Raw genomic sequence first — 144,179 nt, forward strand, 5'->3', positions numbered from 1 at the left:
TCAAACTGGACAAAAGGCTTCAAATACTATTATGCTCATAATGCTTCAAAGAATATTGCCATAATACATTTTTTTCCTGTCTCGTATTCCATCTTTAGTAAATACATACCGCTCAGTACTGTTGGTAACAAACAAAACCATGAAAACATTATTATGCTTTAGGTTATAAATGTGCACTGGTGGTAGATGATTCATCTGTCAATCATGTATCAATTGTGATGTTTGGGGGCAACATTCCATACTTGGAAACCTGAGTACTGAGCATATGAAGCAAAGATAGAATATATATATATATATATATATATAATAGAATAAATGAAAAGAGAGGCATTGTTGACACTTTTAGGAGCTGAGCTGCCTCCAAAGTTGACACACACCTAGTGAAAAATTCATAAATCTAACCCTGAGGTTGCTCTTTCCATACTCCAGCAGAAAGACTGAAACACAAATTTTCAAATGATGTACATTTAACTGGTGTTTATCCACCAAAGATTTCTTGTTTGGTGCAAAAGTAGCAAAGAACTGAATGTGATAACAAAACCATGACAGAATAATTCTAACCATCAATGCCAGCAACTACTTGACAACAAGTCCAAATGCTCCAGGCAGGTTTTTCAGAATCAGCCTGACAGCTGGGTCATTATGTAGCCATGCCGTGTCTTGTTGTGAGGGTGTCACCCTGTTTAATGACCCCACTATGTTGTGGAAAAGTGTCTAGTGGGTGCCTGACTTGACATGATGATCAGAATAGACCTTGATGTGCTGGCTATTAGGCTAGCTCAAGTAGCAAATTACAAATTCTGCATGCATTTCATGAAAATCCCCTTTTTTCCTCTTTATAATGAGTAATTAAGTTGGGCCTCTGGACTGTCAACATGCAATGATATCTTTTTTTTTTTTTTTAAGATGAATTTTTGGGCTCTTTGCCTTCATTGACAGGAAAAGCAGAAGAATGACAGGAAAGAGAGAGGGGGATAACATGCAGCTAAAGCCATGAGTTGGATGCTGTGGTAAGGATTCAGGCAGCCACCATAATGACCATGTTTATATGTAGAGATGGACGCCCCTGATCTGGTAGGAACTGGTAGGAGGTTCCAAGGCATCCTTGGTAGAGGCTCTCATGAGCTTTTCATCTTGTCAAAGACTTAGCGACTAGCTGGTGAACATAGTGGAACGTTTAGCCCCTTAGAAGTTGGTGAAGACCAAAAAAGAGCTGAAAGAATGTGGATATTGTACTTACATTTTCCAGGTGACCAGAGACATCTGGCTCCAAATTAGGGCTAGTTCACCACACAGTATGTAAAAAAAATTAAAAATACAGATTTAAAATTTTGTTATGTTCTGTTGATTGACTAACATAATTTTTCAAATTCTAATTGTTTCAGCACATATTAGGGAATAAATCCAATGATTTATGGGTAAAGCTGCTATTAGCTGCTAGCTGGCCACCAGGAGCTCCTTCTTACAACTTCAGACCTTATAGCTTAACGCAGTAACTATTTTTTGGGGGGGGGAGGGGCTTTTCAAGCTTTTTATTTTTGATAGAGACAGCTGAAGATTGACAGGAATGTGAGGAGAGAGATGGGGAATGACATGCGGGAAAGAGCCACAGGTCAGATTCAAACCCTCGGCTTCCACGGCAAGGACTGAGCCTTCACACATGGGGTGGTTGCTCTACTGACTGAGCTAAACGCCACCACAGCATGCATACAAAATAAATAGTGTGAAGGTACAATTTAATAAATAATTTGCATGTGTAAGTGAATTATTTCAATAGAGGAATTACCAGAAATATTACCTTTGATACCTGCCAGGCTCCATACATTGTCATGCAGATGCATTAATCAGGCTTTTCTTAATCCTTTAACCTTGTTAAAGAAAGCAGGTTCCTAATTTACACAACATTTCAGAAATGAGGTTACTGCTGAAAGCTGAGAATAATCGGATTTCTTAAGTGCATGTAAATGTGGCGAGTGTGTGACAGACTCAGATCAGAGCAGAACATTTTGTCAGCTTGACACAGAGGTGATGATTAAGGCCAGAGGTGTCAACAGGCTGCGGATTGGCCAGACTGCGCATGTGTGGACCGAGTGTGTGTTTGTGGTAAGGGGGAGGGTGGGTGTGCAACCATCAAACCTATGGTAAACTCACGAGCGTGCTGTGGGGTAGTTCTCTCTCAAATAACGTTTAACTCATGTGTTTCTGTTTACAGAAAAACGTCTGAATAATAACTGAAAAACAATGCCAAAATGTCAGTAGGCATTATATGTAATGTATTGTATCCAGTTTACTACTCCAGGAAGTAGACCTATCCCAAATCAGCAAACAAATTGCGGTGTTTCCTAAACTGAATAAATATGAAACTAAAACTACCTATCTTGCTAGCTCAATCTTAATATCTGTGTTTTCCATAGACAGATTATGCCTTCATGAAGTTTACACGTTTTTAATCTGGTAGTGGAGTAGTAATGATTAAAAAAAAAAATCCATGTTATCATTTACAAAATTCACAACATGTTTTCATTTAATAAAATATTCTGCTTCAGTGCATATTAGCCTTTCAAAAACAACATTTTCTTTGTGGTCACTAAACTGCTTCTGCACATAAGAGCTGCACACACCTGTATAAGCGGGCATTCTAGCAGCAAAAACAGCACCATAAATCATATTCTTTAAACAAAGGTGATTTAATTATTACCAGCTGCAAGAAACAGCCTAACAAAAGGTCACAGTCTACAGAGGCCCACTGTGGTTCTTGATTTATTCTCATGAATAAATTAAATAAATTCAAAAATGAGACCCTGTTTAGAAAAACATTTTAATTTCATGAGCATTTGTTGGATACTTCACAGGTTTATACAATATACTAACATCCAAATTTTACTCATCAGCTTTTCAGGCTCTTGTCTACGTAACCTTTGAAATAAAGAATAAAAAATGTTTCAGATTCATTAGTTTAGTAGCCGTCTGTTTTTCGAGCATGGTGTGGTGTCATGCTGATTTGATCATGTTCGAAATGTCTACTTGACCAATCAGATTGCTGTCTCTGATGAGATGTTTTGAGAAAAGGCTCCTCCTCAGCGGAGGTGGCACAAGCCTTTTAGCAGCTACTTATGACCCTCCATCCTCTCCAATACACACTCACACACAGGCTCCAGGCAACCAGCTCTTTCCCTCCCTCCTTATTCAAAGCTTGATTTCTTTTCATCAAGTCTGTCTCTTCTCCTTTTCTCATCTCCACCTTTCTACTCTGCTGGATGCTCTTGTTGGTGTCAAATCCAATCCCTCCTTCCCTCACGGCCTTTCTCTCTCTCTCTCTCTCTCTCTCTCTCTCTGCTCCTCCTTTCATCTTTGTCTTCTTTCTATTATCCCCTCTCCGGCCTCTTTTCTCCTTCTCTTGTTCTATCTCTTTCACCACTGAATATCTATCCCTCTCCCCCCTTCTATTTGCCTCCTTTTCTCAATATCCTTCGTCTTTGCTCTTCCTCCGTCCTGTATTCTCTGCTCGCTCTACAGCTCTTTTCTCAGCCTGCTCTCTTCTTTTTCTTCTCTTCTCCTCTGCGACCTCTCACCCTCTATTTTGCCAGAGCCTTTCTCTCTTCCCTTTTCTCTTTTTGCAGCTCTTTTCTCCTTCACTCAGTCTCAGGGCTTATATGGTGGCTCTCAGCCCCCAGTGGGACATCCAGTCAGAGAAAGAGCTGAAAAGCAAACTGTAGGACCGGGGAGGGAGGGGAGAAGAAGAAGGGAAGGAAAGAAATAAGGGAAAAGGGAGAAAGAAGGAGTGAAGAAAGGATGCATGGAAGTGGTCAAGGAGATAAACCAAAGCCCCTGCAGCTGGGGACAGTGGGCTCAGCATGTTTTAGCTGGACCCCTACTTTAGCTCTTTTGAGCATTGTTTTTTAAAATGGTGATTCTGATTGAGATTCAGGACATCATTTAATTTTAAGCCCATTTCAGTACAATCAAGGACATTGTACATGGTATTAACTTATATGCTTGATAACATTTATAAACGTGATTAGTTTGAAATAATCTAGTAGTGATTAGTCCAGTTTAATCAAAATGCCCCCTTTGGCCTTTGCCCATTAGAAACCCATGGGTTAGCCCTCATCTACATCCCATGTGGACCCCATGTTGTTGACCCGTATGGACTCCACACTATTCATGCCTCATTTACCCCCTATACAACCCCACCTGTTATCTGGAACTGTGGACACTTTGGTTTCATTCTATCGTATGGCAATATGTACTTGCAAAATGCAATATAAAAAAAGAAACATAGAGTTTGGGTCAAAGTATCAATTTTATTATATTTATATCCATTGCAAACACTCAGTGTCCATAGAGAAGTCTTTATGCCAAGCCAGATGTGTGTGGTGGTTAGGCTATATGTAAGAGACCAGAGTTTGAGTTTCCTTACAGATCAAAATTATTATTTATTTTTAAATGAATCAAATAATGTGTAATTTGAAAAAGGTTGTCTGTAGTTAGGGAATCATTTCAATAACACAAAGTTAGCAGCCAGCAAGCTAAAGAGCCATTCCAGGTAAATGGAAATGGTGGAGACCAAAACAGAGCTAAAGATGTGTTGTATTGTTACATTCATTAGGTGGTTAACCTAACACCAAATTAATCCAGTCAAAGTGTCCTTGGGCAAGATAGTGAGCTCCAAATTGCTGGTGTGTGTCTATGAGGAGCTCAGTATCATCAGTGAACGCTTTGGATTGGAAGCACTGTATCACTCCTGATGAACAGTTGTCACATTGTATGGCAGACATCAACGTATAAATGTGCCAAATGGGTTTTAAAGCAGCTTGACTGGAAAAGTACCGCATAAATGTAAGATTGTCAACCAAGTCCATAAGATATCTATGTTGTGCTTTAGTGCCAGTGCAATTCTCTCATTTGCAATTCTTGAAACAAGTTGTTTTTGTGATTTTACTTTGAACTCTGAGCTCCTGATCCTGTCTAGACAACCTGCACACATGGACAGTTTTGTCTTCCTATGAATGTAATTTCACTTTTTTTCAGCAGCAACCAAATAAATGGCATCCTTGGTAGAAGTGTCCAAAAATGAGTAGAGTGGCTGGGATAAAAGAAAAGTACCTGAGACAATAGTTTGAAGACAAAAAAGGTAAAAGCTGAAGAGAACATCAAATATTACACCAAACAGGGTTTTTTTTTTTACCTCTGATTTCAGCCTTCAACTCGGCTCCTTTCATTCCAACAAAATAGACTCCCATCAAATGAGAGACTTCTATCTGGAATTGTGGACATTACTTCAAAGCTACAGAAATCAAATAGTCTGTCCTGTATCCTAGCTTTCTTTCTCCCAACCCCCCCAACTCTCCTTTTTCTGCCCATTTCTCTCTCTGTATGGGCTCATTGGGCCCTGATTGTAGAGTGCGTGTGTGTGTGTCTGTGTGTGTGTGTGATGTCTCTAATGGTGATGGGGGTGATTTAAAATGTGTGTCTGTGGTGTGTGTGTGTATGTGTGTGTATGTTACGATGTGATTTCACACCCAGCAGCCTTATGGTCTCATCAGCCACCATATTGGCCAAATGGCTTGTGTGAGTTGAACACACTGTTTGCCTGGTGTGTGTGTGTGTGTGTGTGTTCCCATTAGCCGATATAGTGCTTGCTTGAATACATCCTACTGTTTGTGTGTGTTTGTTATTATTTGTATGTGTATATTTGTGTGTGTGTGTGTTATTCCTTGCTCCCTCATTTGCATGTTTAAACAGGATTAAATGTATTGAGAGTCAGCAATGAACAGTTCTTTGACAGGAGACAAATATGGCAGATGAGCACTGTAGATCAGATAATGTCAAGCAGGGAAGCTAGCTTTCACCCTCATGTCTTTGTTGTGTGTATGTGTGTGTGTGTAGTGCTTCTGTGTCAAGGTTTTGAGGAAGGTCACAGGAGGTGACCATAGTCAGTATAAATGTGAACGTCATATCTGTGATGTCACCCACAGGTTTCTGAAGAGCCATATGTGAAGCTCAGGGTGTGGTGGCTCTGGTTGCCCCCACTGTGGCCGTCCTGCCTCTGCTGTCTCCTGGCTAATCTAAAAATCAGCACAGACATGAACACTTGGTTGCTCAAACAAGCCACCTGTAACAGCATAATTCTTCATAACTTTAAGTCTTAATATCATTTTAACAGAAGAGTTGTATATAAATTCACCCCCAGTACAGTTGTCATGAATGGGGAAATTAGCTACAGAGACCAAAACTGTTTTTTGTACCAGGCTGTAAACATGTTTATTTCTGCTGTGAAGCTGGACATTTCAACATGGGGGCTTATGGAGACTGACTCACTTCTGGAGCCAGCCTGGAGTGGCTGTCTGAGGAACTGCAGTTTTTAGCACTTCACACAGACAGAAGTTACCGCCTGGTTGCCACCTGTGCTGCCGTCCTGTCTTTGAAAGTGAGAGACATAACAAAGAAGTAATAAATCTGAATTTGTGTCTTAAAGGGGGCGTACAGCGAGGTGCAGGGCTGATGCTGGCAAAATCCAAGAAATGGGGAAGATGACAGGACTGGGCTGCACGTGGCAGGCGAGGCAGAGCAGAAACAGGGTTAGGAACAGAAAAGGCAAAAATACAAGAGACAGACTGACCTTAGGGAGATGGAAAAAGCTGATGGAGCCTGGAAGGTAGAGGTCTTTTATCCTGAGCGAGTTGATTGGTTGATGGGTTGCAGATGTGCTGGTTATTAGTCGGGTGAAAGGGAAGCAGAGGCCACGCCCAGAAACACACACAAACAGGCAAAGACAGAAAACATGATTATATGTATATATTATAGACAATCATTTATTTTCATCCCTTTATTTTTCCCTATTCTGCCCTTTGTTGTTGTTGTTTTTGCTTTTCCTTTTCTGTTGTCAGGCTATATTCTTAAACCTTAGACCTTAGCAACTGAGCAACCTTCTCGTGCATAGTTTCTGTGGCTGTGTCAGAAAACAACAGTCCAGCTGGAGCAGAGTGTGTAAATTACATGGTCAGCGCAACACAAACTCTACAGAGCTACAGCTTCATGAAAGACCAGAAATAGCCTACTACTTTGTATATGGGCTGAAACTGGGACAGGGCTTTGTGGCCTGACTAAAGGTTTGATCTCACAGGGCCCAAACCTGTAGGTAATGTGCCATTCAATGAAGACATTGTTTTTGCCTAATGTTTGTGTGAGTGTGGCACTGTGGACTGGTTGTACATGTCAACCCCTTTGTGCTAGCTTGGATTTTTATTTTGCTATCCTAATAGGCTGTACAGTCAACATCTAACATAATATCTTGAGCAAAATATCTGGGTCCTTAGCTTAGGTCCTTAACTGGTCTGACAGTTGGTGCTGTGCAGATAGCATACTTTACAGTGTAGTGCAGCTTCTTTGACTGAAAACATCTGCGGCTGGAAGCAAGGCTGAAGATTTTGCTGGAAAACTAAAACAATTAGCTGAAAGATGCTAAAATGCTCTGTAGATATGAGGAGACCTACGCAGTCTGGTTATCATTCTATGTGGATTCATGACTACAGGCGACCATTCACATTACAGATAATCATTTTATCCATCATTGAAATACAAATATTGTGAAGTGCAGCTTTTAATATATCACTGAAAATACTGTGCCAATGATCCACTGGCACGATGGGCCCCATGGTATCCTGAAGGTAGATGATCACACCTTTATAATATCTGCTCCTTATGAGCCTGACCTTAGACTATGACCTTCTATGAATAGTAAACTAAACATTCACAGAAAGTAAATTTCATATATAAAAAACATAAAACTGGAAGGCTGAGTTCAGTCCTTTTTTCAGTCATCACAAACCGTGTGGAACATAAAATGATTTTAGCTGGTGGAACACATCTCATGCTTCAGAGGTTATCGAGCATATCATGGGAGTGCACAGGAGAAAATCCAGCTTTATGTCTGTATCATCTTTTTCACCTCAGCCATCGTCTTCATTGCCCTAAGCCATCATTTTACCCTCAGTCACCCTCCTCTCCCTGCTCCATCTCAACACTGCACTCTATCATCTCCACCCATCGTCCTCCTATCCACCCCCCTACTCCACTTACCATTCCTCTTAACACAGCTAACCATCACACACTTCAGATCTGGGGGTCTTGAGTTGTCAGTATGTGTATATATTGGACCGGCATCATCATTGTCATCATACAAAGATGGAGTGGTTTGCATCAAAGAATGAATGGTGGTACAGGGAGGTGCTGGTGTTGATTGGAAACATTTTAGCTGGGAATGGATTGAACTTCCAAATTAAATGCTGGATGTTTCTGTGGGTTGAAAGTGAAACAATTCTTTTTCTTAAGGAAACACTTGGTAAGTGTATGTGCAAAAGGAAAATGTAACTTTTTAATGTTAGAGCTAGTTCACACCAACACCCGATTTAGACTCTGGTGGCAGATCAAACAACCACTCTCTGGTCTGCCTAAAAGGGATGGTCTTGAACTCCTGTCAAGTGGATTCTGGAGCTGTTCATTTCTGGTGTGAACACCATTCAAACCAATCACAGAAAAGATATAATTTTACGTGTAATTTCATTGGTTAAAAAAAGTTTTTTGGTAACTGATGAACTAGTAACGCGTTTGCTCATCAGAGCCAGCCGTCTTCTGTGACAATACTGTCTGATGGCAGAACATCTTCCTCGATGTGCCTGCATCATTAAATTATTCAATACCAGCTGTAGAGCTTTCCATAAGTAGTGGCTGCTGGCCAAACAGCCAACTACTCATTTTGGTCCAGCCAGCTACTTTATTCCAAGAAATAAAATCCAGTATATATCACTGCTAATGCAAACCGAACACTTTCATTGTTACTCTGACTTACTCCGCTGTGAACGTATCTTATGTTATCAGGCAAACCAAGCTTCGGAAACAATTACTCACACACAAAAACTTTTCCACTGATTTAGCATCTGGCCCTCGTGTGGGTGCGGCCACTTCCCACCTGCTAAATTGACAAATCACCACTAGAGATATTGCAATATTCCCTATGTTCTAAGTCATATCTCTATCACCAAGCGTCTGAATGTGCCCTCCAATATGAGCTATTGGAGGTAAAAACACTGGCTGTCAAAAATGGTGACAATAATACAGCTTGGAGACACTCGATAACCTCCCCTGTTGGTCTTGTATAATCATGATTGCCCACATCTGCCTTTTCTTCAGGATAGGGGGAAGGTGCGGGCAGTGAGTGCTGTGGGTGTGTTAGTGAACATAACCACCATGAAACATTCAAATGACTTATTTCTCTGATTCATAAGCTTTCTCAGTGACAGTGCTCTCTCTCTCATTGCGTTCTACCTTCTTTTCTGGCAGTCTACATGCTGCTTAATGACTTCATTTCTGTAAGCTGGGCAAAGGACCACCATTTAATTGTACAATTGTGTGTTCACCTGCCGTGTCTCTATAGCAAGAACCACCTACGATTAGCATAGGTTCTTGTAATTGTAATGACAGCGTCATAGCTGCTTTTTCTGCCATCCAGCCTCACTCAGATTGTGTTTTGTTTTTTCCGTTGCCCTCTCATGGCCCAGTTTTGGGTGTTGGTTTTCCTCTTTCCCCTTATCACTGTGTCTTGCCCCTGCAGGCTGAAGCTTGTTTTTAGCTCTTTGATTTTTTGCTTCCAGTATTTTCATTGCTCCGCCAACTTTCTTTTTCGCCTGCATCAGTGTCAGAGAGGCCCAGTGGCTTAGAAGTGCTCATCTTCTACTGTAGTCTGCTGTCATTTGCCTCTGCTCCTTCTTGATACTCAGTTTTGTTTCAAGCATTGGACGGATCAAGCCCTTTACCTTCTATTTTCTGATATTGCTTTCAATCTTCAGTACTTGATTGTTCCCTTCCTGTGTCTGATTCCTCACTTTCTGCTTGATTTAATAGACCCAGAGCTGCTTCGGGCCCTTTTCTCTTTCAGTTTGACTTGTTTGCTTGTTCTACTGCATTTCTGTAACTGTAATGTACTCTTTCTCTGTATTTTACTGTCTGCCTCTACCTTGTTATCCTCAGTTTGCGTCGCTTGGTCAACAAACCACCCTGTCCTAAATTGGGTTATCATTATCTGAGCAGGTTGGTGGCTCTATTGGCTGCTGAAAAGCAGAGGGGCATGCTCTCTGATTCTGCTTTATTTCTCATGTTCTCTTTTCCTTTCCTGCTAGTCTTTCATCTTCGTCCTGCAGTAGTTTTCTCATCATTTTGACTGCACTGATTTGTGTCCATCATACTTTCTTAAACCATCCTAAAGCTTCCATTTCCTCATTTGCCTTCCCTCTAGCCACTCACATCTTTAGCCTCATAGGGCCATGTTAAAGATGCCTTCCTTTGGACATCTTGTCCCGTAACACTTTTTCATGCAGTGTTGAATTTGTTTTTTGTGATCTGAGTGATGTTTTATTATCGGTCCGTTTCTTTTCCATGTCTTGTCATATAATGCTTGTCGATGATCTTTGAATTTTTGGTTCTAACTCTTTTGTTCTTATGAATATTACGGGCTTAACTTTTCTACCTTATTTGATTATATAGTCCTGCTTACTTGTTTGCCAATTAACTTCTCTACACCTGATTGTAATACACAGCCATGGATTTATAGTTCCTCTGTGTGTTTGACTTGGTGTTTGTAAATTAATTATTGATGACTAAAATAATGTTAATATGACAATAATTCAAGAACAATAACTAAATCTGATTAAAACTTGCATGACTTAATTAAAAGTGATTAAAACTTTCTACTGATTTCAGACTGAGACTAAATCCTGCAAGAGCTGACAATATGAAAATATGAAATATAATATAATAGATTATATCATTATAATAAAAATATGAAAATAACACACACTCCCCAACATGACAAAACCTTTAAGAGCCAGTGATTCTTGTGCATCATGGAATATTACAGAATTAAAACAGAAACCTCTTCCAGTGTTATATTCATGAGATGCACATCCAATGACTCAATGAACACACTGCTCCATTTGTTATATTTTATTAGTATTATACTGTTAATATATACATATATATGGAATTTGATGTAATTAAATGTAGGTTGGCTAATGTCTTGCCCTGTGGTCAGGAAGACATTTTCATAAAAGTCTGGAAATAACTCGAAATAGTTACTTAATATTAAGGCATTTTTCACACACACACACACACACACATATATACACACATATACATCTTAAATATATATATATATATCTATTATATATCTATATATCTATATATATATGAGAGAGGAGAGGGAGGAGGAGAGAGAGAGAGAGAGAGAGAGAGAGAGAGAGAGAGAGAGAGAGAGAGAGAGACTTCACATCTAACCTGACAAAAAAATCTACAGTGAAATGGATTCTCGAGTAGAAAACTCGGCGAGGATTCCATCCTGGAATAAATAAAGAAACCACATAATCATACCATATCTCTAATTACTGGGTGGAGTGTGTGTGTTGGGTGTGTGTGGTGTGTGTGTGGGTGAATATATATAATATATCTATTATATATATAGATATCGATATGGTGAGGTTAAATCTAGTATCTACACTTCCTACTTCCTAACACACACTGCTTTACTGCAACCTCCAACCTGCGTGTTCTTTAAGCAGTCCTTTCCTTCGCTGTGCTAAGCAGACATCTTAAGGACAGGCCGGGATCCTTTCTAGTCCTTTTTCAGAGGCCTGCACTGAGGTGAGACCATCAGGTCCAGTTGTAGAGGGAAGAGAAGAGAAGAACAAAGGGTGACCTAGATTTTTTTTGACCAGTTCAGGGTGTCAGTTTACAGTCACAGGAAGTTACCTGAGGACAGGTGTGATCTAACATTTTCACAGTAAAGTTACATTCAGACAGAATCCGGCGCTGCGGCTGCAGGGTTGTAGCCATTGGGTAGAGGTGAGGGGGGTAAAGGAGGCCGCTGCGGGTGTCTCTATTTGTGCTGAATGTAACTGCTGTGAAACAATCAGGAAACAACTTTTATCACCAATCTGATCATGTGGTTGGCAGCTGCAGCATGACGTCCGGCAGCAGTTTTCCAAAAGTTGGATCCAGCTCAACTTCTTCACTGCAGGACATTGGCAGAGACACGTGTAGCCCGCACCCTGCCCAACCAAAAACACACTACCACCACTCACGTGATTGGAAAAAACCTGTGTTTTTGCTACAACACCATCAATAAAGCATACTATATTGCATTTCAGCAATATTATCTCAAGTAAAGTAAGTTTTGCATACTGGATCTTTAACTGCTGCTTTCAAACTATGATAGCTTGTTTCTTTTTTTAATTAATCAATTTGTCCCTTTTGATCCATGTGTGGAGGTACTGGTGGTTGAGGATGGTGACATGCAATAAGGGCACCATGTTTCAGTTACACTATACTATATATATATACTCAATTTTTATTGGCTCAGTGATGGTGACACATTCCTATAAATGCCATGTGTACAGTAGAAGCAGAGAACATTTCAACTTGAATTCTTTGAAAAATCTGTTTCTATAAACCATCATTACACCGTCTGATTTTCAATAAGCCTGTTTGAGTTTTTTTCACTGATTATCTGGGGACTGGGCATGTGGACACTTACCCATAGACACCAGCCCAGTTCTTCATAATATAATTACAGGATTAGAGGATTTTGCTGACCCCTTCACCTTTCCTCTGATGACACCATCAGGCCTGTGGTCACGATTACACACAAGAAAAATCACAATCTAATTGACAGATTGCTTGCAAAAAAGGTGTAGGAAACAGGGGAGTAAATGGCCGCCCACTTGAGTTTATCTGTGTGCTTACCGCCAAGTGATATGCAAATAAATACATAAACTCTATCTATTCAGGCTCACCTGTGAAATTGTGTTTAAATTCTCCCCTTCCCTTTGTCAATAATGAATGAATGAGATGTGAAAGGCAGGGATGGGTTTTATGTGCAGCGCGTGGGGGGGTTACCACACTCATAATGCTCTTCACTCTCACTAATGACTGATAACATGAAAAGTGCAAGGTGTCAGCTCCAATCGCTCAATGCAATTACAGGATCGCTTCACTCACAGGAGTGAGCACATGTGTGTTATTGTGTGCGTGTGCATCTTTGTATTTCCGTCTCATCTAATAATAATGATGTCATGGCTGTAGGTCATCTTTAGGCTCGACAATCTGACCTGTCATAACCTCTGAGCAGCGTGTGTCAGTGCGCTACAATAACAAAGTGAATGTGGCTTTTGTCATGTCACATATGGGGTTATATGACTCAAGCATGTGTTTTGAGGTCACTGTAGGGACAGTGTTGTCACAGGGACACTGACTTCTCCTCCTTGAGATACAGAGCAGCATCTTTGTGTTTAGGAAAGCAGACGCCATTCCCATCATTACTATGGCAACCAAAGTAAGAGTATAGAGCTGTCGCATTCCATAGACAACAGACAGGTCCATAATGTATAAGCCTTTACAGAGGCAGATAACCTTGTCAGAATAAACAGCATTCCTTGTTTGGAGACTAATTACCAATTATCAAATACCTTATATAAAGGCTCCATTCTCCTTGGCCAAGCTTCAATAAACCAGACAGCATAAGACATCTCAAAATTTTAATAATAATTTCCATATTGAAGTACTCACATTAAATTATGAATTACTAGCTAGCTAGTTAATCACTTAACTAGTTGATAAGATGATACATGTTTAATGTTACATATCTTGCCCACTCCTATGCCTGGTCCCCATTCTGCCTGTAACTTTAGAGTGATGTATGACTGAAAAAATTTAATCTGGTCTGCAGCTGTGCCGATCTATCATTTTTGCTCTATACCAAAATGCAACTTCACGTCAGTAATCTGTTCCTGCTGGGACTCTCCATTTTGACACAGTCACCCAGTATACTGAAGTTAAGTTGAAGCTGAAGTTAAAGAAACAATGGTATTTCAAAATAATACATTTATGGTTTATAAGCTGTACTGTATTGATTTAGCCCACACTAACAATACTTTTGTTTAGAGATTAGCTACACACAGGATATCTGATATAAACCATATTTTATTACCCTTTTATTCCACCCTTCCCTTCTTCCTAATCCCTCAACAGTATTAAGTATGTGGTTGACTAATGTGTGCATAGATCCATGTTTATACGTGGAAATGTATGGTGTTTATAGGTTCATGTGCTTGTGTGTATGTTTGCCTACATTTGGAATATATTAAGGAAGTGTTTGTTTGTGTGCGCAAGTGTGTGTGTGTATAAGTGTATCTTCCTATGCTGTTGTTCTCTGCATTAGAATGAAATGAAGTGTGAAATAAGCTTTTGTGTCTCTGGAGTGTAGCTGTGGGAAGTCCCCCTCTCCCCCGCAACACATCACACATGTTTATCATCTATCCCTTCATCTATATACCATCCCACCTCGCCCATTAGGCCTTCACTGAAGCTAACATTTGATAGCAACATGGTGGGCATATCATGATAGATATACTGCTGATGAATAGGCACACTGAAGAGAGCATGGGCGTATTATATATTGCATAAATCCTTTGTATCAATGGCAATCTGCACAGGTACTGAGGTACAAGCATTAGTTATTACATTACATTGCATTTAGCAGACGCTTTTATCCAAAGCGACTTACAGAGGAGGACATAAGCTGAGAAAGGTGTAAAGGAGCACAGAGTAGTTGTTAGTTTTGTTAGGCAGGGAAGCATTCTCGAAACAGAAAGGTTTTTACAAGTTTTTTAAAGGTCGAAAGGAATGTTGCTGTTCTAGTAGCCGTTGGTAGGTCATTCCACCATTTGGGGACGACCACAGAGAGACAAATGACAAACTATTCATCAGGCACCTATATACATGCATATATACACAATCTGTGTACACCCAAAGAAAGATGTAAGAATACTCAACTACTGCATGTCAAGAAGAAAGCAGTGTGAATCTGGGATGCCTAAAATAATAATACCTGTGGCTTGGATGTAGTAGCCTTACAATGGCATGCTGAAGAAGACAACAAGAGATGATAACGCTGACCCGGTACTTTACCTCCTGTAAAGACCTCAATATGTTCTATTTTATGCAACTCTGCCCTCAGAAAGGATGTCTTTGCATTTTCCCTCAAATGTACAGTATTTCATCCCTTTCATTCAGTTATCCTTCTCATTGTTGCAACACATTGTGTAATTAATGCTGCAAGAGTGCACATAGCGGCAGTTTGCTGTGTAAGCCAGATATTAGTCTTTGGTACATATGAATTACATTTTTTGTTGATTGGTCACCTACTATAATAATGACAGACATACTGTATGTATACAATTCTTTTGGATTGCTCAATTTCCACCCCTAAATTCACGTGTGCTTAAGTGTGTGAAATCCATAGGTGGACAAAGGTGTTGATGAAAAACTTGATGTATTGTATGTAATAACAGTGTGTGAGCATCCATTTCCACTTTAGTGACATTCTGAATAATATTTCCAGTGATACATGTGAGAAGGTAGACACTGTTGCTTTTGGAGAAGCCTTAATTTTCATTCATTAATTTTCATTTTGATTTTGGGAAGGTTCCAAACATCAACCAGTTGAAAAAAATGTTTCAATTAAATATTTTTATACAATATTAACATCATACAAAAAACTAAAGATATTAAAGTTATGTTTGTGCTTTGGAAGGCTAGGGGTTCACTGTAAGAAAAACTGTTGTTTGTACGGTAAAAAGTGGCAGCTGTGGTTTATATTTTATTTTTTATATATTACAGACATTTGTTGTCATGGTTTAGCATTCTTTACATTCTTTACAGGATACTTCAAAAACTTCACTTTTTTGTGAATTTGTTCACTATAAAGAATGAAGAAAAAATCACACACACAAAGAAACCATGTAGGAGCACACTTACATTTAACCTTTGGTAAAAAAAAAAAAAAGTTTCAAGTTCCAAAGTTTTTGCAAAGTTTGTTTCTCTGTGGATGATGGATGAGTTAGCAGGTATCTGTTTGCTAAATGTCAAGGTTAAGGTTAGAACAAGTTAAATGTTTGTATGTGTGATATACAGCTTTTTGTTCTGCCCAAAAGTGGGGAAACAATGATAAACATTTCGTTTGTTTATCACAAGTTGTTGTGGGTTATTTTCTATATTGTGATTTTTTCTTAAAGAGAGAAGTCAGTGTCAATGTTGAAGCACTTTCTTAAGATTTTGGAGGAAATTGTTGATGTGAATTGCACAATTTGCCATTTGAAATATCTCTCTCTCAACTCAGACTATAATCAGTTCTGTTAGCTTGAGTTGACTGTTTATTGTATGCCTGTCATTTTACTCTGTGAAGAATAAAATCTGATTCATTTTCGAGTAGCTAAAGTGTCTGCTGTTATACGCAAAGGTTTAGTGTTTGTCCTCTGTTGAGTCACACTGGAGATGTAAAAACATACTGAGCACTCAACTGAAAGTTAATGAGATTAATGGAGAATTGACCATACACTGACTGGAGTTTACTGAAAGCATTTGTATGTGTAGATTTTAAGCTCAATATTTAATTATGACTGCCACACTATGAATATAATAATCATTTTTATTTAACTTTAAACATTTATGCAACAGTTTGTTTCCAGGGAGCTATTTTTCGGAAGGAGATGTGATAATATCGTCCCTACACAAAACTTGATGCATATTACCTCAATATTGAAAATGTTGAATATAAATCCTAAAAGTGACATTATGTAGAAATTGTGATTTAGTGCGCCTAGTTTCAGAGTGCAATCCCACTGTGGTAAATATAGACAGTTGTATATGTGTATTTGTGACTATTATTATATTATTATATTATATTACTTAGGATCAAAAACTAGTGAGTCGCCACTTTGCTAACACTTTGTTGTTTGTCCCCGGCCCAAAAACCTCCTTTTCCTGATGGTCCAAAATGCCTGTGGTACAAACACTAACACTACCCCAGTGCTCTGAGGTCAGAGTCCGGGCAGCTAGGCTAACAAACTGGGCTAACGACAGTTAACAGCAGCTATAGTTTGCAGCAGTTTACTGTACTGTCCATGTCCATCAAGAAACTCTCACAGTTGATGTACAGGACCCGGAGGACATCAGTGGAAAAGCAGAACTAATTTTCTCCATTAAATACAAGATCAAAAACTGCTTTGACTAAAATCAGTGAAATAGTTGGTGGTGTGTACCTTATTGCTGTAAAATGGTGCATACTTCTCACAGAGCACCAAGTTACACAGTGAAAGAACAGACTTACGGGGTGCAGAGTGGGAATGACAGAGACACCATTAACTTAATTACACATCAATGTAGCATCAACAATAGCATCAAAATAATTTAAAATCTGTCATTTTATGCTAGAAAAGTTACACAATGTTCCTTGAAGTCATGGAATAGAAAAATCTGATTAAATCTGGAAGAATATTCCAATAACATGGAGTTGAATCCACAAAGAGGGGTATCTGAATATGGTAGTGTAAGTACAGTAGTGTGGCCCCTTCACCCCCATTGCACATTGCAATTTCTAGCCTGTACATGTGTGCAGTGGATTACATTTTACATTGCATTACAGTTTAATCCCCAATCATGTCCCTAAGGGCCAGTCCGCCAACCCAACACTGGATCTCCATTAGTTGAAACCTCCAGAGGAACGTTATGGCCTCACCTTGCCCCAAGGCTCTGCTCCAGTTTTCATTTATTGTCAGAGGACAGACAAAGACACTTGTCAGCATCCACATTCACCTAAGCACACACATAACACATTCGAAACACTTACACACAGACTTACTAGTGGGTAGAAGGTACTGTATGGTTTTGAAAATCCTTCTTAATCTTTTATTTTAATAATATTAATATCCATGATGCTGCAGGGAAAATGTTACCTGCCAATGAGCCCGTTTTTGCTCAGACAATTACAACAGCCCCCTAATCAAAATTGTGGATGCAGATGTGAGGTGACAGGGCTGCAAATTATTAATTCCGTCTCTGATGCACAATAACTAAAGTCAGTCTGCCTCTGATGAATGTATCAACATCAGACGCCACAAATATAAAATCGCTATGATTCGCACTTTTCTCCTGTCTTTGTTTCCTCTCCTCCACTGGAGTCCCGCCCCCTCCTCGTCCTCTCCAGCTGTTAAACCAATTAAATGCTCACAGAGGGTAGACTGCCCACTCTCCTGTTGAGAAAAATACATGCAATAAAAACCTTCGCCGTGCAGAGCCATTGTGTGACGGCAGTGCCGCCATCTTTAATTATGGCCTACGCCCCCACCCTTCTCCTCACTGAATAGGAGTGGGCTGTAGGTACAGACAGCCACTGGCACTGGATCAGGTTTTTGTGTTTTGTGTTGAGCAAGTGGCTAAAAGGAGGTGGTGGTTGATGTTGAGTTTGCACTGCAGAATGGTTTGCCTGTTTCAGAAAAAGTGAAATGGTTGGAAAATGGTCAGAGAGAATAATAGGAAGAAAGTAGGCAGGTGGTAGTAATCACAGGTCTAATACTGTATAGATGTATAATTTTGGTATGCACTCCTATTATCGAATTCAAGCAACAAAATGTAACAGGGAAAGAGAGGATTTCAGGAAAAGAAGTGTGTGGGAGTGAAAGAGAGAGAATGGGTGTAAGAGATTGAGAGAGGTTGTTAACTGTCAGTTTTATGGCTTGCTGAAAAAAGAAGGGCATCAGTAAAAGCTTAGAGCTTGAGAGAGAAACCCTTCAGAAAAAAAGAAATGTGGTGGTAATGGTGTGGTGGGAGGGGGGTCTAAATGAGCGATATTAGAAAGAGAAAGGGAAATGGGGGCGTAGTGAGAGGCCCGTGCTTTGCCAAGTGCCCTGTGCCTTAAGGGGGGACCCAGGGCAGGTCTGGGGAATGTGAAGCATGAGGAGGTGGGGTGGGGGGGACAATGCCGGCTACTGTCCCCCAGAGAGAGGCCTTGTTCTGGGCCAGGGGGTACAAGAAGTCAGCCACTCAAATGTATGAATGGATAGATGGATGGCTGACCCACTGTCTGGGTGGATGCTGGTTCCCCGTCTGGCAGGCTGCTTGCCCACAGAGCCGGCATCTAAAGGAACCAGGGCAGGTCTCGGGAATGCAAGGCATGATAGGGGAACAAAGCCAGCTACTGTCCCCCTGGAGAGAGGTCCTGTCCTGGACTACAGGGCACGAGGATTCAGCCTCTTTGGATGGATGGATGGATGGATGGATGGATGGATGGATGGATGGATGGATGGATGGATGGATGGATGGATGGATGAAAAGATGAGCTTACTGGCTGGCTGACATGAAAGAAGACCAATAGTTTGAGTGAACACCATGTACTCCCTGGGCTCTTTTCAACTGAGATATTACAGAAAGTTATTTGTAAATTAATTCCTAGTCTAAATGACTCTGTTGAGTTGACAGGATGATGAATGTGCTTAAATTGGATTCAGGGTTTTGTCCATCGCCATTGCAACAGTGAACAGTGACAGTTGTCACTGTGACCTCTCTGCACCCAAATGTTACCATGAAATCAAGGACAGACTCAGTGGTGTTTTATGTAGTTAATTAGTGTTAATTCCATAAGCTTTGAATAAAAGCATTGGCTATTCTCTTGTGCATCGCATGCTGGTGTCTGCTAGCATGGCCAAAGATGAATTATTAAGTTTTTCAATTCAGTTTTATTTATGTATCATAACAGAGGTTATCTCACTTTCCATACAGAGCAGGTCAAAACTGAACTCTTTATGATGTTCAGAGACCTAACAATTGCCATCATGAGCAAGTACTTTGTGATGGAAAACTTTCATGTAAGAGGCAGAGACTTTCAGCAGAACCACTACACAAAAAAACACAAAGACACTGTGTATCATTTCAATATATATTTTGATACTCTGTGTTTTACTGGGGGAACAATTACTACTTTCTTGCCTCTAACTCTCTCTCTGTTAAAAATGTGACAGACAGAATGCAGGACTGTAAGCCCAAAGATTCATGGAGATCTTTAGGACTGACTGTTGGAATGAATGCAGAAGTCATTGCAGGACTGAAGATCTTAGTGAATGTAGAGCTCATTGTAAGGTTGAATAATATAGACGTGAATAAAGGACCACTGTACCAGGAAAGTAGTCATCTTGACAGTACAGTACAGTCCTTCATTCTTGAAACACCTCCACATCTGATGCACTGAATGGTTGAAAATGTTTAAATTTATAAAAGTTATCAATAAATATCCTTTGTTTCACTGGTCTTAATACATCTGTCCAGTCTTTTACTAAAATGCTTGTTCTTTTCAGGGTTGCATTGGGCTGGATCCAATACAGTCTGTTCAGAGATCATTAGTCTGTTCTAAAGAGCTTGTTGAACAATATTGGTCCCTCCTTCTTCTTCTCCCACATCTTTCTAACGTTGCAATTAGGAGTCTGATTCCAGCAATTTTAGTAACTCTCTGAAATGTACAATCCAACAAGCAAGCCCACTTTACACTTGTTTGGCCAGGTGTGGGAAAGTTTGAACTTTACCTGAAGCTCTCTTCATTCATTTTTTACACAACAATATATGGTACATTTTGTGATGTACTAAAGTTTGTGTGTACCATTCTCCCTAAATTTAAACAGTCAGCATGCTGCTGTCTGTGGCAGAAGGCTTTTCACCCTGCTGTTCAGAGAAACCAGAAACACCTTTGTCCTTTGACATGGTCGCCTTGTCGAACAAACTAGTTTGTTTTCAAGGCTTTATACTGAAAGCTTTTCCAGAGTACCAGTGTTACCGCAGTTCTCTGAGAGAAGTCATGCCAGAGGGCATTTTACATAGTAGTTTGATTCTGAACTGGCCCTTCCAGAGATCCAGGTCTTTCATACAGTTGATGAGAGAGTTCTGGAAAGTTCTGCAGAAATACTCAGTGAGGAATCTGTGTGATGCTCTTTTCAAACCAAGTCAAACCATGCAGTTAGTCTTATTCGTTAGTCTTTTCTCCTGGAAAACTGAAAAATACAGTTTCAGAACATTTCAGATGAAGCAAAATTCACACGTGTTGCTTGTCAAGGTTTGTTAGTATGTGTTACGTAATATTTCCTATGGTCTTTTGGGGAAAAACACCTGCAACAACTACATTTCTCAGTGGATATTCTCTGGATATTTTCAGTTTTATCCTCATTCGTGTGCTATACTTTGATGTTTGCTTTGTTTGCTCAGGTACAATCAGCCTTCGGAAAATATGAGTATAAATGGGATAAGTGGACATACACAAAGGCATACATCTGTGTTGGAGTTCATTGTGACAGAATAAAAGAAATAATAGAACCAGATTGACCAGGGCTGTGCAGAGACCTTTGGAGGGGCAGGTGCTCAAAGCACAAACAAATACTGCAGTAATGTGCTTATTAAGGAAGTATGTGAAAAATCTACAATACAATAAAGAATTTCAAAAAAGAAAAGTAGATTTTTGTCATTTTTAAAGAGTTTTTGAATGAAAATATAATTTTTTAATCCCTTTGTCTGACATAGGGTTAGGGTTAGGGTTATGTTAGGGTTTATGCAGTTTTTCAACCAAGTATGTGAAGAACAATAAAATAATGCCCTTTCAATAAAAAAGGTTCCATGTGTTTTTGCCTCATTTTCCTCAGGCATGCCACTTAGCAAAGCAAAGATTTATGAAGTTATTCTGTCACTCTGCTCTGTGTGCTCCCTGTCCCCTGCACTCTGTTCTATGGACACAGCTCTCTCTCTCTCTGTGTTGTCCCTCCTCCACAAGACCCCAGAGTCCTTTGTCATAGATAATATGTCATAGATACCTCCACTGATTGGTTGAAAAAGAAACTAGTCTGCCTAGTAACGTTTGTCCATTCATTGGCTGCGCTTTCAGTCTGCCGAACATCTATTTTTCGATTGGTCTTTTACGCGGTGACATAGAACAACAAGGAAACCGCACATCTCCGTCTTCAGCAGAATCTCAGGAAAACAGTGCAAAAAAACACATCTCTCTATCATAAACCGTTTCAGAGATATTCACAGATATGTAAAACTTTAGACTTTTTGGACAGATCCGCCCAATCCGTCCCCAGAGGGTTAAGTACTCCCTCCGGTCTTCGGTTTCTGACCATTTCTAGCAGCTTAGAAGCGCACACGTCTGTGTGGATCATTTGACTGACCGAGGGTAGATCTAAATTATTATTATTTTGTTTTATTTATTATTTTGGGCCACACAGACAGACTTTTATACATACACTTACACCTACCCCTCACCCCATCCCCACCCGCCGCCTGCACGTGCCTGATATTGATAGAAAAGCAGGGAGATCTTTGTGAAAGACGATAGCAATAGGCTGAAAATTCATGCAATTAATACTAACTTCAGCTCTGCACACAGACTTTCTTCTCCATATAGACTAACCACTTTTCACCAAGAAAGAACTTAAAGCAAATTGCAGGGTTACCATGGTTATTACAGGTAATTCCAGGGTTATTAATGCCTAATGTGCCAATCACATTGTGGTATGTCACCCCTTCATTAATTTTTAGTATGTCTTAATCCCTCCCTCATCTCCACTGAATCACTTTCCTTCTCTGCATATCTTCATATAACACGCTCTCCAAAGCACTGTGATTTGAGCGGTTCTGATTGAAATTTGAGCCGGGGGAAGATTGAGGTACTTCAGTGATGACACATACAAAATCATCTTTTTTTATTTTGTTTCAGAGATTGGAGACCAGCTGTTCTGTGTCCATTTCATGAAGTCACTTTGAGTTGACTTGTAGCACTAGGTTACATGTTGTGAGTAAAAGTTTAAGATATTTTGCCTGTAGTGAATCACTTCTTTGTCTCTATTATACAAACTAATGTTACCGAAGGTTTTTGAGGTACTGTATATCATAAACAATTTCAAAGTGGCAATGATAGAAAATTGACCAGTTTTATGTTTTCCAATGCCCAATAACTTAAAAATAAATGTACTTAGTGATGATGTCCAATCAGACAACAGCACCTTGAACTATGATGGAGACAAAACAAAGATGATGCATCCACTTGAATGGAATTCGTATTCATGTCATGGTAATATATATTATAAAATAAATAAAATATTGGTGTTTTTCATGTTTGAAAAAAAATCTGGGACATTTCTCACCATAATGTTTTATGGCTGGAGTGCATTGGATCCAAAATAAACCAAGCACCCACACCAGCACTGCTGAAGACTGGACCACTTATAATTTTCAGCTACATACTGTACAAGGTTTTGTCATACCTGGTTCCAACCTATAGTCTAGTACAGGTCTCCACAGCTTCACGTCTTCCCTCTCCTTAACAACCATATTCAACATTTTCTGTTGGCCTGCCATAAAATCTCCCTATACGAAGCTAACAATTTTCAGTTTTAGCTTTGCCCTCATACATTATGTACATGCTATGGATTTGTTTGCTATGGAGCTTTCAAGGCTAATGCTACATATAATACCTGATGAACGATGGCGAGTGAAGCACAGATGGTGGCTGAGGAGCGAGTGGAAAGAAAGTCTGGGTCTATAAGCACTACAGTATTGGCTGTATCTATCCTTTCATTACTGCAGTGTCTTCTAAAACCTGATAAAAGACCAGCTTTGCACCACATGAAAATCAATTATAAATGTAATATTTCTCCCCCCGACCGGGACATAAGCGATTAACCTATTTCCTTATTAATCACAAAAACACAGCCGCACACAATCTTAATTCAAGTTTCTCTCTTACAATGAAATATAATAATATGATCAGCTTAATTGCCTTGTTAACTCATCATAAAAAACACTTAATCCAAATTTGACAGAAACAAAATAGAACTCACCAAAAATATCTTAGTTAGTCTCAACTGTTCCAAATGTCTAGTTTGGCTGAAATAAACTGTCAGTCCAGAGTTAGATGTGATAATGTTCTGGCTCTAAGGTTTCAGCTTTTCCTCGGTGACTCTCTGTCATCCGACATCTTTATTCTACTGGATGAGCTTACTGAACAAGTTTGACTGAGACGCACAGCATTAAATTAGCTAATTAAAAAAACAATCAGCAATAGCCTGATGTATTCATCCAAACACTCAACCTTTACACTTTGTTAACCTTTACACCTTCACCACTTTGTTATCCTGTCCTGAACACATGAGCATGCTTTATGTTACACATGTAGCAATAAAGTCTGCCTCTTTACCTCCAAATGCATACCGCGCTAGCTGAAAGTTAGCTCTCTCAGGACATTTTTCCTGCACAAACAAAGCCACTGAAAGTGGCTGTGGTAATGGTCGCCATGATGTAAAATGTACTGTAAAACTACAGAAAGAAAGAAAGACTCACTAAATTACAAAAGGTCAAACTCATTACCTCCACCACATACTATTCAGACAGACTCATGGACATGGACTCCAGTGTAATGTGACGCAATGATGGAGAGAAATAAAGCCTTTGTAGAGGCACTGCTTGAAACACCACTTTTTCCACTGAATTTGTGCCTGATTATAGTGCCGCTTCAGTACACCATCAATAACAAGTTGCCAAAATGGTGGAACTACAGAAACTGTGACTTAAGAAATAGTTTCTGAGGAAGTTCATATTGTAGATTGGCTCCAAGTGTACTTGAAAGTACAAAAACAGAAAGAGCAACAGAAAATCAAGATGTTAAGCCATTTTCGTTCCACTCCTGGATGCCAAGATGGAGACCAATCAGAAAGAAGCAGAATGGTCAATCAGAAACAGTAGCCTTTGAAATAGCCAATTAGGCCTGTTTGTCTGTGAAGACAAAGGAAGTGATATTGCAGAGTGATTGCACCAGCGCTGAGCTACACAAACATGCTCAAATGACACCTTGCTTGTTGCCTTCCAACCCTAATTTTCCAGGAGTGTAAGATCTTGATTGCATCGGTGCCAGCAAGAGAGGACGTCTCATTATTACACCAAAACAATCACCACCTCAGAGGCAAAAAAACGAGATTTTGTTTTCATTAGGGAGCTATTGAGTCACCAGCACTCGAGTCAAGGCCAGCACACATGCACACACAAACACACACACATGCACTGAGGCACTAGTAAGGCAATTTTATTTAAAAGATTTGTACCTTACTCCAGTCCACTTAATGAAGCTGTAAATTTAGAGACATGAGAGCCTTTACAGTGTTCCTCTGAGAGCTGCTACAATGATCCTGGGACTGAGCTGGTTAATTAACTGATTATTTGCTTGGCTGGGAGCCACAGTGAAATAGGGTAGATGTGGAGAGAGACAAGAAGGGGAGGAAAAGGGAGGACATGAGGGCAGAGAATGAAAGAGAATGGGAGTACAGAAGCTAAAAGGAAAAGAAGCCATTGACGAGGAACATGGGGCACGTTTAAGGAAAGAACATAAGAAAAGGGTATAAGGAAAATAGAAGAGATAAGTGAAGAAGAGAACATGGCTAGTACCATTTTTATGCTCTCAGCAACTCACAGCAAAAAATTTGATCAGAGTTAACATGTCTCATATTTGCAACATAATATACAGTAAGTACCATGTTAAACAATAGTTCTGCTGCATTATAGCTTCTGTCCACCAGTGACAGCACAGAGTGTACTGCACATAATAATATGTGTATAATAAAATAGCTAATAAAGTCCTCCAACAACAAGTGTGCATCGATGCAGGCTTACAAACCAAATTCCAAGTGGAGTTTGTGTGCATTTCACACATACTTTTGTAAATACAGATATGAGTTCTGTACATTCTTTCCAAATGATGAGTTGCCTTTTTTCAAACATTTGATAGACTATTTTTGTGCATACAAGACAGAACTAGTCACATAAGAATGGCAACTGAAAAAATGTTCCTGAAATTTGGGTATGAGGTTTATCTTTCAGGAAGTGTCCTTGGAACAGGTATCGAAAGAAGTAGGACAAGCTGAAAAAGAAATTCATGGTCAATTTACCGTCATCGAATATGCATTGTTGGTTAGAAAGATGTTGCTTGGGTACCATGCTGCCGAATGTTCCTACTGGAGAAAGGCATAGATGTCCCAAAGAGTTCTAATAAAGATTATAATTTCTTTTGTAAAAGCTGATCAAAAGTAAAAGCCTACATACACTACAGTGTTATTGCATAGATTTACAAGTGAGATACTGCAGTAATGATGTTTGACATCTTCCACCAACCCAAATTACTACATATGGGTATCAAATCCAGATATTTCTTTCCCGCTATGTGACATTCTTTAATAATATTTGTGTTTTATAACTGATATGAAACATCTTTTTTTTAATGAATCTTCAGAAAATGCCTTTTCTAGTTTGTGATTAGAGACACGTTATATTTCTGTGCTAATGAGGCCTAAATGGTGTCAAGGGAACCGTTGCAACACTTTTTACATGCTCATAGGTTGACACATTGCAGTGAAGCATATTTCTTACAGTCAAAAATATTCTATAGTGAGTCCTATGATGCTACATCTGCTGACAAACCCTAAGCTCGATCCACTGACTTCCTTTGAGCAGTGACATTATACAAAAGCCTTTCCATGACACTTGCATTAAGTCAAATTATTTCAAAATATTTTAAAATGATCTTCTCATGTCTAAAAATCACACATTATCCTTAAAGTGTGGAACTACAATGAAAAACACCAGACCAGAAAGCAGATAGAAACACGGATTCATGTCAATATCAAATTTGTAGTTTATTAATTGCAGTATAGTTCTCCATTGTAACTGTAAAAGGTCCAAGGTCAGTCAGCGTTTAGAGCTTCTTGCTGGTTCTCTTGAGTACTACAGAACCAGCTTTGGAGGTCTAAGGAGAGAGAAACAGAAAGAAAAAGTATATTATTAAAACAAGGAATATGTTTGCCAGTGCTATATGATGATTCCTAATCACAGCAGTGTAGAAATGTAAATGTTGGCTGTAATTGTTTCAAAAGCAATTCCACTGGTCATAATTATATGTATTTTAGTTTGTGACCTCTTCAGTAGAAGATAATTGTTAAACATACTGAAATACATTTCTCAACTTACACTCACAAAATGCATTAAAAACAGCCACTTTGACTTATTAAAATCAGCATAATATCACACTGCCTCTGGTTTTAAAAGGGTAAAATGTGACACTGTGGAATGTGAGACCACTTCTCCCATTAGCAAACGTCTATCCTTGGCTGCAGAAATATAACACAAATGACTCTAATAATCCCTGCAGGGTTTTGAGTATAATAAATGGTCATTGCACTTGGTTGTCAGCATTTAAAGCCTAAGTGAGTGTGTTTACCTCGATGAGCTTTCCTCCGCAGATCTCAGAGGTGTGGTGGTAGTTGGGGAAGGCCACGTTCAGCTTGCCGCCCTCCATTTGCACAGTAGCCTGAAAACACACAGGTTATAATCATTTTGGGAAAAAGAGGTACATTTATCCTCGCCTCCCTACCTGCTGGCTCTATAATCACCTTGATAGATTTATATTTCTGCTCTGCACAGCTGGAATGTTAACCTCTAGATTCTTTGCTTCCTACCTTGAATTTCTTTCCTCCGATAGTCTCCATGTCGCACTCCTTGCCGATGGTGAACTTGTTGGTGACCTTGGCGTTTGTTGGATAGATCTGGGTCCAGGAGAAGTTATCGCCTTCCTCAGTGACCTCTGTGATCAGCTTGTAGTCACGGCCCTTCTCAATGATGTCATCAGGGATACCTAGAGTGGGTAAAGAAGAGGAGTGTGTGGTTATAATAGCCCAAGTTTGTCTATGAAATCAGAAGACAGAAGTAAAATGCATGTGGTGTTTTGGCTGAGAAGGATTGTAGAACGAATCTCTCACCAAGCAGCTTGCAGAATGCATCATATCCCTCCTGGCTCTCAGTTTCCCATCTTCCATTGAAGGCCATTTTCTGTTGGTGGGTGGAGGTGTGCAAGCAGAGCTGAACTGGCAAATCAAGGTACTGAAACCAAGACTGTTCCCTGTTTATATACTGTACACCTCTCGCACCTCTCTAATCTGCATACAATGACACAAGAGAGCAATTACAGCTTAAGAGGATGACTACAATAGGCTACAAGGGAGAGGGCAATAACCTGCATAAATGGGCATTTATGGAGTTCCCAAGCAGTGAGTAAAATGCTGACTGCTCATCAGGGTGAGCTGGTAGTTTACCTCCAGGTCATTGAACTTTCCTGCAATGGCTTTATGGTCATAACCTCCACTTTTACTGCAGCCATGTCTAAAATCAAATAAAAAGCTTTGTTTTAAAATACAATCCATCTATTTGATGTGGTCTGTTATCTTACATCTATAAAAAAGAACATAATATACTCGTTCAAGGTCTTTAATCTGGCATTGAGAAAAATCCAGAATATGATGACATTTGCATGTGTGAATTTGGTACACCAGCAGGTATTTAAGGTGCTATGGTGGTGTATGTGGAATCAAGTAAATAAACTACAGCACTGGTACTGAAGGAAGTTATCACCCAGCTGTGGCACAGAGGAATTGTACAGTAGTATTAAGATATTGTTTTCAGGCTCTGGATACCCACAAACATTTTTAAGATCAGTTAATTTTAGGTTTTGGTCTTTTCATTGGATCTGGTGACCAAAACCACTAACAGACACAGAAAACCTGAGGCCAGCTCCTATCATTTATTCATTGTACATTACACTAAGCACGTGGGTACACAGGGCTGCAAATGGTTTATAATAGCTAGTGGTTGTACACTAAAATTTGATATTAAATGAATGTAGAAATGAAGTAATGTGGAACATATGGAGTAGCATTTAATACTTTTGTTTCATGTTTTTTAGCTTTTCATATTTTGCATTTGCATGCCAATCAGCTGTACAACATATATTTGTATCATAGTGTGTAAAAGAGATTTTAAAGGGTGTGGCCTTAATTATTTTAAAAATACAGCATGTTCGATTTTCAGCTATCACTGTAAATCGGATGTCTGCTTTAATGTGACAAAAGTCATTTTCCTTAGAAGAGCACCATATTGCTCCACTGTTAATGGAATTGCAATAGAATGTTGCTTGTACACATCAGTCACCCTGAAACTGTCCATTAAGGCGATCACATAACTGAAGCACCTAAGACTTTCAAGTCTGACAAATTGTGAATAGGTAAAAGCTTTTGATGCTGCACTTAACTTTGACCTCACACAATGCAGCCATTTTCACAGACCACTGATAGTGTTTCTGAACCATGAAAAGTCAACATGGCCTTGAAGCTCTTTATAGATGCGTAAAACATCATATTGGCCAACATCCTATAAAAGACACTCTCTATCTCTTTTTTTTTACTGTTTCTCTCATTCATACACACAGTGACACACACACACTCAGGTCGGGTCAGTGTGTACAATTGCACAAGTGAAAACCCACGTCTCATCAGTTTTGGTTTCCCCGCATGACAGCATCTCTCTCTCTCTCTCTCTCTCTCTCTATATATATATATATATATATATATATTTATTTATTTATTTATTTTTTTTTTTTTTACATTACCTGGTTAAATGTGTACTCTGTGTGACGTCAGGCATAGGTTGACCTTTAGGTCATTTCACCTTCCAGAAAATGCTCCAGCATTTATTTTCTGTGTAATATTTAGGCTTTTGTGATTTCTGCTGTGTTCTACATGCTGGAATGTAATTAAGAATATTTACTCAGGTATACATTCACCTCATAAAAGACATGATGTCTCTCTTACATTAACATCTATGTCAATATGTTCCCATATATGGTGAGCATTTGTTGGCTGCTTTTCCTTCACTCTGCAGTTCAACTCATCCCAAACCATCTCAGTTGGGTTTAGGTCAGATGATTGTGGAGGCAGGATCATCTGATGCAGCACTCAGTCAAACTTGCACTTGGTCAAATCTCTCTTACATAGTCTGGAGATGCATTATGGCTCATTGTTCTGCAGAAAAACAAATGATGGTCCCACTAAGTGCAAATCAGAAGGGATGGCATGTTGCTGCAGTATGCTGTGGTAGCCATGCTGTTTCAGTGTGCCTTGACCCCCACACCTTCTCCATGTTTCACAGTGGGAACCACACATGCAGATACCATCCATTCACCTTCTCTGCATCTCACAAAGACGCCACAGTTTAAACTGATAATCTCTAATTAAAACTCATCAAACCAAAATACAATTTCCTCTGGTCTAATGTCCATTCTTTGTGTGTCTTGCTCAAACAATTATTTTCCTCTTGTTGGTCTCCCTCAGTTGTGGTTTCTTTGCAGCAATTCAACCATGAAGGCCTGATTCACACAGTCTCTGAATTTATTTATGTGGGCTCTAATCTGAGGTGCCATTGATTGTTGATTTATGAGGCTGGTATCTGTAATGAACCTATCCTTTCCTGGGTGGTCCTCATTAGAGCCAGTCTCATCATTGTGTTTGATGGTTTTTGGGACTGCACTTGCAGACACATTCAAAGATCTTAAAATTTTCCAGACTAACCTTCAAGTAATGATGGGCTGTTTTTTTTTGTCTATTAGGCATCTGCCACTGTGTGTGTGATCCTGTGCATGTGCATGTGTGTTCCAACAGGTGCCAACTGGATGGGTCAAATGTGGAAAAATAATTTCACAGTTCTTTCAGTTTTTACCGTAAAATGGATTATACACTAGTCAAATAGGTCTATCTAATATATGCCGACACTGCCTCTGAACAACACAAATGATTGTCTCAAACACACACATAAACAACTGACTTCTAATTTGCAGTGATTGCTGATCTGACAGTAAGATGATCACCAAATAGACAAATAAATGACATGTATAAATCCCAGTTGTGTGGCGAGAGTCGTCTCAGTCTTTTACGATGTGGTGTAGCATTTGGTCAAGGCTGCAAAATATACAATGTGGCAAGTAAGAAGAAAGTGAAGTGATCCGATTTAGTGAGAGGCTAAGTCTTAGCATTATTCACATACCAAAGTAATGCATTTGTTTCTCTTGCCACCAGAATTAGATTTTATGCAGTGCCACACTAAAAAATAGCAACTATTCTCCGTTTATTTGGTTTTATTTGTCTCAAGGTCAAACCAAATCTAACCATACGCAGCAGTGAATAGTGAGCAAAGTGCAGTTGAAGTTTATTGTCAAAGTTGTAACCTTATGGTTACACTTTAATAGTAGGCTGTAATTTCAACTTTTGCTGAAACCTTCCCTTTTTCTCTGATCTCAGTTCCTCAAGTGTGAATCCTACAGGACAATAAGTAACTAGGATATCTGGCCATTACCTAATGTCCAATCACATTTCAATGAAGTCATGCTTTACTTTTGCCTCCCTTTCTCATTTTATGATAGTCATCTTTCTGTACATGTGAAGAATGAGAGAAATAGACAACTAAGCTGAGCTGATGATGACTGCAGAAAACAAGAGAAGAAAAAACAAGAATATGAACAAATGAACAAGGAGTTAACGAAGAACAAGAGAGGGAGGGGGGGTGGAGAAAAGATGATAAAGAAAGATACCTTTTATCTACAGTTATAAAGAGAGGATTTGTGATGGAGGAATTAAAGGAGGGGAGGCCTTGATATGCAAATGAAGCTTCTGCTAATCAAAGCAATAAGATTAGCCTTCCAAATTGAGATGAAAAAAGGCTCCATTATCTGGGCCGAGTGTCATGTTTAATAACGCGGAACGGCATGGTAATTCACTAGTGATGCAACTGTAGCCTATGTGGGGGCGTGTGTGAGAGAGAGATGTTTATGTGTCTGTTGTCTGTGTGAGTGAGTGTGAAAGAGAGTGGAAGACAAAAAATAGAGAGAGAATTCAACGCGTGAAAGGCAAATTATGACCTTGTGTGCACACGGTGTCAGCCAGCATGAGTGTGTATGTAGACTGAATGATAGTGAGAGAGGGAAAGCTGATTCCCATGAGAAAAAGTGTGTGTGTGTGTGTGTGTGTGTGTGTGTGTGTGTGTGTGTGTGTGTGTGTGTGTGTGTCTACACATGCTTGGCTTTGATGTGAAAGTTCTGTGCTGCGTTATATAAAGGGATGAACACATGGGATAATTGATTAGGTACATCATAATTCATCAAACCACTGAAAGAGCCAGACACAGGTGGATAAACTCAACACAAATACTCTCACACATTCCAACACATGACTGACTTTGTACCAATCTCAGTCGTATTGCCCACAACCTTTTTAAATTTAAAACATATTGTATGATAACGACAGACAAATTAGCAACATAGCATGGTGAAAACAGCATCTTTCAGCCTTTTATTTCAAGAAGATTTTGCCAGATTTACTCTTGTCCAGTGGCTTCTTACTCGGTCAGTCTCTCCTTTTCAGTTTCTTAGCTTTCTTAGCTGTTATGCCCAGTTACATTGACGGCTTGCACAGCCCAGGTCCTGGCACGACACCAGCTCCGCTCCTTGTCAGCACCTCCTCTTCCCGGGGGTGTACAAACTTTAGCACTCACCTGGTGCTCTGAGCTCACAGTTCCAGCCAGCCCAGCTTACAAAGTGAACTAACAGCTAACTAGCAGCTATAGCTTGCAGCAGTCTACATTACTGTCCATCAGGAAACTCTGTCAATAACAGAGTTGAAGACGACATAAGAGGGAAAGCATAAAACATTTTCTGTTAAAATACAAACCTGTTTCACCACAATCAGTTAGATAGTGAGAGTACCCAAAGCATAAAGTTACATAGTGCAGAAACAAACCTAAGTATTATTATTGAAGAAAGGTTATGTAATATTGCTTTAATGATGGTCAAAGTTTTTCATTAAAGCACATAATAAAATGAATGCTGAAATGGATGGAGCAAAGGAGGAACAAATAGAAACCTCTTCTGTGCAGCAATGTTGTTTATGACAAATATGAGATATAGGACTAGAAAAGCCACTGGTGTGCAAGAGAGGCTTCCAATTGTTTATGGTAATTATACCAGTCTATCACAACCAATTTGACCATGACTGTTGATGGTTGAAAAATGCTGCACATAGCACCTTTAACTTTGAAAAGCCTGAGAGCAAGAGCTGCCTCAGTAACTCGGGCAATGAGCCAATATAACCATTAAACACTGAGACAGAAATAGGCCACGGTAGCTGCCAACAGTAAGCATTCTGTTGTTGTTATCTTTACTGTTTCTCAATCCATCCTGACAGCCTTACCATCCTTTGGGGAAGGAAACGGCAGTCACTGGTGATTATAAAGCCCCCACCACCTCCACCTCTACCCCTCACCCAGGGAGCCAAATTATGCCTGCATTAATATTTTATATTACACAGGACTTGCAGAGAAACCACATGTGTACTCAGCCCTTTGTCTTCATGTCAAATGAAATGTGCTCTGCAATCATCAGAGGGTGAACCGAGGTGGTGAGAGGAGGGTTGACGGCAGGAGGGGAGGAGGAGAACGGAAGGGGTAGAGGGAGATGAGAGGAAAGCATGGCGGCAAGGGGGCAAGGAAAGAGAAGGAGGAGATGAACTGAAGCCATGCAGAGAATTGAGGGGAAAAGAAAAAGGAAAGTCCAGGTGGGATGAATAAAAGAGGGAGAGAAAGGAGGAAAATATGCAGGTGAGAGGGGAGATGAGGCAAGAAGAGGAGGAGATAGAGGCGATATGAAGGTAAAGAGGAGAGATCAGCAGAGCAGATGAAAGGCAAGCAGAGCAAAGAAAAAAGTGAAGAGAAAGAGGAGAAGAAAGGGGGTGTCAAGAAATACCTTTGTGCTTTAAATAATGTAAAGAAGTGAAGGCTTACACTGGCCTGAACAGAGGACAAAGAAGTCTGTGATACATCTTAGAGCAAGCCAGTGAACAGAGGCTGTAACGTTTTTAGTTCTGAATCAGGTGATCTCCACATTATATTTACAAAAGACAATGTGGTATTGGTGCAAGATTAAATCAGGGTTTTAGGTGGGAAATGTATGAGCACTGTTTTATCACTTATTATTATTATTATTATTACATTTATTGACAAACAGGTAACAGCACAGCATATTAAACATTGTTGCCAGGCAGCATTGTACCATCTGTAATCTACAAATCTACATTGATCTTCACATTCAGGAAATATAACTAAGCCCCTGAATCATGGAGGTGTTTTACATTATCCACATTTTGGAAGTACTAGTAATTTCGTAACACAAAGAGTAAAATATATTGTTAAAAGAATGATTCACACTGACGGTTTAAAAGTTTAGAGGCACTTGTCAAGGGTGTGCACCATCTCCCACCCCATATCAACTGGGATCGCCTCCAGCCTCCCATGACACTGATCAGGATAATCAGTTATGAAAAATGGATGGATGGAAGTTTAGAGGCAGTATGAAGTGTGTGGTTTTACCTGGCCACAGATAGGACTATTGTGAAATTGAAGTTCAAAGCTAGCTGTATGTTATGTAAAACACTTGCCTCCTGCAGCCTTTAATGTCTGCCTTAAGTTTATAGAATAATATGGGAGAAAATGGGAGTTTTTTGTGTTGTGAGTGTAATGGATGTGATTAGAGAAAGGGATCACAGTTTAGGCACAGTGATTGGAGAAGTGATTGGTAGACGGCTTTCAAGTGTCTTGTAATGTTGGGTCTGTGCAGCCAAAGATAGTAATTTTCATTTTTAAATCTGTTATTTGACCTGTTGTGTTTACCGGAAATACACAGAGAAATAAATTACAGGCAAAGATGCAAGAAACAGCTTTTTTTATTCTGTCTACTGACGTCAAACCAAAAAGTTTCATTATTGAACACTGAAATCCAAATATTACAGATACAGTAACTACACCAAAAACCAGTGCCAGTGAGACATTTGTGATATTTGTGTTTTCATGTCTCAAAAACTGCTCACAACTCAGGCCCAAATATCCATTTTGTGGCTCTTTGGAGTGATGAAGTGAAGTGACCTTTGTTACTGACTCACTGAGCGATGATTATCAGCCAGTTGTAGCCTCGGGTACGAAGTCGTAAACATGGAAAACATGGAAAATTATAATCAGGTTCATGCAAATATGAAACAAATGAAATACTCCCAGTGTGTCTGAGACCTGTCTGAATCAAATCTCTTTTGCCATTGTCTGAACAACAAACAATAAAAGCCATAAATCAAGCTATCTGCCTGTCACGATAAATGGCACATCCCCATATGATTTTGATCACACAGATACAGGTGGCATCGGGTTCATCCCATTGTCCATAAATGGGGACGATGACACCAACAGATGGGGCTTGGCTAGTTCTTTAGCAAACAAAGAAACGCACGGACACACACACACACACACACACACAGAAACCCAAGTGATGACAGAGTGACTGATTGATGTTTTTTAACAGACGTGATTTATCCTGTGCTTGAGGTTGAAAATGTACAGAGAGGAGAAAAGGGTCTGTATGGGCAACTACTTAGAGTTTCATGCTTAATTACACATACACACACATGCACACACACACACACACACACGCACACACTTGACAGGGAGCCAGTAGCTGGTTGGTTGGCTGATTAACACTCGCTTGTCTGCGGTTGAGTGTGCTCCCATCACGGTGAGATTGCTGCAGCCTCTTGTTAACCCTCATTGTATGAAACAACCCAGTGGCTCACCTTCAAGCACACTTATCAACCTCTTATTCCCAAACCTCTCTCACTATCAATAATTGTGTATGTCTTTGCGTGTGTGCGTGTGTGTGTGTGGAGGAAGAGAGAGAGAGAGACAGTGTGTATCTCTGTCTCTCTCACTAGCTAGGAAGTTAGCAGCAGCTTCGAGAGCACTTAAATATCCTCTCCCTTTAACCGGATTATTAATTACAGTCTGCCTCCAGCTGACTGCAGCCCAAACACAGGCTAACACTGTTACCAAGGAGACTGACACAAAGTCATTCACAAACAGGATTCAGGAAACAGATTTAAGCACATTCACTGCACACTGATTGCTCTTTTTTGTTGTTGTTGTTGGTTGTTTCTCTGTGTAAGCCATGGCATTCAAAGTATTTCAATTAGCATGCACGCCCATCATAAATAATTCGATCATGTCAAATATAAGCGGAAAGTGTTGATGCTTAAGGGACACCTGTAGCTAACGTGGCGTCATCTTAGAAGCACCATAACTCACTGAACGCTTTGAGATGAAGCCCATCACATGGCTGCAAAACTGTAAGTTGATCAAAGTGACTGCGTGCCAGAAAGTCAGTCATGCCTGAGCTGTATAACACTCAGCAGAATCAACCTGGAGCTGTGCCTGCGGTAAGGCTGAGGGACATCACTCTTTAAATGGGCTCCTGGCAATCAGCTGTGTGTGTGTGTGTGTGTGTGTGTGTGCTCGTATCACTCTCATGTTGAGATGGAGAGCGGATTAAGTGCTTGCCAGCAGCAAAATATGGCTTATAATGCTACACAAGTGTGTTATTTTAGTACTGGCCATGCGGTGCTGTATTACACTCAGTGGTACACACATACACAGCCTACAAAGTTCTTACTGTCTGAGTTCAGCTGAGTGTCAGACATCACACAGCCTTCAGAAGAGTTTTTTTTTTTTATCTACCGATAAAGACAGCAGACAAACTCTGCAGTAGTTTTCTCCCCAAAGTGCAGTGTGTGGGTCCTTGAGGACTAATAAACCATGTTGAACCATCCTCATTAAACTTCGGCAAATTAATTTATTTTAATATTTAAAAATCTGTGTTTGCTTGCAATCTTTTCTCATCAGCGCAGGAACATGTGCATCCATGGATACCTGGTCCTGGACGTATTCTACCATAGCATTACTAGTGGTCAAAAACTAGTCTTTTAAGTATTTCTGAACCTGCTGTTGCTGTGTGCTTTGGCGTTTGACAAGCCTGTAAAGTTTACCCAGTGCTGTTGTCTGTCAAAACACAGCCTACGACTGCTCTTTGGTCTTAGGATGTGTACATCTGCCTGACGGAGGCCTTTTAGTTCTTTGAGAGATGAATGGGTTGAATACTTCCTGTAAAGCTTCCGCCATGTTTCCATCTGCTGATCGGAGAATGGAACAAGTGTTTTACTTCACGCTGCTGCTCAGCGGGGGGGGGGGGGGGGGGGGGGCTCACATTCCTTCAGCATTATACAACCAGGAAATCAGCTGTTATAATGACTCACACAAGATGGCTCGGTCGGTGGGTTGGTCTGTGTTCTGTGCTCTATATGGCACTTATGGCACTTTTTTTGTTCCTTTGATGAACATGGGGTTTTAATTGTGGACCTGTCACGGTATACCCATTTAAAGTTCACAATAGAACCTTTTTCATGTCATGTATACCTATGAGCAAGCATGCAGAGCTTTAGAACTGATGCACATTAATGGCACTAATGGCATTACTTACACCTGTGAATTTCATTCAAAACTGTTCTTTGCTTTTGAATGCACCTCTGCCTTCTACTTTTCCTTTTTAACTCACAGTGCCATATGAGCCTGCCCTTTCTTGCAGACACACAGTGTTTTGAGAAACTGACATAAAACAGCGATTGTCTGAACCATGGGAGAGGCGTCGCCACTGCGCTGATGCTGATGGGTATTAAAATGGCATGTGGAACTTTGATTTAGCCACTTCAAAGTGCTTCATATGCTGGAGATAAAAGAGAAATGGATGGTGAACAGAGTGGGGATAAGTGATATTAGCAGGGGAAATATAATTTTAGGGTAGGATATTGTTAATTTAGTCACTCTTCTAGTAATTCTTTCATTTCTGTCCACAGGGGGGACCGGATGGGATAGCTTGTCTCAGACATTTATACTTATACATGATGACAGATGGAGCTGGAGAGGTCTGTGGGGTGGGCCAGGCTTTCCCCCGTTGGTTAAGAGGGATTAAACTGGGGAGGGGAACCCTGATCTTAAAAAAAGGGGGGGAAGAATAGATGGAGAGTGCTGGGTACAGAGCTAATGGCAGCCAACAGCTGATTGGCTGTGACTGCCAGCCAATGGATGTAAGAGAAGAATAAAGCCAATGGTAATTAAAGAGTCTCATTTATTAGCAGCTGGGGGAAGGGAATGATGAAACAAGGGTTAATGTGTGTTGAGTGTATTTGTGGTTTTGAACTAGATGAATGAATCAGTGAATAAATGAAAGACCCTCATAAATATACTAAACATATGTGTGTGTGTGTGTGTGTGTGTGTGTGTGTGTGTGTGTGTGTTTAGCATAAATATATCACTCATAACCTAAAAAGAAATGTAAACATATATTTATATTTATGTAAATATAAATAGTTTTAGATCATTGTTTTTATATGTATGTTAAATATGTTTTGTCCACATTTGAAATCAGGCTTACATAAAATTGTTTTAACATTTAACATGGCAAACAAGCAGAAATATTTTTTTTTTATCATTTTATCTTTGCCCTCCTGTTTCCAAATTATTTCATTTCAGCTCTTTTCTTCTCTTTCATCATAGTTATCATACACAAGTCTTCCATGTCTTCTTACTCTTCTTGGCAGGTAGCTCTGGTGATAGAATTACTGAAAAGAGCGACTATACTGAGAGATTAGACCAACACAACCATGTTCATGAGGTCAGTGCAAGCAAACAGATTGTGGTTCTAAAAAGTGACCTGGGAAGGAGACAGACAAACTGACAGGGGAATACTGTAAGAGAGAGGGAGACAAGGTCAGGTTACAGAGCATAATTTCCTCCTACAATGTAGCCTAGAAAAAGACGTAAAACCTTGTCAATCAAACATCAAACACTGTACATGCTTAATTAATTATGGTCATACCAATAGAGCAAATAGATTTGAACAACTACAGCATCAGTACGGCACTTTTGTGAGTATTCTTGTTAGGTGGGTCCTGTTTTGAAAAGTTTCTTTCCTTTTTCTGTATTACTTTGTTAACAAAGAATTTCTCTACAAATGTTTTAATATGTGGGGTGACAACAAAAGACTGGCAGCAGAAATACACAGAAATTCACAAATAGTGAAAACACAATCGTAATTTAGCAATTTATGATCCCATGACATGACACTGACAAATATACACCCAATGTAATTATCTAAATAGCCCTTTCATAGCCTGGAGGTGCGTTTTGAGTCATTGTTCTGTTGAGGAACAAATGATGACTAAGCTTACACCAGATGGGATGGCATGTCGTGTTATGTCACATATCATATATGAACATATCGTCCATATAACAGTCTCACTAATCTGAGGTGCCATTGATTGTTGATTGCTGTGTCTGGAACTTCTCCTCTGCAGCAGAGGTCTTCCTTTCCTGTGGTGATCCTCATGAGAGCAAGTTTCATCGTAGAGTTTGATGGTTTTTGTGGCTGCACTTGATACATTCCAAGTTCTTGAAATGTTTCTGATTAACTGACCGTCATGTCTTAAAGTAATGATGGAGTGTTGTTTCTCTTTACTTAGTTGAACGTCTGGTAATAATTTATTACTACAGTAGTCAAATAGGGCTATTTACTGTATGCCAACGCTACCTTTCTTTGTACTTTACTATAGTTAAAAAGAGTAAAATTCAAATACCGAGCATATTATTTACATATAAAACTTTGCCCCCAGTGTCCCCACAGTGTTGCATGAATACTGTTGTTTTTTACCCAAAATGTCCTTTGATTTTCAATTTGTCTTCCAGTGTCTAGACCATTATTGAACCACAGCAGTGTGATTGGGCTCTAAATATTTCAGGATCCGTTTTTTTATTTTTATTTTATGCGTCTTCTGTCCTACCTAACTAACCTTTGGGTCCTGTTTTGACGTTTTAATTGTCAGTCTTGAGGAACCATTGTAAACCAAACCAAACCAGAATAACATCTATTTGTAAAGAAGTATTTCTATAACCTAAAAGCATGAAAGACCATTTAGAAATATGGAATAGTCCTCTCAGTGTACCAAATCAACCTTGAACTTTTGAAGAATGGTAGTGTGTGGGGTGGTTGTGTGTGTGTGTGTGTGTGTGTGTGTGTGTGTGTGTGTGTGTGTGTGTGTGTGTGTGTGTGTGTGTGTGTGTGTGTGTGTGTGTGTGTGTGTTGTATCAAACTTTTGATTCTCTGGACTACTAACTGATAATGGTGACAAACTCAGAAAGGACAAATGTCACTATGAAAAAAAAACAAGTGTCCAAGATTCTGTATGTAATTGTCATAACATGTAGACTGGTCCATATATTGATAGAGTTGCTATAGTATTTGGGGCCTATACAGGGATTATGTTCATAAATTAACATAATGGATGTTGAGCATTGACCCACCCCCACACACTTCCCCTTTCAATTTGTATAATAATTACCTCTTAAAAATGCAAAACAAACCCTCTCATACAATCTCCCCAATCAACTCAACTGTCTCAGCTTCAGTTCATGGAATTGTAAAGCCAACTGTTAATGAAAGGCTTGGGGGTTACCTCTAAGGTCAGCAAAATTATTGTTATATAATGGCAGCCAGTCACCATACTGTCCTATATATGTATATTGCAGCCATATAGAAAGAAAAAAAACCTACAGGATCCATTGTCTGCTCATTAGAGCTAGAAACAGAAAACAGATGGTCTAGTTTAGGAGCATCACTGCTGCTAATCTGTCCAGTATAGTTAGAACAATGACAAAGCAGGGGGCCTCATGTTATGCTCATCAAAGTTGAGTAGCTTTCTTGGATAAGTTTGTAGGACATATACCCAACATCCTATGAGGAGAAGACTTGCCAGTTAACTTGAGTCTTTGCAACATTTGCATTGTTTCACATATGATACTAAAAGTGTTCATATTTCATTCAAAGATGTTGGAAAGTTGGTTGTCTTTATGCTACAAGTGAACACTCTCTTTGCTTTACCAGTATCCAAAATGATCAGACTGAATTATGCTAAAACATAAAAAGAGAAGTGATGACCAAAATTACCCAAAGAGGTGAACCGAGATGCATTTCGCCACATTAACATAGTAGAGTGGTTCAATTAGCAATCAGAATATGATAATGATAACATCCTAAAATAGAATAGAGTGGAAAAGGAAAGGAAAACAGAGGCTAACACATACACAACACACACAGAGGGAAATACTGCCCAGCTGTAGGTGATGTAGCGTTTTCACCAGAGGTATTTGGACAGTCCCAAAGCTGCCGAAATGAATACACTAATATTAATACTAATACTAATACTAATACTAATACTAATACTAATACTAATACTAATAATATAAATACAACATGTGCAGCAGGTAACAGTAATTTCAGATACAAGTGTAATAATTATAAAGTGTAGGTTAGTTAGCTAATATATATACAATATAAACAGTGTTAACAGTATGAATAGAGGGAATGAGTGGGTTCTGAGTCCTGTAGCACCTCCCAGAGGGGAGGAAAGCAAACAGTCTGTGACCTGACAATGTTGTGCGCCCTCTACAGACACCGCTTGTGCTGGACAGCCTCGGTGGTGGGGGAATGGGGAATTAGTGTTGCACTGGGCAGTTTTCACAATCCTCTGCAGAGCTTCCTGGTCCGTGACAGAGTTGGTAAGAATGCTCTTGATGGTGCAGTGGTAGAAGTTCACCAGAATCTGAAGAAACTGATGGAACTTCCTGAGTCCTCAAAAAGATGAGATGCTGGTGAGCCTTCTTAAGTGTTCATGGTCTAAGAGAGGACCTCAAAGACAGGTGTGTGTTTGCCACCATTTTAAAGTTTTTAAGTCAACAATGACGTCTTTGGTCTTTTTGGTGCTAATGTTGATGGTCAGGTTGTTACCAAATCACCAGGTGTATTTCTGGTTTTGAACTTGAGGTGAGGACAGTCACCATTGTGTCTTCTGCAAAATTGATAATTTGGAACCATGTACAGGTGTGCAGTCATAGGTGAAGAGGGAGTAGACTAGGGATTAGTCAAGCATCTAGTTGCATAGGGAGGTAGTGATGTCCAGGTCACTGAGTTTGGTGATCAGATTAGAGGGGGTAATACTATTTAATGTTGAAGTGAAGTTGCTTAACAGCATTCACACATAGGTGTTGCTGTTGTCCAGGTGTGTTAGGATGGTGTGGTGTGGAGATGGCATCTTCTGTATTCCTGTTTTGGCAGTAGGCAATCTGAAGGTGGTCCAGTGTGTGTGATTCAGCATTTAAGATGAGCCAAGACCAGTCTCTAGAAGCACATTATGATGGTGGAGGTGGGTTCAATAGAGTGAAGTCATTACGGTTGGCTGCAGTGTTTACGCAGTGCTTGTACGTTGGCTAACAGAACGCTTGGTAGAGTAAAGCTTAGATTTTTCCCCCTCCACTCTTTCCTGCTTTTCATACATGCACATACAGCACAGTAAGTACCTCACAGAACGTGTGCAGACAGACAAAGTTGCATGCTATCAGGATGGGTTTGTGGTTGACTGACTGCCTTTTTGTCATCAGCCTTGGTCCCGCCCATATAATGATCAGTTAGCACAGAAAAATACAGCTGATTGGCACAGGAAAATAGACCAGTGGCTAATTGTCTGTTCTATTGTCTATACAGAGAGAAGAAAGAGAAAAGCACCCCTCAAGCAAAGATTATGCTGATGTCTGACATAAATATCTAAGAAGATACATGTAAGAAATTACACTGGTGAAAATAATGATGTGTCCTTTTTTCCGTAGAAATGTTCAACTAGGGGCAAGGGTTCAAAAATTAGAAATGGCTTAGCTGTTCAGTGCAAAATGGAACCGAAACAGTGTGTTAGAAGAGGTACAACTTAAAAAATACACTGAATGCCCAAAACCGGCTTCTGACAAGAAAATATTCACAAGAGATCTTTCTGTCCCAGTGGAATTGAGACCACGGAACTGCAGTTTTACTGTTATTTAATTTGACTTTTACTGACTTCTACTTGTATGAACTAATGCTCATGTATTTTAACAGCTAATACACAACAATAGCATTTCCTGTTGATCATGTTCTACGTGGTATCTATTTGTAATGTTTTATGTCTTAATGTTATTGGTCAAAGGTGTAGTCAAAGATATATTTCCACTACAATAATGTTGTATTATGCTGTATTGCACTACATTAAAACATGGTTCTGGTCTTAAATCTTAATCAGGTGCAAAAAAAAAAAATAATAATAATTATATATATATATATATATTCTGCCTTTGGTTTAAGCAGTAAAAAGTATTTTTAAAACTTTTAAGACATTTTGACACCTTCATAAAGGACACCTTCTTTTGAAACAATCTGCAAATAACAAATTTGATTAAAGCAGCTTGAGATAATCAGGATTACAATTCAAGGATTAAATTCACTAATCCAACGTATCTCTTGATAATGGATAATAACTAATAATCCTTTTGATGAATGGCTGCCTAATGTAGATGACAGGCTGATGAGTTTCCATATATGTCTATATGCTGCCATCCAGGTCAGTTATTCTCCTTCAGCTTCTTTTATAGGATAGATAGAGCTGGATTTGCGTGTGTATTGGTATCTGTTGTCAGGCCTTGAGCTCCCCCCTGTGGTGTTTAATCAGAGTTTTGGTCTTTGGCATTGGTCCATGAATGTAGACGCTCCAACAGGCTTATTATTATAAGAAAGAACAGGTGAACACACTGTAAGAAAGACGCACTATATCTATTCAATAAAATTAAGAAACAGGTTACAAGTAATATTATTAATTACATATAACTATGTTTGCATTGAGTTAGTATAAATAAAATGAGATCCCATATAATGATCCATTTAATATGAGTGTGGTCAAATAGAAAACAACAAGGAATGAATTCAAACAAAAATACTGAGTTGATATGAAAAATAGAAATTTCCCATTTGTTTAAACATACTAATAAATAATAATAATAATCAATGATCTATGATTGTGTAATAATTATTTACATTCAGCAGGGAATGGATTGAAATGTATTCATTACAATTAATCGAAATTAAATATTGTTCTTTCTTAGGAATAACAACCTTATTAATCAAGCAATTCACTTTAAAGAAATTTTATGCACAGCTGAAACAACTCAAGCAAAGATGATCACAAATGTCACTGAAACTTCTACTGTGGTCTGTTCAAATATTTAGTATGGAGACTTTTTTTTAATCAAAATCAAAAAGTCAAAATTATACACTAAATCAAGCAGAAAGAAGCTGGTTATAGTGCACACTTTCCAGTAGACCTACATTTTCAGTGATACACAGTTGATTTCAAGCCAGAAGTGTTCTCTTGAGGGACTGTACTTTCTTTGATACTGTAGATACAAAGCATCCAGTCCTGAGAAAAGTGGAATACGTCACAGGTATTCTTCATCTGCTTTGGATAGCCAAACTCAAACTCAAAAAATCAATGTGTAGGTCAAGCGTAGCTGGACAGAGCAAGTCCTATAATGCCTTCAAGTTCTGTGACAACTCATTAACAATTCCAATGTTACTTGGGCTGTCACTTCAGCTCCGGATCACAAGAATAACTACCATGAACTGTTCATATTCAAGTCTAAAATTGTTTTTTTTTTAATGAATAATAATTGTAGGCATGTCACATCATTAGATGATAGAACAGTTCATTGAATTCTGCTGAAGAGACAAAGGTATTTTCTCATTTAATGTTTTGATGATGTGATTGAGAGCGTTAATCCAAAAATCTGCCATAGGTGTGAATTTATGCAGCCTTCTCTATGTACAGTATCTTCAGTCACAGACCTTAGACCTTGCTACTTGTTTCTTGTATTTGAACTGTAGTTCCACTTTCTTTCTTTCTTTTCTTCTTTTGCCTCTTCTGATTTTCTTATAGGCTGCTGCTTTATAACTGCCCATGATGCCAGACTGCAGCACTAATTTGTAGGCTGCATATGTGAGTTTATGGCATCTGCAGACTGCAGGGCTTATTGCTTCCAGTCAATAAATAGTTTGAGCATGTAATCCCCCGTAAAAACACAATTTATCATTTTTACACTTTGGTTAATTATAAGCAGATTTTGTTACCTTTGGACAGAATTGGACTAGTTGTTTTCTTTCCCATCTTCATAGACTAAGAACCGGCTGTTGGCTATAGCTACATCTTTAAAGTGGCATACATTTTCTCATCTAACAAAGATTTTTGGTTCAAAGAGGGGAAATTAACCTTCCATCATCACGTACATGAACTGTATTGGTGCAAGTTTAATGATTTTAAAGACAGCTTGAAAGAAACATTTAAAAAATGTATTTTTTTAAAATGGTGAACAGGTACATTCAGGTAATACTCGATAAGTAGTGAAGTAACAAAGTTTCAAATCTACAGCAAATATGAAAAATTGTTAAATGGAACAATATACCATATGTTAACTCAGTGATGTAAATTATACTTCACTACAAGTTCAATTGCACTTTCCAAAATGCTTTTCAGTTCAAATGAATCAAGTACCACACTTAAAACTCTTGAAGCTCTTTTGGTAATCTTTCAGATCCTGCATGAACCAGGATTAAGAGAAGCAGAAACTGAGCATGAAGAAAAATGTTTGCACAGTAATGTGACTGAGATTTGCTCAGCAGCCATGTACAGCATCCTCTGACTCTGCCTGGGTGACAGTAACCATCAGTCCATCCATTCTCTCCACACACATCCATCTATAGCCTCCTGCAGGCAGGTTTTACACCATAGACTTCATTAATGGAAGAAGACCGGGTAGGACTGGCTACTTTAGCCACACAGAGGTGTGAGGAGTGGACACGCTAACAGAGAAATGACAATCAAATTGCTGTTTAAACACATTAAAGTGCTCAGTGAACTGCTGTATGTTCTGTCAACAAAGTAAAAATATTAATACTAATTAAACCTGCCCTAACTAGACAAAGTAGCAAGCTGCTGTTGGGACTAACTATTGACTGGTATGGTTGTAGTGGTGGTGGTTGTGATGGTTGTGGTTGTGGTGGTGGTTGTGATGAGAATGAGGAGAATTGGTATCATCACTGTTTGAGTCAGTTGTGGGTATTGGTGTTGCTGTTGGTGGTGGTGATGATGACTGAAATGAAAATGAATTATTGTGACTGGTATGATGGGGGTTGTGGTGGTTGTGGTGGTTGTGGTGGTGATGAGAATGAGGACGATCTGGAACATCAGTGTCCAAGTCAGGTATTGCAGCTGTCTGGCTGACATTAAACTGCGTTGTCTCGTTTGTTGAAGTGGTGATTTTGCTACTTGATAAAGTAGAAGCCTGGAAAAGATGAAACACATGTAATTAGATCACAGTAACTAAAACATTACCTCTTTAGTGATCACCTTACAGTGCTTTTTCATCCTTAATTTAGTTACCTCACTGTTCACGGTTAGCCTTGTCCTAATTCTTTTGTATTTACCAATCATTTATAGTGCTTTTGATGATTTTGTTAATCATCTCAGTGTCTTAGATATTCCATAATCATGACATTAGCCCGTCACTCAGTGTAGCTTCAAGGTTAGCCTGATTTACACATCTTGAGTAATGTTAGGCTGCTATACATCTAGTTTTATTTTGCTGTTTAGCCGTCATTCTCGATACCGGCGCTCCCTAACTTTAAAAAAGTTTGTTTGAGATTTTTGCAAATTTATTAAAACAAAAAAAACTAAGAAATCACTTTCTTTACATCCATTGGAGTCCACATGATTTGGAAAGGCACACACGTGTCTATATAAGGTCCCACAGTTAACAGTGCATGTCACACCACAAAACAAGCATGAAGTCGAAGGAACTGTCTGTAGACCTCTGAGACAGGATTGTCTCGAGGCACAGATCTGGGGAAAGGTACAGAAAAAATTCTGCTGCTTTAAAGGTCCCAATGAGCACAGTGGCCTCCATCATGCGTAAATGGAATAAGTTTGTGGGGATGTTTTTCAGCGACAGGAACTGGGAGACTAGTCAGGATTGAGGGAAAGATAAATGCAGCAATGTACAGAGACTTCCTGGGAGAAAACCTTCTCCAGAGTGCTCTTGACCTCAGACTGGGGCGACGATTCATCCTTCAACAGGACAACGACCCTAAGCACACAGCCAAGATATCAAAGGAGTGGCTTCAGGACAACTCTGTAAATGTCCTAGAGTGGCCCAGCCAGAGCCCAGACTTGAATCCCATTGAACATCTCTGGAGGGATCTGAAAATGGCCCCATCCAACCCGATGGAGCTCGAGAGGTTCTGTAAAGAGGAATGTGCAAAACTGGCCAAAGATAGGTGTGCCAAGCTTGTGGCTTCATATTCCAAAAGACTCGAGGCTGATAATTGCTGCTAAAGGTGCCACAACAAAGTATTGAGCAAAGTCTGTGAATACTTATGTACATATTATATTTTCGTTCTTTATTTCTAATAAATTTGCAAACATGTAAAAAAAACTTTGAATGTTGTCATTATGGGGTATTGTGTGTAGAAATGTGGAAAACGTGAAGCGCTGTGAATACTTTCCATATGCACTGTATGTCACTCAACCACTGCTCACTCTTTTTCTCTCTCTCTTATCTATTCTATCTCTCTATCAGACACAAACCAAAAGAAACTCCTTGGTGTCTTCATTTTGCAGCACAGACTGAGTCAGTCAGTCAGGTGCTATAGGTATATTTGTCAGTATGTTTGTTTCTGGCTCGCCAGCATTAGCTAGCAAACCTTCTTTTTCCCAAGATTTGTGTCCGAGGGGAGACTAAATTGGTAAAAGCAAGGTTTACGGGGAACAAAGAACACATTTTCTTGCTGTTGCCTTTTTAAAATATTTATTTTTATTAATTAAAAGACACTGAGGTGATTAAAGAAATGATCAAAAAGGCTAAAACCACTCTATACAAAAACTATTAACGTACAAAGCTAGCTGATCTATGAAAAAGCAAGGTGATCAATAAAAAACAAGCTCCGTGCAGTAAAGTGCAGATTGTGTGAGAATTCCCTGTGGTTTGTCACTAAGAGGGATCACTTTCATGTTCTACTTTGCCATTTGATCCACTGGTATTCGTGCAGTTTTAACTCAAAGTGGAATTTTATTCCTTTTGAATAAGTCAGTAAATCATAAACACAGAATTTCTGTTGTGAAGAAACATCTCTTACTATTCACAGCCACTTACGTATGTGTGCAAGCATTTCCGTGTGTGTGTTTTGTGATTACTCACAGAGCAATTGCAGATGTTTTTATGATAAGTGGCTCTGATTGCAGCCTCTATGTAGGGGGAGTGCAGGAAACTGTAAGGTAGCACTATATGGAAGGTGAGCAGACCACACCTGGAGAGGAAAGAGAGAATCACGATCTAGACGGAAATCACTGTAATTTCATCGGCTCTTTTCTTTCACAATACGATGCATAAACAAATTATATAGTTCTGGATTCTAAGATTTGTTGAACACCTTGGCAGGCTCTTTCAAAGTACATTTCTTTGTGTATCACTGCATGTTGTTCATGAAAGATAAAAACATAAAAAGGATGACCTTTATCTTAGATCCAGAAACACATTTTAAATGTGTTAAAATGGAGCAAAGTCATGACACGAGACCCTAAAGCCTGACAAGCTAAGGCTGCTGGATTTGCATTCTCATCAAAGAGCTAACACATAACATAAAAATAATCTAAATGTCCAAGTGGTGGCTTGCCTTACCTATCATAGACCAAGAAGTCATCTTTGTCACCATCCAAAGCCTCCCACACGTCATCTTGAAAGGGAGACTGCTGGTACACAGGAATACCAGGGGGCGCTCTCCTCTTCAGCTCCCAGTACATGGCTCTGGAATGAGCATCTCGCTCATTTACTATCATAAATGACACGTCTGACATGTTGCTGCGGTTCAGCTTGGCACGCAAGCCTCCGAGGCTACAGAGGAACAGACAGAAACACCAACTCTTATTGAAAATCAATGCACAAGGGCTTCTTAAAGGCATTATCCACAGCACCAATTATGTTTTGCAAATATGGTTTTGCCAATCAATTGGTTTGCCCAGTCATATTGAAGGAACTGCCTTGAATATGATTCTTTATAGCTATGACTTCGACTTAATGTGAAATATGCATTTAAACTTAAAACGTAAACCCTTGTGGGGTCTTTAGGGGCATATCCACGCTCCAGACCTTTAACATGCAAACATTTAACACAATATACAGCATGTGCTCTTCTTGAATGAATATGGTAGGATATGAGATTATCATTAAAAGTTGTAACAGTCTAACCCAAGAATGCTAATGGAAAAGCAGCATGTGGGTAGTGCCACAAACTGACAACCTACAGCATCATATTTATATTGAATTAAGCCAATAAGTTTGCATTAAGGCACCTGCCACAAATATCAAAGTAAGAAATGAATGCACATAACAACATAACACAAGATTTTCTACAATCCTCGATTTTGACAGGTAGCATTGTCACCTCTGCCTAGTAGAAAGAACAATTTGACATTTTTTGAAATCTCACATGAAGTCATGTACAGAGTAATGTGTTAGCCACACAAGTGTTGTAAACTTGTAAAATATTTATTATTAAGAAGAACTTAACCACCAACAATTTTAACATTTTGACTTCTCATAGTAGAAAAGGCACTGGAAGATCACTCTGTCATGACTTAATGGAACGCTTGAATAGAACATTGAACTGGCAATACCAGCACCTGAAACTGAAGCAACTAAATGGAATGACTAAATTATTCATACCTGTTCTCTGTGTCCAATTGTGACTTTAAAGACGTTAAAATGTCTGCACCTTTAAAAGATATTTTCAACAAGGATCTTACTAACTGAATCTGCCCTCTGACAGTTTTTACCCTCTGCATATCACTGATATATGCCTATATCTGTGAAGTCTCTTACTTGGAGGCCTGAGTGAGACAGAACTGTCAGCTGGCCTTGAGTAGCGCCACCACAACCACATTCCCCAGCAGCTCTGCCATGGGTGCATGTCCCTTTATGGTCCAGTGGGGGGCGGGTTTGCAGATCCTGGAGGCATCATTGTCACCCTCCACTAGTAGACTGGCTTGTGAGGCCCACAACAGACCTGGCATGGCCATGTACAGCCACAGTGTTGAGAGAGAATGCATTGTCCCTCCCTGGCTGGCTGGACTGAATCCACCTGATGAGAAAGACATGCAGTAATCCACATTACTTTGACCAAAAGGCACTTTTGTCACACAAGTGCTACATGTAGCCTTTTTGAACCAAATGTTGAGACATGCATATAATAAAATCTGAAACAGGGATTAAGGAAAGAAGTTCTGAAAACATATGAAGTCAGTCTAATTATGATGCAGTCTGTAACTACAGTGAAGGACAGCACATGCAGGCAGTCTAGGTTAAAGACAGATTCTATCTTTGGCAGGTTTCTCTGCCCTTAACCAAATGGCCAGACAGTCTGATCCCCAAATAATTAAGAATGTAAACCCTCATTGTCTTATCACACGTGGAGATAATCTGCAGTTATTATAAGGGTAACCTGCCAACAAACTGAAGAATGAAAGGCAAAGACCGAGAGGCTGACAAAAACAAAGAGACTCTGGGAGGGAGATACAGCCTCAGTGACATCCAAAACTTGTAGGCCTAATGTCTGCATAAACATGAATGTGCTTTTCTACTTTAAATTTGAGATATTACCACAGTGGTTACAAACTGAATTAATCTAAAAGTTAATTTAACAAAGTTAAAAATGAATTATTCTGAAAGTAGGAGACACAATTATATTTTGAAAAGATCAAATACAATTGGTTAACATATTTCATAATCTACTTTTCAAAATAAAAGCTCTATAGTAACAAGCCCAAAAAGAAACCCTTACCTCTGTCCTCCCACAGTCCTGTGACCCACATAAACAGACAGTTAAACGCCTGCTGTTTTTAAAGCCTGTGGGGATGATTAAGCACTTCCCCCAAATCAAACAGAAGAGAGGGAGGGAGAGATAGAACCACTGTGTACACTGACATGTACTAGTGTGTAATCTTAAATGCATCAACTAAAACATAAACATGCACACACCTAACGAAACATGATAGAACCCTTGATATCAAAGGACTTTAATTTAACTTTAATTTAACAGTATCTTGCTGTTGTATCTCACCACCACCTACATTCTCAGAGGTCCCCAACTAGATTCAAACAGAGTGTCACAAGTCAACTACCCCAGTTACTTTCTTCATTCTGACAGATAACCAAGGGCTATAGAGCAGCAGTGTTTTCCATCACGGTGTTCACATGCTGCAATTATCAGTTTAGGCTTTTATCCGCATGACTTTTCATGTTTGTAATTGTCATGTCAGCAGTTCTAGGGTTGTTCAGTTGCTCTGTTGGTCATTTGGTCCACCACAGCTCTCCACACACACCCTGACTTTTCCTCTAGCACCACCATGAGGCTGACATTTTTGATTTTAAGTGAATGTTTTGCTGACTCTTGAATGGATTGTCATTACATTTGATGTGGATATATCTCTCTGTGTGGGTGAACAGTGATAACTTTGAACTGGTGGTCCTCTAGCTTCGTTATCAGATTGAATTTTTTTTTACTTGCCCCAGTTTATGAAAAATGCCTGCAAAACTTATGACATTTCTATTTGCATACATTATTATTAAGTATTAAGCTCAAAGCACCGCCGTCCATAGAGAGCTATGGACGGTAGACTCAGAGTTTTGTTTTGATATTGATCTCATGACTAATATTTGCTTTTCGATGTGTGAGTCAGGCTTTTGACTGTGTAGAGGTGAATGCCATCCTATGACAAACAAAACCATGGTTCCACTTTTGTAAAGGGTAAGCAGCCAGAATCAATGACAAAAATGGCACAAGAGGGTCGAAGTGACACTCTTACTGCAAAGCGTTGTAATGTTGTCAAAGAAACAGTAGAGTAGTTCATAAATGCATTGGGTAGTCTTCACAGATTTATCCTGTATCATTTTCTCCACCTAAATGTTGTCTTTATATTGCACTTCTGCTTAGGTAACAGCAAAATAAATATTTAATCTCTCATGTGAGGGATTTGCTCAAAGTCCAACATGGGCCAAAGTAAACAGCATTCTTGGTTTTATGTAGGGTAAAGATAACTCGCACAGGAACAACACATATCGCTTGACAAGCCAGTGTGAGTGTTTAGTGTCTGTAACATATTAAAGGACACCTGAGGTTAGTTTTTACTGGAAGATTCAAAGCTTTCATTTCAGTTCCAATGTAAACAGTATAACATGAATGTGAGCTGCCACATATGTAGACCTACGTGCACTATGCAGGGAAATGTCATTCTCTCTCCCACATTACATGATGAATTCTTTACTTCATTTTCTCAGTGTCAGTGTTTTGGATCTTGAATGTCATGACTTATTGTGACAAGCCTGGTCTTCTGTTTGATACCATCTGTGGTAACAAATGTGAAGACTTCCAAGACAAGGCTTTACTTTCATACTACACAATTTATTACCAATACATTATTTTTTTAGACCTTTCTGGAGACTGTGAGGGTTTAAATATGATCAAAGTAGGCTACATAAATAAATAAAATTGAATTTAAATGATTTGCAATAGATGTTTATTCAAACAGCACAATTCGAGACTAAACATGTTCAGAGGAATTTTCATCCCAGTTGGGTGCTACAGCTTCTCGCACGTGTGCACGCACACACACGCACGCACACGCACGCACACACACACACACACACACACACACACACACACACACACACACACACCACGAAATGATAAATATTTTAGGTGAATTTTAACAAAAATAAAGCTTGCATAATGTACAGAAAACAGTTTATAGTGTGAGATATTTACATGACACAGTAGTCCTCATATCAGAATACTCAAGCTACCTAACCTTTTTAAGTATTTAGGATACTCAAATGTATCCTAAATACTTACCAGGGTTTTATTGTGCATGTAAAAGTCAGTGGAACGCTCAAGCAGCAAATTAAACAGGCTTTGTGCAAATTAGGTCTACACTTAACACACAATCCCAGACTCTCATCTCTCTCCTCACACGTGGCAGCACATACTGCAGCTCAGAAACACCATAAGCACAAACCTAGGCTGGCTGCTGTCCCAGCATCGCAATTAAGTTGGGCAAAGCCATGTCTCAGTGGTGCAGATCAAACACGACCAGGTGACAATTCAAATGAGGCAGCTCACAATCTCTGTCAGGCGAGGCATACATTTATATTGATGCTTAAGTCTTTCATAGATCCATCTTCTGCACATGCGTCCCTTGGTTCAAGTCAATAAGTCATGCAGACTGTCCAATCAGGACAAAACACCAATCAGTTCCTCCTCATCATTGTCCCCAACACCTGTAGGACTGTCACAGGTGGCCATGAGCCCGAGGCTAAGCTCTTCCAGCTCCTCGCAGCTCATGTCAGTCGTCACCATGATCTTAGTCTCCAGGCGGTTACATAGAGTCCTGTAGGAGGGCAAAGGGTATCCTAGCTCTCTTAAGTACTCGTAGCCTTTTGTACCAACTGCACAGCGAATCTTTCGGGCCTTCATGATGGTCTCTGGAGACCAGACGGCACGACGGGAGCGTTTTGTGAGGGACAAAGCGCGAATCTGGTCCTCGTACAGAAAGTTCTGGAGACCCTTCTCGATCCGGTCGAGCCGATACAGGCGCTTCTTCATCTCCTCTGCCTCAAAGTCAAAGAAGAAGATGGATTTTAGAGATATTTATTGAAAATTCATACTTAAAATTTCTCCATTTGTGCATCTTACCTCCTTTTGTAGCCTTGCAGTGTGCTGCATCTCCTGCTCCAGCTGTTTCTTGAGGAGCTGACACTGTGTGCAGGGCTGCTGGTCCTCAGCAGTCCTCTCTGCATCCTCCTCCTCCAGGCCGGGCAGAGGGGTGCGTCTGGCATAACCATGGTCCCCAAAGTTCAGCTCCTTTTCCACTACACACACACAAAGCATAATTAACTCATGCTGTATTTCCCCAAATGAAATCTGGTGCATTTACATGTGCGTGAACTTACAGGCATTATGTGCTTTGGTATTGTTAATATGGTAAATTAGCTAAGGATAAAACCACTAAACAAACAGCATATTTTTTTCACAAATACCTGTTTAAACCCCATGAAGGACACAGAGCAAGCTATTGTAAATACGGCATTTTACACTATTTGTAGTTATTCACAATCCACAATAAAACAAAATATAACTGATTACATTCATTTAGTTATATTTCTGGCCCCTGCAATTAAAAAGATGTATACAACCACAACATCTTCCTAAGTACCACATTTTGGATTTTATTAACTTAATGGGTAGCACAAAGTGTAAAAGGCACACAGACGCTGTGTGTAAAACCATGTTAGCTGTGTTCACCCTAAGCTCACATCTGCAACCATAAAGAATACAGTGAGCAGCTAACCAACCAAGAATCGAGGAGGTGCAGTCCACCTCATCACAGATGAGTGATCCTCGTCACTCATCTGTGACACACAAAGTCACTTTAAGCAAGCAGCAATACCTACAGCACACAGCAAAACCACAGCCTAAGTACCGGAGTCAATGAGTAAAGCTAGTCAAGTAGCTATTATGGGACTCCTGGACTTCTGTGGGAACTCACTTGTATGTATCAATAACAGCAATAGTTATGTTTAAGAAAAAAATGCAACTTCTAGACTGTTGGATATGCTATATGCAGTAATATTATTTTTTCTATATATATTATATTGCACATGGCTACTTTTTAATTCAAATCATGCAGCAAAAGTTTCACACCTGTATGATACACGATGTTCAGTTCTATGGCTCAACAACAACAGGGTGTACTGAAACCAACCAACCAGAGAGAGCAACATCTGGAGCAAGGCTTGTTTTAAGGTTACAGGAACTATGACAAGTACGCCCATCTGCCACATCTGATAATGCAAAACAAATATTAAAGAACTGCTCATCTACACATAAAGTTACCTGGTTCAGGTTTCATGGGCAGCAAAATGTATGGAGTGGTGACTGCAGGGTAAGGAGGCTCTCCGATACTGAACAGAGTGGGGATGGCATTAGGCTTAAGCTTCTTTCCTCCGGCTGGAGACCTCGCTATCTCCTCAAATTGGCTCTGTTCAAAATGGTCCTTAGAGAATCAAAAGAGGAATACACATACATTATATCCAACTACCAAAACACAAGACGCAACATTCATACAGTGATTGCGTTCCGACATGGCAGAAGGAAAGGAGTATTACAGAGCAACAATCAACTGAACTCATGAGAGAAATTACCATTAAAGAAGAAACACTTTATTTTGGATTGCATGGTCCTTATTATAACTCTGGGTCTTTTTCTTTTAGACCACGGGTGTCCAAACTACGTCCCATGGTCTATTTTTAATTGTCCCGTGGCAAATTTTGAGACTAGGCGGAGGTACTGTCTTCAAAGAGGCAGCTTCTGAAGAATCAACATCAGATTCCCCCCATACCCAACTTCTACCAGTGCTTGGAAAAGGCAAAAGTTTCCTCTGATGAGACGCCATGCAAAAAGAATGACGAGTCGGTTTGGCTCAACGTACATACGCAAGCAAAGATTTTCTCTGATGACTCTGAACAAAAGCAGATTGAGAAACAAAAATGACCGACAGCCACCTCTACGATATCCTTCGCATTTCAACCACTAAACTTAGACCTGACCTGTCAGCCATCCGTCAGTCCAAAGCACAGCGTCACTGTTTCCACTGAGCGCAACGCCTTTTTCTGTTAGAGTGACTTAAAAACTTATTACTGCATTCATGTGTTTATAAGCCCAATTACTTCATAAATCCAATCAATTTAAGTTGATAACATTTTCTAACAAACATTACCTGATGTGTTAACGAGCCCCATAACTTAATTGCATAACAAACTTGAAATATGCCCATCCCCTCTTTCATACAGGGCTATGAAGAGCGATCCCCATCCTGAATAAGAGACTGAACATAAGGCTGCTGTTCTGAGAATGAGCTGCCAAGCCTTGATGTAACTAAATAAATGGAAAGCTGTAATGTAGGCTGTCGTTTTTTTCTTTTTTTCTTTTTTGGCATATTTAATTGTCAAACATAATTCAGCTACATTTGATTTTGCTAACTTAAATACACTTGAGCAGGGGTCTTCAACCAGGGGTCTGTGACCCCTTGGGGGTCCACAGAGGGATTGCAGGGGGTCCGGCAATTAATAATTGACAATTTTCACTAAAATAATTTGTGAGAATTAAAAAATATATAACAAATCATAATTAGTAAACTGCGAGCATTAATATGCAATAATACGCTACCTTTGACAAAAAACTATTTACAAAATAAATTATTCCATTATGCATGAACTTTTTTATCAATCATAAACACATAAAGGCTAATGACTCAGTATATAAATAGGCTGAAATAAAAGGTGAATAAAGTAAATATAAAAGTTATTACAGGCCAGGCTTAAAATGTGACCCATTTTTAAAAATGAATGGTGTCTGTTCTTTTTGTCTCTCATCCAAGGGGTCCTCGGGCTGAAAAAGACCCTGCACTAGAGGTGAGTGATATATTTTTCTGTATGTGTCCCTCAGTGAAAAAAGTTTGGACACCTCTGCTTACACTAACGCATTTTCCCTGTATGACTGCTTAATGAGCCTCGGCTGGGACTCGAACACACACTGCGCTCTCTGTGCAGACTCACCTGACACAGTCTGGAGTGAGGAGTTGGCTCGAAGTCACGTCGACAGTTCACCACCCATTTCTTCTTGCGGACCGGGTCTTTGGGGAACCTGAACAGCTGTTTACCGATGCTGGTTGAGTTGGAGCAGTTGGGAGCGGAGCAGCCTCCCATAGCCGCAGCTTCAACAAACAGCAGAGCTAAATTTAGTGAACGACAGGGAAAGTTAGCTTGGCTGGCAGGGAAGCTCAGCAGAGTATTTGAATCATTACTTTACACTAACAACTGAAAAAAACAATAACAAAGTTACATTAGCATTAAGCGTTAACCCGCGGAAACCAGAGTGCTGTCATACAGACTTTTGCATCGTATTTACGTGCAGAATTTAAAAAAATAGTTCATGAGCGATAAAATGCTTCTGACTTAGTTTGAGCCAAAATGGCGCACTTCACCTCGACAGTTAATTACAGTGACGTATTGTTTATACGCGTCCATCGTAAACGCCTGCTCTAAATTTGTATTCGAAAGCAAAAAGTAAAACAGAGAGGAGACATTAAAACTCAAAGAACACACGCTATCGATTTTTAAACCAGTGTCCGTGTATTTAGAGTTCAAACTCTGATTTAGATGCAGTGTCTTTTAATTTGCGCTCAGGCAATACTCCGACTACTATTAGTTTTTTTTGTCACAGGACCCCGAGAAGCACGTTGACATGTTTACGGTGCGGACAGACTACACGGCATCGACCGGAACACGTACGGATAAATGAACCTCTGTCTAAACAGTGACCAGGTGTGTGAAAATAACAAACAAGCACAGAGCAGCTGGTGATGGAGAGCACTGCAGTGTGATTAACGTGGACTAAACCAAAGATACTCTGTAACTAAGCCAGCTGATCTCCTAGGTAACCACTTTCTGCACACTTGAGACAAACATGGCATGTTCACTGGTCGTCCCCGTTATTGATGTCCAGAATAATAATTTCAAAGAGCTTTGGCCTGCTATGGTGCTGGCCATGAAGACGTCTTCATTCATTGCACTGGACACGGTAAGTCCAATCTATGTGTCTGCACTTGACTTAATACTAACGCTCCATCTCCTCTCAGTACCTCACATGTTACTGTTTTGTTACGTGATTTGACCAGGTATGAAAGTAACAGGCTGTCCTCGTGTTGTTTTAGGAGCTGAGTGGTCTTGGAAACAGGAAGTCCTTGCTGGCTGAGTGAGTATGAGTGATGTGTCGTTAGTGAACGAGTCGCCTCTGAGAACCGATTCTTCGTAGCGAACGACAAGTAGTGGTGTGTCGTTCGTGAACCTGTCGTTCAATTTGAACTAATATTTTATATGACTCGGGAGTAGTCTCAGTGAGTGATAGGTTTATTTTCATGCAGTACACTTCCTCACCACATGGCAGCTACATAAGCTCAGTCAGGACAGGAAACAGTTATGATTAGTTCACAACTCAACGACATGTCTTCAAGTTTGAGTCTCTCGTTCATGTCTCACATGACCGGCAGCTGAGCCACACAGCTGTGTGACAAGCAGTACGCAAAGCAGTTCATTTATATGGATCGTTCTTTCGTTCATTTGTCACATTTACGTCACCCACAAGAAGGCCACAGCGCTGCACTGGTGAATGAACGAATGACTCAAAAAAAGACTAGTTCAGTTTACCGTACGAGAGTAAGTGATCCAATTCAGTAAAAACACTCGAACTTCCCAGCACTAATGACAAGCGCTCCCATCGTGAAGAGACAAATCTTCAGCCGCTCCTGCTCAGAATCCATGCAGGCAGAGACGGGACTTTATTTTGATGATGGGAACACCATGGGGGGCCAATCACATGCTACGATCATACTTTCAGAATCAAAATCAGAAATACTTTAATAGTCCCAGGGGGAAATTATGTGGAAAGGCCTCGAGCGTAGTGGTACAGGCCAGGTACAAACACAGAGCGATAGAGAGGGTAAAGACAAAGTGAAGAAATTAGTGAAAACTGAAAAAACAGCAGCATCTGGCTGCATTTCAGTGATATTGGAGACTGCAAGTAAGTGCAAAATTTGTCAGAGCAGGATCAACAACAAACCTGTACAGATTAAAAAAAAATCATAAAAACAAACATTTTATGAAAACACTGAATGAAAAATTGCATATTAGCACACAAACCATTCATAATTGCTAAATTAGGCCAATATAGAAGGCTATGAGATGAAGAGTTCGAAATGAAGAGCCATTTGAGAGCCGGCTCTTCTTTGGGAGCCCGAGCCAAAAAAGACAGATCTTTGAAAAGAGCTGAACTTCCCATCGTTATTTAGTGTTACTTATCCTAACACACTTAATAAAATATATTGACAGTTGACAGTGCAAAATATGTATTTTTGAGTCAGTATCATGCCTGATCTTACTGCCTGTTAGTGTGTTTTCTGTAACCCTCACTGTCACGTTTCAGATCTATAGAAGACCGGTACAAAGCCATATGCCATGCAGCTCGATCCCGCTCCATCCTCTCTCTGGGATTTGCCTGTTATAAGAAACTGGACAACAAGGTACAATAAAATGATTGCTTCCCCAGTTGCATTAGACTTGTGGACACAATTATCAATATACCTTTTGTCCTATTCTGTATATGAAATGATTATGTTATATTTCTAATAAGCACACACTGGTGTAAAAAAGCCAGTCACATTTGTATGTATGATCTGTTTTCCACACAAATATCACATTTGATGTATTTTGATTATGTATCTTCCCCTACTTCCCCAGGCTCCAGACACATACCTGGTCCAGGTGTATAACCTGACCCTGTTGTGTTCAGAGGAGTACATCATAGAGCCCCAGTCAGTCCAGTTCCTGGTGCAGCATGGATTTGACTTCAACAAGCAGTACGCTTCTGGAATCCCCTATTGCAAGGGCAATGATAAGGTGATGATCATTATGTGCTGCTCTGTGGTCTGCTGTGTGCTTGATCCTTGTCCAGACCCACTGTGTTCTCTATTGTATGTCATTTTACTCCTCTGCAGTTGGTCCTTAGATGTTGTTTGTTTCTCTACATCTTTTTTAGGGAGGATCAGACGACAGAGGAGTCCACATCCGGGCCTTATTCACTGAACTGCTGCGTGCTAAGAAACCTCTGGTGCTCCACAACGGCCTTATCGACATGGCCTTCCTTTACCAGGTACCATTAAGTTATTAGGTTTGCTGTTCAGCTTAATTCTTGTCCCGTTATGTTCATTGTATTTTATGAATTTCACATATTCAGTCAGAAATACTGTCTCAGGTTAAAATTGCATCCTTGGGCAAGATACTGAACCCCAAATTGCTCCTGAAGGCTGCGCCATCAGTGCATGAATGGGTGAATGAGATATGTACTGTAAAGTGCTTTGAGTAGTCGGAAGACTAGAAAGGCGCTATATAAGTACAGTCCTTTTACCATTTAGATAAATATCTTTTAGTTTTGATCTGTTGGTCGGACAAAACAAACATTTAATGGTGTCACCAACTTGGGAAAATGTGATGGACAATGTTTTAGAAATGAAACAAAATATGCAGATTTCTTGCTGGTGAAATAAATTTCCATTCCAGCACTAACTGGTATCTAGTTATTAAGCAAGTTAATAATTCACCAATACAGATCAAAGCTTTATAATATAATTCAAACTGAAACAAACAGCGTACCTTCATCTCAGCATGCTGCACTTATTTAATGACATTTCTTGAATGAAATCAATTTTGTCTTTTTCTACCAGAGCTTTTATGCTCATCTGCCCGAGCGCTTAGCCACCTTCACAGCTGACCTGTCTGAGATGTTTCCTGCTGGCATATATGACACTAAATATGTCACTGAATTTGAACTCCGGCTCACTGCCTCCTATCTGGAGTATGCCTATAAGAAATGGTGAGTATTGGCTCCTAGACACACACAGTAGAAATACACCAACAGTATTTTCTAGACATGCTCACTTACTACATACAAGTGCTCATCAGTGTCTGGACCACCTACATAAAGTTGGTCTAGAGAATAGAGAATTCATTCCTCTTTTATTGAAACTATTTTAACAGAATGAGGTTTCCACTGCTGTGTCTGTCGGTTTCTATACTGGAACACCTCAGAGTGCATTATTGTGTTGATGTTTAATGACATCACGATGTCTCTCAGTTTGCTCATATAATCTCCTCCTCCTTCCAGTAAGCTGGATAACAGTCGCAGTATGACCTCTAAAGGGACAGGGCCTCACGTTCATCTAGAGTTCTGTCAGTATGCCGGTCACATGTCCAGCTATGTGGACTACAGATCGTGTCCAGTTGTAGCTTCTACAGAGGGACAGACTGACATCTGCCAGCGCTTTTCTGTGAGTCAACTTTTTTTTTTATGACTTTGTTACCCAGTTGAAGTTTTATTAAGACTCTTAGGCTGGAGTGAAATGATACGCTATGTGTTTACCTTTATTAACTTCCTTGTCTTTCTGTTACTGCGTGTTTGTGTGACAGGCATTTGGCTGGTGTCCAAATGGTGCCCAGTGTCCATTATCCCATGACACTGACCTGATCATCCTCCAGGATGAGAAAGGCGGGGGGGAGAAGAGAAAAAAGAGGAAGAGACAGAGAGATAAGAAGAAAGGTGGAGGCAAGGCAGCGGAGGAGTCTTCCGTCTTTGAGGGGGCCCCCGAAAATAAAAGATCCCACATGGAGGTGGATCTGGAAGAAACACCAGATGACCAGCAAAAGGCTGAGTCATGCTTAGAAAGTGGACTTCTAACAGACAATGATGGAAACACCCAACAGAATGAAGGAGAAAATATGAAAACAGACAACGACGGGAACGGAGTGTGTGAAGACAGCACGGACTTCAGGAAATCCTTCACAACTGATGACGACACAAACGCAAAAAGAGACACAAAGAATGGTGTAGAAATGAGAGCAGAAGACGAGAAAGAAAAGTTGACTGACCACCAGTCTAAGATTGATGATCAGAAGAAGAAGGCTGATGCAGGAACGCACCGGGCCGGGTTTGATGCCTTCATGACAGGATACATCTTTGCGTGTGCCCTCACCAAAAAGGATGGAGCGGGAAGTGAAGAGGAGAAGGACCACCAGAAGGAGAAAGAACAGTCGTGGCTTCCTACATGTGTCAATAAGGTCTACCTCAGTGGCAAGGCAGCTCCTCTTAATGTGGTTAAAAGCACCTTCTCCAAATCGTCCAAGGCCCATGTGCACAAGATGGAGATAGTATGGGGAGGGAGAGTGTAGCGTGCCTGCTTGCATACAGCAGCTCAATGATAGCATATACATGTGCACGCTGACAGTTTTTTGTGCAGCGTGGCTTCATGGGTAATACTGTCAGCCCACCAGTTTGGTTAAAACAGCTACTTGATGAATAGTTGTGACATTTGTACAGACATTCATGGACGATGAACACTGATTTTGTTGATCCCAAGATTTTTCCTCTACCATCATCATAAGGTTAATTTTTATTTTTTAGGCAACTAAGTTGACAACTATTGGATATATTGCTATGAAACTTGGTAGAGTTTATGTGCGCAGTCGAAGTGAATGCAAAACAGGACATTCGAGTCAACTGGAGCTGGACTTTGTGTTTAGTACTGAATTTTAACAAGTCAGCACGTTAAAATAAAATCAGCTTCGTTGCTATGCTGTCGTTATCAGTTAAACCCACATTTCAGTTGACTTTTAAAGAACAGGAGGGAAAAAATGGTCAGTTTATGCCAACATGTCTGATAGTGTATACAATCTCACCGATCAAAATATTTTCATCCATGTTGCTGCTTCTTTCTCCTCCTGTATTTTTTATTTCTTTTGTGGATTTTTGATTTTACTTATCAAATTACAAAAATAAACATCATGACATCAGAGACTTGACATATGTAAAACAAACAATGTGGAGCCATCTGTTTTCATTTAGTGAACTAGATTAGATACACATTTCACATTTTCTAACATGACCTGTTTCTGAAGTTACCTTTGGAAAATAAACATATTCTCTTAGTTTGTAATTTCTTTTGTCTTCATTTCGTTTTCTGGGGTTATCTAGAGGAATAACCTGAAGAGGCGAAGGTGGTTGGAGCTGCAAATTATGCTGTAGAATTGCTGTGTGGACAGATAGGCTGTGTGAAGGTGCTTAGACACAGCACTGTGATGTTTAATAGATATAATGTTCACCATGTTGGTGTGTAGATGAATAAGTTCCAAATGAGGATATGCACACACAGATGTGAACCTATAACCAGCATACATTTCCACACATCAGTATGAATCTATGCACGCATTTCCCTGCCACACACACTTGTAATTGTAGCATATGACAGAATAAGGACAGTAATATGCTTTGAAAAGCCCGTTTGTGTATAAAAGAGGCTGTTTTCAGAGTATTGTTTGCATGAGGCTAAATAAAATCACCACTAGCCTGACAGCGTTGTTACCAAGCAGCAACATCCATGACTGGGAAATGAGGCCAATGTGGAAATGACAAAAACTGCATTACCCACAGGAAGGGGAAGAACAATTAAATCCAGAATCCATAAATATATTTTCATGTTTTTTATCATTTGCTAATTCTCCCTTTATACAAATCTATTTTGATATGTTATGATTTATTATCTATACATTTGTTAGATGTCTCATGCTGTTGTTAGCATGTTCTGATAGTTTGTCCACTTTTATCATTTGTTATCCCATTTTTTTCCAATGTTATTATAGAACTTCTCTTTTCACATCATCCTTCTGCCTTTATCTGATTGCTCTCTAACAGATATTTTACATTAAAAAGCATTGTTCTTAAATTGTTGTACTTGTTTGCCAGTGCAGTCTTTTGTGGAGATGTCAAACTCGGATCGTTTTAGGGATTCGAATCTTTCTGAGTTACTCTCTAAACAGATCCGGATCTTACGAGTCATTTGAGTCCATAAACATATAAATTCTTCCAGTGAAACACAAGCCTGCCTGTCTTAGACTACAAATAGGCTAAATAAATTCAAATTTGAGAGGTATTATATGAGGAGGGCAGTCTACTGTTTGTGCATTTAAAAATTTGATGCAGGAAATAAAACTTTCTCTAACATTAAGTATGAGGCTGTTAGTAGTTCACAATGTTTTTATTTAGCTGGCATTATGTTTAACTGACACAAATATTAAGTATTAGTATACAAGTATTATATTCTCATAACACATAGTCAGCATCACTCATTCAACTGTAAATACAGTCTTCTTCTTCTTCTCCTTTCAGCTTTTCCCTTCAGGGGTCGCCACAGTGAATCAGTTGCCTCCATCTAACCCTGTCTTCTGCATCCTCTTCTCTCACCAACTACCTTCATGTCCTCTTTCACTGCATCCATAAACCTCCTCTTTGGTCTTCCTCTAGGCCTCCTGTCTGGCAGTTCAAAACTCAGCATCCTTCTACCAATATATTCACTATCTCTCCTCTGGACATGTCCGAACCATCTCACTCTGGCCTCTCTGACTTTATCTCCAAAACCTCTAACATGTGCTGTCCCTCTGATGTACTGATCCTATCCATCTTGGTCACTCCCAAAGAGAACCTCAGCATCTTCATCTCTGCTACCTCCAGCTCTGCTCCAAAAACTGACCTGATTGAGTGAGATTACTCATGTAAACTTTCTAAACATCTGATTTACTCTAAAACTTTGATCTACATGTATATTCGACTCTCTGTGTGTAATGTGTCTTTCACCCTGTTAATTGTAGATGTGTTTTGTTGATTCACTGGACACTTTTAATGCATAAAAACATAACTTAGCTGGCTAAAAATCACCAAGTGAAGATTGCAAAATTTGATTGAGATGAGAAAATTTGATTCCCTGAATTACATTACAATAAGATTACACGCTTAATTTACTAATCTAATATAAAGGTCCCATATTATACATTTTTAATCAAATTCACACCGCTGTCAGAAGTCCAACACCACTGTATTCTAAATGTATTGCCCCAAACTAATCCATGGTCCTGAATTTCAGCTGTCTAAAAGCTGCTATGCTCTACTGAGAACAGGCTGTTTCTCTGCCTGTTTATGGGTTATGAAAGCTCATCCAGGAGAAACATGACTATTTATTATTTATTATTTATATTGATTTATTTTATTTATTTATTTATTTATTTATTATTTATTTTATTAAGCAAAATACCAAAATCTAATACAAACTCTCAAAGAGGACAATAATATCAGCAATACAGAGAGAAAAATATAGTACAGTGTTGAGTGCAAACAACAGTTAGGGAAATCATTAAACAAAAACACAAGAACAAAACAACAAAATAGAGGCAAATAAATAAAATACAGGCATACAAGTTCGACATAAACAGAGCAGCGAAATGTAATTTAAATCTAAATATAATTTAGAAAAGTAGGAGACGAGAAATATTTAGGCTCCATTTTTTGGCATACTTGTTGTTTAACTTTTTAAGTGATAAAAAAACTATATTGAATTCATTAATAAAACAACAATGACTATTTATGATCTCCCAGGCATTGTGAAGAGCGCCCTCCCCCGGGCTGCTTCACCATCCAATATTCAAGCAGGGTTTGAGTGTACTGGAATCTGGCCTTTCAATCGGGATATATTCACTGACAGCGACTATGCACCATCCTTTGTTACTAACTGCCCACTGCCAACACCAGAGGTTTCCACTGCCTCTTCAGGTGCCACATCTACTGAAGAAACTGTGGCATCCTCCACAACACATGCTTCCTGCCCTGGTGTGGTCCCTGCTCCTGAACCATCATCATCGAGCAGGGGTACATTTTCACCTGATTCCATCCACACCCAAAAGCTAAACCAAGAAAAAACACTGCAAAGTTGAGAAGAAGAAGAACAACTGCTGTACTGACAGATACCCCAGTAAAGCTACAGCTGGAAGCTGAGAAAAAGCAAGTCAAAGGCCAAAAGAAAAATGAAATTCACTGAGAAGAGAAAAAAAACAAAAAACAAGGAGTCATCTGATGAGGACGACTTTTGCATTGTGTGCCTGGAGAGCTACACAAGGACTGCACAACTGGGAGTGACTTCTACACTTGCCACAACTGTGAATCTGAGTGATTTCACCAGTGTGGACCACAAAGCCTGCTCAGTTGTTGGAATGTTGTCCGAGTTTCTCTGTTGATGTTTTTTTAGGATGTTCATGTTTAGGATGTTCATGTTTATCACATACATATTTCACTAATGTTAATCAAGTCCCCCACCACACCCAATTAGCATTCCCCTCCCCCTTGTTCTTTTATATATTCATGTTTTATATATTAATGTTCCAAGTAAACATTTTTTTTGTAATTTGACTAAGTTGTTGTGATTTTTAAACATAGCCTACTATGAAAAAGCTAACCATTATCTGAACTTAAATGAATTAACAATAACATTAACATCAATGCTAAGTAATATTTAAGATGAATTATTTATTACTTATTTATGTAGTCATGTAGATATGTTAGTAACATTGCAGCCACTTTATTTAGATGAATTTTGCAAATTAAATTATAAAACAACTGATTGTTGTAGCTGACACATTAATGCTTTTAAATATATTAAATTGGATATTCTAATATCAAGGGTTTCTGATTTGTTGAGAAAAATGCAAAAAGTGTTACTGTCCCTGGTCTCCCCTACCTCATACAACTAGGGCTGCAACGATTAGTTTAGGTAAGCGATTACGTCAACAAAAAAAATCTGCATTAGAAAACCCCTCTATGCGATCACATTCTGTTAAATAAACGATTTCATAAAAGATTTCAACCGAATAAAAATATCATTAGCACCACTACAAACATACACACACGCTGCAGAACAGTGTAACAGTCAAACAGCTCTGCTGTAATGTAAGTGAATGTTTGGGACACTAGATGGCAACAGTCTGCTCTACATCATTGAAGTGGCAGTTTACAGACAGGCTGCAAACCTGAACCTGAAATTATGTGAACCTGAATGTTGAAATTAATTAATTAATTGTATAAAGAAATTCTTACTTACAATTTGTTTAGAAGTTGTACTAACTTGAGTGCTGGTAATTTTTTTCTTGTTTTGATATTTTTGATTGATATGAACTTTTCCACAGATTATGTAAAAACTACTTTAAATGATAATTTCATAGTTACTTAAAACTTTTCAGTTTCAACATCACATATTTTGACCGAATAAATCAATAGCACATGTTAGAATTATTGAATCAGTATATGTTGCATTACAACAGTACGACGGAGTATTAGGGCCACATTTAAAAAAAAAAAAAAAGGAATTAATTACGAGATTAAAGTCGTTATTAAATATGCGGCGAGAATTAATTACGAGTTTAAAGTCGTTATTAAATATGGCGAGAATTAATTACGAGAATAAAGTCGTTATTAAATATGCCGAGAATTAATTACGAGATTAAAGTCTTATTAAATATGGCGAGAATTAATTACGAGAATAAAGTCGTAAAAATTCTATCCTGTTGTTTTACAGGACAGGACAGTTGTTAAAATGAGGGCTGTGGAGCATTTCGTGGAATTGTACTTCAGGATTATGTAGGAGTAAGATTGATCATTTTCTGTGTTCATGAGTGTTGTACACATTTGTGCCAGTAGGTGGCAGTATCTATTTAGGCCATTGTTTGAATCTATATAGGTAGGTGGGTTAATCAGCGCAGGGGCGCACGCTGGGGAATCCATACGGTTTTTGACCGTGCCATGGCGTGTAACGCCGCAGGTCAGAATTGTGTGTTTGTGAAAGTGAGTACTTTTGAGTCGGCTGTGTGTAGCCTAATAAACCTGCAACATATAATCAGTAATGCTTGGACATTGGCTGTGTTATGCATTTACACCTGCATGCACCTACACCTACACTGGCACACATACAAGCCCTTTAAACCACCAGCATGCGCGGATAGTGACAAAGGGCCACTATAGCATAGGTTTCACAAACAAGGAAATACTTCATCTTTTGGCACATCGGCCATCTCGTAATTAATTCTCGCCATATTTAATAACGACTTTAATCTCGTAATTAATTCTCGCCATATTTAATAACGACTTGTAATTAATTCCATTTTTTTTATTTATTTAAATGTGGTCCTAATACTCCGTCGTACCCCACCAATCCAGAACTGTACAAAATAAATAAGTTACTTAAAGGATTAAAAATGTATTTTATTTTATATTTGATATTGGTTTGTTTTTTTATAGGTCTCCCAAACTTGCAGGTTGGGGCGCCCCCTGGTGGCTGCGGGGCCCTATGCATCCGCATAGTCCACATACGGCTCTGGGCATAGAGGTGCCATGCAGAAAAGTTAGTGCGACACAGGATGACAGAGAGTAAGTCATGTATTCCAAAATATATTTAAATAATTGAATTGTTTAAAACTCCACCATCAGTCATAACACAGGAATGGCATGTTAGCATTAGCATGTTGGCATTAGCATGTTAGCATTAGCATGTTAGCGCTGATGCGCTAGCAATTAATATTAGCATTATCAACATTAGTATGTTAGCAGTAGCAATTAACATTTGCATGTTAACATTAACATGTTAGCGCTGATGCGGTGACGCGCTAGCAATTAGCATTAGAATGTTAACATTAACATGTATTTAATTCCTAGTGGCTAATGTTAATTAACATTAGCATGTTAACATGCTAATGTTAGCAGTTAACATGTATTTCATTTTTAGTGGCTAATGTTAATTAGCACTAATTTTAGCACTGGTTGCTAATGTTAGCAAATAGCATGTCTTTACAGCTAACGCGCTAGCTGCTCTGCTGTCTCTGTCTGCCATTTTAGACAGACAAGTTCAAATTAAGTGCCAAGAACTACTAAAATGGCCGTCGCTAGGCTTCTGCCTGCTGGCCCCTCCCCCCTCTCCTCCTTCAAGCAGGCTGAGTCTGCCAAGCAACCAGGACCTAATCAGCAGCAGCTAACCTGCACCTGTTAAAATGTCAGTTACAAATCCTGACACAGACTGAGAGAAAATGCTGAGACCTTCCCTCGAAGAGAAAGGATTTCTGGCCAAACCGTATTTCCAATCATTGAACTGGCTTAACCGCAGGCAGGATGAGCCCTTCCTGATCGTCTACATAGTTGTTTTGTGTCGATAAATGAAAAAATGTGCCCTTAGGAGCAATTGAGAGAAACGTTACTTCTGCTTTCCTCCAGAAAATTTCCCGCCTTTTTAACATGGGAGTATATGAGGCTGAGGATGGGAGTTGCTGGCGCATATTTGCGTGTCACGCCAAAACTATATATCTGACAGCTTTAGCAGGCGAATGTGAGTGAGACGACAAATTTTCCTACGTTTCTATGTATAAATCATGTCTGTAGCTGTGCATTTGAGGCCACAATCGCAGTTTACAAATTTATTTTTCGATGACTTTTTCTCTCCCTGTCCACTCTGGTGATGACATCACACACTCTAGCTCTCCAAAGTTCTCGCAATACACACCCATTCATTTTTTGGCGTGGTTTTTGGCGATTTTTGGCAAAACTGTTTGCCGAAACTCTTAGAAAAGTCATAGCCATCGATTCCCAGCCGAGCTGGTCGTTTTGATACCCGTTTTGTGTGCGATAAAAACTCTGGGAGGAGAAGCGAACCGAAAAAAACACGGAAGAAACGGAAGACGAAGAGTAAGCCCAAGAGGTTTTAAAGAGTGTGCTCTTTCAGGCACACTCAATAATACAAACGACAATGACCACCACAATAATAATTATCCTGCACAGGAAGTACAATAGGCAATCTATCTATTGCATGTAAATGAAGAACAAAGGCCAAATTATTTTATTCAAAGAAACACAATGTATGTGTGTAGTCTATGTTATACAATAAAGTATTAAATAAATACTAGAAAAATAAATGATTAGAATATAGTACATTAAATACATTTAAAGACTAAAAGCAACATGCTGTTTGAAGCCTCGCACTGACCATGTACTGTTGATGGATTGTTAGGTGTCGTCTTGGTGTCATGATGTCAAAATTAGTGATGGGAATTTCGGCTCTTTTTGGAGAGCCGGTTCTTTTGGCTCTGCATACTATAAGGAGCCGGCTCTTTCGGCTCCCAAACAGCTCCTCACATTTTATTAATTGGTTTTATTAATTAATTATTATTATTATTTTCTTATTATTGCTGTTATTATTATTTTATATTTTAAAATGTTATTATATTTTATTTTATTTTTGACATTGTAAAGCACTTTGGTCAGTGCATGCGGTGTAAAAATGTGCTATATAAATAAAACTATTTAATTAATTTAATGCAATAATGTAATAAATAATGTCTCTCGTCTCCCTCCTGTCCTGTTCGTCCTCCGCGACCGCTGTGTGTGTGTGTGTGTGTGTGTGTCTGTCACCCCTGCAGTGTATGCTGCTATACATCTTTTCACCAATTACGTGCAGCTTTCACACAAAAAAAGTTTTTTTCCCACTAGTTTTTTTTTCCTCCAGTTTTTTAATTGAAAGCCGAACGTGATTGGTCAAGATGTGTGAGAACAGGCATGGCATGAGGGAGAGTGTCAGGGAGAGGAGACAGTGAGGCACAGATTAGGGGGGGGGGGGATCGTTCGCGACCGACACATCATTAGTCAAAATGTGAACAGCATGATGAACAGGAACATATATGGATCACACACTTGTCACCTTGTTAGAGAGCAGCATGTTATGCAATAAGCACTGACACATTGAACAGTTGGACATGTGCGTTCAAAGGTTTGAGAGAAACCTCACAGACAGGCAGAGATAGCTGCCTTCCAGTCAACACTCTGGGTTGCACAGCAAACATGGGACGTTTGATGGTTGCCTGGCAACGAGAAACTACAACACGATTGTTGGGACAGACTATCAACCGAAAGCAGTTAACGCTTTAAGGTTCCTTACTGTGAACATGTTAAACTAATTGTAATCGACAAACATGGTTCACGACGATTTACGAGTGGAGTGGATACGGACACGCGTGTCTGTCGGTTTCGGTTTACCGGACGGTCCCAACAGTTTCGACGAACTGCTAAGTCGGGGAGATGGAGAAGAAGAGACGAAAATCATCCGGTATTTGGACGATGTCTCTGTGGAAGACGTGCCATCATGTCTTATGTTTTTCAAAACCATCAGAGAGGAAGAAATTGAAGTTAAGATTCCAGTTGGTAAGTTGACAAAAGTGTCAGATAATGTCATTCCTTTTAAAGGCTGAGAGGATATTAATGCCTCAGAATGGCTTGATGGCTATATTTCCTTTTACCTGTTCAAATAACTTTTAAAGGACCAAAGCGTCTCATAGATGGCAGCTTCCTACTTGACAAAAGCCACCTGTAGTTTGTTTCAATTACCTTCTGTTGTGTTAGATCAGATCACTGAGCAATTATCTAACTGTGATAACACTAATGCTTGCACCATTGGACCTTTTTCACAGCAGCCACTTTGACATGTAATAGCAGTGTAAACACAGGTGTTTCCAATGATACTCTTATGGAATTTTCTATCCTTAGGTAACACAAGGTCACGTGTGGGCCTTGAGGTCCTCTGCAGTATTAGTTGATTGGCTTTGATTGAGAACAGTAGGTGCCAGTCTATTTCAACATTGTGGTGGCCAGGGAGACAGAGAGAGTGTTGCCTTCCTAGACACTAGATGTTTCTTTAACATAAACAGACATCTGTGTCTCCAGACTAGAATAGGTTGACAATAACACCTGCATGGGTAAAGATATTCTCTTTGACTAATTCTGGGCGTATAGTATTTGTAGTGTTATCTTTGGGTTTAAAGTCTATCCTCCAGGATGAGTTCAGCAGAATGTGAGACCGACTCAGGCACTTCTAATGAACTTTGAGAGTGTCTCTAATTCTCCTTGAACAAGCGTCAATAAATAATACAGCATAAGACATCAGAGGCTCCTGAACACTTTCTTCCTTCCTGACCTCACCATTGACCTTTGACTCCAGCAATTTCTCCACAACAGATACTAATTAAGGTTTGGTTCCATTCAGGTCAAACAGAGTCAGGGTGCTGCTGTGGTGCATGTTGGCTCATTGGAAAGTCTCTGCTGTAGTAAATGGAATGAAGCCTAAATTTGTACCATTGGAAACACCTGTGTTGACCCAACTATTTCATGTCAAAATGGCTGCTGTGAAAAAGGTCTATGTTAAGATATGATATGATAAGAAATTAGAAGACCTAAAGTATCCCACAACAGGGAAATTTACTTGTCACAGCATCTCATATACTCAAGGTGGGCAAGAAATTACCCATAAATAAAAAATATATAGAAAAAAAATGTCTGTGGTAGTGTTCCTTCTTACATGGTGGGAGTATCAGTCTATCAATTAATGTTGTAATGTGGATTCTTTTCAGCAAGAAATAATGATAGAGACTCTGCATATCCTGAGACGTCCTGGATCCAAGATGAAGCAGAGGTACTTTCAGGCTTGGAGGAGACAAATGAAGAAGGACTCAACGATGTGAGATGACATTTTAATTAACCTTCTTAACCGTTTTCAGATTCTAGCTGTTTGAAATCACGTATTAGTGTTTTATTGATAAAACTGTTCAAATCCATGTCTGATTTTGGGTTTTCAGAGGACTGAGCTTCAAGTGGTCTATCGCATTGAGCTTCATGCAGCAGTAAATGAATATCCAGAGAGATTTTTGAAATCCAGTGTCTTCTACTTTATCAGGAACATAAATGGTGAGATGACAGTTCAGTATTAATTTAAAAAAAAAAAAAACTGTTTCAGCCTCTACTGCACATGACAAAGGATTAACCAAGAGATTGCTATTTGTGTTTTGAAAAGAGACCATTGATGAACCAGCTGACATGAATGAGGCCAATGACCTGATGCCCAGACTTTTTGACTTTGGCTTGTTTAATGGAGATCCTCTTTTTGTGCTTAGAAACAGTCTTGCCAATGTAAGTAAAATGTAAAAAAATTCACAAAACAGCTGACAGCCAAATCAAGTCAAATCAAAATGTAATGTAACAACAGCAGAAAACATGTCAAAATGCATATTGTGACTGTGTCTCGTCAGGTGTACATGCACTTACTTTCTGCCCAACAAATGATGACTGGCACTGGATATCAAAGCATGGCAGATTCTCCTCAGGAGGAGAGCTCAGTGAAGTCAAACAGACAAGTCACGGTTCGTGATGAGTTGCTCAACAGGGCATGCAAGTTTTTGGGAGTGATCAACTCAACTTTCCAAAGGAAACTTCAGATTCAAGGTTTGTTTTATTAGATAAACCAATGGCTCATTATTTTTTCATTTCATGAAACAAGTAAAAAATTGTGTTAGGCTCTGAAGAAATTTAAGGACTTTGGCATTCCCCATTTCTTCCCTCACATTTTAATCATCTTTTGTGCTGTCGCTGCCATGAGAGGACTTTGTGCTCTCCTTGTATTTCATGTCCATTTCATAACATTTCATGCTAACCAGTAAGATCTAAAGAACAACCTCTGTGTTGCAGATGAGATTACGATGCACATCCCTGAACTAGACCTGGAGCCTGAGGTGGATGTACTGCTGTCTAATCCAGAGATGGTAGAGAAGCTGGAGCAGTGTGTGATGAACTGGCAGACTCAGATTACCGTTGTTATCGAGGAGCAGCAAAGCAAAAAGCCACAGGTTTGTGAGCCTCCTTATATTCTGTATTTCAACCACTGCAAGTTGAAGTTAAACTTTCGCTGAATGACTTGGGATCATGTCCAACATTCACATGTATAGCTGTTACGTTGCTACTGAAATGTCTGAAACATTATCAAGTCATTAAATCCCTGTTAGCTCAAAATTTAATTATTGGGTAGAAGAAAGCATAAACACAAACAGTCATATAAGACCAATGTGAAACATCCACTTTCTGTTTTCTTCCAGGCATCCGGCCCTTTGGCTGAGATAGCTTTTTGGCAGGAGCGTTCATCCATCCTGAATGCTCAGAGTGAGCAACTTAAACACCCTGTGGTGAAAAAGATCTTGGAGGTGATGACCAAAGCAGATGCAGGTGTCGTTCAGACCCTGGAAGGAACAGTTGCTGAACTTACCAAATACCGCGTGGAGTCAGATGATAATTTACGCTTCCTCGGCACAATGGAAAGACACTTCACGGTGAACTTTTTATAAACACGTTCTTGCTGAACTTTCTCTGTTGACACCAAGAACCAGTAGTTACAAAAACACACTTGCCAACAATATTTAATCTTACTCTGCCATCCTCACCTTTGTTTGCTGTAGAATATGGCCACTGGAGCAGATTTTGGTGTGATCCTGGAGAACATCAATCCTCTGATGGAAAGCCTGCAGATTGTGTGGATAATGTCTTGTCACTATAACACCAATGAGCGTATGGTCCCTCTAATGGAGCGCATTGCCTGGCAGCTGTGTGAACGTGTGGATCAAGCAATTAATGTCCACACACTATTCAAGTATGTGTGGATATGCAGTACATTAAAATTTTACACTGGAAGTTCATAGTTCAGTCAGAATTGATTCAAATAGGTTGTTTTGTGAAGTTTTATAATTACGTACATAAACATAATTTGCAATTAACCCTTCTAATTCCATATCCTTAATGCCATTGTCTTTTTTAATAAGTTTAACAATGTGCTATGCCTTGGACAGAGAAAAGAGCGACAAGGCGAAATCCAAGGTGCATGTTGCTAAGCAGGTTCTGGACCAGTGGAAGTCATCCTACTTTAGGATTCGTGCTGAAATTGAAAAATCAAGCAGGAATTCACGCTGGGAATTTGACCGGAAGAGACTGTTCAGGAGGACTGATTACATGGCTTCTGTCTGCCAGGACCTGTACAATGTTTTGCAGGTCAGTGTTCATATCTTTAAATATTATTACTCTCACTTATTTACTAAACCTGTGAATGCATAAAAAAAGCAACATTGTTTTCTGAATGCCTTCCCATGGATTTATGCTGTGCAGGTTTTGGAGGAGCTCAATAACATTTTTGGTCCAGAACTTAAAAGTGTGACCAGTGACCCAAAAGGCATCGATGATGTGCTGTGCAGAGTGAACAGTCTGATATTGCCCATTGAGGGTGTCAGTTTTAATCCTTTCAACATCTGTGAGATGAACAGATGGAAAGTTGTCATGCAGGACTTCAACTCTGAAGTTCAGGTGAGTTTAGAATTCAGAAAATGTGTTATAGACCAAAATTACAATTTAGTTTCAATGTACTTGTTAGCTTGTACTAATATAATTGCACCAATTTCTGTATTTTGCTACTACCTGAGTTATCAAGCTGAATTACGTCCTGCTTGTGTTTGCTCAGGATATTGAAAGAGAGGCCATCAACTTCATTGATCAGTCTTTCAAGACACTGCGCTCTTCAGCAGCCGCCTTTAAGATGCTCCTGAAATTCAAACACATCCGTTCCAGAGTGGTCATCAATAACCATTTGATGGGAAAGTTTAATGACATTCTGACTCAGTACTGCAAAGAGGTACTGATATGTCACTTTGTAGACAAATTTAATATACTATCAAATATGTATATACACATGTGTGTGTACTGCAAACTATGACCAGATTCATATTCTAGGCTCATATTCTTCATATTCTACTTTTCCAGAAGAGAATGTGTTGTTGAAAGTGCTGTACCAGCGCTCAAGTACTTTTGTAGAATGCCTTTGTGTCTTTGTTTGTAGGTGGACAATATATGTAAAATCTTTGAGGAAGAGAAAGACAGCCCAGAGCTAAGTAAGGGCGAGCCTCCTGTGGCAGGAGCCATCAGGTGGGCCCGATCACTTTCCTACCGCACCAAACAAACAATCCTTCCCTTCTTGGAAGCGCCGGAGATGCAGGGATGTGAACAGAGAAACGAGGTGAGTTATTTCACTGTTGTCCAGCTATGTAGGTCAGTGTAAATATTAAACTGTACAAACATCTGAATGTGATTAAAAGCCTTTAAGTGACTTTTGCTGCAATCTGCTCAGGCCATATACAAGTATGAGAAAATGGCAGTGCAGCTCAGGGACTATGCGGTGAAGAAGTATGAGGACTGGCTGGCTAAGGCAAAACACATGATTCCATTGCTAATGAAAAAAAACCTGTTGGTCACGAATACAGGACCGGTATGTATCTCTCGATGTTCACTTACAATTCTTACTTTGTATTGTGCAAAAAATGGGTAGATTAATTCTTCATATGCTCTCCTTTGTTATGATTTTTCTCATTTTAAGGATGTCCCACCAGATAAATCAGGCAGACGGGATGTGCGATACATAGTGAACTTTCCTCCAGAGCTCATGGAAATCATTTCTGAAGTATACTACTTTGACTCGCTGGGCTACTCTGTGCCTCAACAGGCTGAAAGCGTTGCTCTACAGCGGGACAAATTCCAGAGGTAATGATAATCACCAGTAGCTACGTTTATACAAAACCACAAAACCACTGATTAATGTAATATCTGACCTGACCTGTTTTAACCTTGTTTTTTTTAGTTATATTGCTGATCTATGGAAGATGGTCAACTGCTACCACTCTGTAATGGACAGCCTGAGTGAGACAAAGTCCATTATACTGGCTCAGCGGATCATAGCTGTCAGAAAAGAACTGTATTATGGGTCCCAAAGAGTCAACTGGAATTCTTTGAGTATGTTGCTTACAGAATCTGAAATGTCTGTTGAAATTAATATTGTCCATAAAATTGATATCATATGTTTTTGGTTTTAGGCATCCAAGACTTCATCAACCGAGGCATGCAGGCTGTCTCTAAGTTTGAGTCAGTTGTCAATAAGATTCAGAACAATGAGAGAGATATTGAATCCAAGTTGCAATCCATTGAAATGGCCAACTTACTGAAATTTCCCGTACCAGATAAATCCAACGACTTACCAGGTAGAACTAATAGAAGGATATTACATATTGGATGTAATAATTATTGTATAAGGATTCAAACTTGTTTTCATTGACTTGATTGCATGTCTTTTCAAGCTGTCAAGGAGTTTTTTGAACACACTGAGCAAGAGCGGGCCAAAACCTTGACATTGCTGAGTAGGAAATATGCTGATATTGGACCCCTCATCACTAAGACAGAACATTTGGTCATGGAAACCACCACTGGCAAGGCCAAAGACATGGAAGATTATTACACATACTGGGAGCGCAGAGTGTATGACTCGCTTATAAAAATGGTGCTAAGGTAATTACATGATGTTCGTGTTTTTGAAGTTACCTACTTTGCAAGCAGTAGTATTTGCTACTCTTTGAAATTCAGCACATGGTCTGACTCAACCACTGTAACATCCCTCTTGTTGACATCCACATTTAGGAACATCCAGGCGTTTGACAAGGCACTCATGGGAAGTACTGCTCTTTTCCAAATTTATGCCATTCTCTCTGCCCCTGAGATTGTGTTGCAGCCTAGAAGTAATGAGATCTACCGGGTGACCATGCAGTGCATCAGAAACTGTGTAGAGAGCACCAAGGTGAGATCATCAAGAGTCTCTTAAGTATCATGCATTAAAAAAAAATCCAATACAGAAAATGTAACATTATTCTGTCCATATTTTTGTGTTTCAGCAATTTGTGCGTTGGATGAATGGGACCTGTATTGAGTGCAAACCACAACGGGTGGATGGTGAAGAGGAATTGGTGATATTGAGCTTCTTCAGTGAAGTGTGTCCACATCCTCAGATAAATGAGAGTGCAAAGTCAGTGTCCCAGAACATCCAGCGGCTGCTCCTGTCTGTGGATCAATACCTTAACCACTGGAAACGCTATCGGCCCCTTTGGGAAAAAAACAAAAGCATTGTCAATGAAAAGTTTGCTGCAAGAAAACCATCCTGTGTCATGTATGATGATAAGTTTCAGTCCCTTTCTCATATGAAACAGGAAGTGATGCTGGAGCCTTTGTTTAGGAATGAGCACATTGTCCATCTAAACCTGCAGCCTCTGGCTCAAATAGTGCAGAAGACTGCTGAGTCCTGGATCAGTTCACTTGGTAGCTTGCTCAACAAGTCTGCCAAAGAGGATCTCTTCAATTTGAGAGATGAACTGATGGTATTAAATCATGCTCCATTATTTGTGTCAAGCATGTTTACAATAAATATTATTTTATTTTTATATATGATTTATCCTTATGCCTATTTTATACATCAGGAACTTTCTGAGATGCTGAAACAGAGCCCTGACACTATTGAAGACCTGAAGTCTGTCTTTAAAACCATCTCAGCCATCAGGGACATGTCTTTGGATGTACAGTTGAGGTTCCTTGATATCCAGGAAAGATACAGAACACTTGCCATGTACAATGTAGAGGTAATGTGTGTTTAATGCTAAATCATTGTCCCTTGAAAGCAAGTTTACATTGTGTGCCTTGTTGAACATTTATGCTCTATTTTCTATAGATTAGAGAGGAGGAACTAGAGTTGGTGGCCAAGATTGACCAGATGTGGAGTGACCTGTTTACTGAGTCCAGACAAGTGGATCGAAGTCTGACAGATGTGAAGAAATCATTTACTGCAGTAAGGCATCAAACCCACAGAACACAATCTGGTTAAAATATATTTTTTTGTTTTTTTGTTTTAGAAATGTTTTTGTTTTTACAATTACTTTCTTTTCTCCCCTCATTATACTGAAAGGTTACAACAGAGAAGATTCAAGAGTTTAGGATGGAGGTATCTATCTTTGCTGAAAGCTTCAACATGCATGGTCCTGGAGCTGTGGGAGATGATTTGGAGAAAGGTAATTGTGCACGTGAATCCTGCCTTTAGTTGTTTTATACATAACCATAATATATAGGGTTGCACCAAGGGATTGGAACAGTTCTGGTAAATTTCCAGAAAATTTCAATGGGAAGTTAAGCTTGTGAATTTTGGAAATATTCTGAATCAGACAATTCTATGGCAATTATGAAAATGTATGGGAATTAATGGAGATTCATGGGAATTAACTGGAAATGACCAAATTTAGAATGAAAATTAACTAATTTAGTAATTGGGGGTGTTGTGGAGAAATTGCTGAAGTCAAAGGTCAATGGTGAAGTCAGGAGGGAAGAAAGTGTTCAGGAGCCTCTGATGTCTTATGCTGTATTATTTATTGACGCTTGGCCAAGGAGAACTAGAGACACTCTCAAAGTACACCTGAAGTGCTTGAGTCGGTCTCGCATTCTGATGAACTCATGCTGGTGGTCACACTTTAAACCCTCATAGATGACGCCACAAATACTTTACGCCCAAAATAGTCAAATGGGAATGCATTTACCCATGTTCGTGCTCACCTTCAACACATTCTAGTCTGGAGACACTGTTGTCTGTTCAATACTGCAGAGGACCACAAGGCTCACACGTGACCTTGTGTAACCCAAAAAGAGAAAATTCCATAACAATCCCCTCTTATTGATCATAAGATCAATCTAACTACCGAATAATAATAATTACCAAATTTAGAGACCACCAGGGAGTACAGTCAGAATGGGATTGACACAAACATTATAAAACATTTGTAATCACACAGAGTTATTCAAAAGGCCATCCATAAAAATCATCTTTCAAACAAAGCAGTTGGTTTAGATTAATTCATACAATCAGTGAAAAACCTTAAGAACCCCTCTTATGTACCCCATCATCCCATTCCCATGATGTCTGAGTTCCACTTTCAGGTCAACAAGGGCCTTTAAGCTAGCGAGGATCCCCTGTAACACCAAGGTGTTAAAGAAGGTCATCAGGGAGGTCACAGATCATGTGCAAATATGCCACTGGGAGAGGAGAAAGATCAGATTTATTATTTCACCTAGTAGATAAAACCCTAGCAATTAGAAGGGGTTCCATAAAACAATTGATTTAACATTTTTAGAGCAAATTTCTTCTCTCTTTGAAATCAATCACAACAATCATCATTGAAATCAAGATATTGCAAAATCTTCGACCCATGTACATTATGTACAGTAGAGGGTCACCACCATGGAGAGGTTACTAGCACATACGATGCATGGTGGCGTGGAATCCATCTTCGTAGAACTTTTCCATGAACAGTCGATATCCATCAGTTGCATTTCATCATAACAAAATTGTAACTTTGAACTTTTAAGCATGTATTACATTACTGTGAAAACCATCATTGAATAGATTTTAAAACTGATTCATAAAATGGCAAAATGATTAAAAATCACATCTCTTAGAATACTAAACAACCAGTAAAACCAGAATCATTACCTAAAGTTAACCTAAAATGGAACACAGAGGTAACAGAAAACATAGACACCCTCCATTTACAGACCAATAGTCTCCTCTTCATCATTTTCACCAAGAGAAAGATCATCAAGGTCAAAGCCTCGAATCCTTTCCCCAAAACCTTCAAAATGATAATACCGCTTACCAACTGGATTGGCAACCTCTGGGCGTATGCACACACCTGGTTTCCAAGAGGTTTTGAACAGTTTGTTTGGACCAGAACTATTTGAACTCTACATTCAAAACCTAATTTTACATACTTTTGTGTATGATTAATGGGAAAAGTTGTAATATAACTGAAACTGCTTAGTAGGTACTGTTCATTGACTGTTTTAGCAATGTATAAGGCAATTTCAGTATCATGTGGAGACTACAGGGTAGGCAGGAATATAGCACTCATCTGCTTCATCTTCAAATCTCGTGGCCAAATCATTCCAGTTGAACACTTTATAATCCGCTCTAGTGAATGGAATTGGATGAGACATTGGTGAGTGTATGGACGAAGGCATATTTTGACATAGCCAACAGTTACTGAGATTACGATCGCGAGCATAATCATTCATTAGACTGAGGGCCGAATTTGTTTGGTTTTTTTTGCACTAGAGTTTGAGAAACTTCACCTGTACCTCCATCATGCCTTGTTGATTTAGGTTTGGCTGCCTCAAGTGTATTTATGGAAGAAAATTGACCAGTATATAGAAAACTGTCACCCTTATCAGTTTCACCATAGTACAGATCTTACCGCTCTGCACCTCCCCTGGAACATCTCGGTAATTAACAGCCCACAGTTTATAATCAGGATAACTTTTCAATGGCTGTTTAGTGAAACACCACAGCTCCAGAGGTTCAGTCAAAGGTACAGCAGCTGTGAATGTTACCTTCATTACCTGGGTACACTCAACACTGTCTTAATCAGAGCTTTGTCATGCGTTGTCCACGACCATTTACCTTGAGAGAAAGTCAGGGGGTGAACAATATAACAGTCATCACATCTGTCAATTGGACAGTCAAACATAACAGGTTTAATAGTTTGGTTAGTTTGGTTAATAGGCAGTTTGGTTAAAGCGCAGGAAATACAAGTCCTTATTGTCACCAACACCTGGTTCCACCTGGGAGACAAAAACATTTTTTTTTTAGATATTTGATTAATACAAAATTTTCTTCATTAAAAGGATGAATTGGTTCCTCTGATGGTTTCGTGAGCCGTTCAGACACCTGTAATGATAAAATTCAAAACGTCAGTTAATCTTTTTACATATTCAGCCATAAACTCATCCGTCCAAAGCAGAGAAGTTTTGTTTGGTGTCAGAGATTACCTTGTCCCTGTGGACATTAGTCTCCCCATTAACATCTCATGAGGACTCAGTCCTGTTGTTGCACTTAGTGCACTTTAGATGGAGTACAGCACAATAGGCAGTGCATCAGGCCATTTCAGACCTTTTGTTAGTACTGTTTTGGTCAACCGTTCTTTGATAGTTGTGTTCATTCTTTTAACTTGACCAGAACTTTGTGGGTGATATGGAACATGCAACTGCAACTTGAACCCTAAAATTCCTGACAGATCCTGCATGATTTTTTTTATACAAAAACTAAATTTTGTCACTATCTATATTCCGTGGCACCCCAGATCTGGGGATCACCTCTTTTAGCAGACACTTAAGAACTATTTTTGTGTCTTCTTTTCTTGTTGTGAAACCCTCAACTCACTTTGAGAATTGCTCAGTTATGACTAACAAATATTTATTGCCTTAACAATTTTAATATGTACAGTCTATTTGCAAAAATAACCTGACAGAGGTTCCAGATGGTCAGGCTTCACTGTGCTATTCTTCTTTCTGGTCTGGTCATACAACTGTCTACAAGCGTTTGTGAGACTTGTGTAATGCCTGGTGCAAACCATTGTGAACGAATAACATCATTTATCACCCCTCTTCCAACATGTGTTGGTCCATGTGTGTACACGTGCCAAGACATGTAGGAGAGCTCTTGGGCAAACTGGTCGCCCATCCGGGTGGAGCCACAAGCCAGACTCCGAATCAACTGCACAACCTTTACGCAACCAAAGACTTCTCTCCCTGTCATCAGCGTGATTTTGCATTTTCACGACATCATTAGCGGAAGGTACTGGAATTGGATTGACGGGTTGTGTGGAGGTATATTGATGGACCATGGAGGAGGAGGAAAGTGCGGCTTGTTTGGCTGCAGTATCAGCCATTGCATTTCCTTGTGAAACAGGATCATTTCCTTTAGTGTGGGCTGCACATTTTACAATCGCGAGCTGTGACGGGCGCAAAATAGCCTCTAATAGATCATTTACCAACGCGTGATGCTGTAATGGCTTACCAGAGGATGAGACAAAACCTCTCATTTTCCATAATTGTCCAAAGTCATGCGCAGCGCCGAATGCGTATCGCGAGTCAGTGTAGATAGTGGCAACTTTACCAGAAGCAAGTATGCAGGCTCTACTAAGAGCATACAGCTCAGCTGCTTGGGCTGAAGTTCCATGAGGCAAAGATCCTGCTTCAATGACTTCAGAATCATTTACTACTGCATAACCAGCCAAATGTACGTTGTCAGATGGTCTGCTAGCCGAACCATCAGTATAAAGAACCATATCAGAATTTGGTATCGGTGTTTGCAGCAGATCTGGTCTCGGAGATGTGCACATTTCAATAAGGGCGATACAGTCATGCTCATCATCTGTATCAATCAATGGTAGCAGAGTAGCTGGATTTATTGGAGGTGAGCGCTTTAAAGTTATGTGGGGACTTGAAAGAATTATTGCCTCGTAACCTGAGCGGCGTGCTGCTGTCATGTGTTGTGTTGCAGATGTGTTCAAAATGTGTAACACTGCATGTGGAACATGCACGACACAGTCATGAGCCAGTACAATGGGAGAAGATTTGTCGATCAAAATGGCAACAGCGGCCACTGCTCTTAGACAACCTGGCATACCGAGAACTACAGGGGTCAGTCGAGAGGAGTAGTACGCAACAGGACGATAATGAGAACCATGTTTCTGTACCAGAATGCCAGTGGCGAAGCCATCTCTCTCATGCACATGTAGATGGAACGGCTGATGATAGTCAGGCAAACCCAACGCTGGAGCCATTGTGAGAGCATTTTTCAGATCTTGAAAGGCTTTGTGCATTTCCTCAGTCCACTGTACCACGGGTGGAGCTGATTGCAGTGTGGCGGCTCGCAAAACAGAGTCCATAGTTGCATATTCAAAAATCCAGTGTCTGCAGTAATTAGCCATCCCCAGAAAAGAGAGCATCTGTTTCTTGGTTGCGGGGGGAGGCATGTTAACTAGCAGTTTCACCCTCTCCGGTGACAAAAGGCGTTGTCCATCCTTCAGAACATGACCCAAATATGTCACCTCTGGTCGACAGAATTGCAACTTTGCCAGCGACGCTCTGTGACCACACTCGGCCAGTCTCTGTAGCAGCAAGATAGAGTCTATGTGGCAAGCTTCTTTTGATGGAGAAGCTATTAGGAGGTCATCAGCGTACTGCAAGAGAGTGGAGCCACCTGGCAGGTGGAGCCCATCTAGATCTCTTTTTACCGCCGCTGCATACACCGTGGGACTCTCGACAAAACCCTGTGGCAACCGTCGCCAAGTGTATTGCTTACCTTTGAATGTAAATGCAAACAGATACTGGCTATCTGGATGCAACGGTATCGAGAAAAATGCAGAACTCAGATCAACGACTGTGTAGTGCGTGGAGTTAGGTGGTAAAGAAGCTAAAATCGAATTGGTGTCAGGCACAATTGGAGCTGCAGGTACCACTATATTATTAATCGCTTGCAGGTCCTGCACGAACCGCCATTCATCAGGGCGATTTGCTTTGGGAATTGGTAAAATGGGAGTGTTACATGGGCTAGTGGTTTGAACTAGCACGTCTTGATCCAATAGAGACTGAATAACACTTTCAATTCCTACTACAGCTCTGTGAGGCAAATTGTATTGTCTAATCATAGGTAGCTTAGCATTAGGCTTAAGTGTGACTTTATGTGGTGGAGCCGAATTTACAAAACCCACATGATTTTTATGTTTAGCCCACAAAATAGGTGGAACCTCAGACAATTCAGAAGGAGGTCCATACTGTGTGGGAAAAGGCGGCTGGTGAGTAACAAATGTAGACATCGGTAATTGCATATGTTCATCTAAGGACAACATATACAGTTCCTCCCCTAAATATGTTACTGTTTGGTGTTGAGAAGCTGGTACAGCTTCTTTCAATGCCTGGCACTGAGCCACCATGTCTCCAAGGTGTTTCAGCTCACAGCCAGGTGTGACGGCCACAACGATATGTGGATATGAATTTTCAACATTAAACAACCTCTGCTGTTCACTAGATAGTTGGACTGGTATGGCACATCCCTGCGGACCAACAAACAAACATTGTTCACATTCTAACCCCTCTTGTTTATTTAAAAACCTGGAAACCAATTGTTTATACTGCTCAGAAGGGTTAAATGCTGCAGTACAATGACAATGCAAAAGAGGCCTCATTGTAGACATCAATGTTGCACATGTTGGAGATGATTTGGCGATTTTCTGAATATCTGAAACAGTGAAACTGGGAAGCATATTAAAACCTATCAATTCCCAGCAATACAAACTGTCTTCCGTACTCTGCAAAAACTGAAATGCTAGAGCGGCTTTTTCATCAGGGAGGGTCAAAAACAATCCATCCGGAGTGCACTGAATAGTAGCATGCAGTTTACAAAGCAGATCCCTCCCCATGAGATTAATTGGGCTTTTATCAGATATCAGAAAAGAATGCATCACTTCAGAGCCTTCAACAGTTATTTTAGTCCTCTGAGATAACGGTTCCGCAATGGGAACCCCGGAAACACCAACAGTGGTGATAAAGTTGGATGTAGGTGTGCATACATGCTCTGCAGTTTTTACAGTAGAAATAGTTGCTCCACTATCTACCAAAATTTCAACGGTATTTCCGTTAACTTGAACGGGCATTATCGGGTCTTCGGCGGGATTACTAGAAAGTTGAATAGTTGCAGCTTGAATATGAAATGGTTGTTCTGATCCCGCCCCTCCATGGCCTCCCTATGCTTGATTGTAATATGTTGGCTGCGTGTAAGCAGCTTGTGTGGGTGGGGCTGGAAGAGCAGGAAATGACGTAGTCGCTTGTGGAGCGGGTAGAGCCGGAAATGATGTAGTGGCTTGTTGTTGGTTCTGGTTATTGGATTTATTCCGACGACGACGACCGCTCTTACACTCTTTAGCCCAATGTCCCGCTGCACCGCATTTGTGACAATTTCCACGTTTCGGATTATCCCTGTTTTTGTTATTGTTTTGACCACCCTGCTGTCGTACATACTGCATCATTTGTTTTGAGCTAGGAGCATTATTACCAGCGGAGAAAACATCATTCCTATGCATAGCCATTATTTTGTTTATAGTTGACTTCCAGTCGTTGGTGCTCCAGTCAAGGACTGATAGTTTGTAAGCGGCTTGAACATTCGGTCTTAGATTTTGCACAAAAATTTGCACCATGAGACATTCATGTTCATCTCGCTTTATTCCAGCATTGATATCCCATGTTTGTATAAATCACGGTGTGAATTCAGGCGTAGACTATTTTGCTTCCTGGATGCAACAAACTTCTTTTGAGAAATCAATACATTTTGTATGCATTTGGTTATTGCATTTTTTACTTCAACATTTAACCAATAAATCAAAGTTTTGGGTGAGGCCATTACCCACCCTCAGCTGCTCAGGGAAAACAAACTCATCTTAACACAAGATCCACTCAGTTCTGCAAGTGAACTGGATTAAGTGTTTTTCTGATATTCTTCCATGAACTCAGAATTCCATGGTTTTTAAACGGCCATGTTGTCAATCATTATTTTTACAAGCATTTATTGAAGATGTCTGTGACACTTCAGAGGCAGGGGCAAAGTTGTTTTCCTATGTGCCTCTGTGTTTCTGGTTCGCCTAATCGAGTGTAACATCAGATTTAGGCATTTATGTAGTAGCGTAAACAAAGTGTGCTTTTAAGTAGAGCCAGTTTGATTTTTATAGCTTGACATATACAGTTATTTCTATTATTATTTGAGTACAAACTGCACAATTATCGATTCATAATGAGCACCATGATTGGAGTTGAAGTTGATTCTGAGTTGATTTAAAGTGTGTGAAACATATTCATCAAGTTGAAACATGTGTTAATCAAGTTTAAAGAAGATTGTACTACACCAAAATAGTATGCGATGATTGTTACAATACTTAACTTCAAACACTTGAAACACTTTTTCTTTGCAGTAGAAATAATCCTATGACAAGTTAAGTAAAAGGGTTACTTTTTAAATGAAGTTGAACAGAGCTAAACTTTAACAGTATAATCCTTGAAGAGGGAGAGCAGAGATGTTGTTTTGTTTTGGCTTTACAATCTGCACTTCCTCGTCACTAAAGTCTGTGTAAGGCTCCTCCTCTCTGGGTCTGGCTCCTTCTCCTTCTAAATCTGACTCATTAGACTGTCTGCTGTCTTCCTTCTCCTGTCTGTGCATAATCTTGACTTTCCTTTCTAATTCACTACTGTAGCTGTAGGAAAAGTTCATCCTCTACCTTAGTTTGTGATGTGCTTGGTTGTTCATCTACAGTATCATTGCATTGCAAGATTGCCTTGTATTTAAAAGTTGCAGAAAGACGAAGAGCGCTTTTCCATTGTTTCTTTTTTTTCTTTTTTTCGGCAGTGTTATCCCGACCTCGGCTAAAATATTCAACAAATCACGAGGAGCGGGAATCTTAGCTTGGCGCTTTGCCCAGCCATACATTATAGCTTTTGCACAATATTCCAAATTATCAACATGTCGCTGCTTTATCTTAGCCATTTCTAAAGCTCTAGTTTGCAACTCAGCTTCTAGTACATGCATTGACACTTAGATCAGTTACCTTTTTAAGTCACTGGATTCAAACTTGCAGCTTTTGTCACTCACTCTCACACCACCACTACATCTTTTTACAGACCAGTCAACCACACTTGCATACATTATTGGATGCATCTGGACTCACAGGATGGATTTCCACCATTAGGGTTAACATTTATCTCAGCCATTTGCAGCTTTTCTTTCTCAAATATTCCCTCATACTGCCACATGCCATTCATCCATTCACACAAAAGAGAAGTGAACGGAGACACGAAATCCCATCCTTTCAGTCTACTGACAATTCCAACAGAAAACATCGCCTTAAACTGTGATGCCTGGTCAGATGTGTGTGTGTGTGTGTTTGTTTTAGCACACTGCTTATCAATGACAGGTTGACCATTTAACTTCACATTAGTTCTTTGATCTTCTACAGAAAGATGTTTTGTCTTTGATTTAGCTTTTGCTGAGTCAGTTTGCATATTTTCAGGTTTGTCTACTGCTTTGGACAGATCATTACCCATTTTCGCTTGCGCAGCAGGAGATTACACATACAGACAAACAGATTTCAAACCACAATACAGCAGCATCAAAGGTCAATCTCCACACCTTTCTAACTACAGCAGTGGTGATCTGAGGTGAAAGGATGAAAAATGTACTTCTTTTTCTCTCCCAGTGTATACACATTTAAAATCAACGTTTCCCAAAGGACACAGAGTAGATCCCCGATCTTGATTCAAACGAGGGTGTATTTAAACTCCCCCGAAAATGTCTTTTCTAAAGTTTAAACCTCAGGTGGGTCTCTCTGTGCCGAGTGCAGCCCGAAACTGCCCCGGAAACAAACAGCCACGTAGTGGCAATGCAGTGGGTCATAAACCCAACCTGCCCCCCTTCAGATCCACACACTGTACACTGCTCTGTAATCAATTGTTGTTACAGCTCCATTTATTTTTAAAGTCGTTTTTTTACACCATTGTCAGCTTTCTTGATTTCTCACTTTAATCAATATGCCGAATTGAACATCTAACTGGGATGTTTGTATGACACATACGTTCCAAACAACGCCAGAGGTTTCAGCCAGGACATTGTCCCCAAGACACTGAAGCTCCTGACCCCCTGGTGGGTCTTAGATGTTTTTATATTCCAGGCAGATTAAATAAGCACATAGTTTTTTATGATTTCGTCAAACGCAGACATGGTAAGGCATAGTAATAAAACTTTGCACTTACCACGTCTTTGTTCTGTTGAAATCCTGTTCGTGACGCCAATTGTTGTGGAGAAATTGCTGAAGTCAAAGGTCAATGGTGAGGTCAGGAGGGAAGAAAGTGTTCAGGAGCCTCTGATGTCTTATGCTGTATTATTTATTGACGCTTGGCCAAGGAGAACTAGAGACACTCTCAAAGTACACCTGAAGTGCTTGAGTCGGTCTCGCATTCTGATGAACTCATGCTGGTGGTCACACTTTAAACCCTCATAGATGACGCCACAAATACTTTACGCCCAAAATAGTCAAATGGGAATGCATTTACCCATGTTCGTGCTCACCTTCAACACATTCTAGTCTGGAGACACTGTTGTCTGTTCATGCTAATGGAACGTCAACAATTAGCTATCTATTATGTCTAGGAATGCAGCAATAGGCCTCTTCGACCCTGGCCACCACAGTGTTGAGATATGGTGGCACCTAGTCAAAGACAAACAATTAATACTGCAGAGGACCACAAGGCTCACACGTGACCTTGTGTAACCCAAAAAGAGAAAATTCCATAACAGGGGGTAAGCTAGTATCATAATAAGATGCTAGCTATAGCTTATTTAGCATCTAACTTATCAGCAAGCTATCTACCGTATGAATACATTTTTATGTGCTATTTGAAAACATTAATACAATACATAAAATACATTTATCCCATAATATCAAAACTTGCTTCACTCAAATGTGTGGCTTGTGCGGTGAATGTGAACATCCGGTTGTTTTTCGTCAATATTATGCTATAATATATTTTCCCCAACTTACCCCCCCCCCCCCCAACTATATTTAATTTCCCTGTTAAGGGCCAACCTTCAATGTTGTAAATTCCTGGTTTATTCATGTTTTTTTCCCATAAATTCCTATTAATTCCCATTAATATCCATGGAAAGTTTCCAACTTTGAAAATTCCCAGAATTCTGCAACCTCAATACAGTATGATGTTGAAATATAGTGGATATCAAGTGGAAGGACCAGGCTCTCTTTTGTTCTTTGCAGGATTGACCATTATGGGAAAATATGAAGCAGACCTTGCCAATGTAGTGGCAGAACAGCTGGAGCTTGCTAATGCCGAACAGCTGCTGGATCTGCCAGTCACTGTGTACCCAGAAGTGATCAGCATTCAGAAAGAAATGAAGGGCTTGAGGCAGATATATGATGTCTATAAAGCTCAGCAGGTTGGATATGGTGGCTGCCATTTAAAAATTGAAATTCCATGTGGACACATTGAACATAATTCTGGTCAACATGCTTTTTTGAGTATTTAATGTGTTTGTCTTTTACGACTTTCAGGATGCAAAGAGAGAGTGGTCTCAGACCTTGTGGGTGGATTTAAACATGGAGCTGCTACAGCAGGGCATTGATGGATTCATCAAAAGCTTGAAAAAGTTACCAAAAGATGTTAAGGCATTGCCTGTGGCCTTCTTCCTAGAAGGACGCATGAAGGAGTTCAGAGAGTCTCTGCCTCTTCTGCTGGACCTGAAGAATGAAGCCCTCAGAGACAGGTCAGTCTGCAGATTGATACCAGATCTTACCTGAATAAATCTGACACCTAAAACAAAATGCCATATAATTATTAGTGGAGTTTAAAATTAAACGTGTATGTTGACCAGTAAGGCAAAGTCAAATAAAAAACTCTTTTTAATAATTAAGACATATCTTATATTTCGGGCCGCAGACACTGGAAGGAACTGATGGACAGGACTGGCACTAGCTTTGAGATGAATTCTGAAAGCTTCACTCTGGAGAACATGTTTGCAATTGAGTTGCACAAATATGCGAATGTCATTGGTGACATTGTCACCGCTGCTGTAAAGGAGCTCAGTATTGAAAAGGTAAGCTTACCACTTTGTGATTTAGTCTGAGTTAGGGATCAGTTTATCAGTGAAATCACAAATAAAACATATTATCCATGGGTGTATGTTTGTCCATGTGTTTCCAGGGAGTGAAGGAGGTAGTGAAGACCTGGGAAAACATGAAGTTCAGTGTGATGCCCTATTTTAAAGGCACCCGGCAATGTGGTTCTATTCTGGGTTCAGTGGACGAGATTCAACTAAACGTAGACAATGATGCCATGAACTTACAGGGCATGGCAGGAACCTCTTTTGTTGGACCTTTTCTTGGTACCATACAACAATGGGAAAAAGATCTGTCCCTTATCAGTGAGACCATACAGGTCAGTGAGAGTGGCCAAATCTCTTATCACCCTTAAGCTGTTCCATTTTCCTTACTGAAAAATGTTTTTCTTGCCCAGGTATGGTTGCTGGTACAACGAAAATGGATGTACCTGGAGAGTATATTCATTGGTGGAGACATTAGTTCGCAGTTACCCGAGGAAGCCAAGAAATTTGATAACATTGACAAAAACTTTAAAAAAGTGAGTTTCGGCATATATATGTCAGCCAGACAAAAGCGAAGTTACTAGATATATCAAAATAATATTGCCTCCTTGTTTATTTATTTTGTTATGTAGATAATGAGTGACACAGTGAAGGATCCAAACATTAAGCGGTGTTGCCTGGTTCCCAACCGACTAACAGACCTGCAGACACTAAGCGATGGTCTAGAGAAGTGCCAGAAGAGTCTAAATGACTATCTGGATTCCAAACGGAACGTGTTTCCTCGCTTCTTTTTCATTTCTGATGATGAACTGCTCAGCATTTTAGGAAGCAGTGACCCTGCCTGTGTCCAGGAGCACATGATCAAGGTAGGAATTCAGAAGATAGAAAGGATGACTGCTGGTCCAAATGTATGAAATGTTCTCCTGGATATTTTTCTTTTCATTGTTCCATAAGATGTATGACAACATAGCATCTTTGAGGTTTGATGTGGAAAGCAATGGCGAGACAGTAGCTGGGGCCATGGTGTCTGCTGAAGGTGAGGTGATGGAGCTGAAGAAGCCTGTGCAAGTGGAGGGCAGGGTGGAGGAGTGGATGACAGAAGTACTACTGGAGATGAGAAGGACTAATAGACTCATCACTAAAGAAGCAATCTACTGCTACTGTGAAGACAGAGGCAGGTGTGTGTAGTTAATACATGTGGGTGTGTGAGCAATTCTGCCTCTTTCTGTGTGCAAATGAGCCACAGTATATTTGTCATTCCCATGTCTCTCAGGGTGGATTGGATGATGCTGTACCAGGGCATGATGGTGCTAGCTGCAAATCAAGTGTGGTGGACGTGGGAGCTCGAGGATGCCTTTGAATCCATGGAGAAAGGAGACAAGGACGCAGTGAAAAACTTTTCAAAGAAAGTGCACCATCAAATTGATGAGCTCGTAACACGCATTGCCCAACCTATGAAGAAAAACGACAGACGAAAGATTAACACTGTGCTTATCATCGATGTCCATGCAAGAGACATTGTCGACAACATTATGCAAAACTGGTAAATTTAACATTTATCAGTCAGTTTGAACTGTTCTTCCATCTCACAATGTAAAAAAAATGTAATTGAATTTTCTTTCCAGGATAACGAATGCACGAGCATTTGAGTGGGAAAGCCAACTAAGATTCTACTGGCTCAGGGAACCTGACGACCTATTTGTGCGTCAGTGCAGTGCTTCGTTCTCTTATGGCTATGAATACATGGGGTTGAACGGTCGATTGGTAATAACCCCACTGACGGACCGTATCTACCTCACCATCACACAGGTTTGACATCCTTTGCAAATTTATGATAGCCAAAACGAATAAAATACCCAAACAGCACATGTAAATTGTTCTGTCAACTGGTTTTGACAACTGGATGTCTCTTTGTGGGTGTGTATTTGTGATGCAGGCCCTCTCTATGTACTTGGGTGGAGCTCCTGCTGGACCAGCTGGCACTGGAAAGACAGAGTCCACCAAAGATCTAGCCAAGGCTTTAGGCCTGCTCTGTGTGGTTACAAACTGCGGTGAGGGCATGGACTGCCTGGTAAGAGTAAACGGCTAATGGAAAATGTTTTGGTACCTTAAAGCTAGGGTAGATAACATTGAAGAAAGCAACAAGAGTCAGATTTATCTGACCGAAAAAATCACACCCCCTCCCATTTACTTTCTTGTACAATTAGTACATAGGCAGAATACAGGCATTCAGGCCAGCCAATCAGTGTGTCACATGTAAGAATGCAACCACACCCCTCTATGATTAGACGACACCTCTATTATGTACTTATTGTATGTTCGTACTAATTATTTGTATGTATGTTGAGTGTGCAAACCATGCTCTGTTACACTCTCTGCAAGACAAAGAGCCCCTCACTATTTTTCATTTGTGCTCAACTTTTGTCCTTGATTTCCTTTCCTTTGTGTGCAGGCTGTAGGAAAGATCCTTTCTGGCCTTGCCCAGTGTGGAGCGTGGGGCTGCTTTGATGAGTTCAATCGAATCGATGCCTCAGTGTTGTCAGTCATCTCTTCCCAAATCCAGACTATCCGCAGTGCTCTCATTCTGCATCTCAAACGGTTTAGTGTAAGTCTGTTGTAGTTGTGCAGAAGCAGCCATGAATACAGTGGTCCCTCGTTTATCGCGGGGGATACGTTCTAAAAATAACCCGCAAAAAACGAAATCCACGAAGTAAGTTTTACAATTATTATACATGTTTTAAGGCCGTAAAACCCCTAACCACACACTTTTATACATCTTTTTACACACATTTTGTACAGTACTCCCTTAGTTAATCAGGACGCAGAACACGTGCGGTTCTCCCTTAGCCAATTTAGGATGCAGAATACAATGCGCGTTCATACTGTACAGTACGCTGTAAAAAAAAACATGCAAAATTACACTAAAAAAATCCGCAAAACAGTGAGTCCGCGAAAAGTGAACCACGATATAGCGAGAGACAACTGTATATCAAATAATTCAGTTTTTCAAAAAAACAAAATCACAAAAATTCAAGGTTATTTCATTTGGGATAATTAAGTTGATAGCTTGCTTTTTTAGCCTATATGTAGAAGAGTTTGTAGTATTATTCCCCCTAAACCAAACTTCTTCTCACTATGCACAACAGTTTGAAGGGCAAGAGATTACCCTGGACAGCCGCATAGGTATTTTCATCACCATGAACCCGGGTTATGCAGGACGCACAGAGCTGCCAGAATCAGTCAAAGCCCTCTTCAGGCCTGTCGTGGTCATTTTGCCTGACCTGCAGCAGATTTGTGAGATCATGCTCTTCTCTGAGGGCTTCCTAATGGCCAAGGTGAGGGACACACACACAAAACACTATTTACATTGTTACAGTTAATGTATAATGAACCATGTACTATGTGTGCAACATTACTATAATGTACAGTAGCAGGATTTAGATATATATATTATTTATATATATTATATTATATTATATTATATTATATTATATTTATATTATATTATATATTTATATAGTATCCTCAGGTAATATTGAAATGCAAGGATTAATTATGATGAATTACTTTGAAAATGTTATGATTTAAGACAAATATAATGTCACCATGGAAGATCATATAAACATATAAAATATATCATATCAACATGCAAAAAGCTGTAACTATAACTGATTTCATATTTTTGTTCAATTCAGGTGCTGGCAAAGAAGATGACAGTGCTGTATAAGCTGGCTCGTGAGCAGCTTTCCAAGCAGTCCCATTATGACTTTGGCCTGCGAGCTCTGAAGTCTGTCCTAGTGATGGCAGGAGAGCTGAAGAGAGGCTCACCAGACCTCAGTGAGGTAGAGACCAGGGAAGAGTTTTTTTCATATAAGGAAAAAAAAAAGGGAAACTTCTTTTTTGCTGACATAAGATATGGAGCGGAGGACAAGAAGTGTTGCAGATGCCACAGACAATATATGAAAACAAAAATGAATTGAAATCTGCAGTCTGTCTTAAAAATGGCCTCTAAAATGAATGAAAATGTTCTCCATTCCAATTTTTGTTAACATATTAATTCTGTTCTTTATTATTTTGTAATGCTTTGTGGTCTTTCATCGCAGGACGTGGTGTTGATGCGTGCCCTCAGGGACATAAACCTGCCTAAGTTTGTGTTTGAGGATGTGCCTCTGTTCCTCGGGCTGATATCAGACCTGTTCCCTGGGCTGGACTGCCCTCGTGTTCACTACCCTGACTTTAACTCTGCCGTGGAACAGATCCTCCAAGAGAACAAATACATCATACTGCCTAACCAGGTGTCTCATGGAACTCAAAGAGTTTCAGTTTCAAATATTTAGTACCACCATATGAGTGTTAAAGTGTTTATATGTCATATTCACATTCATATTTATGCTGTCTGTGCTTTTAGGTGGATAAAGTGGTGCAGCTGTACGAGACCATGATGACTAGACATACTACTATGATTGTAGGTCCAACAGGTGGCGGAAAATCAGTTGTGATCAGCACATTGTGCCAAGCTCAGACCAAGTCAGTGTTAGTTTATATCATGTAGATTTATACCACCATCCTGATGTTTTATGTGCACAATAGAAACCTTTATTTTATCTCATCATCAGATTAGGATTGCAAACCAAGTTGTATCCCCTGAACCCTAAAGCAATGAGTGTCATTGAACTTTACGGTATTCTGGACCCTGACACTCGAGATTGGACTGATGGGATCTTATCCAACATTTTCCGGGACATCAACAAGCCTACTGACAAAAAAGAGCGGAGGTATAGTATAAAAAATTTTTTTAAGGAGACAGTTCATGAAGCTGTGCAGTGTGTCAGGGATGGCATTCATTCTTACATTATGAAGTAGAAAGAATATCTGTGGCATACTACATAAAGATATGGACTTGGACTCCCAGGTACATCCTGTTCGATGGGGACGTGGATGCTCTGTGGGTCGAGAATATGAACTCGGTGATGGATGACAACAAGCTCCTCACTCTAGCCAATGGAGAACGGATTCGGTTACAGAATCACTGTGCCCTGTTGTTTGAGGTTTGTCTGAGTTTCAGTGTCTTTACCGACACTTACTGCCAAGCAGCCCTACAGATATACGGTAATAAAACTTTACCATCACAGGTTGCAGATCTGCGTTATGCCTCCCCTGCTACTGTTTCCCGCTGTGGGATGGTTTATGTTGACCCTCAAAACCTGCGATACACCCCATACTGGCAGAGATGGGTGACCAACAGACCTGGCAAGGTATGAGAAAAAATATATACACAATGTAATAATTGTAATGGTTTATTATTTGATAAGATCATAATGCTGTCTTTGTTTTCTAGGAACAAGAAGTGCTCAACAAACTGTTTGAAAAATATGTGCACAGATCGATTGACATGATTGTGGAAGGTATCATTGACGGTAAACAGGGCCAGAAACTGAAGTCTGTTGTTCCTCAGACAGATCTGAACATGGTAGGTTCATCTTATCCATCTCAAGTGTACTCCAGTACCTGTCTTGTTGTATTCATGCAGGAAGAATTAAATGAAGATTAACATAGTCCCATATTTGGACTAAATTCTGCATGTGTCGGCTGTGTGTTCAGGTAATTCAGCTGTGCTTGACACTGGATGCACTGCTTGAGAATGAGAGCAGCAGTGCTGAAGTCCTGGAGTGTTACTTCCTGGAAGCTCTGTACTGCTCACTAGGTGCCACATTGTTGGAGAGCAGCAGGATTAAGTTTGATGAGTTCATCAAAAGGCTTTCCTGCTTAACGACAGTGCATGATGAGAAAGCCCTGGCTGGCCCTGGTGAGATTCCAGGTAAAAAGCATGAATTAGTACTGATTATGAAATTCACATGCACAAGCTTATACAGCCTAAGTACAGGTAATATTCAATATTGTATGGGGTGTTGTTTAGCTCAGTTGGTAGAGCAGCCGCCCCATGTACAAAAGCTCAGCTGTAGGATTGTTTTAAGTTTGGTTAAGGTAGGTTAAACAAAAAATATATGATTGAGAACAAACGCAGTTTTACTTTTTAACTGTTTTATTCTCCACAAGAGTGTGTGAATATAAGTTAATATAAGTCAATATAAGTTTCATCACTTTTCTATCCTATTATTATTAACAAAATGTCTGCATCTGTACAGGATACCTCCCAACTCTGTATGATTTCCATTTTGATGGAACACAGGCGAAGTGGGTTCCCTGGAATTCCCTGGTCACCAAATACATCCACAACCCTGAAATGAAATTTGCTGATATTCTAGGTAAAAGTCAATTCAGTGAGCTGTGAGGCAAAAACAAATCTTTCTGTCTCTCCAAAGCTTCTTCTTCCACTTTTATTTCCTCATCCTCTATCTTTGCTTTAGTGCCAACTATCGATACCACGAGAGCCAGCTGGATCCTGGAACAGATGGTGAAGATAAAGAGACCAGTGCTTCTGGTTGGAGAGTCTGGCACTTCCAAAACTGCCACCATTCATAACTACCTGAAGAACCTGAATGCAGATACAAGGGTTAGTTTACATTATAATCATGCATGTGTGAATTTGTTATGTCACTTGAGTTTTAAATGTCTTCTCTTCTGTTTCTAGATTAGTCTGATCATCAACTTCTCATCCAGGACCACTTCAATGGACCTGCAGAGGAACCTTGAGGCCAATGTGGAGAAAAGGACCAAAGGGACCTATGGGCCTCCTATGGGGAAGAGACTGCTGATCTTTGTTGATGACATGAACATGCCAAAGGTACCTGCTCTCAACCAAGTCTCTCGTCTACTTTACTGTGGTAAGTGACAGTGCTTGTATGTTTGACACAATATACTATGCACCTCCAGGTGGATAGTTACGGTACACAGCAGCCTATTGCACTTCTGAAGCTGTTATTGGACCGAGGAGGCATATATGACAGAGGGAAGGAGCTTAACTACAAAATCCTCAAGGATCTTGGCTTTATTGCTGCCATGGGAAAGGCAGGAGGTGGGAGAAATGAAGTGGATCCCCGCTTTGTCTCACTCTTCAGTGTCTTCAACATCCCCTTCCCTTCAGTAGACTCCCTCCAACTCATCTATGCTTCCATTATCAAAGGCCACACCAGAGTGAGTATCTCTTTCCCACATAAATCAGCACATAGAATACAGAATACACATAGAATCTCAGTCATCCATACAAATCATCCGATTTAATAAACCTGATCAAATATTTTAGCCATTCACTGATGTCGTACGGAGTGTTTGTGATAAAATCATCATCTGCACACTGGAACTTTACAACAACATCATCAAAGATCTGCCACCCACTCCCTCCAAGTTCCACTACATCTTCAACCTGAGGGATCTGTCTAGAGTCTTCAATGGACTGACCCTCACCGAACCTGACAGGTCTGGTCGAGCACATTCGCTCTGGTAACAAACTTTGCAGGGAGAGGTCTATGTTTTTAAATGTCTTTCCTGATTTCTCTCCAACAGTTTTTCGACTGTCACCCAATTTGTCCGTGTGTGGAGAAATGAGTGTCTGAGAATCTTCCATGACAGACTCATAGATGAAACTGACAAAACCTTGGTAATAATTATTAATAATAGTTATGGATATTTACTGTAGATTATCGATTGTATTGACTACAGGGACAAACACTATATGTATATATGTGTTCCTTCAACTGAAAGCTCAAAATCTGTATAGCAAATTGTTTTGTAGTGTGTTGTTTCTCACTTTTCAAATTTATCTAATGTGTTTTTTGCCATTAGGTTCAAGGTCACATAAGAAACCTGATTGAGGAGCATTTCAAGTCAGACCTGGAGGCAGTCATGAGGGACCCAGTTCTTTTTGGAGACTATGGGACAGCACTCAGTGACACTGAACCTAGGATCTATAAGGATATATGGGACTATGATGTTGCAAAAGCCTTGTTTCAGGTACTGTCAAGTTATTAACTGTGTAATTAACTGTGATGGGTTTACTCAGTCTTTAATAATGCAACAATAGTTTTTGATATTTGTTACAATTATTTACTGCCATAATCTTTAAATATACTGAATTGTTTCTCCATTTTGCAGGGAATTCTAGAGGAATATAATATCAACAAATCAGGAATGAATCTCGTTCTGTTTGACGATGCTCTGGAACATCTGACCCGGGTGCACCGTATAATTCGCATTGATCGTGGCCACGCACTGCTCGTTGGTGTAACAGGCTCCGGCAAGCAGTCCCTCACCAAGCTCGCTGCGTTCGCTGCCGGCTGTGAGGTTGTGAAACACAAGAACCATGAGGGGTGTGGTCAGGGACAAACAAAAGAAGAACCTTAGAACAAGAAGTTCTGGATTATAGTGATAGTATTCTAACTTCAATGCTGCTAACGGAGAAATTGGAAGCATTAAAATATACATCCATATTGATCTTTTGAAACGTGTTTTTTAACTAATTTCTATTATGTAAAATATAGATATATAAATATAGAAATAATTGCAAATAAATCTAGAGCATTCATTATTGTAATCTCCTTCTCCCAGGTATTTGAGATAACATTAAGCAGAGGATACAGTGAGTCAAACTTCCGTGATGAACTGAAAACACTGTACTTGAAGCTTGGCATTGAAAATAAAAAGACAGTTTTCCTCTTTACGGATGGCCATGTTGTTGAGGAAGGCTTCTTGGAACTCATTAATAACATGCTCACCTCAGGTTTGATAACACTCCTGGCTCACACTACATTTTTCTGTCTGAAAAACTACAGCCGTAGTACTCTGCTCATGCTCTCTCTTCATAGGAATTGTTCCTGCGTTGTTCCCTGATGATGAGAGGGAGTCGGTTATTAACCAGCTCCGGGATGAGGCTCTTAAGATGGGAGCAGGTCCTTCTAAAGAATGTGTGTGGCATTACTTTGTCAACAAGAGTGCCAACAACCTACACATTGTTTTAGGCATGTCTCCAGTGGGAGACACCCTGAGGTCACGCTGCAGGAACTTCCCAGGTGAAATTCAGGCTCAGGCTTGACTTCATTTCAATATCATTTCTGGTTTTGTTTTACTAACTGTGTGTACTTCTTTTTCAGGGCTGATGAACAACACAGTGATAGACTGGTTCCTGCCATGGCCTCCACAGGCGTTACTTGCAGTGGCTCAGTCTTTTCTTGGTGTGCAATTTAACACATTTATATCCTTTTAAGCCATTTACATTATTTAGCTGTGATGAGAGCAGCTGGAATATTATCCCTGTTTTTGTTCCAGGTGAAAGTCCAATGATTCCTGAGACACACTCTACAGAAGTGATAGGTCATGTATGCATGGTCCATAGCTCTGTGGGCGAGTACAGTAGGCTATTCCTGCAGAAACTCCGGCGGTGTAACTTTGTTACTCCAAAGAACTACTTGGACTTCATTAACACGTATTCTAAGCTCTTGGATGAAAAAGGCCAGTATATCCTGGGTGAGAAAATGGATCATTTTATAAATTCTGTACCTCCTCTGTGGGAAGGGTTAGCCTGGTGCCACATGGCTATTATGATGTTTGTGCTGATTTAACTTGCTCTCTCCTGTGCCAGCTCAGTGCAAGCGTCTGGAGGGAGGTTTGCATAGACTTGTGGAGGCCACTGAGCAGTTGGCCGATCTGAATGTGAAGCTAGCAGAGCAGAAGGTGGTCCTCGCTGAAAAGTCCACAGCTTGTGAGGCCCTTCTGGATGAGATAACCGCAAACACAACTGTAGGTCAGTGAGTTGGTCAGCATTTCTTAACTTTGGGTTGTAACAAACACTGTTACTGTTATGCTGTAGGTTTCTGAAAATAAACAGAGCTGTCACAAACCACTTAGCAATAACTTTTCCTTCTAGCTGAGGAGAAAAAGACTCTGGCAGAAGATAAGGCTGAAGAGATTCAAGAGCAGAACAAAGTGATAGCCGTGGAGAAGAAAGAAGCTGAAGCTTCCTTGGCCGAAGCTCTGCCAGTATTAGAAGCAGCCCGCAATGCCTTGAAAGATCTGGAAAAATCAGATGTCACAGAGATCAGGTAAACTCTTCTCTTATTTTCCGTTCTGTGGTTGAAAAAGCTAGAAGATGGCCATTCATGACCTTGACGTGGCTATGTAACAGGAGGTGATTAATATTCTCAAATATATATTTAATCAAGCATTGATCAGTCATGAAAAAACAGGGTTTAGCATACCTGACCAAAAAAATCCAAGTCATTCCATCTGTTAATTTATCCTCTCCTTCTATCTGCCTTTTCCTGCCGGTCCATTGTGCAGATCCTTTGCCAAGCCACCCAAACAGGTGCAGGTGGTCTGTGAGTGCATCCTGGTGATCCGTGGCTACAAGGAGATCAGTTGGCAGTCAGCCAAGACAATGATGTCGGAGACAAACTTCCTTCACACGCTGATGGAGATGGACTGTGATTCAATAAGTAACAGCCAGATCAACACTGTCAAAGGTAAGCTGACAACAACATCAATAAAAACAACCATAGAAATAGAAAATAATATTACCCATGTACTGTATTAGTTGTTTTCTTTGCAATTTTCTCTGGCTAGGCTTCCTGAGGAACCTCCGCACAAGCTTTGAGGAGATGCAAGCCATCAGTAAGGCTGGCTCAGGAATGTTCAAGTTTGTGGAGGCTGTTGTAGGTTACTGTGATGTTGCCAAGGTTATAAAACCCAAGAGAGACAAGGTAATGTGAGGTTTGTAAGTGCTTTTACATCATGTTCTATAAGAAGGAATACAGATTAAAACATTTTAAATTCCAAATAATATCTTAGGTGGCACGGCTGGAGAAGGACTTCTTTCAGAGTAAGCGGGAGCTGAACCGCATTCAGAGCGAGCTTAGTAGTATACAGAATGAGTTGCAGACTCTTGGAGAGAAGTATCAAGCTGCTATTGAGGAAAAGCAACTGCTAGAAGAAGAGGCTGAGCTCATGGAGAGGAGACTGATAGCTGCTGACAAACTCATCTCTGGCCTGAGTTCTGAGAATGAACGGTGAGGCTATAAAAAAAGGAACGAGGGTTCACACTTACAACTATCAGCCTAAGCAAACCTGCTAAGAATTGCTCTTTCTCATCTTTCTGTCTTTGTCTACCTTTCTTTACTACTACTCTTTTCAATTATGCCCACTCAGATGGACACAAGATTTGGAGGAGTTGAAGCAGCGACGCGTGCTCCTCCTGGGTGACTGTCTGATCTCTGCTGCTTTCCTGAGCTATGAGGGGGCCTTCAGCTGGGACTTCAGGAATGAAATGGTATACCAAAAATGGGCTAGGGATGTGCAGGAGAGAGGCATCCCTTTGAGCCAGCCTTTTAAAGTGGAAAATCTTCTGACTGATGAGGTCGAAATCAGCAGGTGAGAAGGAGTGTGTGCTCATGACTTTGAAACTTGAAACACAAGAAGACAATATACTCTATGAATTTGTTCGCTCAGGTGTTAATTTAGTCGAGCAGGTGCTTCCTGCAAATATATGGATTTATCTTTATTCCTGTGTGACAGATGGGGCTCAGAGGGCTTGCCTCCAGATGAGCTTTCATTGCAGAATGGAATCCTCACAACTAGGGGGAGCCGATTTCCCATGTGTATTGACCCTCAACAGCAAGCCCTCAACTGGATTAAGAAGAAGGAAGAAAAGAATAGCCTCAAGGTACAAAAACAAATTGTGCTCATACAAGTTATGTGTCACAAGTCCTGAAATGACTTTTTTCAACAGATCTTCGGAAAGACCCACTATATCTAGTCATGACAGTCTGACCATCCTTTTTTTCCCCCAGGTCTCATCTTTCAATGATCCGGACTTCCTGAAGCAGCTAGAATTGGCTATCAAATATGGCTTCCCATTCCTTTTCCAAGATGTAGATGAGTACATCGACCCTGTGATTGACAATGTCCTTGAGAAGAATGTAAAAGGAGCCGAGGGCAGACAGGTCATTATGCTGGGTGACAAGGAGGTTGACTATAATCCCAACTTTAAACTCTACCTCAACACCAAACTGGCTAACCCCAAATTTTCCCCATCCGTGTTTGGAAAAGCCATGGTCATCAACTATACTGGTAAGCTAATTTAGCATGGCAGCCATAGTTTGTCTGTAACCTTTGAACAACATGTACTTAATGTTGTTTCACTATCTATTTATTAGTGACCCTTAAGGGTCTGGAGGACCAGCTGCTGTGTGTTATCATGGGCTTTGAGAAAAAGGAGTTGGAGGAGCAGCGTGAGAATTTGATCCAAGAGACAAGCAACAATAAGAAGCTGCTGAAGAACCTTGAGGACTCCCTGCTCAGAGAGCTGGCCACATCTACAAGCAACATGTTGGATAACACAGAACTGATTCACACACTGGAGGAAACAAAGTCAAAAGCCAGTGAGGTCAGTTTGACTGCAGAAGAAGTGAACTCATGGATTAATAACAATTTCACTGAAGTCATTAATCCGAGCTAATGTTTGATGTTGTGATCATCAGGTATTTGAGAAGCTGCGGTTGGCTGAGAAGACATTTATGGACATTGATAAACTCAGAGAAGCCTACCGGCCTGCTGCTAAGCGTGGTGCTGTTCTGTTCTTCGTACTGACCGAAATGGCTCTGGTGAACAGCATGTACCAGTACTCTCTGGCCTCCTACCTGGAGGTGTTTGATTTTTCACTGCGCAAATCCCTGCCCAACTCTAGCCTGAGTCAAAGACTGACGAACATCATAAACACTCTGACATACAGTGTCTATAACTACGGCTGCACAGGTGAAATAATAAAGGTTGAGCATTGGGATTGGTGGAAAAAAAGTATTCATGATGACTTTATAGATTTTATAATCTGACTTGATTTAATATCCTTAGGTCTGTTTGAGAGACACAAGCTGCTCTTTTCCTTTAACATGGCCATCAAGATTGAGCAAGCAGAAGGGAGGGCGCCTCAGGAGGAGTTGGAGTTCTTTATCAAGGGTGAGATATCCAGAGAATATGAACTGTTACAAGCACACACACAAACATGTATCCACACAATATTCAAAGCAAATTTTCTTTTCTTATTTTGCCACCCTATGTGTAAAGGCAATCTATCCCTGGAAAAGAGCAAGCACAAAAAGCCTTGTGACTGGCTTCCAGAGCAGGGCTGGGAGGACATAGTGAAACTCGCAGAGCTCTTTCCTGAGCAGTTTGGCTCTCTACCTGATGACATAGAGAAAAAAGCCACTGAATGGAAATCTGTAAGTGACCACAGAGACAGGAATCATCACATGCATTAATTTTACTTTATCATTTGAGGGTTGAGCATTGTTTTTCTCCTTAGTGGTATGACTTAGATGGACCAGAACAGTCTCCGTTCCCCGAGAAATATAAGGAGAACCTGTCAGACTTTCAGAAGCTGTTGTTGCTGCGCTGTTTCCGCATTGACAGAGTCTACAGAGCTATGACTGACTATGTCACTAACACCATGGGCGAGAAGTAAGACTGTTTCTATTGGAAAAATGCAATTAAATATACATTTATACATTTCAATCAAACCCTGAATGCCCACGTTTTCTTGTATTTCTGCTCAGATATGTACAGCCCCCTATGATCAACTGTGATGCAATTTATGAGCAGAGCACACCTTCCTCTCCCATTGTCTTCATCCTGAGCCCCGGGTCTGATCCTACCAGTGACCTCATGAAACTAGCAGAGAGGTCTGGCTTTGGTGGCAACAAGTTCAGGTTCCTTGCCATGGGCCAAGGCCAAGAGAAGGTACTAAAGATTTTTTTTCCATATCTGAGCCACAAAGTTTTAAAGGTGGTCAGGTTAAACGTATACAAGGATCACATAAGCAGGCATGCTAATCAACATTAAAAAGTAAAGACATTGAGGGCAATTGTCTTCTGTACCTGTGATAAAGGTGGCACTGCAGTTCCTGGATAAGGCAGCATCCATGGGTCAGTGGTTGATGCTACAGAACTGCCACCTGATGGTAAAGTGGCTAAAGGAACTGGAGAAGTGCTTGGAGAAGATCACCAAGCCCAACCCCAAATTCCGCTTGTGGATCACCACCAATCCCATTCAGGATTTTCCCATTGGTATACTGCAAAATTCTCTGAAGGTGAAGTAACATTTTCTTTTCACTTTCAGTAGTGTTTTATTTAGATTTTTTGGAGGTGACAGGGTTGACTTTCCAAGATCCAGTAGTGGGCAAGTATTTCTTGAACTAGGTGTTGTATTTGAATGTTTTGCTGAGCAAGGTGTTGTCATTTTTTTACCTCTCTCATTTAAACAAAGTGACACAGTAATACATGAACTTAAAACAAGGGAAACTGTACTATGAACATCTAAGCGTATGAGTATTGAGTTATCTGTATCTATATTTTCCTATTGTTAAAAGTCTTGAAAGCTGAATAGTATTTTGATAGTAAACATTTTGCAGAGAAACTAGTTTACATGTGCTTTAATATTATTTGCAGGTAGTGATGGAGCCTCCCAGTGGTCTCAAGCTAAACATGATAGCCACATACTCTAAAATCTCCAGTGGGACCTTGACTGCATGCCCACACCCTGCCTTCCGCAGCCTGGTGTATGTGCTGTCCTTCTTCCATGCTGTGGTGCAAGAGAGACGCAAGTACGGCAAGATTGGTTGGAATGTCCCGTATGACTTCAATGAGTCTGACCTCTTCGTAAGTGGCACAGGACTAATTTACACTATGTTTTTATTTATTCTTAGTCTCAGTTATATTTCATTTTTCAGTGTTTAAACAATACAACTGTGCTCAACAGGTGTGTCTGGAGATCCTCGAGACTTACCTGACAAAAGCTCACAACCAAGGAGACAAATTTATTCCCTGGGGAAGTCTTAAATACCTTATCGGGGAGGTTAGGCTTAATTCATTGTGATTTCATAAATTGTAAATCTATAATCTTGCTAGGTGATACTATGAGTTTAGTATGCATGTATAATGTTTTATAGGTGATGTATGGTGGGCGAGCCATCGATAGCTTTGATCGCCGGGTCTTGACTGTCTACGTGGATGAGTATTTTGGAGACTTCCTCTTCTACACCTTTCGGCGCTTCCACTTCTACAAGGACAAGGCTGTAGCTTACAAGATCCCTCCAAATGGGCCCAAGAAAACATATGTTGGTCAGTTGTTATTTCATTATTTTACACAAAGGAAACATTATTTTCTGTCGCCACTCACAGCTTTAGCCTGTTTTCTGTTACAGATGAGATTGAATCCATGCCACTGGCAAACACAGCAGAGGTACTGGGTCTTCATTCCAATGCAGATATAGGATACTACACACAGGCAGCTAAAGACATTTGGACTCACCTAATAGACCTGCAGCCTCAGACAGGTATGATTTGGCATCTTAATTTATTTCAAATAGAATAGAAATGCTATTTTTACCACCATGCTGTCAATTGCTTCCTCTCTTATGGACTTTACACACCCTTGTGTGCCTCAGGTGAATCTGGTGGAAGCATCAGTAGGGATGAGTACATCAGCCAGGTGGCCCAGGAAATTCAGGACAAGCTGCCCAAGTTATTCGACATAGACGTGATCCGTAAAAAGCTTGGCACAGACATTTCCCCGACGTCAGTGGTGCTGCTTCAAGAACTGGAGCGCTTCAACAAGCTGGTGGTCTGCATGCAGCACTCTTTGACTGAGCTGCAGAGGGTAAGAAGAAAGGGCAGAGGATAACAAGATACTGGGAACTCAGACAGATAGATGTTATGCTTGCTTTGTGCTTCACATAGGGTTAGATTTGCTCTGATTCTCCTGTGTGCCCTAGGCCTTGGCTGGTGAGGTTGGTATGAGCAGTGAGTTGGATGAGGTCGCTTGGGCCCTTTTTAATGGTCAGATCCCAGCCATTTGGAAGAAGCTGGCACCTGACACTCTGAAGTCCCTTGGCAACTGGATGAGCCACTTCAAGAGGCGTTATGAACAGTATAGCTCCTGGGTGAGGACGCACACACCATCACAGATTATTTCTTATGTGTAACCGTCTGTGACATTATGCCATTGCAGAATAGTTGACAAATGAGTTGAGAATATATTTTTTGTATCTTGTGTCCATCAGGTTGATGAAGGAGAGCCAAAGGTTATGTGGCTATCGGGACTCCATATCCCTGAGTCCTACCTGACAGCTGTGGCCCAAGCTGCATGCAGGAAAAATGGCTGGTCTCTGGATCTTACCGTAATGTACACACAGGTGACCAAGTACCGCAGTGATGATGAAGTCAGTGACAGACCTGGACAGGGTAATTAGATGACCTTCAACATTTGCAGCATGATTAGCGATGGGTTATGAAGACTGATAGTCTTTTTCCCTGCAGGCTGCTATGTATCCGGCCTGTATCTGGAAGGGGCAGACTGGGACACTGAGGAGGGCTGTCTTGTGAGGAGTAAACCAAGAGCTCTGGTTGTTGAACTGCCCATTCTCAAAGTCCTCATCAAGGAGACAGAACGCCTCTGGTTACTGGTGTGGACCACAGTCGCTACAGGACTCCATACAATACTTACAATACAGTTTGCTATTTTGATGATTTTTTTCTAACTGCCTTCCTGACTGGCATTTCCATGTTTTTTGTACCACAGAATACTCTGCGCACACCGGTGTACACCACATCTATGCGGAGGAATGCAATGGGTGTGGGCTTGGTGTTTGAGGCAGACCTGTTCACCACCTTGCACCTGTCCCACTGGGTGCTCCAGGGAGTCTGTTTATGCCTCAATGCTGACTAAAGACAAGCTCAGCCTCACTGAGCTGGTTAGAGTTATGCAAGTTATTAGTTAAGTCTCACTTTTATGCAGTCACAGACTGTTTAAGAATAAAAGTCAGGTTTATAGTATATTATATATGTAAGCTGTTTCCAAATTCTTGAAACATGGAAGTGGAAACAAAAAGTTTTACACAAAACACTGTTGAAGCTTATTCAGTATTTTCAGAGCTGTTTGAAACAAATACAGGAAATGTCAGCATTTTAAATAAATGACACGTTTAAAAAATCATCATATTGTAGATGTTTGTTGTCAGTGTGGATTCTGCTGTGTACCCTCACCCCCTCCACTGTTAGTACTGATGAGCAATAACCACCTGCCAGCAGATCCTGTATCCTATAACAGTCTCCTGTAATGGGAGTTGAGGTCTGCAGCAACTATTTTTCCTTGTGTACGCATGAAATCAAGACAAGTCAATTGAGTCATCATGTCTCAAGTCAAGTCTCAAGTCATTCACTCAGTCACTCATCAATTCACAAATCTTCCAAGTTGAGTTTCAAGTAGTTTATTTTCTGTCCTGTCAAGTTGAAAGTCATCAAAACAGTGACTCAAGTCAACTGAAGTCCAAGTCACAATGCCTCAAAAATTATAAATGTGAGCTTAAATGTCACTGCACTATCAGTGAAATGTTTATACATTTTGTATATTCCTGTGAACTGTCTGTGAATGCAGCAGACGGCATCCTTGAAGTGGTCCCATGGTATAATGGTCAGCACTCTGGACTTTGAATCCAGTGATCTGAGTCCAAATCTTGGTGGGACCTGAATTTAAAGGTTCAGCGAATCATTTCTGCAGACAGCGGGCTTTAACAAACCACTGTATGGCAAACTGAACTCACTCAGCCTTACATAAAATAGATGCAACAATGGGAACTGTAAGGTTTGGTTAAGATTAGCACAAAAAATAGTTTTAGTTCTAAACTGGGTATGTTGACTTAAACTGAACTGTCATAACTGCTGTATAGAAAATTGTGGGTGTTGTCACAGATACAACATTTAATTTTTTCACTGATTGAATCACATATCAGATAAGAAACAATCTTCTTCTTTTCAATCTTCTTGATTTGTCGTCTGTTGAGGTACTAATCAGGTAAAATCTGGTTCCACCAAGACTTGAACTCCATTCACTGGATTCAGATGGAGGTGCTATGGAGGTTAGTTAGCTGATATCATGATTGGGAGGAACGGCTCCCCTGATCTGTGTTCTGTTATTGGACTTCTGTGTTCGTCATGGATTGTCCATAACAAACACCATGTTCAAGCATAAGGTTGTCCATATGTGCACTTGGCACCAGGACGCCCTCGGCCACAGTTTGATGATCGACTTACCAGTTGATCTACGTTCCTACCCTCACCTATAGTCACGAGCTTTGGGTAGTGAGCGAAAGAATGATATCGCAAATACAAGCAGCCAAAATGAGCTTCCTTCGCAGGGTGGCTGGGCTCTCCCTTAGAAAAAGGGTGAGAAGCTTTGCCATCCGCGAGGAGCTCAGAGTAGAACCGCTGCTCCTCTGCATCGAGAGGAACCAGTTGAGGTGGCTCGGGCATCTCGTGAGGATGCCTCCTGGACGTCTCCCTGGTGAAATGTTCCGGGCACGTCCCTCCGGGAGGCGGCCCTGGGGAAGACCCAGCACACACTGGCTGGCCTGGGAACGCCTTGGGGCCCCCCTGGGAGAGATGGATGAAGTGGCCGGGGAGAGGGAAGTGCCCCCGCGACCCAATAAAAACGGATAAAGCAGGACAAGACGAGACGAGTTTCAGGATCATCCTTAAAATCTTTGGGGTGATAACTGAAAGAAGGCAGCGATAGGTTTGCCCACTGCGGTCCCATGGTAAATCCAGTGTTTACAGACAACAAGCATTAGCTAACAACTTGCTGAAGTAGCAAGTATAAACCAAAAGTTAAGTAGTGCACTGTGTGAGTGGGAAATGCCATAACAAAGTGTTTCAGAATCATCCTTAAAATCTTTGTGGCGATGATGGAAAGTCCCACCCACACCGATTGCCTGTGAAGGCAACAATAGTGGCTTATAATGAGGTCCCATGGTGTAATGGTTAGCACTCTGGACTTTGAATCCAGTGATCCGAGTTCAAATCTCGGTGGGACCTGATTTTGAAGGTTTGTTAAGTCAGAGATCTCTACAGACAACAGGCTTTAGTCTAACAAACCACTGTACGGCAAACTGAACTGACTCAGCCTGACCTAAAATAGATGCAGCATCTCCAGCACAATAACAGATAGGTAGAACACAATGCTGCAAATCCCGATCATCATCCATGCAAAGTCCTTCCCTGTTGGCTGTTTCTACAGAAACATATTAATATAAGCAAGCTCTCTTTTTCATGGGAACTTTGAGGTTTAGTTACGTTTACCACAAAAAACACTTTTAAACTTACTTGACTTAAACTGAACTGTCAAAACAGCTGTAAACAAAATCATCAGCTCCTTAAAAAGCTCCAATAGCAGAGATGCTTTCCAATTTGACACCATCTTTGTTAAATCATACAAAGGTTTTTTAACTCAACCCATTGCTCATTTAATTAACTTGTCTTTCAAACACAATTCCTGTCCTGATGACTGGAAATGTGCCATTGTCACGCCTATTTTTAAATCTGGAGACCGCCTTGAAGCCAGTAACTACAGACCAATAAGTATACTACCAGTACTCTCAAAGGTTGCTGAGAAAGTTGTCATTGAACAACTGACAACATTTCTTACAAGCAATTTTGGTCTACATTGTATGCAGTTTGGCTTTAGAGCAAATCATTCCACCGAAACTGCTACCTTGTATTTAATAGAGCAAATTAAATCAAGGCTTGATAAAGGAGGAGTAGTTGGTGCTAATTAACTGGTGGTAATTTAACTTCTCATCTAGTGCACTGGCATGGATGTCTTCATATTTATCTTAATAGGATACAATGTGTTAAAGTTTTTGACGCACTGTCCAGTAACATGAAGTGCACAATGGGTAGTGTTAGGTCCTCTTTTATTTAGTTAATGATCTCCCTCAACAGTGTCATGATGTAGAACTGCAAATGTATGCAGATGACACTTTTGTGTACACACATGCAAAAACAGCTGAGTTAGCAGCTGCTAAGCTAACCATTTTTTAATTTATTTATTTTTTTAATTATTTATTTAAAAGGGACAGTGCGTATTAATAAACATTTACATGTAAATATACCGGTTTATAGCTACAGGCTAATTTCCAACCGTAGTCCCTTGCGTTGGAAAGGATCACGCAGTGGCTTGATCAATCATGTCTGAGTCTAAATGTAAACAAAACAAAGGGTATGTTTTTCTGTAAAACCATGGTACAACCTCCTAACGCTGATACCCTCATCAAAGGTGAAAGGATTGACATAGTCACTGATTTAAATATCTTTGTGTAACACTGAATCCAAATTTGAACTTTAAGAAACATGTTAAAAAAAATAGTACAACAAGTACAACTTAGCAAATTTTAGACATATTAGAAACTGTCTCTCTTTGGACGCAGCCAAGATAATTATGCATGCTATGATTCTTTCCCATATGTCTTACTGAGTGTCTGTGAAGGCAGCGATAGGTGTGCCGAAGTTATCCTGATGTACCAAACAACAGTTGATTTGAGACTTGAGATTTGAACTCGGATCGCTGGATTCAGAGTCCAGAGTGCTAACCATTACACCATGGAACTGCCTCGAGGTCCCAAATTCTGTCGGGCGCGCAGCGTTGCATGTGCACTGCGATCGCCTGGTGATACGTGCCCGTTTAGTCACTGTATTAAACCCCACCCGCTCCACCGTGATATATGAGTGACCCACGTCAATTTACAGACCAAAATAGCATCGCATCCGCGACGTGACAGAGACATGTCCGGTGGGGTTTGGGGGTAACACTAGCAAAGCATCACAAAGGAGGAAACCATTTGGTGATGTGCATGAGTTTCAGACTTCATTACTACTAACATTTTATTGATGATTATGTTAATTTGACCAATTATATTTGAGCCCCTGAAATAAGGAGACTGTGTATAAAAATGGTTGCAATTCCAAAATGTTTCATTCATTTTCTTTGTTCTACCCCTGATAATAATTCTTAATAAAACGTTTTTGTTTGTTTTTTAATTCCAAGGACCTTTGGAATAAAGGTCATTTATATTTTATTTGTTTTTTGATTAAAGAGTCAAGGATGTATATATAAGTTACATAGCTGTGCAGAATTGTGTTAATCATTGTTCACTTTGTTCTCCACATTAAATTGTGTCTTTGCCTCTAATTTACAGCTACAGAAGCATGTGCATCAGTTTATTAGGTTACACAAGACACAAATAGTGAAGCAACAATTTTACTTTTTTTAATTTTTTTTTTTATGATTTGCTCTAATCCAACTAATTGGTTCTGAAAAACACAGAGGGATACTTCTTTTTTTGTTTTTTGTTTTTTATTTTTGTTTTGTTTTTTGAGTCTTTCTTTTTTCTTTTTTCCTTTCCTTTTTTTTTTGTATTATCTGCATGAACTGTGTGGGGAGACCGAAGCACTCGGAGGAAACCCACACAGACATGGGGAGGAAGGTTTAGAGAAGGGTGCTTTTTCTTTACAGCCTTCTCCTCACTTTAGTTCTTGGGCCTGTGAAACACTGGGGGACTTGCTGCTGCACATTTCTTACCTTCTCTTCTTTCTCAAACCGAGAAAGTGGCGAGTTTGTTTCCATAAAGAAGGCTTCCTCGTTGTCACTGCAGCATTCTCGTCATAGCCTTCAGCCTCAGCATTCAGATCTGTGTCCTCGGAAGTGGAGGGAGAGTCTTCAACCTCTGAGCCCTGTGAAACACTGAAGGAAGACTCTTGCAGAGGTTCCAGGTCCTGTGAAACACTGGGGGACTCTGCTTGCTGGTGCTTCCTTCTCTTCTTTCTCAAACCGAGAAAGTGGCGAGTTTGTTTCCACAAAGAAGGCTTCCTTGTTGTCACTACAGCATTCTCTGTGTCCTGAGAAACAGAGAGAGGGTCTTTATCCACTGGTCCAGGGTTCTGTGAATCACAGCTGGACCCTTCATCCACTGGTTCAGGGTTCTGTGAAACACTGAAGTTGAAGGTCTTTTGGTCCTTTAGTGTTTCCAGTTCTGAGTAAAGGATGCCATTCCTTTTTTTTCAGTCTGGAGCTGAGCAACAAGTTGAGTATTTTTTGAGGTCTGCTCATGGAGTAGAATTTTCAGGCGTTCCAACTCCAAGCACATCACAAACTAAGGCAGAGGATGAACTTTTCCTACTAACAGCTACAGTAGTGAATTATAAAGGAAAGTCAAGATTATGCACAGACAGGAGAAGGAAGACAGCAGACAGTCTAATGAGTCAGAGTTAGAAGCAGAAGGAGCCAGACCCAGAGAGGAGGAGCCTTACACAGACCTTAGTGACGAGGAAGTGCAGATAGTAAAGCCAAAACAAAACATCTCTGCTCCCTCTTCAAGGATTATACTGTTAAAGTTTAGCTTCAACTTCATTTAAAAAAGTAACCTTTTTACTTAAATTGTCATAGGATATAGGTTATTTCTACTGCAAAGAAAAAAATGTTTGAAGTTCTTTAAAAAGTATTGTAACAATCATTGCATACTATTTTGGTGTAGTACAATCTTCATCAAACTTGATTAACACGTTTCAACTTGATTAATACGTTTCACACTTTGAATCAACTCAGAATCAACTTCAATCATGGTGCTCATTACGAATCGATAATAGTGCAGTTTCTGCTCAAATAATAATAGAAATAACTGTATATGTCAAGCTAAAAAAATCAAATGGCTCTACTTAAAAGCACACTTTGTTTATGCTACTACATAAATGCCTAAATCTGATGTTACACTCGATTAGGCAGACCAGAAACACAGAGGCACATAGGAAAACAACTTTCCCCCTGCCTCTGAAGTGTCACAGACATCTTCAATAAATGCTTGTAAAAATAATGATTGACAACATAGCAGTTTGAAAACCATTGACTTTTGAGTTCATGGAAGAATATCAGAAAAACAGTTCACTCGTAGAACTGAGTGGATCTTGTGTTAAGATGAGTTTGTTTTCCCTAAACAGCTGAGGGTGGGTAATGGCCTCACCCAAAACTTTGATTTATTGGTTAAATGTTGAAGTAAAAAATGCAATAACCAAATGCATACAAAACGTACTGACTTCTCAAAAGAAGTTTGTTGCATCCAGGAAGCAAAATAGTCCTGAATTCACACTGTGATTTACGCGAAGTGGGATATTAATGCTGGAATAGAACAAGATGAATATGAATTTTCGCTGTGGAGAGTTTCTGTAGAATCTAAAACCAAATGTGGCAGCTGCTTGTAAACTGTCATTGACTGACATACCCAAGACTGGAAGGCAACTATGAACAAAGCAATGGCTTTGTACAGGAATGACGTTTTCGCTCTCAATATACCTGCCTCCAGCCTAAAGCAGATGATGCAGTATGCACCACAGGAAGGTGGTCAACACAAAAAAACAGAAACAAAGGTAGACCAAAACGTGGTAATTATCAATAGGAACGGTCGTCGTCGGAACAGACCCAATAACCAAAGCCAGGGACGAATAGCTACGTCTCTTCCTGCTCTTCCAGCCCCTCCTTCACTAGCTGTTGTCATGCAGCCCACGTATTATGACCAAGCACAGGGAAGACATGGAGGGGTGGACCAGAGCAGCTATTTCATATTCAAGCTACAACGAATTAACTTTCTAATAATGCCACCGAAGATCCAGTAATGCACGTTCAGGTTAATGGAAGTACCGCTGAAATTTTGGTAGATAATGGAGCAAATATCTCTACTGTTAAAACTACAGAGCATGTGTGCACACCTGCATCCAGTTTTATTACCGCTGAAGGCATTTCCAGAATTCCCATAAAAGAACCATGATCATAGAAAACTTATTTATTTATAAATAAAATTTAAAAAATAAATAAAACTTTGAAGGCTCTGATGTGATGCATTCTTTTCTGATACTTGTTTAAACCTGATACCTGATCTTTGTCTCACTAATGGGAACCTTGCCCCTTTCTGTGTTTTTATGTTTATTCTATTGTATTTTTATTGTATTTAAATATACTGGACTGCTACTACGACCTAATTTCCCTTCGGAGATTGATAAAGTCATCCATCTATCTATCTAAAAAAATACAAATAAAAATGTAACCACTACAGAATGTTCTTACTGTTGGTTATGTCCAGGTTTCAATTTGCTTTCCAGTTTCACTTTCAAATGTTCAGAAAATTAAACTAAAACTAAAACTTCCCCAGCATGTGCGACAAAGAGGACTGCAGCATTTAACCCTTCTGAGCAGTATACACATTTGGCTGCTGAGTTTTTAGTTACACAAGAGGAGTTGAAGTGTGTTTGTTTGTTGGTTCACCAGAGATTTGCCATACCAGTCCAGCTATCTGACACATAGCAGGGATTGTTTAATGCTTAAGATTCATATCCACACATCACTGTGATCGTTACTCGTGGCTGTGAGCTGTAACACCTTGGCCATGGTGGCTCAGTGCCAGGCCTTGAGAGAAGCTGTACCAGCTTCTCAACACTAATGAGTAGCATACTTAAGTGAACACATTCAGTTATCACAGTCTACATTAGCCATCTTTTTCCACACAGTATGGACCTTCTGAGCTGTCTGAGGTTCCATCCATTGTGTGAGCTAAGCATGAATTTCATGTGTGTTTTGTAAATCTGGCTCCATCACATAAAGTCACATTCAAGCCTAATGCTAAGCTACCAATGATTAAACAATACAATTTGCCTCACAAAGCTATTGCAGGAATTGCAGGAACTACACAGTCATTGACTGAAGTTCTGCATTTTTCTTGATACCAATGCATCCAGATAGCCAGTGTCTGTTTGCATGCACATTCAAAGGTAAACAGTACACTTGGTGACATTTGTCGCAGGGTTCTGTCAAGAGTCCCATGGTGTATGCAGCGGTGGTAAAAAGAGACCTGCATGGGCTCCACCTGCCAGGTGGCTCCACTCTCTTGCAGAACGCTGATGACCTCCTAATAGTTTCTCCATCAAAAGAACACACACACACACACACACACACACACACATATATATATGTATATGTGTGTGTGTGTGTGTATATAGATGAGAGTAAGATAGAGATATTAATATAATAGATATATATATATATATATATATAGATACACCACACAATACACAATACACATTTTTACACACCACACACACATACATTCAGGATCTGGTTATTTATAGACACAGATTAAATGTTAAATATAAATATTTCAATATTTATCATCACAGTAACAGTGTTACACACATTAGTAGCTGTAAACACTCAGCATTAGAAAAATACATACGTTGGTTTGGTGCTTACATAAGGAGTAAATATTTATAATCATCACTTTAAAAGTTACATACGTTGTTTTTGGTGCCTGTTTGTTTCCCAGATATATTAGTGTGTGTGTGAATGGGTGTATAAGAGGCATTAACTTAAAGAACTTTGTACTGTAGAAAGGCACTTTATGAAGTTCAGTCCATTTCCTTGTATTAGTTTACGGGCAGATCTGCCCGAACCAATATGGCGGCGCCGTTTACGTATCGCGACCAACGACCAACCCGCTCAATGCGGCGTCTATGTATATATGTCTATGGTTTAGACTGGCTGTTCGTCCCTCCCCTCCTCCTCCTCCTCCTTACTCGCCTCCTATTAAAGGCACTCTATGACGTGATGACGTACATTGTAGACTTACGCATACACACCAAGATGCTGTGATTTTTCTTATAAATTGATTGTGTTGCTTTGGGTTTGATTTTCCTCTCGTTGTATTATTTGGGGTTTATCTTTATTTAGTGTTTTCTTTTTGATATTATGTTGGAAATCTCCTGCATCCTGTGTGTTTTGTATTGTGTCTAACCATCACCTGTAGAAGTAAATTTAGTGCAGTCTGTTGGAGGCCACGCACAGTCAGCTGTTATTCTTTGTCACTCAGTTTTTAAAAGATTAAATAAAATATATATTTTTTAATACCAAAATCACATCTGCCTTAGTGTACTCTTCGAACCTGTGTGACCTTAAGACTCCTTTGGTGGAGTTCCTGGGGTTAGGTCCCCCCAGGTGGCGTTGTCGAGCTTTTCTATACTTACACGTTAATATTGTGTCATTCCCTGACACACACTCCGCCACGCCACATATGGACTGTTTTGCGAGCCGCCACACTGCAATCAGCTCCTTCTGGTACAGGTGGACTGAGGAAATGCACAAAGCCTTTCAAGATCTGAAACATGTTCTCACCATGGCTCCAGTGGTGGGCTCCACATGCTGTATTACACATTCTGACATCTACAACTCAAAAATGACGGCAGCACGTCGTTTGGGTTATGAGGCAATATTTCTTCCCAGGCCCAATGTAACTTTAAAGCACTCACCTCCATTGGTTGACACTGATGAGGAGCACGAATGAATTGCCAATATCGACATGTACATCTACAGCAAACACCGATACCAAATTCCGATATGGTTCTTAATACTGGTGGTTCAGCTAGCAGACTATATGACAACATACACCTGGCTGGTTATGCATTAGTAAATTAAAATGTTTTAAATAAACTGGGAAGTTGTAGAAGCAGACTGAAATTTTTCAGAGCTGTAGTCAAGTCATAATCCCCAGTTGCAATTTGTGAAACATGTTACGGGTTACGTTACTCGACATCTGCTAAACATGAAAATAATAAGATAAGATTTCAGCTCCGCTCATGATCATGTTTTCTAATGAAGTTTAAATATTTGACCAACACTGTTTTACAGGAGGATCCTTTAAACAGCTGTTCTATTGCTAGTTTTTGTCTTTTCAATATAATTCTCAAGTTTGTTTCAAGTCTTACTCTTTCAAATATCAACCAGCTACAGAACTTTTCAGTATGTTATTTTTCTACTCCTTATTATCAATAATTATTATTATTGATATCGTTTTAAATGAGGCTCTTATCATTTAACAGAAAAATACTTAATACAAACAGCACCAGGACTAAATAACAATAAGAGTGTGCGAATGTGTAATAATATTCAATCATATATTGTGTGTTAAGTGTTTATTGGTATGTGATAGAATTCATGACAAGATAAAACAGCTATGTGTGTTGTGCAACTGTAAGACACTCTGGGGTAATACACAGAGAGGTGCCTGTTGTTACCTAAGTGAGCAGAGAAACAGGAAACTTTTACCCAAGGTCCGAACAGGAAATCTCAGGATTAGAAACAGTCACGAGATGTCTTACCCCATAGGTTTCAGCTAGCCGCATCCTGCTTGAGTTGTCTTACCATGTATAGGCATGAAAGATGTATGTTCACGTCCTGCTAAGTGTAACACCTATTTCCTTTGTGTGACAATAAAAACAAGCCTGAACTGCAGGTGAGCAGAACTCAGCTGGATGTGATGGGAGGCAGACTGCGGAGTCTGTATATGCTGGGTTCTCCCTTTGCAAAAGGTACCTTTGCAAAGGTTAAACTGAATTGTGTCTTCTTTAAACTGAATATCTCTCTGTAGTCCACTAGGTCAGCAGAACTCGGGGGGGTTGGAAAAAACCCAACAAGAGCTAATAGAGTTAGTAGAGATGAATAATCAAAATGAAGCTCTGAGGCTTTGGATTTGTCACATACAATTATTTTATAAGATTTCAGCATTGAGGAACAATCACGCTACAATCATGATTTTGTACAGTCAAAACCAAATTAACAAACAAAAAAGTATTGATTATAATTACAACTAACTATAGTAACTCACGGTGCTACAGGCTACTTCAGACTATAGTTGTTATTTCACACATGTACTGTAGCACACGAAAGGAGAGACTCTATGTCAGATGAGTTCTCACATGTTAAAACTTTACAAACCAAAATGAGAACGCAGCTCTGTGACATAGTGAAAACGTAGATAATGTCGCATTGGATGAGTCCATGCTAGCTAAGCAGCCAAACGTTAGCACAGATACTCCATGTTTTGATCCCACACCGGGTGGGTCATTACACTGTTATTGGTCATGCGGGCGCACGCTGTAAATAGTACTATTGGCTGTGTTGAGCGTGACAATCTGTCAATAAAAAATCAGCTTTCAGCCAACATTTTTTCTCCTCGGATCTGCATTGATCTCACAAGTGGCCTCAGTGAACTCTGAAAGAAGGAAATCCGTCGTAACTACTCCGTACTAGAGAGTAAAACCAGAGCAGTCCATCTTACTGTAACTCTGTATGTTGGTTTAACCACTTGCCAAGTACCCCAGGAAGAATAGCATCACCCACAGCACAGGCAGAGGGTGACGGACCTGAGCCAGCACCGGCCCAACAACCAGCCAGCAGAGCAGCAGCACCAGCAGTCTGAACACCTCCACCGGTCCACCACACTCCATCCTCCAGTTCACTCTGCCCTGATCCTCATAATGGTCATAATGTCTGAACAGTCATAATGGCTGAAGTGAAGAGAAGTTTTGCACTTTCTTTTCTAAATATTTCATGAAACATCTACAGGTGTTCTACAGCTTTGGGCTATCACTGACAAAGGCTGCATCCTGTTTTTCTGTAGGCTTTTACTGTGAACCTCCGATAAACGAGCGGCAGATGATCGCACTGTTCTTCAAGGCAACAAAATGTATCAATGTAGCTTGGTGCTAATGGTCATACTTCAGCTATCATGTATTCATCGCCTTGTTAATGTGGGACTTGAAGCTCAGATCTGAATCTAGGATGACACCAAGACTTGTAACCTCAGATTTAATCCAGAGTTGATTTTTTTCTACATTATTAAACATTATCTCTCTTTTTGTTTCAGACTCCACTAGTAGGATTCAGTTTTGTCTTTGTTTAACTTGAAGAAATTCTTGCTCATCCATTCATTTCTTGACCACAGACAGGTAGTAATGGAGTTTATAGCTGCAGCATCATTTGGTTCAGCTGTGACGTACAGTCGCGTGTCATCTGTGTAACTATGGAAACGTACATTGTGCTCTCTAATGATGGCATCTCCACTGTGCAACCCCAAAACACATGTCATGCTTCTCAGACACACGATCTCCAAGGCTGACATCAAACTTTGTCCCTTTGACGTTGAACCAGTTGAACCCAGTGTTATGCAGTTATGTTGTCATGAACACAACTGATCTGTAGAAGCTCTTTGGCTTCAGAATATGGTCCAGGTCCAGGTCCAGGTGGAGTGTGGAGCAGAAGGAGTGGAGGAGTCTCAGTGTGTCAGCAGCAGCAGAGCAGCCAGATCCTCTGAGGATCCTCTGTCACATGATCCAGAGGAACACACATGATGATGGTGGACTTGACTTTGTGTCTGACAGTGGAGCTGATCTCAGAGCAGTTCAGACTGCAGCGCTGACAGTCATCTCCACTTGTTGTGATTCCTCCGTCAGTCTCTGCTGGATGAAGCTCTCCTGTCCACTCCACCTCCCAGTAACATGGCCCAGTCAGAGCTGATGCTGCTGCTTCAACCTCTCTGGATCATCAGGACTCAGCTGATCCTCTCTCAACACAAACACCTTTCTCATCACTTCCACCTGATGAGAGAAGCAGACAGACAACAGAAGTCATGAATCAGTGTTTCCAGAGACTCCCTTCATCAGCTGTCAGTCAGTGACATCCAGTATAAAGACCAGCAGGACTTCAGTCCTGTTCAGACACAAGTGGAGCGGCTGTGTAGCGTAGCCAGCTTCCTGTCAGCTCTCATGTTAACGTGTTGGAGTGAAGCTCACAGACCTGCATCAAGTCTGTTGACTCTGCACATTTCACTCAAGTACACAGTGGAAATAAAGTGCTGACAGTCCCTGAACGCATCATCAGTGCAGAAACAGAGAGACATTCACTGCTCACTTTCATTTTCAGCTGTGGGTACTGGACTTCAGCAGAAGTTCTGCTCTGTACAAAGACCACATGGTCACTAAATGTAATGATGGTTCTTTGCAGGCTTCAGTCAGACTGATCTGAGAGCTGTGAAAAAGATGAACTGATCAGTTCTTTAGTGTTGGAATGAGAGAACAAACACTTTGAGATCAGATCTAAAGAATGATGACCACTGTCTCTGTACATCTTATAATGCTGTCAGCTGTAATCAGCTTTATTTCCGGTAGACATAAACACAACAACAGTCGTCTTCACATCAACCAAAAACACATGATCACAACAAGCTTTTGGCTCATCTGATTGGCTGACTGTTCTCTCTCTCTCTCTCTCTTTCTGTCCATTCCTGAAGATTGTCACCGTTCTCCTCTCACAGCTTCACTGAGGAAAGCAGCCGCTGAGAAGGTTGGTTTACAGGAAATACTGGATCTATGCTTTGATACTAACTGTGTTTAGTACAATACTGCTGAGACCAACATGGACTGACTGCAGCCCTCTACTGACCTCAGAGTCTGCAGACTGCAGTGTGAACTCTGCACAAGATCAGACAGCCGCTTCACTCCTGAATCCTGCAGGTCGTTGTCTCTCAGTTCCAGCTCTCTCAGATGGGAGGGGTTGAACTTCAGAGCTGAGGCCAGAGAAGCACAGCTGATCTCTGACAACCAGCAGCTCCTCAATCTGAATAAAGAATAAATGATGTTGATAAAAATTCATTTATAATCCAATCAGATGTGTTCAGGTTTGAAATGTGCAGCTCAACATTACTATGTCCTAATCAATGAGCTTTTCTCTAAAATGAGTAGAGTGACTTTGTCATTGGGTTATTGTGGATCATCATAATGTCAGCCTTCTACAGACATCATCAACGTCAGCACAACATTCAGACAACATTCATTCCAACACAGATCAATAACATGCGGATGATCTCAGTCAGGTCTGGAATAATCATCCAATCAGACATTTCTTCTGTTTCCTCTCATTTATAACAATTTTATGAAAAATACTGAGACAGATGTTTTCTATAGAACTCCAAAATGGCCGACATGAAATAAATAAATCTGACTTTATGAAATAAATAATAACTGAAGTCCAAACAAACCTCGTTAACATGTGTCCCTGCACTTGTGATGCTTTCATTTCACAGCACAGATTTAGACTGTCACCACTGTCATCTCCATCAGCACACAGCTGACTGATTGTGAGCTTTATCCTCAATCATCTTTAGAACTGGATCAAATGTGCAAAGTGACATGAATGTTGTCTTCCTCTGAAGTGTAACCTTGGACCTCCCCGTACAAATATAGTTCAGAGTTCTGAAGGTTCTGTGTGAGAAGACATTATCCCTGAAAATGTTGTTCTTTTCATTTTCCATGTAGAGATGTCTCACATGAAACAAAAATAAATACTGGCTTCAGGAGCGCAACGTTAGCGCAACGTTAGCGGAATGTTAGCATAATGTTAACAGAACGTTAGTGTAACGTTAGCGTGATGTTAGTGTAATGTTAGGACGTGGACGTGTGTGCCAAGTTTCATGACCGTGTGATGATGAAAAGGTGTTCAAACAGCAAACGCCATCATACGACTTTCGCCGCCTGGCTACGCCCACACCATATGAGGTGCCGTCATTGTTTTCACCAGGAAGCATCACCAAGTCCTGAAGCCCTACATGAGCCAATTTGATGACACTGCAGCGATCCAGATAGGCGTGACACCTTGACATGTGAAGCGTGACATTTCCAACCACCAGCAGGTGGCGCTATAGGTGACTGTGAGTATGAGCATATGTATGCGTTCAGGCCGTGTCCAGTGTCCACCCTATGACATTTGGTCAGGATAGGACAATGTATCCACAAGGTATATGCGACTTGGTGTTTTGTGGCGAGTAGTGGTGAGTCCTCAAACTTTGAGTCATCGTCACGGCCACGCCGTGGACACTTCAGAAAAAGTTTTCAATAACTTTTATCCCGCCATGGCTTAAGAGTAGCCTGGGCATGTTTGAAGCCGTCAGCATTTAATCTGTAGGACGAGTTCGATCATATGCAAGGTGTGGAAATGGGCAAAAATGGCTCCAGAACACGTAATGTTAGCATAATGTTAGCGTAACGTTAGCGTATGTTAGCACAACGTTAACGTAATGTTAGCACAACGTTAACGTAATGTTAGCACAACGTTAATGTAATGTTAGCCTATGTTGACGTAATGTTAGCGTAACGTTAACATAATGTTAGCACAACGTTAACGTACGTTAGTGTAATGTTAGTGTACGTTAAAGTAATGTTGGCATAACATTAACGTGATGTTAGTGTAATGTTAGCGTAACGCAAATGTGATGTTAGTGTAATGTTAGAGTAACGTTAGTGTAAGTAACGTTAGCGTAGCTCCTTATGGCATTGTGCAACAATCAGCGAGAAAGTGACGGAGAAGCATGAAAGGTGAACAGAGCAGTGCAGAGAGATTAACAGGAAGTTTATCTGTTCATAAATGCTACAGCTTCTCAAGCTAATGTTAACAGCACAGTTAGCTGCATTAATTAGCTGCTTGTCATTACTGAGGAGACGATAGGAGCAAAGGGAGGAGAGGAGAGGAGCAGAGAGAGGAGAGGGGAGGAGCAGAGAGAGGAGAGGGGAGATGAGAGAAGAGAGATGAAAGAGGAGAGGAGAGGTGGAAAGAGGAGAGGGGAGGAGAAGTTTGGTTTTCAAAGTCCCTTTATTAAACAATCCCAAGGAGAAACAGGTCAGTTCACATTATGAGTTCAGGTCAAAAACCAAACAAACCCCAAAACCCTCAGAAGTTAACAACCAGCTCCCCATGTTCCCCAACAGAGCACAACACACCCCCAACAGCCCATATGCGACTGAAAGCCAGAATTTTGTCCATCATATGATAATATGCATACTCCACCCTCAGACAGACTTTCAGCAGCCCCTCCAGAACCGGCACCAGCTGCACACTGCCGTCGCCCTGAGTCTGGTTCCTATGTGTCAGCCAAATGGCCAGCTTTGCAGTAGCAGATAAAAAGTTCATCAGTGTATGCACAGCTTTTCTTTTAGCACAGTATTTTGGACCAAAAATAAACAAATCAAAAGAGAAACTTTCCCCTAGACCCTGAAACCACTTTTTTAAAAGCTGGAAAAGAACCACCAACTGAGGACAGCAAACAAATAAATGTTCCAGGGTCTCAGTCTGAGAGCAAAAAGACACACTCCTACCCCAGCTCCGGATCCATGTGCGCCCTGTATCTGTTCATAGCTATTGCCCCATGTACAATCCTCCACTGGAGGTCTGCTGCCCGTTTTTCAACAGGCAGCTTGTACAGGGACCGCCAGCTGCCTTTTGGGGAAATATCTGGACCAAAAAACCCAGCCCACCTCGACTCATTTGTCCCAGCCAAGGAGCGCAGGTTCAGAACCTTCACACAGTTTTGGTATACCTCCTTCTTCCCTGCATCCTGAAACTTGTCCAAGTGAGGAGTTGAAAAAGACAACAGCTGACCACCTCCCTCCTGCCACTCACCCACAGCTGGAGTAATAGATAAAGAGGGAAAGCTGTACTCACCCTCTTCACTCCACTGGTCACTTAACGCCGGGTTCTTGACAAACGCTCTGTGGGATGGAGACAGGGCAGCGCAGACTTCCTCCACCACTCTGCTGATCAGTCTTTTAGAGGTGATGTTACTCCTCTCCCTTAGAGTGTCCACAGAGCCTGCCGTCATCCTCATCAGGTGGCCTAGTTTGGTGCAGCCAGCCTCTCTAAGGCTGACTCTTAAGCTGGCAGACAGCAGTGTTTGGGCCCTTATAAAGTTGTCAAAAAACAATGGCTCCTCAAACAGCCACATGCCTGGAGTCTCGCTTTCCACACGAGCAACCTGGAAAATCTGCCATGCCTGCAACACAGAGCTGTAAAAAGACGTCAACCCAGTGAGATCCACGTCGCCGAGGCGCAGGAGAAAAAGATGTTTATCATAACCCAGCCTCCCAGCTTTCCTTAACAGCAGACGGGCTGTGTCACACCATCCAGGGCCACAGTTGTACAGAAGTTTCTGTGCAGTCCGAAGTCTGAATGAGGCGATTTTGGACTGGATGTTGATGAGACCTTGCCCCCCTTCAGCCACAGGCAGGTAGAGAACAGCTGCCCGGACCCAGTGCTTCCCAGACCAGAAAAAAATCCAGTATGGCTCTCTGAATGTCTTCCACTAGTCCTCTTGGTGGTGTTAGAGCTGTAAGCCTATGCCAAAGAGTTGAGGCGACCAGATTATTGGCAACCAGAACCCTTCCCCTATATGACAACTGCGGTAGCAACCATTTCCATTTAGACAACCGGGCGCACACTTTCTCCTTCACTCCCTCCCAATTCTTAGCTTGAAAGCCCTCAGTCCCCAAAAACACTCCCAACACTCTCAACCCTTCCTTTCCCCACTGAAGACCTCCAGGCAGACCAGGTATTGTTTTCCCCCTCCACTGCCCCACTAGCAATGCTTCACTTTTAGCCCAGTTTACCCGGGCAGAGGAGGCCCTTTCGTACAGTGACAGGGTCTCCTGCAGATGTTTCACTTCCCCCTGACTTGAAACAAACACATTTACATCATCTGCATAAGCAGAGACAGTAGGTGGACGATCCAGCTTGGGGGATGCAGGCAGTGAGAGACCACTGAGACGACTCCTCAGTTTGCACAGCAGAGGTTCAATGGCGAGGCTGTACAGCTGCCCAGAAATTGGGCACCCCTGCCTTATCCCTCGCTGTACAGAGATTGGCCGACTCAGGCCAGCCCCCATCTTCACCATACATTGTGCACCCTTGTACAGTAAACTAACCCAATCCACAAACCCATCACCAATACCAAAAGCCCGAAGTGCAGAAAACAAATAAGAGTGATCCACCCTATCAAAAACTTTCTCCTGGTCAAAAGAAACAATACCAAAGTCAGTGTTACAACATTTAGACATTTCAATTACATCACGCACAAGAAAGATGTTGTCCATAATGGTCCTGTCCGGAACACAGTAAGTCTGGTCATAGTCTACAATTATTTCAAGGATGTCCTTAAGTCTGTTTGATAAAACTCTTGAAATAATCTTGTAGTCAGCACAGAGTAGGGCAACTGGCCTCCAGTTCTTAAGTAAGGCCAGGTTTCCTTTCTTGGGCAGCAAGGAAAGTACTGCTGTCTGACAAGAAACAGGAAGGGATCCTGTCCTGTAGCACTCCTGCAGCACAAGGTGAAGGTCAGGTCCAAGAAAACTCCAGAAACGTTTGTAAAAGTCAGTGGAAAGGCCATCAATCCCTGGTGCCCGTCCCAATGTCATCTGGTTCACTGCCACTGTGAGTTCCTCCAAAGTCAGCTGGCAGTCCAAAGCAGCCCTCTCCTCTGGACTGAGCTGCGGAAGCCCTTCTAGAAGCTCCTCACGACACTCCATACTACACTGCTCCGCCCCAAACAGGTCAGTACTCTTCTGTGCCACAGACCTCTCCAGATTAAAAAAGAAAGAGCTTGGGCCATCCATGTCCTTTATATGGAGGAACCGAGACCTGACGAGAGCTCCCTCCACTCTCTCCTGCAGGAAGGAGCTCAAGGCCAACCTCTTCTCCTGAAGCAGATCACCAACAGCGGGATCAGTATGTGCACTCTCCTCAATGATCTTAATACTGTCTTCAAGGTCTCTGACAGCTGCCTTAATCCTAGCAGTGGAATGGGAGGTGTACTGCTGTCAAAAAGCACGAATCTGTGCTTTTCCAACCTCCCACCACATCTTCAAAGAACTCAAATCAGGTTTCTTATTTTTCCACTGCTGCCAGAATTGTTCAAAAGTTTTGCAAAAGCTGCTGTCCTGCAGGAGTTTGTTATTGAATGACCAGTAAGACCTGATCCTCTCACCTGGTGTAATCAGTAGCTCTGCACTGACCAAATGGTGGTCAGTGAAACCAACTGGGCTGATGTTGCTCTGCACTAGTCTGGAACTAAGAACTTTAGATATGTAAATCCTGTCCAGTCTAGCTGCACTGATTCTGTTGTTGTTCATCCTGACCCATGTGTACTGTCTGGACTGTGGATGTTTGACTCTCCATGTGTCCAGTAAGTCCAAATGTGTAATAGTGCTGCAAAGACCCTGTTTTTAGGCTCGGCATGGAGAGGACAGAAAAGAGAAGCAGACAAGCTGGAACAAACAGAGAGCAGTAAGAAGAGAGAGCCACCTTGTGATGATGCATGATGTTTTACTTTCTGGTTCTTCTAACAGGTCTACTCTGTGCTGCCTTTCTCAAAGATGTCATGTGCTTTTTAAGACGGAACCGTTTCTTCTCATCAAGGAGGTCAAACCCAACCAGTCTCTTCAGTATGCTGACAGATCTTACAAACTTCTCAGTGTCATTGAAGTAGTCGCTCACTTTTACAGACTTTTTATATGTTTCATCCAGAAACTGGTTGAGAAGTCACCAACAGAGACTGTATCCGACTCTGGCTCTGACAAGTCCTCCTCATATGAAGCCTGGCTGTTCCCCACAGACTGTCCACTGCACAGCACACTAGTGGAAGCTGTTTCCTCCTCGTTCCCTGCTGACTGTGACTGCACTTCAGTGACTGCATACTGAGCTCTGCTCACAGTCTGTGCAGTCACCAGCTGCTTCTGTTCCTGTCTTTCATTAGCATGTGAGCTAGCACCACTAGTTTCTGCAGCCACAACACCGCAATCCATCTCCGAGACACCGCCCACCCCGCAGGACGCAGCGCCCGCCACCGCTGCACCGGGAGCGGCGGCATCCGCGACCGCGACACCGGGAGCAACGGCATCCACCACCGCGGGCCCAGCGCCGGCCCCATCCACCTGCTGTTTGTGCGGACAAGCAAACCGTTTATGTCCCACGTCCCCACACTCAAAGCATCTCATGTGTCCGGAGCTGGCATACACCATGTACGAGCCTTCAGCATGTTTGACTCTGAAAGACACTTCCAGCGTCTGTGCAGGTGAGTCCAGGAAAATGAACACCTGGCGCCTCAGAGACTGCACCTGCTTCAGTCTGGGATCCTTACAGCCCAAACTGATCGTTTTAAACCCGCTGGCAAATTTACCGAACCTCCGGAGCTCATTCTCTAACAGTTCGTTCGGTATGAACGGCGGCACACCGGACACGGTGATCCGCACAGAGGGGACAGACAGCGGGGACACCTGTCCAAACAAGTCCCTGATAAACACAGCGCTCTCTATCAGCTGATGAACATGCGATTCATCTTTCAGGAAAACAACCACCGCTTTGTTTATTCGTGATGCGTAACAGACTTTATCATGCCCTATATGCTCACCGACAGCCAACAACACCTCCTCCACACTGACGCTGCCATCCGGCGGGACTATCCTCACTCCCTGCCGGATGGATGGAGGTGGCGTCTCGGTGGACGCCATTCCTCCCGAAAAACAGCCGGTAGAGAACCGGAGCCCTCACCTACACTCGACAAGAAAGTATATAAAAAAAAAACTTACCTGATCATGCACGAAGAACAGATGGAAACACCAGAAACAGAAAACCAGTTCAAAACTCTGCGCCACTCACAACCACCACCAGCACCACTCACGCTCCACACACAAACCGGAAACGGGAGGAACAGAGAGAGGGGAGAGGAGAGATGAGAGGAGCAGAGAGAGTGGAGGGGAGAGGTAGATAATGTTCTATTACTTGTACAAATATAATTTTCACAAGTTCAAATTGAATTTCAGATATATGAAATATAATTCTAGATATCTATTACATTTTTCTAGTTACAATTTCAAGCCAACACATCGATCATTTCATTTAAGTTTCACTAACTGTAATCGTGTTATTTAACTTGACAAAGTAATTAGTTACATTTCTAGTTACCACCAAAAGTATGCGATTACAGTATGTAACACATTACTCCCAACACTACTGACCTCATAGTCTGCAGTCTGCAGTGTGGACTCTGCAGAAAATCACATAGCAGCTTCACTCCTGAATCCTGCAGCTTGTTGTAGCTCAGTTCCAGCTCTCTCAGATGGGAGGGGTTGGACTTCAGAGCTGAGGCCAGAGAAGCACAGCTGATCTCTGAGAACCTGCAGCTCCACAATCTGAATAAAGAATAAATTATGTTGATAAAAATTCATTTATAATCCAATCAGATGTGTTCATTTTTCAAATGTGCAGCTCAACATTACTATGTCCTAATTAATGAGCTTTTCTCTAAAATGAGCAGAGTGACTTTGTCATTGGGTTATTGTGGATCATCATAATGTCAGCCTTCTACAGACATCATCAACGTCAGCACAACATTCAGACAACATTCATGTCAACACAGATCAATAACATGCGGATGATCTCAGTCAGGTCTGGAATAATCATCCAATCAGACATTTCTTCTGTTTCCTCTCATTTATAACAATTTTATGAAAAATACTGAGACAGATGTTTTCTATAGAACTCCAAAACGGCCGACATGAAATAAATAAATCTGACTTTATGAAATAAATAATAACTGAAGTCCAAACAAACCTCGTTAACATGTGTCCCTGCACTTGTGATGCTTTCATTTCACAGCACAGATTTAGACTGTCCTCATCACCACTGTCATCTCCATCAGCACACAGCTGACTGATTGTGAGCTTTATCCTCAATCATCTTTAGAACTGGATCAAATGTGCAAAGTGACATGAATGTTGTCTTCCTCTGAAGTGTAACCTTGGACCTCCCCATACAAATATAGTTCAGAGTTCTGAAGGTTCTGTGTGAGAAGACATTATCCCTGAAAATGTTGTTCTTTTCATTTTCCATGTAGAGAGTCACGGGGGGTGTGGTTAAGGAGCAGCAATTGAGTGACTGAATGAATGTACATATATTCACCTATTCACCACGGCGGCTGCATGGAGAGGGCGTGAGTAGGGAGAGCGTATTTTTTTGTTGACCGCTTAATTTAACTGCAGACTGAGTTTTAAACATCTTGCCTTGCCTTGCCTGGATTTGTCTGTTTTGTTAGGCGCTGGAAATAAATATGGACACAGTTGGAAAATATGGAAATGGCTTTGTCGTTTGTGTAGCAAGTCAGTAGTGCAATGCTCCCTCACTTAGCCTCTCAGTGACTCTGCTTTTCATTTGGAGTCACTACAGTAATGTTAGCGTGATGTGAGTGTAATGTCGGCGCAATGTTAGCATAATATTAGTGTGACGGTAGTGCAACTTTAACGCAATGTTAGCGCAATGTTAACGTAACGTTAGTGTAACGTTAGCGCATCGTTAACGTAATGTTAGCATAAGTGTTAGAGTACACAAAGAGATTAACAGGAAGTTCATTTGTCCATAAATGCTACAGCTTCTCAAGCTAACATTAACAGCACTGTTAGCTGCAAGGGGTGTTAGCTACATTAATTACCTGCTTGTCATTACTATCTGTGTGAGGAGGAGAGGAGAGGTAGATAATGTTCTATTACTTGTACAAATATAATTTTCACAAGTTCAAATTATATTTCAGATATCTGAAATATAATTCTAGATATCTATTACATTCTTACTAGTTACAATTTCAAGCCAACACATCGATCATTTCATTTAAGTTTCACTAACGGTAATCGTGTTATTTACCTTGACAAAGTAATTAGTTACATTTCTAGTTGCCACCAAAAGTAGTGTGATTACAGTATGTAACACATTACTCCCAACACTACTGACCTCAGAGTCTGCAGACTGAAGTGTGGACTCTGCACAAAATCACATAGCAGCTTCACTCCTGAATCCTGCAGGTCGTTGTTACTCAGGTCCAGCTCTGTCAGATGGGAGGGGTTGGACTTCAGAGCTGAGGCCAGAGAAGCACAGCTTATCTTTGACAACCAGCAGCTCCACAATCTGAATAAAGAATAAATGATGTTGATAAAAACTAAATCAAATTTTATTTGTATAGGCCAAAGTCACAAAGTACATTTGCCTCGGAGGCCTTTACAATCTGTACAGCGAGTGACACCCTCTGTCCTTAGACCCTCGGTTCGAGTGAGGAAAAACCTCCCCCCAAAAAACCCTTCTAACAGGGAAAAAAGGTGGAAAAAACCTCAGGAAGAGCCCCAGAGGAGGGATCCCTCTCCCAGGACTGACAGACGTGCAATAGATGTCACGTGTACAAAACAAATCAACACAAACATATTGTACAATTACAATTAATGATAAAATGACAATGAATTACAATCAATGTTAAAATGATTACAGTAGCAGTGGAACCTGTGATAGAGATAGAGAGACACAGATGCACAGCAGCAGCAAGTCATTAACTAACTATAAACTGTAATGGAGATATGGTAGCAATAATGACAGTAATAATATGTGTAGCGGACATCATGCAGGACCACAGCAGCAGCCACGATCCATGAGAACTGGCTGGACGAGACAGCACAGAAACTCCGGGGAAGAAGTTTAGTTAGTAGTAGTAGTAGTAATAACCCTGAAAGAGACGGCGGGGGGGGGTCTACTCTAGTCCTATGGCGGCATAACTATGATGATAGGGATGATCTGAGCCAGCACTAACTATAAGCTCTATCAAAAAGGAAAGTCTTAAGTCTACTCTTAAAGGTGCTGACTGTGTCTGCCTCCCAAACCCAGAATGGTAGTTTGTTCCACAGAAGAGGAGCTTGATAGCTGAAAGCTCTGGCTCCCAATCTACTTTTGGAAACTATAGAAACTACAAGGAACCCAGCATTCTGAGAGCGCAGTGTTCTAGAGGGTAGTAGGGTACTATGAGCTCTTTTAGATATGATGGTGCCTGACCATGAAGAGCTTTGTAAGTAAGGAGAAGAGTTTTAAATTCTATTCTAGATTTAACAGGTAGCCAGTGCAAGGAAGCCAAAATGGGAGATATGTGATCTCTGGTCTTGGTTCCTGTCAGAACACGTGCAGCAGCATTCTGAATTAGCTGCAAAGTTGTCAGAGACTTATTGGAGCAGCCTGATAAAGAGTCACAATAGTCCAGCCTAGAAGTAACAAATGCGTGGACTAGTTTTTCTGCATCCTCTTGAGACACGATGCGTCTGATTTTGGCGATGTTACGTAAGTCGAAGAATGCAGTCCTTGAAATTTGGTTTATGTGGACGTTAAAGGACAAATCCTGATCAAAAACAACTCCAAGATTCTTAACGGTGGAGCTGGAGGCCAGGGTGATCCCTTCTAAAGTAACTAAGTCTCTAGAAAGAGAGTTTCTGAGGTGTTTGGGTCCAATTACAAGAGCTTCAGTTTTGTCTGAATTTAACATCAGAAAATTGTAGGTCATCCAACTTTTTATATCCTTAAGGCATGCTTGGAGTTTAGTTAACTGATTGGTTTCATCAGGCTTGATCGATAAATATAATTGGGTGTCGTCAGCATAACAATGAAAATTAAAGCTGCAAGCAGCGATGTACGGGCCCTCACACGTCCGCACAGGGTAGGTGCTGGACGCCGTCCCACGCGCATCGCACACCCGTCCGTCAATTGTAGAGCAGGCCGCGAAAATACATGTACATCACGACATCACAACAAGAAGCTGCAGCAAACTAGCTTTTGGCCACCAGAGGGAGACAAACACACAGCCACAAGTATGGAAAGCTGTCATTGCAGTCACAGAGGGTCATCAAACTTTGAGGGGACGCCACGGCCACAGCGTTCAGACTTTTGAAAAGATTTCCATAACTTTTATTCACTCATTCAATCTGTAGGACGAGTTCGGTCATATGCGAGGTGTGGAATTGGGCAAAATGGTGCCAAATTGCATCTTCCACCCAAAATGTCCGACTTCCTGTGCATATGGCACCATGGCGTCCAGAGGGTTTTTTGTGCATCTGGGCATGATGGAGGCGTGTAGCGAATTTCGTCCACCTATGCAAAAGTATCCCCAATGGCAGGGGGGTTTTGAAAATTTTATGGGGGGCGCTATAGAGCCATTTAGCCCTGCCAACACACGATACCCTTCACATATTGACGAGGTCGTCAGGGTGGACATGTGTGCCAAGTTTCATGACCGTGCTATGATGAAAAGGTGTTCAAACCCCATCACACGACTTTCGCCGCCTGGCTACGCCCACACCGTATGAGGTGGCGTCATTGTTTTCACCAGGAAGCATCACCAAGTCCTGAAGCCCTACATGAGCCAATCTGATAACACTGCAGCGATCCAGATAGGCGTGACACCTTGACATGTGAAGCGTCCAACCACCAGCAGGTGGCACTATAGGTGACTGTGAGTATGAGCTTATGTATGCGTTCAGGCCGTGTCCAGCGTCCACCCTATGACGTTTGGTCAGGATAGGACAATGTACCCACAAGTTATATGCAACTTTGTGTTTTGTGGCAAGTAGTGGCGAGTCCTCAAACTTTGAGTCATCGTCACGGCCACGCCGTTCACACTTCAGAAAAAGTTTTCAATAACTTTTAATCCGCCATGGCTTAAGAGTAGCCTGGGCATGTTTGAAGCCGTTAGCATTTAATCTGTAGGACAAGTTCGATCATATGTGAGGTGTGAAAATGGGCAAAAATGGCTCCAGAACGCATAATGTTAGCGTAATGTTAATGGAACAGTGTAATGTTAGCGTAATGTTAACTAACGTTAACGTACATTAGTGTAATGTTAGCATAACGTTAGCGTGATATAAGTGTAATGTTAGCGTAATGTAAACGTGGTGTTAGTGCAGACTCGGACTGGCAGAATGCGCTACCGTGCAAATGCCAGATGGGCCGGTCCATCTCGGCCACATTTGGGCTGGTGGCCTCCGATGTTTTTTTGTATGTATATTGTTATTTTGTAGCCTTTGCAACATTTGCCCAGCAGCCCAGAATGGACTTGTGGCCCATTTGCATCCATTTGGAATAGGCTTTGGATTGCACTGGCTAATATCGGTTAATATTTGCCTCTTCATGACAGGTTCAGAAGTTACGATTTACACCCCCCCTCCCCTGTCCCCTCAAATGGATGCGTCCATGCAGCCGCTAGGTTTATGTGAAACCGAAACAGGGATAGAATCATATACAGTCTATAGATAAACTTCATACTGTATGTTGCACGTCTATTAATTATAATAGATTATGGACGACAGAGGTTCTAAAAAGAGGAAAGGAGGAGCAGAGAAAATCCGAGTTAAGATACGGGAAAGGGCCACACAGGTCGGGAGTCGAACCTGGGCCTCCGCAGCAAGCCTTTGCATATGGAGTGGTTGCTTAAGCTACCGAACTAAACACCACCCCTATATGTTCAGAGTTAATTGTCTGCTCTGTAGCTCAAATCAGTGCTGTGAGTAGACTGTTCCAAAGTTTAATGAGGTGTACAACATGATCTTCATGGAGCATACTATGTTCTGTGTTATTTATGGGGTATTTGGGGCTACAGTATGGGTGGGTGGAAGAATGTTTAAGTGTGTGTGGTTTGGGGGTGGGTTTATCGGTCCAATGGTGGGCCGGTCCAGAGGAAAAATGCCAGGGCCGAATTTTGTTCCCAGTCCGACCCTGTGTTAGTGTAATGTTAGAGTAATGTTAGTATAAGTAAGGTTAGCGTAGCTCCTTATGGCATTGTGCAACAATCAGCGAGAAAGTGACGGAGAAGCATGAAAAGTGAACAGAGCAGTGCACAGAGATTAACAGGAAGTTTATCTGTTCATAAATGCTACAGCTTCTCAAGCTAATGTTAACAGCACAGTTAGCTGCATTAATTAGCTGCTTGTCATTACTGAGGAGACGATAGGAGCAAAGGGAGGAGAGGAGAGGAGCAGAGAGAGGAGAGGGGAGGAGCAGAGAGAGGAGAGGGGAGATGAGATGAGAGGAGAGGAGAGGAGCAGAGAGGGGAGAGGGGAGAGGAAAGGAGAATGAGGGCGGGGCTGATCCGCCCTTCATCGTCACCAGCAGGTGCCGGCTTCTTCTTTGTGGGCAAGAAGGACGGGTCCCTGAGACCGTGCATAGACTACAGTCCTCTTAATGACATTACTATAAAGAATCGGTACCCACTTCCTCTCATGTCTTCTGTGTTTGACCAGCTCCGGCAGGCCAAGGTGTTCACCAAGCTAGACCTTCGCAATGCTTACCATCTAATTAGAATAAGAGAGGGAGACGAGTGGAAAACAGGGTTTAATACCCCAAGCGGTCATTATGAATACCTGGTCATGCCTTTCGGATTAACCAACGCGCCTGCTGTGTTCCAAGGAATGATAAATGAGGTACTTAGGGACTTTCTCGACCTTTTTGTTTTTGTGTACATCAACGACATTCTCATTTACTCCCCTGACCTCGACACACACCGAGACCATGTGACCAGAGTACTAAAAAGACAGTTGGAAAACAATCTTTACGTCAAAGTAGAAAAGAGTGAATTCCATGCCGACACCGTCTCCTTCCTGGGCTTCATTGTAGCTCCTGGAAGAGTGCAGATGGACCCGGCTAAAATTAGCGCTGTCACCGAGTGGCCCACACCTGATAGCCGCAAAAAGGTTTAGCAGTTCCTTGGTTTTGCTAACTTTTACAGGCGGTTCATCAAAGGTTTTAGCACAATAGCTGCCCCTCTCCATGCTCTTACCTCCTCTCAGGTGCGTTTCCACTGGGCTCCAGAGGCCAAAACAGCCTTCCAGACCCTCAAGTGTCGCTTTACCTCGGCCCCCATCCTCACTATGCCAGACCTTCAGCGACAGTTTGTGGTCGAGGTAGATGCCTCCAACGAAGGGATTGGGGCGGTCTTTTCTCAACGGTCGGAGCAGGATGGGAAAATGCATCCCTGCGCGTTCTTGTCACGGCGGTTGTCTAAAGCAGAGCCAAACTATGATGTCGGCAACCTGGGAACCAGACGCCCTGTCACGCATCTACGACCCTGAGCCTGCCGCCAAGGAACCAGAACCCATCCTCCCACTGAACCGTGTGGTTGGAGTGGTTACTTGGCAGATAGAACAAGAGGTGAAGCAAGCGAATGGTGAGACGCCCCCACCTAGTGGGTGCCCAGAGCATCGCTTGTTTGTCCCTGTCGATTTGCGCCCACAGGTTATTCATTGGACTCACACCTCGCTGCTCACTTGCCATCCGGGAGTCCGAAGAACCATGTTCATCATCTCCCAACGGTTCTTCCAGGAGTACATCAAAGCATGCTCGGTCTGTGCTCGCAACAAGACATCCTCTGGGTCATGCATGGGACTCCTGCAACCTCTGCCCATCCCCTCCAGACCATGGTCGGACATATCTATGGACTTTGTCACGGGGCTCCCGGTCTCGAAAGGTAACAGCACGGTCCTGACCGTGGTGGATCGTTTTACCAATATGGCACATTTCATTGCTTTACCTAAGCTGCCCTCAGCTAAAGAAACTGCTCAAATCATGATGCAAAATATCTACATCCATGGATTCCCTAAGGACATTGTGTCATATATATATATATATATATAACATCCGGGCTACAGAGCTGTTCTTTGGTTGTGATGTGACAGGTCCAGAGTTCAGCTGGTATATCGGCTGGTCTTGCTGCTATACCGGCCGGCATTAGCGCGATCAGCTGTTCCCCGGAGTAAACAAAGGCAGCGTGTCCAGGTGGAAGCAGCATTTTAAAAAACAACACAAAGAAAAAACACGACAAAAGCACAAAAACTCTCTAAAAACAACCTTGTTAGAGAGGGTAGGACTCCACAGTTACAGTGAAGAAAACAAAAACAAACAAAAGAGAAAAAAGCCAAAAAGTCAAAAAGCGACCTCAAAGACTGGAGGAGCGTAACAGGCAGCGTGCAGCTTTTGTGCATGTGCTAAAAAAAAAAAAAAATCACCATCTAAACGCAAGAGTAACGACCCTGATTTGAAAATGTAGGGAGTAGAAAGTACGGATACTTATGCTAAAATGTAAGAAGTAAAAGTCAAAAGTTGGCACAAAAATAAATAGTGAAGTAAAGTATTTGTACTTCGTTACTTCCCATCTCTGCTTGTTACTTTCTGGTTCTTCTAACAGGTCTACTCTGTGCTGCCTTTCTCAAAGTTGTGATGTGCTTTTTGAGATGGAACCGTTTCTTTTCATCAAGGAGGTCAAAACCAACCAGTCTCTTCAGTATGCTGCAGTTTGAAAAACCAGAAACAGAAACCAGTTCAAAACTCCGCGCCACTCACAACCACCACCACCACCACTCACGCTCCACACACAAACTGGAAACTGAAGGAGAGGAGAGGAGAGGAGCAGTGAGGAGCAGGATCTAGAGAGTGTTCCACAGTGAACATGTCATTTTAATAAAGTTGATCAGCTGGTCTCTGGCCTCACCTCATGATCTCCACGTCTGTTTGTACTTGTTGTATTTCTGAGACTGACCTGAGAACAGTCTACAGGGAGAGCATCAATGGCCGCCTCACTGCTGAGCTCCACTACAGAAGAGCTCTGCAATAAAAATCAATGCTCACAGGCGGATGGAGGCTGATGGAGGTTGCTGACTTGTAAATAAATCAAAGCTGAGTAGTAAATGTCTGTGTTGTGACATTACATTTTTTAGATCTTCTACAGAGAAATGTCAAAAGCTGTAAACTGTGACAGAATCCAAACGTGTGTAATCCTGTCTGAGGATTCCTTCAGGTCATTTCATTCAGAGCAGTCTCATGAATACGTGTCGACGGCACGTCCTCATGGACACGGACACAGCAGCATTGCTGCTGGAAAAAGTTCTCGGGGAAAACCTGAGAGCTGTTGTGATTTGTGCTCAGACAAACAAAGAAAACCAGAAGACTGAAAGAAATGTCAAACTTCTGTTCTGGATTTAAGTTTGGTATATATACCCTGGACAAGAGCAGAACACATGAACCGACCTTAGAGTCTGCAGTCTACAGTTTGGACTCTCCAGTCCAGCAGACAGAAGCTTCACTCCTGAATCTTCCAGATAGTTGTCACTCAGGTCCAGGTGTGTCAGATGGGAGGGGTTGGACTTCAGAGCTGAGGCCACAACTTCACAGTGAGTCTCTGAGAGTCTACAGCGAGAAAGTCTGTGATGACAGAGAATATAAACGTTAGTCAAATAAAATCTGACATTTTATTCTAAAAATGGACTCTGGACTGGACTGCATTTTGCATCACAAAGCACATCAACATTAGCATCTGTAGCTCAGCTGGTCAGTTGTTCAGCCTGAGCTGGTCAGCCATTGATCACAAGGTTTGTGGTTTGAAACTTGAGCTCCTCCTGTCCACATGTCAAAGTGTCCCTGAGCAACACAATGAATGCAGCAAATTGTGGCTGTAGACAAAGTGTCTGTCAAATGACTGTAATGTAGACATATGTCATATCCTGATGAACAGGCTGATGTGATTTGTGTTCAGCTTTATTTGAACACGTTGTTCAATGAGCTGTAAAATCACTGCAGGTTGGAACTGCACTTCAATGTATTTACCTCAGTCATGTCACGTTTAACTTTTTCATTTCTATTTATTTGGTCTTAACACATTTTAAATCAATGATCTATTTCCCCCGCACATCATTTCTCACGTTCCTCTTCTCTCTATAGATGATTACACTTACAGTAACGTAACGAGCTGTTGGCAACTCGACTAACATCTTTACTTCACCCGTCTTTAACACCTGAAATACCAAATACTAGCAGAGACAAGAGGGAAAGAGAGAGAGCTTCCTTACTGTTTAGAAATCAAACTCATCTCTCATGGAGCAAAACATGAAAATAATTCATTGTTGGGAACTAAACCATTTAAAGTAGCTCTGTTCATTGAATGAGGATGAAGAGGGGGATGTTCTGTTGGCTCTTTAAGAGGGAGGATGGCCTCCACTCACATCCTCTCAAATCAAACAAGAATGATAGAGATTGTTTAAAGTGTGAAAATGGACAGAACAGTCCTTCACATGAAACAGCTCAGAAATGGCTGAGAAACAAACATAATATCAAGAAGTGCATGAAAACTGGAATGAACAAACTTCAAGTGATGTTAGCTTCAGCAGATCACAGATAATACATGTCTGTGTATGTGTGTAGAAGAAGAACAGTAAACAGAGACACTATAGAAACACACTGTATACACTGTAAAAATAAAAAGACTGTCAAAACATTTTCAGCACAAACTCTACAGTCCTTAAGTTTTTCTGCTGGATTTGTGTGGAGCCTCCATCAGCCAAACAAAGAGCGTTAGAAGATGACAGAAGCTACTTGTGTTCACTGACTTGATAGCAATAAACACAAAAATGATTTTTTTAGACGTTTGTAGTGTAACACATCTAGAATTATTTCAATCAGCAGCTTTAATACCAGTTAAAGAAAACTTTTAGAGTGTGAAGTCTGATATTGTGCATGTGTGTAAAGTGTGTATCTTTACTCTAATACTGATGGCTTCAGCTTTACATTGCTTTATAATGTTGATAATCACATCTGGACTTACACAGCCTTTCTGCAGTTCCTCATAGCTGGAATCAGTCTCCGTCTTCCCTCATCTGATGTGTTGTACTTCTGAAGGTCAAACTCATCCAGAACCTCCTCTGACATCTGCAGCATATAGGCCAGAGCTGAGCAGTGGATCTCAGAGAGTTCCTTCTCTGATCTGTTCTCTGACGTCAGGAACTCTTGGATCTCCTGATGGACTGAGTCATCGTTCAACTCCATCAGACAGTGGACCATGTTGATGCTTCTGTCAGGAGAGATATGATCACTCTTCATCTCCTTCAGGTTGTTGATGGCTCTCTGGATGATTTCTGGATTGTTGTCTGTCTGACCCAGCAGGCCTCCTAAGAGTCTCTGGTTGGACTCCAGAGAGAGGCCATGAAGGAAGCGAACAAACAGGTCCAGGTGACCATTTTTACTTTTAAGAGATTTCTGCATGGCTTCCCTTAGAAAAACATCCAAGGGTGTCTTCTCTAAGGAGTACTCCAGTACTTTTCTGCTATTGATGTAACAGTGGTACACGTAGACTGCAGCCAGAAACTCCTGAACGCTCAGATGAACAAAGCAGTAGACTGTTTTCTGGAAGATCACACACTCTCTTTTGAAGATCTTTGTACAAACTCCTGAGCACACTGAGGCCTCTGTGACATCCAGACCACACTGCTCCAGGTCTTCTTGGTAAAACATGATGTTTCCTTTCTCCAGCTGTTCAAATGCCAGCCTCCCCAGCTTCAGAAGAACTTCCCTGTCAGCCTCCGTGAACTCTTGTGGACTCGTCTCATGTCCTACATCGTACTTCTTCTTCTTCCTCTTTGTCTTAACCAGCAGGAAGTGTGAGTACATGTCAGTCAGGGTCTTCGGCAGCTCTCCTCTCTGATCTTTGGTCAACATGTGGTCCAGAACTGTAGCAGTGATCCAGCAGAAGACTGGGATCAGACACATGATGTAGAGGCTCATGGAGGTCTTGATGTGTGAGATGATTCTGCTGGACAGATCTTCATCACTGACTCTCCTCCTGAAGTACTCATCCTTCTGAGCGTCAGTGAAGCCTTGTACTTCTGTTACCCTGTCAACACATGAAGGAGGGATCTGATTGGCTGCTGCAGGTCTGGAAGTTATCCAGATGAGAGCCGAGGGAAGCAGGTTCCCCTTGATGAGGCTTGTCAACAGCACGCTGACTGATGACTCCTGTGTGACATCAGACACGACCTCTTTGTTGTTGAAATCCAGTGAAAGTCTGCTTTCATCCAGGCCGTCAAAGATGAACAGAAGTTTACAGACAGCGAGCTCCTCTGCTGTGACCTTCTGTAATGTTGGATGGAAAACATGGAGCAGTGTGAGAAGACTGAACCGCTCATCTTTTATCAAGTTGAGCTCCCTGAACGAGAGCAGAACCACCAGACTGACATCTTGGTTCTCTGAGCCCTCTGCCCAGTCCAGAGTGAACTTCAGCACTGAGAAGGTTTTTCCAACGCCAGCGACGCCGTTGGTCAGAACGACTCTGATGTGTTGCTGTTGGTCAGGTAAGGCTTTAAAGATGTCGTGGCATTTGATCGGAATGTCATGGAGGGTCTTCTTCTTCTTGGAAGCTGTCTCAAGCTGCCTCACCTCATGTTGGGTATGAACCTCTTCACTCTGCCCCTCTGTGATGTAGAGCTCAGTGTAGATCCTGTTGAGGAGGGTTCCGCTTCCTGTTTCATCACTTCCTTCAGTCACACGTTCACATCTCATCTTCAGACTGATCTTATGTTCATCTAAAACTTCCTGCAGACCACTACTCACTAAAACAGACAAAGAAGTTTGAGACAAAACAAAGAAAATGTGACAATCTGCTGATTATTTCATCAGCAATAAAAAGTGATGGATAGAAGAATATCTAGAGAAGTAAATGTTAGAAAGTCCAGTTTTGGTTTAACATCAGAGATGCTTCTTTTTCTCTTGGCCTCTGACTTTGTGTCGGTGTTGGTGTTTAAACTGTAAACTCCAAACCATGCCGCTTCATTTGTTTGTTAGAAGTTGCAGTCCCGATTGCTACATAAGAACAAAATCTAGTTTTTATGATGGGCTGAACACACAGAGAGTTTTCTCTCTGGTCACCAGCACAGACACGTGTTGATCAGATCAGATTAGCTCCAGACGTGGCTTTGCTTTGAGGGAGGAGACCATCTCAGGTTGGCTCCTGTAAATGTGAGTTCAGTCAGTCATTCATGGTCAGTCACTCATGTAGCTGCAGGTTTTTGAAGCTGTGACCACACAAACCAGATTTACACTGGCCTGGAGTTAACTTACACAGTAACCATATGCTGAAATTGACCTGAGATAAATGTAAATTTAAATGTGTACAGAGAAATCAAATAAATTAAATTAAACATATGTAACAAAATTAACATTTGCATACACTGGGGACAGGGGGAGTCTCCTGATGAAGCAGACTGGTCCCAGTATGAGGTGATGCAGTGTCTGCAGAACCAGTGTCCACAGCTGGTAGAGATCGGATCCTTCAGGACGTCCTGACACAAAACACAGCAGGACAGCTGCTCCTCCACAGGAACATGACTCCTCTTCCTCTCTCTGTGAAGACATTTCTTTATCACTCAAATGATTTGTTGACTGTTGGTGACAAAGATCAAGATTTGGACGACACTGTCTGGAAGCTCAGATGTTCACACAGTAAAAGTGTTGTTACTTTTCTGTTTGAATTCAGTTTTCAGTCTGTGATGAAGATGATTTGATTTCAACTCTCCTGCTGTCATGAACATTCATTAACATTTTTTTCTGTCTGTCTGTCTCATTAAACATAAACACTTTATTAACATTATCTTCATCAGGTCAGTTTACAGTAAAAACAGTCTCTTACTTTGAGTCTGAAGGTCTAGGTTCATGTCTGAACCATAGAGGTTCAGCTTTGGACCAGTCACTCTTGATAGACAGACAGCTGGATCCTGGAGACTCTGCTCTCTGTCTGCTGGACTGAACTCTGCAAACACCAACATGTTTCTATGAGGGGCCATTAGGGACATTATTCAGAACTCTCCTCTCACATACACATATGAAACCAAATGCATTCATGTACTATATTGAAACCTCTCACACATACAAGTTCAATGCTTTTACATACACTACTAAAGAGCTTTTACACATACTAGTGAAATGTCCCTCTGACACAACACACTGAAATGCTCTCACATGTTTTTTCAGTAGTTTTTAGTTTCAGTTGTTTGTGTGAGGTGAGCATTGTAAGGTTTGAGTTCATTCATATATTTCAGAGTTAGAAGGGTCAGAAGTAAATATAATTTATATTTGTGTTCATTGATAAAACTGTATTTCACCCATTCTGAAGAATTGAAAAATTTTAAATAAAAATAAAATAAAATAATGATTTAATCCATTTTTAGGCTGAGAATTTATGTTTAAAGGATTTATATACATGAAATAAATCTGATTTATAAAATATTTTGATCAGCTTTAATTTGATGAACTCTTAAACGTGCCCTGTGCCAGAAAACACCTTCACAACTTCAAACAGTTCAAAATGGAAAATGTAAAAAGTTCATGCTGCAGAGATTTATATCATAAAAAGTAGGATATTTAAGTAGAAGCATGCAGCAGCCTTTTCTTCATCTCAATGTATTCAAACTAAAGCTAACAACAGTGGCGTGTGTTGTGGAATTTTCTGTCCTTAGGTTACACAAGGTCACGGCAGTATTAATTGTTTGTCTTAGACTAGGTGCCACCATATCTCAACACTGTGGTGGCCAGGGTCAAAGAGACCTGTTGCTGCCTTCCTAGACATAATAGAGAGTTTGCCGTTGACGTTCCAATCTGTGTAAACAGACATCTGTGTCTCCAGACCAGAATATGCTGACAATAACACCTCCATGGATAACGACATTGTCTTGGACTAATTCTGGGGCGTGTAGTATTTGTGGTGTTATCTTTGGGTTTAAGGTTGATGCACCAGCACAAGTTCGGCAGAACGTGAGACCAACTCAGGCACTTCTGATGTACTTTGAGAGTGTCTCTAATTCTCCTTGGCCAAGCGTCAATAAATAATACAGCATAAGACATCAGAGGCTCCTGAACACTTTCTTCCTTCCTGACCTCACCATTGACCTTTGACTTCAGCAATTTCTCAACAACAGCGTGTATACCACAACAAAACATGTCAGTGCCTCAGTAACTTGTCATGTGACCTTGACCATCGATCACAACTCGACTAGACGTCTCACACTGTTCACAGGTCGACTTATTCCAACCTGCTGACGACACTGTGACACTCAGCGCTCAGTGCTAATCTCCCGCTGAGTATTTCCTGTTTGAAGCCTCACACTGACCAGGTACTGTTGATGGACTGTCAGGTGTCGTCTTGGTGTCATGATGTCAGAATATGAACAGCATGATGAAGAGGACTGTTTAAATACAAACTGTCACTGAAGCAGAACATTCTGTGGAACATTCATGGATCACACGTGTTTGTTAGAGAACAGCATGTTATGCAATAAGTACTGGAACACTGAACATGTGCTGGACATGTGTGTGTTAAAAAGTTTAGAGGTCAAATGAAGTTCACCTGGAAAAGGTCAGAGTGTGTTTTATGTGAACTCATTTCATCTGAAAGATGAATATCCTGAACTTTCTGTGAGTACTGTATGTTCATAATGTTTTTTAAAATGAATTCAGGTCAATAAAAAGTTTCCATGGCACACCTAATGTGTTCTTTATGTGATCGAGTATATTATATGTTGTTGTTGGACATAACGACGACGTGCTTTACGGTAACGTATTGTGTCACTTCCGGTTATCGGTGTTGCTGCCACGGTGCTCTCTGCTCTGTTCACCTAAACAGATTTTCGTATTTCTCACATTAGCGATTATCTACTTATCTCTGCACTATCCTTTGACTTGTTCTGTCTGTGCACGAACAGGTCTCTTAACTCTAGTAACCACTATCTGCTAGTTTCACCAGTTTCTGTTAGCCACACTAACTAGCCTAGTGATAGCAATGGCTTCTCTCTCCTCTCCTCCTCTCTCCTGCCCTGTGTGCCACATGTTCAGTTACTCCTCGTCCTCCTTTAGTGATAACGGTACTTGTAATAAATGTAGTTTATTTGTAGCTCTGGAGGCGAGGGTCAGTGAGTTAGAGGCACGGTACCGCACCACCGAACAGTCAGTAGCTCAGATAGTTAGCCAGTCCCCTGTAGCCGGTGCGGTACAGCCACAGGTAGCTTCAGCTAGCCGTCCCCCGGTAGTTCCCGAGCAGCCGGGAGGCTGGGTGACTGTTCGAAGGAAGCATAGCCCCAAACTGAAGCCCACGGTACACCACCAACCGCTCCACGTTTCAAACAGATTTTCCCCGCTCAGCGACACACACCCGCTGAGAGGCCAACTCTGGTCATTGGCAGCTCCATAGTCCGAAACATGAAGTTAGCGACACCAGAGAGTTAAATGCATCCCGGGGGCCAGAGCGGGAGACATCGAATCTTTTTTGAAACTGCTGGCTAAAGATAAGCGTAAATACAGTAAGATTGTTATTCACGTCGGCAGTAATGACACCCGGTTACGCCAATCGGAGGTCAAAACGATGTCGGACTCCGTAGTTTTCTCTGGTCCCCTCCCCAATGTGACCAGTGATGACATGTTTAGCCGCATGTCGTCATTTCACCGCTGGCTGTCGAGGCGGTGTCCAGCAAACGATGTGGGCTTCATAAACAATTGGACACCTTTCTGGGGAAAACCTGGTCTGATTAGGAGCGACGACATCCATCCCACTTTGGATGGAGCAGCTCTCATATCTAGAAATATGGCCAAGTTTATTAATTGACCAAAACCATGTCGACAACCCAGAGTTGAGACCAGGAAGCAGAGCTGCAGTCTTACACGCTTCTCTGCGCCTCCATTAGAGCAGTTGCCCACCCAGTCCTTTAGTATAGAGACTGTGTCTGTCCCCCGTCTACCTACATTATTTAAAGATAAAACAAACAGAAGAGGAGTTCATCATAAAAGCTTAATAAAAATTAAATCAACATCTCCAACAGTCCAAAATAAGAGAATTAAATGTGGACTCCTGAATATCAGGTCTTTGTCATCTAAAGCTGTCTTAGTCAATGAATAATTATCTGATTATGATATTGATTTGTTTTGCCTCACTGAAACCTGGCTGCAGGAGGATGAATATGTTAGCTTAAATGAATCTACTCCTCCAAGTCATTATAATACTCATATTCCTCGAAGTACTGGTCGAGGTGGTGGAGTTGGAGCCATATTTGACTCAAGTTTATTAATAAATCCTAAACCTAAACTAAATTATAATTAATTTGAAAGTCTTGTTCTTAGCCTCACTCACCTAACCTGGAAAACATCGCAGTTTATCTGATAGTGCTGTGGCCAAATTTAAGGAAGTGATTCCTTCAGCATTGAATTCCATGCCATGTCTAACTGTAACAGATGACTTGTCTACTTCCTTTAGCCCCTCACAAATAGATCATCTTGTTAATAGTACTACAGGCTCATTACGACCATTTTTTAATAACCTTTGAGTTCATATTACTGGACTATAAGCCTTTGTGCAGAAACCCCTACAGCAAATGTTTATCTGATAGTGCTGTGGCCAAATTTAAAGAAGTGATTCCTTCAGCATTGAATTCAATGCCATGTCTAACTGTAACAGATGACTTGTCTGCTTCCTTTAGCCCCTCACAAATAGATCATCTTGTTGATAGTACTACAGGCTCATTACGGACAACTCTAGACTCTATTGCACCTCTGAAAAAGAAGACAATTAAACAAAGAAGGCTAGCACCATGGTATAGCCAGCAGACTCGTAAA

The 144,179-nt window shown here is 40.8% G+C and overlaps 7 protein-coding genes and 1 non-coding gene across 10 annotated transcripts; 3 read left to right on the forward strand and 5 right to left on the reverse strand.

Moving 5' to 3' along the window:
* Positions 1-26,578: 26,578 nt before the first annotated feature.
* Positions 26,579-27,857, reverse strand: fabp6 (fatty acid binding protein 6, ileal (gastrotropin)). The gene is made up of 4 exons (XM_010744628.3): positions 27,723-27,857; positions 27,423-27,598; positions 27,185-27,274; positions 26,579-26,713 (listed from the first exon to the last, which is right to left on the reverse strand). Exons 1-4 carry the CDS (start codon positions 27,787-27,789, stop codon positions 26,663-26,665), a joined length of 384 nt encoding a protein of 127 aa, XP_010742930.1. The 5' UTR covers positions 27,790-27,857; the 3' UTR covers positions 26,579-26,662.
* A 15,970-nt stretch (positions 27,858-43,827) lies between these two features.
* selenop2 (selenoprotein P2) lies at positions 43,828-50,586 on the reverse strand. The gene is made up of 5 exons (XM_010744629.3): positions 50,504-50,586; positions 49,546-49,804; positions 48,346-48,558; positions 47,866-47,974; positions 43,828-45,954 (listed from the first exon to the last, which is right to left on the reverse strand). The coding sequence occupies exons 1-5, from the start codon at positions 50,532-50,534 to the stop codon at positions 45,619-45,621; spliced, it is 948 nt and encodes a 315-aa protein (XP_010742931.3). The 5' UTR covers positions 50,535-50,586; the 3' UTR covers positions 43,828-45,618.
* Positions 50,587-52,221: 1,635 nt separating this feature from the next.
* Positions 52,222-56,915, reverse strand: si:ch73-382f3.1 (52 kDa repressor of the inhibitor of the protein kinase). 3 transcript variants are annotated; one of them, XM_027283328.1, is made up of 5 exons: positions 56,763-56,915; positions 56,335-56,510; positions 54,614-54,773; positions 53,414-53,589; positions 52,222-53,332 (listed from the first exon to the last, which is right to left on the reverse strand). In XM_027283328.1, the coding sequence occupies exons 1-5, from the start codon at positions 56,803-56,805 to the stop codon at positions 52,952-52,954; spliced, it is 936 nt and encodes a 311-aa protein (XP_027139129.1). In that variant the 5' UTR covers positions 56,806-56,915; the 3' UTR covers positions 52,222-52,951. The 3 variants fall into 3 exon arrangements, with proteins under 3 accessions (XP_027139129.1, XP_010742933.1, XP_027139130.1); XM_010744631.3 differs by lacking the exon at positions 56,763-56,915 and adding an exon at positions 56,621-56,756; XM_027283329.1 differs by lacking the exon at positions 56,763-56,915 and having other exon boundaries at positions 56,335-56,756.
* Positions 56,916-56,969: 54 nt separating this feature from the next.
* On the forward strand, positions 56,970-62,313 carry toe1 (target of EGR1, exonuclease). The gene is made up of 9 exons (XM_010744632.3): positions 56,970-57,102; positions 57,215-57,358; positions 57,492-57,532; positions 58,760-58,856; positions 59,074-59,232; positions 59,372-59,485; positions 60,057-60,205; positions 60,497-60,659; positions 60,799-62,313. Exons 1-9 carry the CDS (start codon positions 57,076-57,078, stop codon positions 61,555-61,557), a joined length of 1,653 nt encoding a protein of 550 aa, XP_010742934.1. The 5' UTR covers positions 56,970-57,075; the 3' UTR covers positions 61,558-62,313.
* A 7,762-nt stretch (positions 62,314-70,075) lies between these two features.
* On the forward strand, positions 70,076-106,385 carry dnah10 (dynein axonemal heavy chain 10). Its single transcript, XM_019268890.2, has 78 exons — positions 70,076-70,441; positions 71,644-71,750; positions 71,869-71,977; positions 72,084-72,199; positions 72,319-72,511; positions 72,755-72,912; positions 73,159-73,389; positions 73,516-73,706; positions 73,903-74,101; positions 74,216-74,410; positions 74,565-74,735; positions 74,940-75,116; positions 75,228-75,365; positions 75,474-75,637; positions 75,735-75,886; positions 75,967-76,131; positions 76,228-76,435; positions 76,565-76,721; positions 76,816-77,295; positions 77,395-77,553; positions 77,643-77,759; positions 77,877-77,979; positions 88,609-88,787; positions 88,903-89,114; positions 89,288-89,444; positions 89,552-89,785; positions 89,864-89,986; positions 90,083-90,316; positions 90,405-90,628; positions 90,724-90,993; positions 91,076-91,259; positions 91,387-91,521; positions 91,903-92,055; positions 92,597-92,785; positions 93,146-93,292; positions 93,554-93,745; positions 93,859-93,977; positions 94,067-94,225; positions 94,363-94,498; positions 94,583-94,705; positions 94,789-94,920; positions 95,052-95,268; positions 95,597-95,716; positions 95,819-95,964; positions 96,043-96,195; positions 96,285-96,545; positions 96,655-96,827; positions 96,915-97,008; positions 97,194-97,361; positions 97,503-97,691; positions 97,956-98,127; positions 98,213-98,416; positions 98,498-98,578; positions 98,673-98,870; positions 98,986-99,147; positions 99,271-99,445; positions 99,684-99,865; positions 99,966-100,102; positions 100,191-100,408; positions 100,548-100,769; positions 100,914-101,061; positions 101,189-101,468; positions 101,555-101,784; positions 101,879-102,152; positions 102,249-102,353; positions 102,462-102,616; positions 102,700-102,854; positions 102,950-103,133; positions 103,282-103,482; positions 103,841-104,050; positions 104,151-104,246; positions 104,341-104,512; positions 104,596-104,727; positions 104,839-105,050; positions 105,166-105,333; positions 105,454-105,634; positions 105,710-105,855; positions 105,972-106,385. Exons 1-78 carry the CDS (start codon positions 70,213-70,215, stop codon positions 106,116-106,118), a joined length of 13,689 nt encoding a protein of 4,562 aa, XP_019124435.1. The 5' UTR covers positions 70,076-70,212; the 3' UTR covers positions 106,119-106,385.
* On the reverse strand, positions 78,518-87,581 carry LOC113746658 (uncharacterized). Its single transcript, XM_027283263.1, has 2 exons — positions 82,023-87,581; positions 78,518-81,908 (listed from the first exon to the last, which is right to left on the reverse strand). Exons 1-2 carry the CDS (start codon positions 84,448-84,450, stop codon positions 81,382-81,384), a joined length of 2,955 nt encoding a protein of 984 aa, XP_027139064.1. The 5' UTR covers positions 84,451-87,581; the 3' UTR covers positions 78,518-81,381.
* A 1,805-nt stretch (positions 106,386-108,190) lies between the features above and the next one.
* On the forward strand, positions 108,191-108,262 carry trnaq-uug (transfer RNA glutamine (anticodon UUG)). Its single transcript has one exon. It is a non-coding gene; the product is annotated as a tRNA-Gln (tRNA).
* A 29,089-nt stretch (positions 108,263-137,351) lies between these two features.
* On the reverse strand, positions 137,352-141,730 carry LOC109141913 (protein NLRC3). Its single transcript, XM_027282583.1, has 4 exons — positions 141,689-141,730; positions 140,212-140,351; positions 139,753-139,925; positions 137,352-139,135 (listed from the first exon to the last, which is right to left on the reverse strand). The coding sequence occupies exons 1-4, from the start codon at positions 141,728-141,730 to the stop codon at positions 137,352-137,354; spliced, it is 2,139 nt and encodes a 712-aa protein (XP_027138384.1).
* Positions 141,731-144,179: the final 2,449 nt, after the last annotated feature.

Source organism: Larimichthys crocea, chromosome X, assembly GCF_000972845.2.
Source record: "Larimichthys crocea isolate SSNF chromosome X, L_crocea_2.0, whole genome shotgun sequence".
NCBI classification, from domain to species: Eukaryota; Metazoa; Chordata; class Actinopteri; family Sciaenidae; genus Larimichthys; species Larimichthys crocea.

Coding starts and splice junctions, on each gene's coding strand:
- si:ch73-382f3.1 (XM_027283328.1), bottom strand. CDS start 56,805: ATGGACGCGTATAAACAATACGTCACTGTAATTAACTGTCGAG. Junction 56,511..56,762: donor CACTGTAATTAACTGTCGAG/GTGAAGTGCGCC, acceptor CACTAAATTTAG/CTCTGCTGTTTGTTGAAGCT. Junction 53,333..53,413: donor CTGCAAGGCTACAAAAGGAG/GTAAGATGCACA, acceptor TTTGACTTTGAG/GCAGAGGAGATGAAGAAGCG.
- LOC113746658 (XM_027283263.1), bottom strand. CDS start 84,450: ATGCCCGTTCAAGTTAACGGAAATACCGTTGAAATTTTGGTAGATAGT. Junction 81,909..82,022: donor TGACAACGTACATTTGGCTG/GTTATGCAGTAG, acceptor TACTTGCTTCTG/GTAAAGTTGCCACTATCTAC.
- fabp6 (XM_010744628.3), bottom strand. CDS start 27,789: ATGGCCTTCAATGGAAGATGGGAAACTGAGAGCCAGGAGGGATATGAT. Junction 27,599..27,722: donor TGCATTCTGCAAGCTGCTTG/GTGAGAGATTCG, acceptor TACCCACTCTAG/GTATCCCTGATGACATCATT. Junction 27,275..27,422: donor TCGGAGGAAAGAAATTCAAG/GTAGGAAGCAAA, acceptor GTGTGTTTTCAG/GCTACTGTGCAAATGGAGGG.
- LOC109141913 (XM_027282583.1), bottom strand. CDS start 141,730: ATGACACCAAGACGACACCTGACAGTCCATCAACAGTACCTG. Junction 140,352..141,688: donor CAGTCCATCAACAGTACCTG/GTCAGTGTGAGG, acceptor GGCCCCTCATAG/AAACATGTTGGTGTTTGCAG. Junction 139,136..139,752: donor AGACTCCCCCTGTCCCCAGT/GTATGCAAATGT, acceptor TGTCTGTTTTAG/TGAGTAGTGGTCTGCAGGAA.
- toe1 (XM_010744632.3), top strand. CDS start 57,076: ATGAACCTCTGTCTAAACAGTGACCAG. Junction 57,533..58,759: donor AGGAAGTCCTTGCTGGCTGA/GTGAGTATGAGT, acceptor GTCACGTTTCAG/ATCTATAGAAGACCGGTACA. Junction 60,206..60,496: donor GAGTATGCCTATAAGAAATG/GTGAGTATTGGC, acceptor TCCTCCTTCCAG/TAAGCTGGATAACAGTCGCA.
- dnah10 (XM_019268890.2), top strand. CDS start 70,213: ATGGTTCACGACGATTTACGAGTGGAGTGGATACGGACACGCGTGTCT. Junction 77,296..77,394: donor ATTTGAGAGATGAACTGATG/GTATTAAATCAT, acceptor TTTATACATCAG/GAACTTTCTGAGATGCTGAA. Junction 94,921..95,051: donor CTCAGACAGATCTGAACATG/GTAGGTTCATCT, acceptor CTGTGTGTTCAG/GTAATTCAGCTGTGCTTGAC.